We start from the raw sequence: 144,179 nt of genomic DNA, 5'->3' as shown, positions 1-144,179 counted from the left end.
CTAAAATATTTATCAAGATCAGGTTTAATTGATTGTTTCAGTGTGGTACCACATTGCTACGTGATCCAAACCAGAAAAAACCGAGGACCAGTTCAACAAGTATGTGAAAAACGCGAAAGTATGAGCCTGATGAGGGCAAATCCCAGACCTATCCCAGACCAAACTTGCGTTATCCTCTAAAATATTGATCGAAACCAGTTTTAATTGACTGTTTCAGTGTGGTACCACACTACTACGTGATACAATCCAGAAATAGCCCAGGATCTAGCCATGAAGTATGAGAAAAATGCGAAAGTATGAGCCTGATGAGTGAAAATCCCAGACCTAACCTAGACCTAACATGCGTTTTCCTCTAAAATGTTGATGGAAACCAGGTTTAATTGACTGTTTCAGTGTGGTACCACATTACCACGTGATCCAATCCAGAAATAGCCCAGGATCCAGGCAAGAAGTATGAGAAATATGCGAAAGTATGAGCCTGATGGGGGCAAATCCTAGACCTAACCCAAACCTAACATGCGTTATCCTCTAAAATAATTATCAAGACCAGGTTTAATTGACTGTTTCAGTGTTGTACTTCATTACTACGTGATGCAATCCAGAAAAAGCCCAGGATCAAGCCATCTAGTATGAGAAATATGCGAAAGAATGAGCCTGATGAGAGCAAATCCCAGACCTAACCTAGACCTAACATGAAATATTCTCTAAAACATTGATCGAAACCAGGTTTAATTGACTGCTCCAGTGTGGTCCCACATTACTACCTGATCCAAACCAGGAAAAACCCAGGATCCGTTCAACAAGTATGTGAAGAATGCGAAAATATGTGTCTGATGAGTGAAAATCCCAGGCCCAACCTAGACCTAACATGCGTTATCCTCTAAAATATTGTTCCAAACCAGGTTTAATGGTCTGGTTCAGTGCGGTACCACTTCACTACCTGATCCAAAGCAGAAAAAACCCTCGATCAGGCCAACATGTATGTTAAAACTGCGGAAGTATGACCCTGATGAGGGCAAATCCCAGGCCTAGCCTAGGCCTAACATGCGTTATCTTCTAAAATATTTATCATGACCAGGTTTAATTGATTGTTTCAGTGTGGTCCCACATTACTACGTGATCCAAACCAGAAAATACCCAGGATCCGTTCAACAAGTATGTGAAGAATGCGAAAGTATGAGTCTGATGAGAGAAAATCCCTGGGCTAACCTAGACCTAACATGCGTTGTCCTCTAAAATATTGATGGAAACCAGGCTTAATTGACTGTTTCAGTGTTGCACTTCATTACAACGTGATGCAATCCAGACAAAGCCCAGGATCTAGCCATCAAGTATGAGAAATATGCGAAAGTATCAGCCCGATGAGGGCAAATCGTAGACCTAACCCAGACCTAACATGCGTTATCCTCAAAAATATTGATCGAAACCAGGTTTAATCGACTGTTTCAGTGTGGTACCACACTACTACGTGACCCAAACCGGAAAAACCCAGGATCTGTTGGACAAGTATGTGAAAAACGCGAAAGTATGAGCCTGACGAGGGCAAATCCCAGACCTATCCCAGACCTAAGTTGCGTTATCCTCAAAAATATTGATCGAAACCTGGTTTAATCGACTGTTTCAGTGTGGTACCACATTACTACGTGATCCAATCCAGAAATAGCCCAGGATCTAGCCATGAAGTATGAGAAATATGCGAAAGTATGAGCCTGACGATGGCAAATCCTAGACCTAACGAAGACCTAACATGCTTTATCCTCTAAAATATTTATCAAGACCAGGTTTATTTGATTGTTTCAGTGTGGTCCCTCATTACTACGTAATCCAAACCAGAAAAAACCCAGGATCCGTTCAACAAGTACGTGAAGAATACGAAAGTATGAGTCTGATGAGGGCAAATCCCAGGCCTAACCTAGACCTAACATGCGTTATCCTCTAAAATATTGATCCAAACCAGGTTTAATGGACTGTTTCAGTGTGGTACCACTTTACTACGTGATCCAAAGCAGAAAAAACCCTCGTTCACGTCAACATGTATGTTAAAGCTGCGAAAGTATGACCCTGATGGGGGCAAATCCCAGGCCTAACCTAGACCTAACATGCATTGTCCTCTAAAATATTGATGGAAACCAGGTTGTGTTGACTGTTTCAGTGTTGTACTTCATTACTACGTGATGCAAACCGGAAAAAGCCCAGGATCTAGCCATCAAGTGTGAGAAATATGCGAAAGAATGAGCCTGATGAGAGCAAATCCCAGACCTAACCTAGACCTGACATGAATTATTCTCTAAAATATTGATCAAAACCAGGTTTAATTGACTGTTTCAGTGTGGTACCACATTACTACGTGATCCAAACCAGAAATAGCCCAGGATCCAGCCATGAAGTATGAGAAATATGCGAAAGTATGAGCCTGATGTCGGCAAATCCTAGTCCTAACCCAGACCTAACATGCGTTATCCTCTAAAATATTTATCAAGACCAGGTTTAATGGACTGTTTCGGTGTTGTACTTCATTACTACGTGATGCAATCCAGAAAAAGCCCAGGATCTAGCCATCATGTATGAGAAACATGCGAAACAATGAGCCTGATGAGAGCAAATCCCAGACCTAACCTAGACATAACATGAATTATTCTCTAAAATATTGATCATGACCAGGTTTAATTGATTGTTTCAGTGTGGTCCCACATTACTACGTGATCCAAACCAGAAAAAACCCAGGATCCGTTCAACAAGTATGTGAAGAATGCGAAAGTATGAGCCTAATGAGGGCAAATCCCAGACCTATCCCAGACCAAACTTGCGTTATCCTCTAAAATATTGATCGAAACCAAGGTTAACCGACTGCTTCAGTGTGGTACCACATTGCTACGTGATCCAAACCAGAAAAAACCGAGGACCAGTTCAACAAGTATGTGAAAATCGCGAAAGTATGAGCCTGATGAGGGCAAATCCCAGACCTATCCCAGACCAAACTTGCGTTATCCTCTAAAATATTGATCGAAACCAGTTTTAATTGACTGTTTCAGCGTGGTACCACATTACCACGTGATCCAATCCAGAAATAGCCCAGGATCCAGCCATGAAGTATGAGAAATATGCGAAAGTATGAGCCTGATGGGGGCAAATCCTAGACCTAACCCAAGCCTAACATGCGTTATCCTCTAAAATATATATCAAGACCAGGTTTAATTGACTGTTTCAGTGTTGTACTTCATTACTACGTGATGCAATCCAGAAAAAGCCCGGGATCTAGCCATCAAGTATGAGAAATATGCGAAAGAATGAGCCTGATGAGAGCAAATCCCAGACCTAACCTAGACCTAACATGAAATAGTCTCCAAAACATTGATCGAAACCAGGCTTAATTGACTGTTTCAGCGTGGTACCACATTACTACGTGATACAATCCAGAAACAGCCCAGGATCTAGCCGTGAAGTATGAGAAATATGCGAAAGTATCAGCCTGATGAGGGCAAATCCTAGACCTAACCCAAACCTAACATGCGTTATCCTCTAAATTATTTATCAAGACCAGGTTTAATTGAATGTTCCAGTGTGGTACCACATTACTACCTGATCCAAACCAGGAAAAACCCAGGATCCGTTCAACAAGTATGTGAAGAATGCGAAAATATGTGTCTGATGAGTGAAAATCCCAGGCCCAACCTAGACCTAACATGCGTTATCCTCTCAAATATTGATCCAAACCAGGTTTAATGGTCTGGTTCAGTGCGGTACCACTTCACTACCTGATCCAAAGCAGAAAAAACCCTCGATCAGGCCAACATGTATGTTAAAACTGCGGAAGTATGACCCTGATGAGAGCAAATCCCAGGCCTAGCCTAGGCCTAACATGCGTTATCTTCTAAAATATTTATCATGACCAGGTTTAATTGATTGTTTCAGTGTGGTCCCACATTACTACGTGATCCAAACCAGAAAATACCCAGGATCCGTTCAACAAGTATGTGAAGAATGCGAAAGTATGAGTCTGATGAGAGAAAATCCCTGGGCTAACCTAGACCTAACATGCGTTGTCCTCTAAAATATTGATGGAAACCAGGCTTAATTGACTGTTTCAGTGTTGCACTTCATTACAACGTGATGCAATCCAGACAAAGCCCAGGATCTAGCCATCAAGTATGAGAAATATGCGAAAGTATCAGCCCGATGAGGGCAAATCCTAGACCTAACCCAGACCTAACATGCGTTATCCTCAAAAATATTGATCGAAACCAGGTTTAATCGACTGTTTCAGTGTGGTACCACACTACTACGTGACCCAAACCGGAAAAACCCAGGATCTGTTGGACAAGTATGTGAAAAACGCGAAAGTATGAGCCTGACGAGGGCAAATCCCAGACCTATCCCAGACCTAAGTTGCGTTATCCTCAAAAATATTGATCGAAACCTGGTTTAATCGACTGTTTCAGTGTGGTACCACACTACTACGTGACCCAAACCGGAAAAACCCAGGATCTGTTGGACAAGTATGTGAAAAACGCGAAAGTATGAGCCTGACGAGGGCAAATCCCAGACCTATCCCAGACCTAAGTTGCGTTATCCTCAAAAATATTGATCGAAACCTGGTTTAATCGACTGTTTCAGTGTGGTACCACATTACTACGTGATCCAATCCAGAAATAGCCCAGGATCTAGCCATGAAGTATGAGAAATATGCGAAAGTATGAGCCTGACGATGGCAAATCCTAGACCTAACGAAGACCTAACATGCTTTATCCTCTAAAATATTTATCAAGACCAGGTTTATTTGATTGTTTCAGTGTGGTCCCTCATTACTACGTAATCCAAACCAGAAAAAACCCAGGATCCGTTCAACAAGTACGTGAAGAATACGAAAGTATGAGTCTGATGAGTGAAAATCCCAGGCCTAACCTAGACCTAACATGCGTCATCCTCAAAAATATTGATCGAAACCTGGTTTAATCGACTGTTTCAGTGTGGTACCACATTACTATGTGATCCAAACCAGAAAATAACCCAGGATCTGTTCAACGAGTATGTGAAGTGTGCGAAAGTATGAGTCTGATGAGGGCAAATCCCAGGCCTAACCTAGACCTAACATGCGTTATCCTCTAAAATATTGATCCAAACCAGGTTTAATGGACTGTTTCAGTGTGGTACCACTTTACTACGTGATCCAAAGCAGAAAAAACCCTCGTTCACGTCAACATGTATGTTAAAGCTGCGAAAGTATGACCCTGATGGGGGCAAATCCCAGGCCTAACCTAGACCTAACATGCATTGTCCTCTAAAATATTGATGGAAACCAGGTTGAGTTGACTGTTTCAGTGTTGTACTTCATTACTACGTGATGCAAACCGGTTAAAGCCCAGGATCTAGCCATCAAGTGTGAGAAATATGCGAAAGAATGAGCCTGATGAGAGCAAATCCCAGACCTAACCTAGACCTGACATGAATTATTCTCTAAAATATTGATCAAAACCAGGTTTAATTGACTGTTTCAGTGTGGTACCACATTACTACGTGATCCAAACCAGAAATAGCCCAGGATCCAGCCATGAAGTATGAGAAATATGCGAAAGTATGAGCCTGATGTCGGCAAATCCTAGTCCTAACCCAGACCTAACATGCGTTATCCTCTAAAATATTTATCAAGACCAGGTTTAATGGACTGTTTCGGTGTTGTACTTCATTACTACGTGATGCAATCCAGAAAAAGCCCAGGATCTAGCCATCATGTATGAGAAACATGCGAAAGAATGAGCCTGATGAGAGCAAATCCCAGACCTAACCTAGACATAACATGAATTATTCTCTAAAATATTGATCATGACCAGGTTTAATTGATTGTTTCAGTGTGGTCCCACATTACTACGTGATCCAAACCAGAAAAAACCCAGGATCCGTTCAACAAGTATGTGAAGAATGCGAAAGTATGAGCCTAATGAGGGCAAATCCCAGACCTATCCCAGACCAAACTTGCGTTATCCTCTAAAATATTGATCGAAACCAAGGTTAACCGACTGCTTCAGTGTGGTACCACATTGCTACGTGATCCAAACCAGAAAAAACCGAGGACCAGTTCAACAAGTATGTGAAAATCGCGAAAGTATGAGCCTGATGAGGGCAAATCCCAGACCTATCCCAGACCAAACTTGCGTTATCCTCTAAAATATTGATCGAAACCAGTTTTAATTGACTGTTTCAGCGTGGTACCACATTACTACGTGATACAATCCTGAAACAGCCCAGGATCTAGCCATGAAGTATGAGAAATATGCGAAAGTATGAGCCTGATAAGTGCAAATCCTAGACCTAACCCAAACCAAACATGCGTTATCCTCTAAAACATTGATCCAAACCAGGTTTAATGGTCTGCTTCAGTGCGGTACCACTTCACTACGTGATCCAAAGCAGAAAAAACCCTCGATCAGGTCAACATGTATGTTAAAACTGCGGAAGTATGACCCTGATGAGGGCATATCCCAGGCCTAACCTAGACCTAACATGCGTTTTCCTCTAAAACATTGATGGAAACCAGGTTTAATTGACTGTTTCAGTGTGGTACCACATTACCACGTGATCCAATCCAGAAATAGCCCAGGATCCAGCCATGAAGTATGAGAAATATGCGAAAGTATGAGCCTGATGGGGGCAAATCCTAGACCTAACCCAAGCCTAACATGCGTTATCCTCTAAAATATATATCAAGACCAGGTTTAATTGACTGTTTCAGTGTTGTACTTCATTACTACGTGATGCAATCCAGAAAAAGCCCAGGATCTAGCCATCAAGTATGAGAAATATGCGAAAGAATGAGCCTGATGAGAGCAAATCCCAGACCTAACCTAGACCTAACATGAAATAGTCTCCAAAACATTGATCGAAACCAGGCTTAATTGACTGTTTCAGCGTGGTACCACATTACTACGTGATACAATCCAGAAACAGCCCAGGATCTAGCCGTGAAGTATGAGAAATATGCGAAAGTATCAGCCTGATGAGGGCAAATCCTAGACCTAACCCAAACCTAACATGCGTTATCCTCTAAATTATTTATCAAGACCAGGTTTAATTGAATGTTCCAGTGTGGTACCACATTACTACCTGATCCAAACCAGGAAAAACCCAGGATCCGTTCAACAAGTATGTGAAGAATGCGAAAATATGTGTCTGATGAGTGAAAATCCCAGGCCCAACCTAGACCTAACATGCGTTATCCTCTCAAATATTGATCCAAACCAGGATTAATGGTCTGCTTCAGTGCGGTACCACTTCACTACGTGATCCAAAGCAGAAAAAACCCTCGATCAGGCCAACATGTATGTTAAAACTGCGAAAGTATGACCCTGATGAGGGCAAATCCCAGGCCTAACCTAGGCCTAACATGAGTTATCTTCTAAAATACTGAGCGAAACCAGGTTTAATTGACTGTTTCAGTGTGGTACCACATTACTACGTGATACAATCCAGAAATAGCCCAGGATCCGTTCAACAAGTATGTGAAGAATGCGAAAGTATGAGCCTAATGAGGGCAAATCCCAGACCTATCCCAGACCAAACTTGCGTTATCCTCTAAAATATTGATCGAAACCAAGGTTAACCGACTGCTTCAGTGTGGTACCACATTGCTACGTGATCCAAACCAGAAAAAACCGAGGACCAGTTCAACAAGTATGTGAAAATCGCGAAAGTATGAGCCTGATGAGGGCAAATCCCAGACCTATCCCAGACCAAACTTGCGTTATCCTCTAAAATATTGATCGAAACCAGTTTTAATTGACTGTTTCAGCGTGGTACCACATTACTACGTGATACAATCCTGAAACAGCCCAGGATCTAGCCATGAAGTATGAGAAATATGCGAAAGTATGAGCCTGATAAGTGCAAATCCTAGACCTAACCCAAACTAAACATGCGTTATCCTCTAAAATATTGATCCAAACCAGGTTTAATGGTCTGCTTCAGTGCGGTACCACTTCACTACGTGATCCAAAGCAGAAAAAACCCTCGATCAGGTCAACATGTATGTTAAAACTGCGGAAGTATGACCCTGATGAGGGCATATCCCAGGCCTAACCTAGACCTAACATGCGTTTTCCTCTAAAACATTGATGGAAACCAGGTTTAATTGACTGTTTCAGTGTGGTACCACATTACCACGTGATCCAATCCAGAAATAGCCCAGGATCCAGCCATGAAGTATGAGAAATATGCGAAGGTATGAGCCTGATGGGGGCAAATCCTAGACCTAACCCAAGCCTAACATGCGTTATCCTCTAAAATATATATCAAGACCAGGTTTAATTGACTGTTTCAGTGTTGTACTTCATTACTACGTGATGCAATCCAGAAAAAGCCCAGGATCTAGCCATCAAGTATGAGAAATATGCGAAAGAATGAGCCTGATGAGAGCAAATCCCAGACCTAACCTAGACCTAACATGAAATAGTCTCCAAAACATTGATCGAAACCAGGCTTAATTGACTGTTTCAGCGTGGTACCACATTACTACGTGATACAATCCAGAAACAGCCCAGGATCTAGCCGTGAAGTATGAGAAATATGCGAAAGTATCAGCCTGATGAGGGCAAATCCTAGACCTAACCCAAACCTAACATGCGTTATCCTCTAAATTATTTATCAAGACCAGGTTTAATTGAATGTTCCAGTGTGGTACCACATTACTACCTGATCCAAACCAGGAAAAACCCAGGATCCGTTCAACAAGTATGTGAAGAATGCGAAAATATGTGTCTGATGAGTGAAAATCCCAGGCCCAACCTAGACCTAACATGCGTTATCCTCTCAAATATTGATCCAAACCAGGATTAATGGTCTGCTTCAGTGCGGTACCACTTCACTACGTGATCCAAAGCAGAAAAAACCCTCGATCAGGCCAATATGTATGTTAAAACTGCGAAAGTATGACCCTGATGAGGGCAAATCCCAGGCCTAACCTAGGCCTAACATGAGTTATCTTCTAAAATACTGAGCGAAACCAGGTTTAATTGACTGTTTCAGTGTGGTACCACATTACTACGTGATACAATCCAGAAATAGCCCAGGATCTAGCCATGAAGTATGAGAAAAATGCGAAAGTATGAGCCTGATGAGTGAAAATCCCAGACCTAACCTAGACCTAACATGCGTTATCCTCAAAAATATTGACCGAAACCAGGTTTAATCGACTGTTTCAGTGTGGTACCACACTACTACGTGACCCAATCAGGAAAAAACCCAGGATCTGTTCAACAACTATGTGAAAAACGCGAAAGTATGAGCCTGATGAGGGCAAATCCCAGACCTATCCCAGACCTAACTTGCGTTATCCTCAAAAATATTGATAGAAACCTGGTTTAATCGACTGTTTCAGTGTGGTACCACATTACTACGTGATCCAATCCAGAAATAGCCCAGGATCTAGCCATGAAGTATGAGAAATATGCGAAAGTATGAGCCTGATGAGGGCGAATCCCAGACCTATCCCAGACCTAACATGCGTTATCCTCTAAAATATTAATCGAAACCAGGTTTAATCGACTGTTTCAGTGTGGTACCACATTACTACGTGATCCAAACAAGAAAAAAACCCAGGATCTTGTCAACGAGTATGTAAAGTGTGCGAAAGTATGTGTCTGATGAGGGCTAATCCCAGATCTAACCTAGACCTAACATGAATTAGTCTCTAAAATATTGATCGAAACCAGGTTTAATTGACTGTTTTAGTTGTGGTACCACTTTACTACGTGATCCAAAGCAGAAAAAACCCTCGATCAGGTCAACATGCATGTTAAAACTGCGAAAGCATGAGCCTGATGAGGGCTAATCCCAGACCTATCCCAGACCTAACTTGCGTTATCCTCTAAAATAGTGATCGAAACCAGGTTTAATTGACTGTTTTAGTTGTGGTACCACTTTACTACGAGATCCAAAGCAGAAAAAACACTCGATCAGGTCAACATGCATGTTAAAACTGCGAAAGTATGACCCTGATGAGGGCAAATCCCAGGTCTAACCTAGGCCTAACATGCGTTATCTTTTAAAATATTGAGCGAAACCAGGTTTAATTGACTGTTTCAGTGTGGTACCACATTACTACGTGATACAATCCAGAAATAGCCCAGGATCTAGCCATGAAGTATGAGAAAAATGCGAAAGTATGAGCCTGATGAGTGAAAATCCCAGACCTAACTTAGACCTAACATGCGTTATCCTCAAAAATATTGATCGAAACTAGGTTTAATCGACTGTTTCAGTGTGGTACCACACTACTACGTGACCCAAACAGGAAAAAACCCAGGATCTGTTCAACAAGTATGTGAAAAACGCGAAAGTATGAGCCTGATGAGGGCAAATCCCAGACCTATCCCAGACCTAAGACGCGTTATCCTCTAAAATATTTATCCAGAACAGGTTTCATTGAATGTTTCAGTGTGGTACCACTTTACTACGTGATCCAATCCAGAAATAGCCCAGGATCTAGCCATGAAGTATGAGAAATATGCGATAGTAAGAGCCTGATGAGGGCAAATCCTAGACCTATCCCAGACCTAACTTGCGTTGTCCTCTAAAATATTGATGGAAACCAGGTTTCATTGACTGTTTCAGTATGGTACTACATTACTACGTGATGCAATCCAGATAAAGCCCAGGATCCGTTCAACAAGTATGAAGAAAGCGAAAGTATGAGTCTGATGAGGGCTAATCCCAGACCTATCCCAGACCTAACATGCGTTATCCTCAAAAATATTGATCGAAACCAGGTTTAATCGACTGTTTCAGTGTGGTACCACATTACTGCGTGATCCAAACTAGAAAAAAACCCAGGATCTCGTCAACGAGTATGTGAAGTGTGCGAAAGTATGAGTCTGATGAGGGCTAATCCCAGACCTATCCCAGACCTAACATGCGTTATCCTCTAAAATATTTATCAAGACCAGGTTTAATTGAATGTTTCAGTGTGGTACCACATTACTACGTGATCCAAACCACAAAAAACCCAGGATCTGTTCGACAAGTATGTGAAAAACGCGAAACTGTGAGCCTGATGAGGGCAAATCTTAGACCTAACCTTGACCTAACATGCGTTATCCTTTAAAATTTTTATCCACACCAGGTTTCATTGAATGTTTCAGTGTGGTACCACTTTACTACGTGATCCAGTCCAGAAATAGCCCCGGATCTAGCCATGAAGTATGAGAAATATGCGAAAGTATGAGCCTGATGAGGGCAAATCCTAGACCTAACCCAGACCTAACATGCGTTATTCTCTAAAATATTTATCAAGGCCAGGTTTAATTGAATGTTTCAGTGTGGTACCACATTACTACGTGTTCCAAACCAGAAAAAACTCAGGATCCGTTCAACAAGTATGTGAAGAAGGCGAAAGTATGAGTCTGATCAGTGAAAATCTCAGGCCTTAAATAGACCTAACTTGCGTTGTACTCTAAAATATTAATCGAAACCAGGTTTAATTGACTGTTTCAGTGTGGTACCACATTACTACGTGATCCAATCCAGAAATAGCCCAGGATCCAGCCATGAAGTATGAGAAATATGAGAAAGTATGAGCCTGATGAGGGCAAATCCTAGACCTGACCTAGACCTAACATGCGTTATCCTCAATAATATTGATCGAAACCAGGTTTAATCGACTGTTTCAGTGTGTTACCACATTACTACGTGATCCAAACCAGAAAAAAACCCAGGATCTGTTCAACGAGTATGTGAAGTGTGCGAAAGTATGAGTCTGATGAGGGCTAATCCCAGACCTACCCCAGACCTAACTTGCGTTATCCTCTAAAATATTTATCCAGACCAGGTTTCATTGAATGTTTCAGTGTGGTACCACATTACTACGTGATCCAATCCAGAAAAAACCCAGGATCCGTTCAACAAGTATGTGAAGAATGCGAAAGTATGAGTCTGATGAGTGAAAATCCCAGACCTGACCTAGACCTAACATGCGTTATCCTCAAAAATATTGATCGATACCTGGTTTAATCCACTGTTCCAGTGTGGTACCACATTACTATGTGATCCAAACCAGAAAATAACACAGGATCTGTTCAACGAGTATGTGAAGAAAGCGAAAGTATGAGTCTGATGAGGGCTAATCCCAGACCTATCCCAGACCTAACTTGCGTTATCCTCTAAAATATTTATCCAGACCAGGTTTCATTGAATGTTTCAGTGTGGTACCACATTACTACGTGATCCAATCCAGAAAAAACACAGGATCCGTTCAACAAGTATGTGAAGAATGCGAAAGTATGAGTCTGATGAGTGAAAATCCCAGACCTATGCCAGACCTAACTTGCGATATCCTCTAAAATATTGATCGAAACCAGGTTTAATTGACTGCTTTATTGTGGTACCACACTACTACGGGATCCAAACCAGAAAAAACCCAGGATCTGTTCAACAAGTATGTGAAAAACGCGATAGTATGAGCCTGATGAGGGCAAATCCCAGACCTATCCCAGACCTAACTTGCGTTGTCCTCTAAAATATTGATGGAAACCAGGTTTAATTGACTGCTTCAGTGTGGTCCCACATTACTACGTGATCCAAACCAGAAAAAACCCAGGATCCGTTCAACAAGTATGTGAAGAATGCGAAAGTATGAGTCTGATGAGTGAAAATCCCAGGCCTAACCTAGACCTAACATGCGTTATCCTCTAAAATATTGATCGAAACCTGGTTTAATCGACTGTTTCAGTGTGGTACCACATTACTATGTGATCCAAACCAGAAAATAACCCTGGATCTGTTCAACGAGTATGTGAAGTGTGCGAAAGTATGAGTCTGATGAGGTCAAATCCCAGACCAATCCAAGACTTAACTTGCGTTATCCTCTAAGATATTGATCGAAACCAGGTTTAATCGTCTGTTTCAGTGTGGTACCACGTTACTACGTGATCCAAACCAGAAAAAACCCAGGATCAGTTCAACAAGTATGAGAAGAATGCGAAAGTATGAGTCTGATGAGTGGAAATCCCAGGGCTAACCTAGACCTTACATGCGTTATCCTCTAAAATATTCATCCAAACCAGCTTTAATGGACTGTTTCAGTGTGGTACCACACTACTACGTGATACAAACCAGAAAAAACCCAGGATCTGTTCAACAAGTATGTGAAAAACGCGAAAGTATGAGCCTGATGAGGGCGTATCCCAGACATATGCCAGACCTAACTTGCGTTATCCTCTAAAATATTGATCGAAACCAGGTTTAATTGACTGTTTCAGCGTGGTACCACATTACTACGTGATACAATCCAGAAACAGCCCAGGATCTAGCCATCAAGTATGAGAGATATGCGAAAGTATGAGCCTGCTGAGTGCAAATCCTAGACCTAACCCAAGCCTAACATGCGTTATCCTCTAAAATATTTATCAAGACAAGGTTTAATTGATTGTTTCAGTGTGGTCCCTCATTACAACGTGATCCAAACCAGAAAAAACCCAGGATCCGTTCAACAGGTATGTGAAGAATGCGAAAGTATGAGTCTGATGAGTGAAAATCCCAGGCCTGACCTAGACCTAACATGTGTTATCCTCTAAAATATTGAGCGAAACCAGGTTTAATGGACTGTTTCAGTGTGGTACCACACTACTACGGGATCCAAACCAGAAAAAACCCAGGATCTGTTCAACAAGTATGTGAAGTGTCCGAAAGTATGAGTCTGATGAGGTCAAATCCCAGACCAATCCCAGACTTAACTTGCGTTATCCTCTAAAATATTGATCGAAACCAGGTTTAATCGACTGTTTCAGTGTGGTACCACACTACTACGTGATACAAACCAGAAAAAACCCAGGATCTGTTCAACAAGTATGAGAAGAATGCGAAAGTATGAGTCTGATGAGTGAAAATCTCAGGGCTAACCTAGACCTAACATGCGTTATCCTCTAAACAATTGATCCAAACTAGGTTTAATGGACTGTTTCAGTGTGGTACCACTTTACTACGTGATCCAAAGCAGAAAAAACCCTCGATCAGGTCAACATGTATGTTAAAACTGCGAAAGTATGACCCTGATCAGGGCAAATCCCAGGCCTAACCTAGACCTAACATGCGTTATCCTCTAAACAATTGATCCAAACCAGGTTTAATCGACTGTTTCAGTGTGGTACCACATACCTACGTGATCCAAACCAGTAAAAACCCAGGATCAGTTCAACAAGTATAAGAAGAATGCGAAAGTATGAGTCTGATGAGTGAAAATCCCAGGGCTAACCTAGACCTAACATGCGTTATCCTCTAAAATATTGATCCAAACCAGGTTTAATGGACTGTTTCAGTGTGGTACCACATTACTACGTGATACAAGCCAGACAAAACACAGGATCCGTTCAACAAGTATGTGAGGAATGCGAAAGTATGAGTCTGATGAGTGAAAATCCCAGGCCTAACCTAGACCTAACATGCGTTATCCTCAAAAATATTGATCGAAACCTGGTTTAATCGACTGCTTCAGTTTGGTACCACATTACTATGTGATCCAAACCAGAAAATAACCCAGGATCTGTTCAACGAGTATGTGAAGTGTGCGTAGGTATGAGTCTGATGAGGGCAAATCCCAGACCTATCCCAGACCTAACTTGCGTTATCCACTAAAATATTGATCGAAACCAGGTTTAACCGACTGTTTCAATGTGGTACCACATTACTATGTGATCCAAACCAGAAAATAACCCAGGATCTGTTCAACGAGTATGTGAAGTGTGCGAAAGTATGAGTCTGATGAGGGCAAATCCCAGACCTATCCCAGACCTAACTTGCGTTATCCTCCAAAATATTGATCGAAACCTGGTTTAATTGACTGTTTTAGTGTGGTACCACATTACTACGTGATCCAAACCAGAAAAAACCCAGGATCTGTTCAACAAGTATGTGAAAAACGCGAAACTGTGAGCCTGATGAGGGCAAATCTTAGACCTAACCCAGACCTAAGATGCGTTATCCTCTAAAATATTGATCGAAGCCAAGTCTAATCGACTGATTCAATGTGGTACCACATTACTATGTGATCCAAACCAGAAAATAACCCAGGATCTGTTCAACGAGTATGTGAAGTGTGCGAAAGTATGAGTCTGATGAGGGCAAATCCCAGACCTATCCCCGACCTAACATGCGTTATCCTCTAAAATATTTATCAAGACCAGGTTTAATTGATTGTTTCAGTGTGGACCCACATTACTACGTGATCCAAACCAGAAAAAACCCAGGATCCGTTCAACAAGTATGTGAAGAATGCGAAAGTATGAGTCTGATGAGTGAAAATCCCAGGCCTAACCTAGACCTAACATGCGTTATCCTCAAAAATATTGATCGAAACCTGGTTTAAACGACTGTTTCAGTGTGGTACCACATTACTATGTGATCCAAACCAGAAAATAACCCAGGATCTGTTCAACGAGTATGTGAAGTGTGCGAAAGTATGAGTCTGATGAGGGCAAATCCCAGACCTATCCCAGACCTAACACGCGTTATCATCTAAAATATTTATCAAGACCAGGTTTAATTGATTGTTTCAGTGTGGACCCACATAACTACGTGATCCAAACCAGAAAAAACCCAGGATCCGTTCAACAAGTATGTGAAGAATGCGAATGTATGAGTCTGATCAGTGAAAATCTCAGGCCTTACCTAGACCTAACTTGCGTTGTCCTCTAAAATATTGATGGAAACCAGGTTTCATTGACTGTTTCAGTGTGGTACTACATTACTACGTGATGCAATCCAGAAAAAGCTCAGGATCTAGCCATCAAGTATGAGAAATATGCGAAAGAATGAGCCTGATGAGAGCAAATCCCAGACCTATCCCAGACCTAACTTGCGTTATCCTCCAAAATATTTATCAAGGCCAGGTTTAATTGAATGTTTCAGTGTGGTACCACATTACTACGTGATCCAAACAAGAAAAAACCAAGGATCCGTTCAACAAGTATGTGAAGAATGCGAAAGTATGAGTCTGATGAGTGAAAATCCCAGGCCTGACCTAGACCTAACATGAATTATTCTCTAAAATATTCATCGAAACCAGGTTTAATCGACTGTTTCAGTGTGGTACCACATTACTATGTGATCCAAACCAGAAAATAACCCAGGATCTGTTCAACGAGTATGTGAATTGTGCGAAAGTATGAGTCTGATGAGGTCAAATCCCAGACCAATCCCAGACTTAACTTGCGTTATCCTCTAAAATATTGATCGGAACCAGGTTTAATCGACTGTTTCAGCGTGGAACCACATTACTACGTGATACAATCCAGGAACAGCCCAGGATCTAGCCATCAAGTATGAGAAATATGCGAAAGAATGAGCCTGATGAGAGCAAATCCCAGACCAAACCTAGACCTAACATGAATTATTCTCTAAAATATTCATCGAAACCAGGTTTAATCGACTGTTTCAGTGTGGTACCACATTACTATGTGATCCAAACCAGAAAATAACCCAGGATCTGTTCAACGAGTATGTGAAGTGTGCGAAAGTATGAGTCTGATGAGGTCAAATCCCAGATCTATCCCAGACTTAACTTGCGTTATCCTCTAAGATATTGATCGAAACCAGGTTTAATCGACTGTTTCAGTGTGGTACCACATTACTACGTGATCCAAACCAGAAAAACCCCAGGATCCGTTCAACAAGTATGTGAAGAATGCGAAAGTATGAGTCTGATGAGGTCGAATCCCAGACCTATCCCAAACCTAACTATGCGTTATCCTCTAAAATATTGATCCAAACCAGGTTTAATGGACTGTTTCAGTGTGGTACCACACTACTACGTGATCCAAACCAGAGAAAACCCAGGATCTGTTCAACAAGTATGTGAAAAACGCGAAAGTATGAGCCTGATGAGGGCAAATCCCAGACCTATCCCAGACCTAACTTGCGTTGTCCTCTAAGATATTGATGGAAACCAGGTTTAATTGACTGTTTCAGTGTTGTACTTCATTACTACGTGATGCAATCCAGAAAAAGCCCAGGATCTAGCCATCAAGTATGAGAAATATGCGAAAGAACGAGCCTGATGAGAGCAAATCCCAGACCTAACCTAGACCTAACATGAATTATTCTCTAAAATATTGATCGAAACCAAATATTGATCATAACCAGGTTTAATCGACTGTTTCAGTGTGGTACCACATTACTACATGATCCAAACCAGAGAAAACCCAGGATCAGTTCAACAAGTATGAGAAGAATGCGAAAGTATGAGTCTGATGAGTGAAAATCCCAGGGCTAACCTAGACCTAACATGCGTTATCCTCTAAACAATTGATCCAAACCAGGTTTAATGGACTGTTTCAGTGTGGTACCACACTACTACGTGTTACAAACCAGAAAAAAACCCAGGATCTGTTCAACAAGTATGAGAAGAATGCGAAAGTATGAGTCTGATGAGTGAAAATCCCAGGGCTAACCTAGACCTAACATGCGTTATCCTCTAAACAATTGATCCAAACCAGGTTTAATGGACTGTTTCAGTGTGGTACCACTTTACTACGTGATCCAAAGCAGAAAAAACCCTCGATCAGGTCAACATGTATGTTAAAACTGCGAAAGTATGACCCTGATCAGGGCAAATCCCAGGCCTAACCTAGACCTAACATGCGCTGTCCTCTAAAATATTGATGGAAACCAGGTTTAATTGACTGTTTCAGTGTTGTACTTCATTACTACGTGATCCACTCCAGAAAAAACCCAGGATCTGTTCAACGAGTATGTGAAGTGTGCGTAGGTATGAGTCTGATGAGGGCAAATCCCAGACCTATCCCAGACCTAACTTGCGTTATCCACTAAAATATTGATCGAAACCAGGTTTAACCGACTGTTTCAGTGTGGAACCACATTACTACGTGATCCAAACCAGAAAAAACCCAGTTTCAGTTCAACAAGTATGTGAAGAATGCGAAAGTATGAGTCTGATGAGTGAAAATCCCAGGCCTAACCTAGACCTAACATGCGTTGTCCTCAAAAATAGTGATCGAAACCTGGTTTAATCGACTGTTTCAGTGTGGTACCACATTACTATGTGATCCAAACCAGAAAATAACCCAGGATCTGTTCAACGAGTATGTGAAGTGTGCGAAAGTATGAGTCTGATGAGGGCAAATCCCAGACCTATCCCAGACCTAACATGCGTTATCCTCTAAAATATTTATCAAGACCAGGTTTAATTGATTGTTTCAGTGTGGACCCACATAACTACGTGATCCAAACCAGAAAAAACCCAGGATCCGTTCAACAAGTATGTGAAGAATGCGAATGTATGAGTCTGATCAGTGAAAATCTCAGGCCTTACCTAGACCTAACTTGCGTTGTCCTCTAAAATATTGATGGAAACCAGGTTTCATTGACTGTTTCAGTGTGGTACTACATTACTACGTGATGCAATCCAGAAAAAGCTCAGGATCTAGCCATCAAGTACGAGAGATATGCGAAAGAATGAGCCTGATGAGAGCAAATCCCAGACCTATCCCAGACCTAACATGCGTTATCCTCTAAAATATTTATCAAGACCAGGTTTAATTGATTGTTTCAGTGTGGAACCACATTACTACGTCATCCAAGCCAGAAAAAAACCCAGGATCATGTCAACGAGTATGTGAAGTGTGCGAAAGTATGAGTCTGATGAGGGCTAATCCCAGACCTATCCCAGACCTAGCTTGCGTGATCCTGTAAAATATTGATCGAAACCAGGTTTAATTGACTGTTTTAGTGTGGTACCACATTACTACGAGATACAATGCAGAAACAGCCCAGGATCTAGCCATGAAGTATGAGAAATATGCGAAAGTATGAGCCTGATGAGGGAAAATCCTAGACGTAACCCAGACCTAACATGCGTTATCCTCTAAAATATTTATCAAGACCAGGTTTAATTGAATGTTTCAGTGTGGTACCACAATACTACGTGATCCAAACCACAAAAAACCCAGGATCTGTTCGACAAGTATGTGAAAAACGCGAAACTGTGAGCCTGATGAGGGCAAATCTTAGACCTAACCTTGACCTAACATGCGTTATCCTTTAAAATTTTTATCCAGACCAGGTTTCATTGAATGTTTCAGTGTGGTACCACTTTACTACGTGATCCAATCCAGAAATAGCCCAGGCTCTAGCCATGAAGTATGATAAATATGCGAAAGTATGAGTCTGATGAGGGCTAATCCCAGACCTATCCCAGACCTAACTTGCGTTATCCTCTAAAATATTTATCCAGACCAGGTTTCATTGGATGTTTCAGTGTGGTACCACATTACTACGTGATCCAATCCAGAAAAAACAAAGGATCCGTTCAACAAGTATGTGAAGAATGCGAAAGTATGAGCCTGATGAGGGCAAATCCCAGACCTATCCCAGACCTAACATGCGTTATCCTCTAAAATATTGATCGAAACCTGGTTTAACCGACTGTTTCAGAGTGGTACCACATTGCTATGTGATCCAAACCAGAAAATAACCCAGGATCTGTTCAACGAGTATGTGAAGTGTGCGAAAGTATGAGTCTGATGAGGTCAAATCCCAGACCAATCCCAGACTTAACTTGCGTTATCCTCTAAAATATTGATCGAAACCAGGTTTAATCGACTGTTTCAGTGTGGTACCACATTACTACGTGATCCAAACCAGAAAAAACCCAGGATCAGTTCAACAAGTATGAGAAGAATGCGAAAGTATGAGTCTAATGAGTGAAAATCCGAGGGCTAACCTAGCCCTAACATGCGTTATCCTCTAAAATATTGATCCAAACCAGGTTTAATGGACTGTTTCAGTGTGGTACCACACTACTACGTGATACAAACCAGAAAAAACCCAGGATCTGTTCAACAAGTATGTGAAAAACGCGAAAGTATGAGCCTGATGAGGGCGAATCCCAGACCTATGCCAGACCTAACTTGCGTTATCCTCTAAAATATTGATCGAAACCAGGTTTAATTGACTGTTTCAGCGTGGTACCACATTACTACGTGATACAATCCAGAAACAGCCCAGGATCTAGCCATGAAGTATGAGATATATGCGAAAGTATGAGCCTGCTGAGTGCAAATCCTAGACCTAACCCAAGCCTAACATGCGTTATCCTCTAAAATATTTATCAAGACAAGGTTTAATTGATTGTTTCAGTGTGGTCCCACATTACAACATGATACAAACCAGAAAAAACCCAGGGTCAGTTCAACAAGTATGTGAAGAATGCGAAAGTATGAGTCTGATGAGGGCAAATCCCATACCTATCCCAGACCTAACATGCGTTATCCTCTAAAATATTTATCAAGACCAGGTTTAATTGATTGTTTCAGTGTGGACCCACATTCCTACGTGATCCAAACCAGAAAAAACCCAGCATCCGTTCAACAAGTATGTGAAGAATGCGAAAGTATGAGTCTGATGAGTGAAAATCCCAGGCCTGACCTAGACCTAACATGCGTTATCCTCTAAAATATTGAGCGAAACCAGGTTTAATGGACTGTTTCAGTGTGGTACCACACTACTACGGGATCCAAACCAGAAAAAACCCAGGATCTGTTCAACAAGTATGTGAAGTGTGCGAAACTATGAGTCTGATGAGGTCAAATCCCAGACCAATCCCAGACTTAACTTGCGTTATCCTCTAAAATATTGATCGAAACCAGGTTTAATCGACTGTTTCAGCGTGGTACCACATTACTACGTGATACAATCCAGAAATAGCCCAGGATCTAGCCATGATGTATGAGAAAGATGCGAAAGTATGAGCATGATGAGGGCAAATTCTAGAGCTGACCCAGACCTAACATGCGTTATCCTCTAAAATATTTATCAAGACCAGGTTTAATTGACTGTTTCAGTGTGGTCCCACATTACTACGTGATCCAAACCAGAAAAAACCCAGGATCCGTTCTACAAGTACGTGAAGAATGCGAAAGTATGAGTCTGATGAGTGAGAATCCCAGGCCTAACCTAGACCTAACATGCGTTATCCTCAAAAATATTGATCGAAACCTGGTTTAATGGACTGTTTCAGTGTGGTACCACATTACTATGTGATCCAAACCAGAAAGTAACCCAGGATCTGTTCAACGAGTATGTGAAGTGTGCGAAAGTATGAGTCTGATGAGGGCAAATCCCAGACCTATCCCAGACCTAACATGCGTTATCCTCTAAAATATTTATCAAGACCAGGTTTAATTGATTGTTTCAGTGTGGACCCACATTACTACGTCATACAATCCAGAAACAGCCCAGAATCTAGCCATCAAGTATGAGAAATATGCGAAAGAATGAGCCGGATGAGAGCAAATCCCAGACCTAACCTAGACCTAACATGAATTATTCTCTAAAATATTGATCGAAACCAGGTTTAATCGACTGTTTCAGTGTGGTACCACATTACTATGTGATCCAAACCAGAAAATAACCCAGGATCTGTTCAACGAGTATGTGAAGTGTGCGAAAGTATGAGTCTGATGAGGTCAAATCCCAGACCTATCCCAAACCTAACTATGCGTTATCCTCTAAAATATTGATCATAACCAGGTTTAATCGACTGTTTCAGTGTGGTACCGCATTACTACCTGATCCAAACCAGAAAAAACCCAGGATCCGTTCAACAAGTATGTGAAGAATGCGAAAGTATGAGTCTGATGAGTGAAAATCCCAGGCCTAACCTAGTCCTAACATGCGTTATCCTCAAAAATATTGATCGAAACCTGGTTTAATCGACTGTTTCAGTGTGGTACCACATTACTATGTGATCCAAACCAGAAAATAACCCAGGATCTGTTCAACGAGTATGTGAAGTGTGCGAAAGTATGAGTCTGATGAGGTCAAATCCCAGACCAATCCCAGACTTAACTTGCGTTATCCTCTAAGATATTGATCGAAACCAGGTTTACTCGACTGTTTCAGTGTGGTACCACATTACTACGTGATCCAAACCAGAAAAACCCCACGATCAGTTCAACATGTATGAGAAGAATGCGAAAGTATGAGTCTGATGAGTGAAAATCCCAGGGCTAACCTAGACCTAACATGCGTTATCCTCTAAACAATTGATCCAAACCAGGTTTAATGGACTGTTTCAGTGTGGTACCACACTACTACGTGATACAAACCAGAAAAAACCCAGGATCTGTTCAACAAGTATGAGAAGAATGCGAAAGTATGAGTCTGATGAGTGAAAATCTCAGGGCTAACCTAGACCTAACATGCGTTATCCTCAAAAATATTGATCGAAACGTGGTTTAATCGACTGTTTCAGTGTGGTGCCACATTACTATGTGATCCAAACCAGAAAATAACCCAGGATCTGTTCAACGAGTATGTGAAGTGTGCGAAAGTATGAGTCTGATGAGGTCAAATCCCAGACCAATCCCAGACTTAACTTGCGTTATCCTCTAAAATATTGATCGAAACCAGGTTTAATCGACTGTTTCAGTGTGGTACCACATTACTACGTGATCCAAACCAGAAAAAACCCAGGATCAGTTCAACAAGTATAAGAAGAATGCGAAAGTATGAGTCTGATGAGTGAAAATCCCAGGCCTAACCTAGACCTAACATGCGTTATCCTCAAAAATATTGATCGAAACCTGGTTTAATCGACTGTTTCAGTTTGGTACCACATTACTATGTGATCCAAACCAGAAAATAACCCAGGATCTGTTCAACGAGTATGTGAAGTGTGCGTAGGTATGAGTCTGATGAGGGCAAATCCCAGACCTATCCCAGACCTAACTTGCGTTATCCACTAAAATATTGATCGAAACCAGGTTTAACCGACTGTTTCAGTGTGGAACCACATTGCTACGTGATCCAAACCAGAAAAAAACCCAGTTTCAGTTCAACAAGTATGTGAAGAATGCGAAAGTATGAGTCTGATGAGTGAAAATCCCAGGCCTAACCTAGACCTAATATGCGTTATCCTCAAAAATATTGATCGAAACCTGGTCTAATCGACTGTTTCAGTGTGGTACCACATTACTATGTGATCCAAACCAGAAAATAATGCAGGATCTGTTCAACGAGTACGTGAAGTGTGCGAAAGTATGAGTCTGATGAGGGCAAATCCCAGACCTATCCCGGACCTAACATGCGTTATCCTCTAAAATATTTATCAAGACCAGGTTTAATTGATTGTTTCAGTGTGGACCCACATTACTACGTGAACCAAACCAGAAAAAAACCCAGGATCCGTTCAACAAGTATGTGAAGTGTGCGAAAGTATGTGTCTGATGAGGGCTAATCCCAGACCTATCCTGGACCTAGCTTGCGTGATCCTGTAAGATATTGATCGAAACCAGGTTTAATTGACTGTTTTAGTGTGGTACCACATTACTACGTGATCCAAACCAGAAAATAATGCAGGATCTGTTCAACGAGTATGTGAAGTGTGCGAAAGTATGAGCCTGCTGAGGGCAAATCCTAGACCTAACCCAAACCTAACACGCGTTATCCTCTAAAATATTTATCAAGACCAGGTTTAATTGATTGTTTCATTGTGGACCCACATTACTACGTGATCCAAACCCGAAAAAACCCAGGATCCGTTCAACAAGTATGTGAAGAATGCGAAAGTATGAGTCTGAAGGGTGAAAATCCCAGACCTAACCTAGACCTAACATGCGTTATCCTCTAAAATATTGATCCAAACCAGGTTTAATGGACTGTTTCAGTGTGGTACCACACTACTACGTGATCCAAACCAGAGAAAACCCAGGATCTGTTCAACAAGTATGTGAAAAACGCGAAAGTATGAGCCTGATGAGGGCAAATCCCAGATCTATCCCAGACCTAACTTGCGTTGTCCTCTAAGATATTGATGGAAACCAGGTTTAATTGACTGTTTCAGTGTTGTACTTCATTACTACGTGATGCAATTCAGAAAAAGCCCAGGATCTAGCCATCAAGTATGAGAAATATGCGAAAGAACGAGCCTGATGAGAGCAAATCCCAGACCTAACCTAGACCTAACATGAATTATTCTCTAAAATATTGATCGAAACCAGGTTTAATCGACTGTTTCAGTGTGGTACCACATTACTATGTGATCCAAACCAGAAAATAACCCACGATCTGTTCAACGAGTATGTGAAGTGTGCGAAAGTATGAGCCTGATGAGGGCAAAACCAAGACCAATCCCAGACCTAACTTGCGTTGTCCTCTAAGATATTGATGGAAACCAGGTTTAATTGACTGCTTCAGTGTTGTACTTCATTACTACGTGATGCAATCCAGAAAAAGCCCAGGATCTAGCCATCAAGTATGAGAAATATGCGAAAGAACGAGCCTGATGAGAGCAAATCCCAGACCTAACCTAGACCTAACATGAATTATTCTCTAAAATATTGATCGAAACCAGGTTTAATCGACTGTTTCAGTGTGGTACCACATTACTATGTGATCCAAACCAGAAAAAACCCAGGATCCGTTCAACAAGTATGTGAAGAATGCGAAAGTATGAGTCTGATGAGTGAAAATCCCAGGGCTAACCTAGACCAAACATGCGTTATCCTCTAAACAATTCATCCAAACCAGGTTTAATGGACTGTTTCAGTGTGGTACCACACTACTACGTGATACAGACCAGAAAAAACCCAGGATCTGTTCAACAAGTATGTGAAAAACGCGAAAGTATGAGCCTGATGAGGGCGAATCCCAGACCTATGCCAGACCTAACTTGCGTTATCCTCTAAAATATTTATCAAGACCAGGTTTAATTGAATGTTTCAGTGTGGTACCACATTACTACCTGAACCAAACCAGAAAAAACCCAGGATCCGTTCAACAAGTATGTGAAGAATGCGAAAGTATGAGTCTCATGAGCGAAAATCCCAGACCTAACCTAGACCTAACATGCGTTATCCTCTAAAATATTTATCAAGACCAGGTTTAATTGATTGTTTCAGTGTGGTCCCACACTACAACGTGATCCAAACCAGAAAAAACCCAGGATCTGTTCAACAAGTATGTGAAAAACGCGAAAGTATGAGCCTGATGAGGGCAAAACCAAGACCAATCCCAGACCTAACTTGCGTTGTCCTCTAAGATATTGATGGAAACCAGGTTTAATTGACTGTTTCAGTGTTGTACTTCATTACTACGTGATGCAATCCAGAAAAAGCCCAGGATCTAGCCATCAAGTATGAGAAATATGCGAAAGAACGAGCCTGATGAGAGCAAATCCCAGACCTAACCTAGACCTAACATGAATTATTCTCTAAAATATTGATCGAAACCAGGTTTAATCGACTGTTTCAGTGTGGTACCACAATACTATGTGATCCAAACCAGAAAATAACCCAGGATCTGTTCAACGAGTATGTGAAGTGTGCGAAAGTATGAGTCTGATGAGGTCAAATCCCAGACCTATCCCAAACCTAACTATGCCTCATCCTCTAAAATATTGATCAAAACCAGGTTGAATCGACTGTTTCAGTGTGGCACCACATTACTACGTGATCCAAACCAGAAAAAACCCAGGATCCGTTCAACAAGTATGTGAAGAATGCGAAAGTATGAGTCTGATGAGTGAAAATCCCAGGCCTAACCTAGCCCTAACATGCGTTATCCTCAAAAATATTGATCGAAACCTGGTTTAATCAACTGTTTCAGTGTGGTACCACATTACTATGCGATCCAAACCAGAAAATAACCCAGGATCTGTTCAACGAGTATGTGAAGTGTGCGAAAGTATGAGTCCGATGAGGGCAAATCCCATACCTATCCCAGACTTAACATGCGTTATCCTCTAAAATATTTATCAAGACCAGGTTTAATTGATTGTTTCAGTGTGGACCCACATTACTACGTGATCCAAACCCGAAAAATCCCAGGATCCGTTCAACAAGTATGTGAAGAATGCGAAAGTATGAGTCTGATGAGTGAAAATCCCAGGCCTGACCTAGACCTAACATGCGTTATTCTCTAAAATATTGAGCGAAACCAGGTTTAATGGACTGTTTCAGTGTGGTACCACACTACTACGGGATCCAAACCAGAAAAAACCCAGGATCTGTTCAACAAGTATGTGAATTGTGCGAAAGTATGAGTCTGATGAGGTCAAATCCCAGACCAATCCCAGACTTAACTTGCGTTATCCTCTAAAATATTGATCGGAACCAGGTTTAATCGACTGTTTCAGCGTGGTACCACATTACTACGTGATACAATCCAGGAACAGCCCAGGATCTAGCCATCAAGTATGAGAAATATGCGAAAGAATGAGCCTGATGAGAGCAAATCTCAGACCTAACCTAGACCTAACATGAATTATTCTCTAAAATATTCATCGAAACCAGGTTTAATCGTTTGTTTCAGTGTGGTACCACATTACTATGTGATCCAAACCGGAAAATAACCCAGGATCTGTTCAACGAGTATGTGAAGTGTGCGAAAGTATGAGTTTGATGAGGTCAAATCCCAGACCTATCCCAAACCTAACTATGCGTTATCCTCTAAAATATTGATCAAAACCACGTTTAATCGACTGTTTCAGTGTGGTACCACATTAGTACGTGATCCATACCAGAAAAAACCCAGGATCCGTTCAACAAGTATGTGAAGAATGCGAAAGTATGAGTCTGAAGGGTGAAAATACCAGACCTAACCTGGACCTAACATGCGTTATCCTCTAAAATATTGATCCAAACCAGGTTTAATGGACTGTTTCAGTGTGGTACCACACTACTACGTGATCCAAACCAGAGAAAACCCAGGATCTGTTCAACAAGTATGTGAAAAACGCGAAAGTATGAGCCTGATGAGGTTAAATCCCAGACCTATCCCAGACCTAACTTGCGTTGTCCTCTAAGATATTGATGGAAACCAGGTTTAATTGACTGTTTCAGTGTTGTACTTCATTACTACGTGATGCAATCCAGAAAAAGCCCAGGATCTAGCCATCAAGTATGAGAAATATGCGAAAGAACGAGCCTGATGAGAGCAAATCCCAGACCTAACCTAGACCTAACATGAATTATTCTCTAAAATATTGATCGAAACCAGGTTTAGTCGACTCTTTCAGTGTGGTACCACATTACTATGTGATCCAAACCAGAAAAAACCCAGGATCCGTTCAACAAGTATGTGAAGAATGCGAAAGTATGAGTCTGATGAGTGAAAATCCCAGGGCTAACCTAGACCTAACTTGCGTTGTCCTCTAAGATATTGATGGAAACCAGGTTTAATTGACTGTTTCAGTGTTGTACTTCATTACTACGTGATACAGACCAGAAAAAACACAGGATCTGTTCAACAAGTATGTGAAAAACGCGAAAGAACGAGCCTGATGAGAGCAAATCCCAGACCTAACCTAGACCTAACATGAATTATTCTCTAAAATATTGATCGAAACCAGGTTTAATCGACTGTTTCAGTGTGGTACCACATTACTATGTGATCCAAACCAGAAAATAACCCAGGATCTGTTCAACGAGTATGTGAAGTGTGCGAAAGTATGAGTCTGATGAGGTCAAATCCCAGGCCTATCCCAAACCTAACATGCGTTATCCTCTAAAATATTGATCCAAACCAGGTTTAATGGACTGTTTCAGTGTGGTACCACACTACTACGTGATCCAAACCAGAAAAAACCCAGGATCTGTTCAACAAGTATGTGAAAAACGCGAAAGTATGAGCCTGATGAGGGCAAATCCCAGACCAATCCCAGACCTAACTTGCGTTGTCCTCTAAGATATTGATGGAAACCAGGTTTAATTGACTGTTTCAGTGTTGTACTTCATTACTACCTGATGCAATCCAGAAAAAGCCCAGGATCTAGCCATCAAGTATCAGAAATATGCGAAAGAATGAGCCTGATGAGAGCAAATCTCAGACCTAACCTAGACCTAACATGAATTATTCTCTAAAATATTCATCGAAACCAGGTTTAATCGACTGTTTCAGTGTGGTACCACACTACTGCGTGATACAAACCAGAAAATAACCCAGGATCTGTTCAACGAGTATGTGAAGTGTGCGAAAGTATGAGTCTGATGAGGTCAAATCCCAGACCAATCCCAGACTTAACTTGCGTTATCCTCTAGAATATTGATCGAAACCAGGTTTAATCGACTGTTTCAGTGTGGTACCACATTACTACGTGATCCAAACCAGAAAAAACCCAGGATCAGTTCAACAAGTATAAGAAGAATGCGAAAGTATGAGTCTGATGAGTGAAAATCCCAGGCCTAACCCAGACCTAACATGCGTTATCCTCAAAAATATTGATCGAAACCTGGTTTAATCGACTGTTTCAGTTTGGTACCAGATTACTATGTGATCCAAACCAGAAAATAACCCAGGATCTGTTCAACGAGTATGTGAAGTGTGCGTAGGTATGAGTCTGATGAGGGCAAATCCCAGACCTATCCCAGACCTAACTTGCGTTATCCACTAAAATATTGATCGAAACCAGGTTTAACCGACTGTTTCAGTGTGGAACCACATTGCTACGTGATCCAAACCAGAAAAAAACCCAGTTTCAGTTCAACAAGTATGTGAAGAATGCGAAAGTATGAGTCTGATGAGTGAAAATCCCAGGCCTAACCTAGACCTAACATGCGTTGTCCTCAAAAATATTGATCGAAACCTGGTTTAATCGACAGTTTCAGTGTGGTACCACATTACTATGTGATCCAAACCAGAAAATAACCCAGGATCTGTTCAACGAGTATGTGAAGTGTGCGAAAGTATGAGTCTGATGAGGTCAAATCCCAGACCAATCCCAGACTTAACTTGCGTTATCCTCTAAAATATTGATCGAAACCAGGTTTAATCGACTGTTTCAGTGTGGTACCACATTACTACGTGATCCAAACCAGAAAAAACCCAGGATCAGTTCATCAAGTATGAGAAGAATGCGAAAGTATGAGTCTAATGAGTGAAAATCCGAGGGCTAACCTAGCCCTAACATGCGTTATCCTCTAAAATATTGATCCAAACCAGGTTTAATGGACTGTTTCAGTGTGGTACCACACTACTACGTGATACAAACCAGAAAAAACCCAGGATCTGTTCAACAAGTATGTGAAAAACGCGAAAGTATGAGCCTGATGAGGGCGAATCCCAGACCTATGCCAGACCTAACTTGCGTTATCCTCTAAAATATTGATCGAAACCAGGTTTAATTGACTGTTTCAGCGTGGTACCACATTACTACGTGATACAATCCAGAAACAGCCCAGGATCTAGCCATGAAGTATGAGATATATGCGAAAGTATGAGCCTGCTGAGTGCAAATCCTAGACCTAACCCAAGCCTAACATGCGTTATCCTCTAAAATATTTATCAAGACAAGGTTTAATTGATTGTTTCAGTGTGGTCCCACATTACAACATGATACAAACCAGAAAAAACCCAGGGTTAGTTCAACAAGTATGTGAAGAATGCGAAAGTATGAGTCTGATGAGGGCAAATCCCATACCTATCCCAGACCTAACATGCGTTATCCTCTAAAATATTTATCAAGACCAGGTTTAATTGATTGTTTCAGTGTGGACCCACATTCCTACGTGATCCAAACCAGAAAAAACCCAGCATCCGTTCAACAAGTATGTGAAGAATGCGAAAGTATGAGTCTGATGAGTGAAAATCCCAGGCCTGACCTAGACCTAACATGCGTTATCCTCTAAAATATTGAGCGAAACCAGGTTTAATGGACTGTTTCAGTGTGGTACCACACTACTACGGGATCCAAACCAGAAAAAACCCAGGATCTGTTCAACAAGTATGTGAAGTGTGCGAAACTATGAGTCTGATGAGGTCAAATCCCAGACCAATCCCAGACTTAACTTGCGTTATCCTCTAAAATATTGATCGAAACCAGGTTTAATCGACTGTTTCAGCGTGGTACCACATTACTACGTGATACAATCCAGAAATAGCCCAGGATCTAGCCATGATGTATGAGAAAGATGCGAAAGTATGAGCATGATGAGGGCAAATTCTAGAGCTGACCCAGACCTAACATGCGTTATCCTGTAAAATATTTATCAAGACCAGGTTTAATTGACTGTTTCAGTGTGGTCCCACATTACTACGTGATCCAAACCAGAAAAAACCCAGTATCCGTTCTACAAGTACGTGAAGAATGCGAAAGTATGAGTCTGATGAGTGAGAATCCCAGGCCTAACCTAGACCTAACATGCGTTATCCTCAAAAATATTGATCGAAACCTGGTTTAATCGACTGTTTCAGTGTGGTACCACATTACTATGTGATCCAAACCAGAAAGTAACCCAGGATCTGTTCAACGAGTATGTGAAGTGTGCGAAAGTATGAGTCTGATGAGGGCAAATCCCAGACCTATCCCAGACCTAACATGCGTTATCCTCTAAAATATTTATCAAGACCAGGTTTAATTGATTGTTTCAGTGTGGACCCACATTACTACGTCATACAATCCAGAAACAGCCCAGAATCTAGCCATCAAGTATGAGAAATATGCGAAAGAATGAGCCGGATGAGAGCAAATCCCAGACCTAACCTAGACCTAACATGAATTATTCTCTAAAATATTGATCGAAACCAGGTTTAATCGACTGTTTCAGTGTGGTACCACATTACTATGTGATCCAAACCAGAAAATAACCCAGGATCTGTTCAACGAGTATGTGAAGTGTGCGAAAGTATGAGTCTGATGAGGTCAAATCCCAGACCTATCCCAAACCTAACTATGCGTTATCCTCTAAAATATTGATCATAACCAGGTTTAATCGACTGTTTCAGTGTGGTACCACATTACTACCTGATCCAAACCAGAAAAAACCCAGGATCCGTTCAACAAGTATGTGAAGAATGCGAAAGTATGAGTCTGATGAGTGAAAATCCCAGGCCTAACCTAGTCCTAACATGCGTTATCCTCTAAAATATTTATCAAGACCAGGTTTAATTGATTGTTTCAGTGTGGACCCACATTACTACGTGATCCAAACCAGAAAAAACCCAGGATCCGTTCAACAAGTATGTGAAGAATGCGAAAGTATGAGTCTGATGAGTGAAAATCCCAGGCCTAACCTAGACCTAATATGCGTTATCCTCAAAAATATTGATCGAAACCTGGTTATAATCGACTGTTTCAGTGTGGTACCACATTACTATGTGATCCAAACCAGAAAATAACCCAGGATCTGTTCAACGAGTATGTGAAGTGTGCGAAAGTATGAGTCTGATGAGGGCAAATCCCAGACCTATCCCAGACCTAACACGCGTTATCCTCTAAAATATTTATCAAGACCAGGTTTAATTGATTGTTTCAGTGTGGACCCACATAACTACGTGATCCAAACCAGAAAAAACCCAGGATCCGTTCAACAAGTATGTGAAGAATGCGAATGTATGAGTCTGATCAGTGAAAATCTCAGGCCTTACCTAGACCTAACTTGCGTTGTCCTCTAAAATATTGATGGAAACCAGGTTTTATTGACTGTTTCAGTGTGGTACTACATTACTACGTGATGCAATCCAGAAAAAGCTCGGGATCTAGCCATCAAGTATGAGAAATATGCGAAAGAATGAGCCTGATGAGAGCAAATCCCAGACCTATCCCAGACCTAACTTGCGTTAACCTACAAAATATTTATCAAGGCCAGGTTTAATTGAATGTTTCAGTGTGGTACCACACTACTACGTGATCCAAACCAGAGAAAACCCAGGATCTGTTCAACAAGTATGTGAAAAACGCGAAAGTATGAGCCTGATGAGGGCAAATCCCAGACCTATCCCAGACCTAACTTGCGTTGTCCTCTAAGATATTGATGGAAACCAGGTTTAATTGACTGTTTCAGTGTTGTACTTCATTACTACGTGATGCAATCCAGAAAAAGCCCAGGATCTAGCCATCAAGTATGAGAAATATGCGAAAGAACGAGCCTGATGAGAGCAAATCCCAGACCTAACCTAGACCTAACATGAATTATTCTCTAAAATATTGATCGAAACCAGGTTTAATGGACTGTTTCAGTGTGGTACCACATTAGTACGTGATCCATACCAGAAAAAACCCAGCATCCGTTCAACAAGTATGTGAAGAATGCGAAAGTATGTGTCTGAAGGGTGAAAATCCCAGACCTAACCTAGACCTAACATGCGTTATCCTCTAAAATATTGATCCAAACCAGGTTTAATGGACTGTTTCAGTGTGGTACCACATTACTACGTGATCCAAACCAGAGAAAACCCAGGATCTGTTCAACAAGTATGTGAAAAACGCGAAAGTATGAGCCGGATGAGGGCAAATCCCAGACCTATCCCAGACCTAACTTGCGTTGTCCTCTAAGATATTGATGGAAACCAGGTTTAATTGACTGTTTCAGTGTTGTACTTCATTACTACGTGATGCAATCCAGAAAAAGCCCAGGATCTAGCCATCAAGTATGAGAAATATGCGAAAGAACGAGCCTGATGAGAGCAAATCCCGGACCTAACCTAGACCTAACATGAATTATTCTCTAAAATATTGATCGAAACCAGGTTTAATCGACTGTTTCAGTGTGGTACCACATTACTATGTGATCCAAACCAGAAAATAACCCAGGATCTGTTCAACAAGTATGTGAAAAACGCGAAAGTATGAGCCTGATGAGGGCGAATCCCAGACATATGCCAGACCTAACTTGCGTTATCCTCTAAAATATTTATCAAGACCAGGTTTAATTGAATGTTTCAGTGTGGTACCACATTACTACCTGAACCAAACCAGAAAAAACCCAGGATCTGTTCAACGAGTATGTGAAGTGTGCGAAAGTATGAGTCTGATGAGGTCAAATCCCAGACCTATCCCAAACCTAACTATGCGTTATCCTCTAATATATTGATCAAAACCAGGTTGAATCGACTGTTTCAGTGTGGCACCACACTACTACGTGATCCAAACCAGAAAAAACCCAAGATCAGTTCAACATGTATGTGAAGAATGCGAAAGTATGAGTCTGATGAGTGAAAATCCCAGGGCTAACCTAGACCTAACATGCGTTATCCTCTAAACAATTCATCCAAACCAGGTTTAATGGACTGTTTCAGTGTGGTACCACACTACTACGTGATACAGACCAGAAAAAACCCAGGATCTGTTCAACAAGTATGTGAAAAACGCGAAAGTATGAGCCTGATGAGGGCGAATCCCAGACCTATGCCAGACCTAACTTGCGTTATACTCTAAAATATTTATCAAGACCAGGTTTAATTGAATGTTTCAGTGTGGTACCACATTACTACGTGATCCAAACCAGAAAAAACCCAGGATCCGTTCAACAAGTATGTGAAGAATGCGAAAGTATGAGTCTGATGAGTGAAAATCCCAGGGCTAACCTAGACCTAACTTGCGTTGTCCTCTAAGATATTGATGGAAACCAGGTTTAATTGACTGTTTCAGTGTTGTACTTCATTACTACGTGATACAGACCAGAAAAAACCCAGGATCTGTTCAACATGTATGTGAAAAACGCGAAAGAACGAGCCTGATGAGAGCAAATCCCAGTCCTAACCTAGACCTAACATGAATTATTCTCTAAAATATTGATCGAAACCAGGTTTAATCGACTGTTTCAGTGTGGTACCACATTACTATGTGATCCAAACCAGAAAATAACCCAGGATCTGTTCAACGAGTATGTGAAGTGTGCGAAAGTATGAGTCTGATGAGGTCAAATCCCAGACCAATCCCAGACTTAACTTGCGTTATCCTCTAAAATATTGATCGGAACCAGGTTTAATCGACTGTTTCAGCGTGGTACCACATTACTACGTGATACAATCCAGGAACAGCCCAGGATCTAGCCATCAAGTATGAGAAATATGCGAAAGAATGAGCCTGATGAGAGCAAATCTCAGACCTAACCTAGACCTAACATGAATTATTCTCTAAAATATTCATCCAAACCTGGTTTAATCGACTGTTTCAGTGTGGTACCACATTACTATGTGATCCAAACCAGAAAGTAACCCAGGATCTGTTCAACGAGTATGTGAAGTGTGCGAAAGTATGAGTCTGATGAGGGCAAATCCCAGACCTATCCCAGACCTAACATGCGTTATCCTCTAAAATATTTATCAAGACCAGGTTTAATTGATTGTTTCAGTGTGGACCCACATTACTACGTCATACAATCCAGAAACAGCCCAGGATCTAGCCATCAAGTATGAGAAATATGCGAAAGAACGAGCCTGATGAGAGCAAATCCCAGACCTAACCTAGACCTAACATGAATTATTCTCTAAAATATTGATCGAAACCAGGTTTAATCGACTGTTTCAGTGTGGTACCACATTACTATGTGATCCAAACCAGAAAATAACCCAGGATCTGTTCAACAAGTATGTGAAAAACGCGAAAGTATGAGCCTGATGAGGGCGAATCCCAGACCTATGCCAGACCTAACTTGCGTTATCCTCTAAAATATTTATCAAGACCAGGTTTAATTGAATGTTTCAGTGTGGTACCACATTACTACCTGAACCAAACCAGAAAAAACCCAGGATCTGTTCAACGAGTATGTGAAGTGTGCGAAAGTATGAGTCTGATGAGGTCAAATCCCAGACCTATCCCAAACCTAACTATGCGTTATCCTCTAAAATATTGATCAAAACCAGGTTGAATCGACTTTTTCAGTGTGGCACCACACTACTACGTGATCCAAACCAGAAAAAACCCAGGATCCGTTCAACAAGTATGTGAAGAATGCGAAAGTATGAGTCTGATGAGTGAAAATCCCAGGGCTAACCTAGACCTAACATGCGTTATCCTCTAAACAATTCATCCAAACCAGGTTTAATGGACTGTTTCAGTGTGGTACCACACTACTACGTGATACAGACCAGGAAAAACCCAGGATCTGTTCAACAAGTATGTGAAAAACGCGAAAGTATGAGCCTGATGAGGGCGAATCCCAGACCTATGCCTGACCTAACTTGCGTTATCCTCTAAAATATTTATCAAGACCAGGTTTAATAGAATGTTTCAGTGTGGTACCACATTACTACCTGAACCAAACCAGAAAAAACCCAGGATCTGTTCAACGAGTATGTGAAGTGTGCGAAAGTATGAGTCTGATGAGGTCAAATCCCAGACCTATCCCAGACCTAACATGCGTTATCCTCTAAAATATTAATCAAAACCAGGTTGAATCGACTGTTTCAGTGTGGCACCACATTACTACGTGATCCAAACCAGAAAAAACCCAGGATCCGTTCAACAAGTATGTGAAGAATGCGAAAGTATGAGTCTGATGAGTGAAAATCCCAGGGCTAACCTAGACCTAACTTGCGTTGTCCTCTAAGATATTGATGGAAACCAGGTTTAATTGACTGTTTCAGTGTTGTACTTCATTACAACGTGATACAGACCAGAAAAAACCCAGGATCTGTTCAACAAGTATGTGAAAAACGCGAAAGAACGAGCCTGATGAGAGCAAATCCCAGACCTAACCTAGACCTAACATGAATTATTCTCTAAAATATTGATCGAAACCAGGTTTAATCGACTGTTTCAGTGTGGTACCACATTACTATGTGATCCAAACCAGAAAATAACCCAGGATCTGTTCAACGAGTATGTGAAGTGTGCGAAAGTATGAGTCTGATGAGGTCAAATCCCAGGCCTATCCCAAACCTAACATGCGTTATCCTCTAAAATATTGATCCAAACCAGGTTTAATGGACTCTTTCAGTGTGGTACCACACTACTACGTGATCCAAACCAGAAAAAACCCAGGATCTGTTCAACAAGTATGTGAAAAACGCGAAAGTATGAGCCTGATGAGGGCAAATCCCAGACCAATCCCAGACCTAACTTGCGTTTCCTCTAAGATATTGATGGAAACCAGGTTTAATTGACTGTTTCAGTGTTGTACTTCATTACTACCTGATGCAATCCAGAAAAAGCCCAGGATCTAGCCATCAAGTATGAGAAATATGCGAAAGAATGAGCCTGATGAGAGCAAATCTCAGACCTAACCTAGACCTAACATGAATTATTCTCTAAAATATTCATCGAAACCAGGTTTAATCGACTGCTTCAGTGTGGTACCACACTACTGCGTGATACAAACCAGAAAATAACCCAGGATCTGTTCAACGAGTATGTGAAGTGTGCGAAAGTATGAGTCTGATGAGGTCAAATCCCAGACCAATCCCAGACTTAACTTGCGTTATCCTCTAAAATATTGATCGAAACCAGGTTTAATCGACTGTTTCAGTGTGGTACCACATTACTACGTGATCCAAACCAGAAAAAACCCAGGATCAGTTCGACAAGTATAAGAAGAATGCGAAAGTATGAGCCTGATGAGTGAAAATCCCAGGCTTAACCTAGACCTAACATGCGTTAAACTCAAAAATATTGATCGAAACCTGGTTTAATCGACTGTTTCAGTTTGGTACCACATTACTATGTGATCCAAACCAGAAAATAACCCAGGATCTGTTCAACGAGTATGTGAAGTGTGCGTAGGTATGAGTCTGATGAGGGCAAATCCCAGACCTATCCCAGACCTAACTTGCGTTATCCACTAAAATATTGATCGAAACCAGGTTTAACCGACTGTTGCAGTGTGGAACCACATTGCTACGTGATCCAAACCAGAAAAAAACCCAGTTTCAGTTCAACAAGTATGTGAAGAATGCGAAAGTATGAGTCTGATGAGTGAAAATCCCAGGCCTAACCTAGACCTAACATGCGTTGTCCTCAAAAATATTGATCGAGACCTGGTTTAATCGACAGTTTCAGTGTGGTACCACATTACAATGTGATCCAAACCAGAAAATAACCCAGGATCTGTTCAACGAGTATGTGAAGTGTGCGAAAGTATGAGTCTGATGAGGGCAAATCCCAGACCTATCCCAGACCTAACATGCGTTATCCTCTAAAATATTTATCAAGACCAGGTTTAATTGATTGTTTCAGTGTGGACCCACATTACTACGTGATCCAAACCAGAAAAAACCCAGGATCCGTTCAACAAGTATGTGAAGAATGCGAAAGTATGAGTCTGATGAGTGAAAATCCCAGGCCTAACCTAGACCTAATATGCGTTATCCTCAAAAATATTGATCGAAACCTGGTTTAATCGACTGTTTCAGTGTGGTACCACATTACTATGTGATCCAAACCAGAAAATAACCCAGGATCTGTTCAACGAGTATGTGAAGTGTGCGAAAGTATGAGTCTGATGAGGGCAAATCCCAGACCTATCCCAGACCTAACTTGCGTTATCCACTAAAATATTGATCGAAACCAGGTTTAACCGACTGTTTCAGTGTGGAACCACATTGCTACGTGATCCAAACCAGAAAAAAACCCAGTTTCAGTTCAACAAGTATGTGAAGAATGCGAAAGTATGAGTCTGATGAGTGAAAATCCCAGGCCTAACCTAGACCTAACATGCGTTGTCCTCAAAAATATTGATCGAAACCTGGTTGAATCGACAGTTTCAGTGTGGTACCACATTACTATGTGATCCAAACCAGAAAATAACCCAGGATCTGTTCAACGAGTATGTGAAGTGTGCGAAAGTATGAGTCTGATGAGGGCAAATCCCAGACCTATCCCAGACCTAACATGCGTTATCCTCTAAAATATTTATCAAGACCAGGTTTAATTGATTGTTTCAGTGTGGACCCACATTACTACGTGATCCAAACCAGAAAAAACCCAGGATCCGTTCAACAAGTATGTGAAGAATGCGAAAGTATGAGTCTGATGAGTGAAAATCCCAGGCCTAACCTAGACCTAATATGCGTTATCCTCAAAAATATTGATCGAAACCTGGTTTAATCGACTGTTTCAGTGTAGTACCACATTACTATGTGATCCAAACCAGAAAATAACCCAGGATCTGTTCAACGAGTATGTGAAGTGTGCGAAAGTATGAGTCTGATGAGGGCAAATCCCAGACCTATCCCAGACCTAACACGCGTTATCCTCTAAAATATTTATCAAGACCAGGTTTAATTGATTGTTTCAGTGTGGACCCACATAACTACGTGATCCAAACCAGAAAAAACCCAGGATCCGTTCAACAAGTATGTGAAGAATGCGAATGTATGAGTCTGATCAGTGAAAATCTCAGGCCTTACCTAGACCTAACTTGCGTTGTCCTCTAAAATATTGATGGAAACCAGGTTTCATTGACTGTTTCAGTGTGGTACTACATTACTACGTGATTCAATCCAGAAAAAGCTCAGGATCTAGCCATCAAGTATGAGAAATATGCGAAAGAATGAGCCTGATGAGAGCAAATCCCAGACCTATCCCAGACCTAACTTGCGTTATCCTCTAAAATATTGATCGAAGCCAAGTTTAATCGACTGTATCAGTGTGGAACCACATTACTACGTGATCCAAGCCAGAAAAAAACCCAGGATCTTGTCAAGGAGTATGTGAAGTGTGCGAAAGTATGGGTCTGATGAGGGCTAATCCCAGACCTATCCCAGACCTAGCTTGCGTGATCCTGTAAGATATTGATCGAAACCAGGTTTAATTGACTGTTTTAGTGTGGTACCACATTACTACGTGATCCAAACCAGAAAATAATGCAGGATCTGTTCAACGAGTATGTGAAGTGTGCGAAAGTATGAGCCTGCTGAGGGCAAATCCTAGACCTAACCCAAACCTAACACGCGTTATCCTCTAAAATATTTATCAAGACCAGGTTTAATTGATTGTTTCATTGTGGACCCACATTACTACGTGATCCAAACCCGAAAAAACCCAGGATCCGTTCAACAAGTATGTGAAGAATGCGAAAGTATGAGTCTGATGAGTGAAAATCCCAGGCCTGACCTAGACCTAACATGCGTTATTCTCTAAAATATTGAGCGAAACCAGGTTTAATGGACTGTTTCAGTGTGGTACCACACTACTACGGGATCCAAACCAGAAAAAACCCAGGATCTGTTCAACAAGTATGTGAATTGTGCGAAAGTATGAGTCTGATGAGGTCAAATCCCAGACCAATCCCAGACTTAACTTGCGTTATCCTCTAAAATATTGATCGGAACCAGGTTTAATCGACTGTTTTAGCGTGGTACCACATTACTACGTGATACAATCCAGGAACAGCCCAGGATCTAGCCATCAAGTATGAGAAATATGCGAAAGAATGAGCCTGATGAGAGCAAATCTCAGACCTAACCTAGACCTAACATGAATTATTCTCTAAAATATTCATCGAAACCAGGTTTAATCGACTGTTTCAGTGTGGTACCACATTACTATGTGATCCAAACCAGAAAATAACCCAGGATCTGTTCAACGAGTATGTGAAGTGTGCGAAAGTATGAGTCTGATGAGGTCAAATCCCAGACCTATCCCAAACCTAACTATGCGTTATCCTCTAAAATATTGATCAAAACCAGGTTGAATCGACTGTTTCAGTGTGGCACCACACGACTACGTGATCCAAACCAGAAAAAACCCAGGATCCGTTCAACAAGTATGTGAAGAATGCGAAAGTATGAGTCTGATGAGTGAAAATCCCAGGGCTAACCTAGACCTAACATGCGTTATCCTCTAAACAATTCATCCAAACCAGGTTTAATGGACTGTTTCAGTGTGGTACCACACTACTACGTGATACAGACCAGAAAAAACCCAGGATCTGTTCAACAAGTATGTGAAAAACGCGAAAGCATGAGCCTGATGAGGGCGAATCCCAGACCTATGCCAGACCTAACTTGCGTTATCCTCTAAAATATTTATCAAGACCAGGTTTAATTGAATGTTTCAGTGTGGTACCACATTACTACCTAAACCAAACCAGAAAAAACCCAGGATCCGTTCAACAAGTATGTGAAGAATGCGAAAGTATGAGTCTCATGAGCGAAAATCCCAGACCTAACCTAGACCTAACATGAATTATTCTCTAAAATATTGATCGAAACCAGGTTTAATCGACTGTTTCAGTGTGGTACCACATTACTATGTGATCCAAACCAGAAAATAACCCAGGATCTGTTCAACGAGTATGTGAAGTGTGCGAAAGTATGAGTCTGATGAGGTCAAATCCCAGACCTATCCCAAACCTAACTATGCGTCATCCTCTAAAATATTGATCAAAACCAGGTTGAATCGACTGTTTCAGTGTGGCACCACATTACTACGTGATCCAAAGCAGAAAAAACCCTCGATCAGGTCAACATGTATGTTAAAACTGCGAAAGTATGGCCCTGATGAGGGCAAATCCCAGGCCTAACCTAGACCTAACTTGCGTTATCCTCTAAAATATTGATCGAAACCAGGTTTAATTCGCTGTTTCAGCGTGGTACCACATTACTACGTCATACAATCCAGAAACAGCCCAGGATCTAGCCATCAAGTATGAGAAATATGCGAAAGAATGAGCCTGATGAGAGCAAATCCCAGACCTAACCTAGACCTAACATGAATTATTCTCTAAAATATTGTTCGACACCAGGTTTAATCGACTGTTTCAGTGTGGTACCACATTACTACGTGATCCAAACCAGTAAAAACCCAGGATCCGTTTAATAAGTATGTGAGGAATGCGAATGAATGAGTCTGATGAGTGAAAATCCCAGGCCTAACCTAGACCTAGCATGCGTTATCCTCAAAAATATTGATCGAAACCTGGTTTAATCGACTGTTTCAGTGTGGTACCATATTACTATGTAATCCAAACCAGAAAATAACCCAGGATCTGTTCAACAAGTATGTGAAAAACGCGAAAGTATGAGCCTGATCAGGGCAAATCCCAGACCAATCCCAGACCTAACTTGCGTTGTCCTCTAAGATATTGATGGAAACCAGGTTTAATTGACTGTTTCAGTGTTGTACTTCGTTACTACCTGATGCAATCCAGAAAAAGCCCAGGATCTAGCCATCAAGTATGAGAAATATGCGAAAGAATGAGCCTGATGAGAGCAAATCTCAGACCTAACCTAGACCTAACATGATTTATTCTCTAAAATATTCATCGAAACCAGGTTTAATCGACTGTTTCAGTGTGGTACCACACTACTGCGTGATACAAACCAGAAAAACCCCAGGATCTGTTCAAGAAGTATGTGAAAAACGCGAAACTGTGAGCCTGATGAGGGCAAATCTTAGACCTAACCTTGACCTAACATGCGTAATTCTCTAAAATTTTTATCCAGACCAGGTTTCATAGAATGTTTCAGTGTGGTACCACTTTACTACGTGATCCAATCCAGAAATAGCCCAGGATCCAGCCATGAAGTATGAGAAATATGCGAAAGTATGAGCCTAATGAGAGCAAATCCCAGACCCAACCTAGACCTAACATGCGTTATCCTCTAAAATATTGAGCGAAACCAGGTTTGATGGACTGTTTCAGTGTGGTACTACACTACTACGTGATCCAAACCAGAAAAAACCCAGGATCAGTTCAACAAGTATGAGAGGAATGCGAAAGTATGAGCCTGATGAGGGCGAATCCCAGACCTATGCCAGACCTAACTTGCGTTATCCTCTAAAATATTGATCGAAACCAGGTTTAATTGACTGTGTCAGCGTGGTACCACATTACTACGTGATACAATCCAGAAGCAGCCCAGGATCTAGCCATGAAGTATGAGAGATATGCGAAAGTATGAGCCTGCTGAGGGCAAATCCTAGACCTAACCCAAACCTAACAGGCGTTATCCTCTAAAATATTTATCAAGACCAGGTTTAATGGACTGTTTCAGTGTGGTACCACACTACTACGGGATCCAAACCAGAAAAAACCCAGGATCTGTTCAACAAGTATGTGAAGGGTGCGAAAGTATGAGTCTGATGAGGTCAAATCCCAGAACAATCCCAGACTTAACTTGCGTTATCCTCTAAAATATTGATCGAAACCAGGTTTAATTGACTGTTTCAGTGTGGTACCACATTACTACGTGATCCAAACCAGTAATAGTCCAGGATCCAGCCATGAAGTATGAGAAATATGCGAAAGTATGAGCCTGATGAGGGCAAATCCTAGACCTAACCCAGACCTAACATGCGTTATCCTCTAAAATATTTATCAAGACCAGGTTTAATTGATTGTATCAGTGTGGTGCCACATTACTACGTGATCCACACCAGAAAAAACCCAAGATCCGTTCAACAAGTATGTGAAGAATGCGAAAGTATGAGTCTGATGAGTGAAAATCCCAGGCCTAACCTAGACCTAACATGCGTTATCCTCAAAAATATTGATCGAAACCTGGTTTAATCGACTGTTTCAGTGTGGTACCACAATACTACGTGATGCAATCCAGAAAAAGCCCAGGATCTGTTCAACAAGTATGCGAAAAACGCGAAAGTATGAGCCTGACGAGAGCAAATCCTAGACCTAACCCAGACCTAACATGCCTTATCCTCTAAAATATTTATCAAGACCAGGTTTAATTGATTGCTTCAGTGTGGTCCCACATTACTACGTGATCCAAACCAGAAAAAACCCAGGATCCGTTCAACAGGTATGTGAAGAATGCGAAAGAATGTGTCTGATGAGTGAAAATCTCAGGGCTAACGTAGACCTAACATGCGTTATCCTCAAGAATATTGATCGAAACCTGGTTTAATCAACTGTTTCAGTGTGGTTCCACATTACTATGTGATCGAAACCTGAAAATAGCCCAGGATCTATCCATGAAGTATAAGAAATATGCGAAAGTATGAGCCTGATGAGAGCAAATCCCAGACCTAACCCAGACCTAACATGAATTACTCTCTAAAATATTGATCGAAACCAGGTTTAATTGACTGTTTCAGTGTGGTACCACATTACTACGTGATCCAAACCAGTAATAGTCCAGGATCCAGCCATGAAGCATGAGAAATATGCGAAAGAATGAGCCTGATGAGGGCAAATCCTAGACCTATCCCAGGCCTAACTTGCGTTATCCTCTAAAATATTGATCGAAACCAGGTTTAATTGACTGTTTTAGTGTGGTACCACTTTACTACGTGATCCAAAGCAGAAAAAACCCTCGATCAGGTCAACATGCATGTTAAAACTGCGAAAGTATGACCCTGATGAGGGCAAATCCCAGGCCTAACCTAGACCTAACATGCGTTATCTTCTAAGATATTGAGCTAAACCAGGTTTAATGGACTGTTTCAGTGTGGTACCTCACTACTTCGTGATCCAAACCAGAGAAAACCCAGGATCTGTTCAACAAGTATGCGAAAAACGCGAAACTGTGAGCCTGAGGAGGGCAAATCTTAGACCTAACACAGACCTAAGATGCGTTATCCTCTAAAATATTTATCCAGACCAGGTTTAATTGACTGTTTCAGCGTGGTACCACATTACTACGTGATACAATCCAGAAACAGCCCAGGATCTAGCCATGAAGTATGAGAAATATGCGAAAGCATGAGCCTGATGTGGGCAAATCCTAGACCTAACCCAAACCTAACATGCGTTATCCTCTAAAATATTTATCAAGACCAGGTTTATTTGAATGTTTCAGTGTGGTACCACATTACTACGTGATCCAAGCCAGAAAAAACCCAGGATCCGTTCAACTAGTATGTGAAGAATGCGAAAGTATGAGTCTGATGAGGGCAAATCCCAGACCTATCCCAGACCTAACTCGCGTTGTCCTCTAAGATATTGATGGAAACCAGGTTTTATTGACTGTTTCAGTGTTGTACTTCATTACTACGTGATGCAATCCAGAAAAAGCCCAGGATCCGTCCAACAAGTATGTGAAGAATGCGAAAGTATGAGTCTGATGAGTGAAAATCCCAGGTCTAACCTGGACCTAACATGCGTTATCCTCAAAAATATTGATCGAAACCTGGTTTAATCGACTGTTTCAGTGTGGTACCACATTACTACGTGACTCAAACCAGAAAAAACCCAGAATCTGTTCAACAAGTATGTGAAAAACGCGAAAGTATGAGCCTGATGAGGGCAAATCCCAGACCTGTCCCAGACCAAACTTGCGTTATCCTCTAAAATATTGATCGAAACCAGGTTTAATCGACTGTTTCAGTGTGGTACCACATTGCTACGTGATCCAAACCAGAAAAAACCCAGGATCAGTTCAACAAGTATGTGAAGAATGCGAAAGTATGAGCCTGATGGGGGCAAATCCCAGACCTGTCCCAGACCTAACTTGCGTTATCCTCAAAAATATTGATCGAAACCAGGTTTAATTGACTGTTTCAGCGTGGTACCACACTACTACGTGATACAATCCAGAAAAAGCCCAGGATCTAGCCATGAAGCATGAGAAATATGCGAAAGTATGACCCTGATGAGGGCAAATCCCAGGCCTAACCTAGACCTAACATGCGTTGTCCTGTAAAATATTGTTGGAAACCAGGTTTAATTGACTGTTTCAGTGTTGTACTTCATTACTACGTGATGCAATCCAGAAAAAGCCCAGGATCTAGACATCAAGTATGAGAAATATGCGAAAGAATGAGCCTGATGAGAGCAAATCCCAGACCTAACATAGACCTAACATGAATTATTCTCTAAAATATTGATCGAAACCAGGTTTAATTGACTGTTTCAGTGTGGTATCACATTACTACGTGATCCAAACCAGTAAAAACCCAGGATCCGTTCAACAAGTATGTGAAGAATGCGAAAGTATGAGTCTGATGAGTGAAAATCCTCGGCCTAACCTAGACCTAACATGCGTTATCCTCAAAAATATTGATCGAAACCAGGTTTAATCGACTGTTTCAGTGTGGTACCACATTACTACGTGATCCAAACCAGAAAAAAACCCAGGATCTGTTCAACAAGTATGTGAAAAACGCGAAAGTATGAGCCTGATGAGGGCGAATCCCAGACCTATCCCAGACCTAACTTGCGTTATCCTCTAAAATATTGATCGAAACCAGGTTTAATTGACTGTTTCAGCGTGGTACCACATTACTACGTGAAACAATCCAAAAAAAGCCCAGGATCTAGCCATGAAGTATGAGAAATATGCGAAAGTATGAGCCTGATGAGGGCAAATCCTAGACCTAACCCAAACCTAACATGCGTTATCCTCTAAAATATTGATCCAAACCGGGTTTAATGGATTGCTTCAGTGTGGTACCACTTTACTACGTGATCCAAAGCGGAAAAAACCCTCGATCAGGTCAACGTGTATGTTAAAACTGCGAAAGTATGACCCTGATGAGGGCAAATCCCAGGCCTAACCTAGACCTAACATGCGTTGTCCTCTAAAATATTGATGGAAACCAGGTTTAATTGACTGTTTCAGTGTTGTACTTCATTACTACGTGATGCAATCCAGAAAAAGCCCAGGATCTAGCCATGAAGTATGAGAAATATGCGAAAGTATGAGCCTGATGAGGGCAAATCCTAGACCTAACCCAAACCTAACATGCGTTATCCTCTAAAATATTGATCCAAACCGGGTTTAATGGACTGCTTCAGTGTGGTACCACTTTACTACGTGATCCAAAGCGGAAAAAACCCTCGATCAGGTCAACATGTATGTTAAAACTGCGAAAGTATGACCCTGATGAGGGCAAATCCCAGGCCTAACCTAGACCTAACATGCGTTGTCCTGTAAAATATTGATGGAAACCAGGTTTAATTGACTGTTTCAGTGTTGTACTTCATTACTACGTGATGCGATCCAGAAAAAGCCCAGGATCTAGACATCAAGTATGAGAAATATGCGAAAGAATGAGCCAGATGAGAGCAAATCCCAGACCTAACCTAGACCTAACATGAATTACTCTCTAAAGTATTGATCGAAACCAGGTTTAATTGACTGTGTCAGTGTGGTACCACATTACTACGTGATCCAAACCAGTAAAAACCCAGGATCCGATCAACAAGTATGTGAAGAATGCGAAAGTATGAGTCTGATGAGTGAAAATCCCAGACCTAACCTAGACCTAACATGCGTTATTCTCTAAAATATTGATCCAAACCAGGTTTAATGGACTGTTTCAGTGTGGTACCACTTTACTACGTGATCCAAAGCAGAAAAAACACTCGATCAGGTCAAGAAGTATGTGAAGAATGCGAAAGTATGAGTCTGATCCCCTCAGGGGCTGCCAGCCTTTCAGCTGCAGTACGGGCTTAACGAACCCGGGGTACCCGAGTCATACACACACCGTAAGCCTCCTGTTGGTCGTCACAACGACCCATTCACAATTCCCTATTGGTTTTGTGAATGGTACGTGACGGCAGGGGGAACGGGGGTCTTGGCTTAACCGCCTGGGCCACGAGTATGGCGACTCTATAAAATCGCCCTCCAATCCTAAGCTATGGTGCGCGGCGATGGGATGCATGGTTGGGGGAGAAGGCCCAATCCCAAGCGACCACCTCCGGGGAACCTGCCGAACCCCCGGAGTATTAGGCTTACCCGGGTAAGGCGGCTCTGCCCGGGTGGACCTTTATTTCCGACCATCTCGTGGGATTTTTATGGACACAGAAAATAAAATGGGGATGGGGCGGGTTTTGTCGGTTGGGGAGGACGGAGACGGGGTTGGGGTTAGGGTGGCGGCGCTCGCGCCTCACTCAGCGCCAGGTCCGGCTTCGTGGAGTGTGGAGGAGGACGACGAGACGGCGTCGGTCTCGTCCTTCTCCTCCAGCACGAGCCACATAGGCTCTAAGAGGAAGAGGACGGGGCAGGCCGTCGTCGAGGTGGGCGGGGCGATGAGCCCGTCGGTGAGGCTGAGTTGCCTCAGGGACGAGGTGACCGAGGAGATATCGGAGAGGATCTCCTCGTCCCTGAGGCGGGTGGAGAAAGTCGCCGCTGCCTGCGCCTTTAAGGGGCAGAAAAGCGGTGGCGCGGAGGCCCTGAAGGCCGCGGCGGAGGAAATGAGGGAGGCGGCGCGGGAGCTCAGAGGGCGGAACGCCCGTCTGCAGCTCCTGTTGGAGGAGGAGCGACAGGGGAGGAGGAGGGCAGAGGCGCTGTGGAACAGCGCAGCCCTCCCTCACATCCTCCCTCCTCCTCCACCGCCGCGTCCCTCGGCGGAGGTAAATAAACGGAGTGCGGCGGCAGTGGTGCGGGGCACCGCGGGCCCCTCCACCCGCACTCCGCCCGTGAAGAAGTCCCCGTCCTCCTCAGAAGACGATCTTCTGAGGAGGATTGGGGACATGATTGATGGCAAGCTGGCCGCCTTCCGGGAGGAGCTCCTCGCCGGAAGAGCGGTCAGCAGGAAGGCGGTGCCTCCCCGACCTGTTCCGGTACAGTCGGGGAAGGCAAAGAAGGGCGGAGTGAAGGCTCCGCCCAGCGTTGCGGCACCAGGGCCCCGGGTCGCGACCCCCAAGGGGGGTGGTGTACCCGTGGTCGCGGTGTTCGCGTCCTCCACAGCACCCTCCCAAGGGGGGGTGGCGTGGAGTGAGGTGGTGGGGCGGAAGGCGAAGCGGGCGGCGAGGAAGGCCTCGCAACCGCGGCTTCCGCCTCCGCCGCCGGCGGCCAAGGTAAAGGCCGCGAAGGTCGGGAAGGCACGACCAGGTCGTCCCCCAAAAACGGCAGCGGTGACGCTGACCGTTGCGCAGGGGGGCGACCTGACCCTCGCGGAGGCGATGCGGCTCGCCAGGGAGAATATCTCCCTGGAAGAGCTGGGCATCGCCTCCGTGAGGGCGAAGAGGGCCGTGACCGGGGGTCTCTTGCTGGAGATCCCCGGTGCAGAAGGCGGCGCGAAGGCGGATCGTGTCGCCCAGAGGCTCCGGGAGCAGCTGGGCGAGCGAGGTGTCCGGGTCGCCCGGCCCACGAAGCGCACAGAGATGCGCGTTTGTGGGCTGGACGACTCGGTCAGCGCACAGGATGTGTCCCGTGCCCTTGCGAGGGCGGGGGACTGTCCTGTGGAGGACCTGCGGATCGGAGAGATCCGCAGGTCGCCCTCCGGGCTCGGGTCGGTGTGGGCCCGGTGCCCCCTCTCCGCCGCCCGTAAGGTGGCGGAATCCGGGAGGGTGTTGGTGGGGTGGGTTTCGGCGCGAGTGGAAATCCTCGCGCCGCGCCCGCTCCAGTGTCACCGCTGCCTCGAATTGGGGCACGTGAGGCAGTGGTGCACCTCGCCGGTGGACCGCAGCGGTCAGTGTTACCGCTGCGGTGCCAAAGAGCACCGTGCGAGCCAGTGCTCGGCAGCCCCCCACTGCCCGCTGTGTGCGGACATGGGGAGACCAGCCGATCACAGGGTGGGGAGCAAGAAGTGCTCCCCCCCCTCCCGGAAGGAGAGGAAGAGGCGGGCTGCACCGGCTCCGGTGCCGAGGGCGGTGGCATCGTCCTCCATGGAGGTGGACGGTGCTACGGGGACGGACGGCCGGGAGGAGGCTGGCGCGGCCATTAATTAATGCCGCCCCGCCTCCTCCTCCAGGCCAACCTCAACCACTGCCGCGCGGCACAGGACTTGATGTCCCAAGTCCTCGCGGAGTGGGGGGTTGGCCTGGCGGTCGCCGCCGAGCCGTACCGCGTCCCTGATCACCCTCATTGGGTGGGCGACGCGGACGGCTTGGTGGCGACGGTATGGGGAGGGGGCGACGGGTCCCCACCGTTCTCCTTGTTGGAGCGCGGTCGGGGATTCGTCGCCGTGGACTGGGGGGGAGTCGCTGTGGTGGGGTGCTACATTTCGCCCCGTAGCGGTCACGCTGCGTTCGAGCTGTACTTGGCCGAGGTCGCGGCATGCGTGCAGCGCTACGCGGCCCGGCCGGTGCTGGTCCTGGGGGATTTTAATGCCAAGTCGGTGGCTTGGGGATCCCCCAGGACCTCCGTTCGCGGCGGGATCCTGGGCGATTGGGCGGCGGGGCTCGACCTCCGGGTATTGAACCGGGGGTCGGAGCACACATGCGTACGGCGATATGGGGGGTCCATCGTGGATGTTGGATTCGCGACCCCCAACGCCGTGCGCATGGTGTCGGGTTGGCACGTGGTCGCGGGGGCAGAGACACTCTCCGATCACCGGTACATCCGGATGGAGGTCTCTGCCGCCGCGAGTGCATCCCGACACGGCCGCCTGCGTGGCACCCCACCACGCCGCTGGGCGCTTCGGCGCCTGGACAAGGACGCCTTGATGGCAGCTGCCCTCGCTGCAACTTGGCCGCAGGGAGCGGCCGAGTTGCCGAGCATAGAGGAGGAGGTCGCCCGGCTCGGAGCATTGGTCGCGGGTATTTGCGACGCGGCGATGCCTCGGGTCGGGCGGGCTTCTCCTCGCCGGGCGGTGTACTGGTGGTCGGACGCGATCGCGGAGTTGCGAGTCGCGACTGTCCGCGCCCGACGCCAGTACACCCGCGCGCGCCGTCGTCAACGTACAGGCGACGGCGTGGCGCGAGCGAGGGCAGCTGATGACCTGTATGGAGCATACCGCGTGGCGCGGGTTGCTCTGCAGGTCGCCATCAAACGGGCCAAGACCCAGGCATGGAAGGAGCTCCTCGAGACCCTTGATGACGATCCATGGGGGCGCCCATATAAGGTGGTGCTGAATAAGCTCCGCCCGTGGGCGCCCCCCGTCACCGAGGGTCTTGACCCCCGGCTGCTGGAGGACGTGGTCAATACACTCTTCCCAATTGGGGAGAGGGGACCGCGTCCTCCGGCGGCGGCGGCTGTCCCAGTGGAGTGGACGGCCGAGCTGGGGGTCACGCAGGAGGAGCTGGCAGCGGCCATCAGACGGCTCGGGGTTCGTAACACGGCCCCGGGTCCGGATGGTGTGCCCGGCCGGGTTTGGGTCTTGACCCAGGGCGTCCTTGGGGCCGACCTCAGGCGGTTGTTCGACCGCTGCCTGAGGGACGGGCGATTCCCCCCCAGTTGGAAGGTGGCGAGGATGGTCCTCCTCCGGAAGGAGGGTCGGCCCGCGGAGTCTCCCTCCGCATACCGGCCCATTTGTCTCCTCGACGAGGTGGGCAAGCTCTTCGAGCGTGTGATTGCTGCCCGCCTCGTCGAGCACCTGTCGCGGGGTGATCCCGGTCTGGCCGACTGCCAGTTCGGTTTCCGGGGGGGCCGATCGACTATCGACGCGATAGGTCGTGTGAGGGCCCTCTCGGAGGCGGCCGTCTCCCGGGGAGGGGTGGCATTGGCAATATCCAAGGATATTGCCAATGCCTTTAACACCCTCCCCTGGGAAGAGATAAGGAGGGGGCTCGAATATCATCGAGTCCCCCCTTGTCTCAGGGCGGTCGTCGGGGATTATCTCCGCGGCAGGTGGATCGAGTATCCGGGCCGGGATGGTGATATGCGGAGGGAGGTGTACTGCGGTGTTCCGCAGGGGTCGGTCCTCGGGCCACTCCTGTGGAACATCGCGTACGACTCGGTGTTGCGGGCCGGCCTCCCCGACGGCGTCAGCACGGTGTGTTATGCGGATGACACACTGGTGCTGGCCGTCGGGGCGCACTGGGGGAGGGCCATGCGTCGCGCGGAGGAGGGGTCGCAACGCGTCGTCGACCGGATCAGGGGGATGGGGATGACGGTGGCGGTCCATAAGACCGAGGTGATTGCGTTTCATTCACCTCGGCAGGATCCGCCACCCCCTCTGATTCGGGTGGGTGGGGCTGACATCGAGGTGAAGCCCCAGATCAGGTATCTGGGGCTGATCCTCGATAGCCACTGGCGTTTCGAGAAGCATTTCCGCTGCCTGGCCCCCCGGTTGGAAAGGATGGTTGCGGCTCTGGGCCGGATCCTGCCCAACCTGGGGGGCCCGGCGGGCCGAGTTCGTCGCCTCTATGTGGCAATGGTCCAGTCGGTGGCCCTATACGGGGCCCCCGTCTGGGCGGACGACCTGGCTGCCTCCCGGCGCAGCATGACTATGCTGCGTCGGGTGCAGAGGCGCATGGCGCTCAGGGTCGTCCGCGGGTATCGGACCATGTCACATGAGGCGGCGACGGTTCTAGCGGGGATGCCGCCCATGGACCTGCTCGCGCGGTCGCACGCGGTGATGTACCGGCATCGCGTCGACCGTCGCGCGGGGGTGGGGGCGGTCCCGGGCGGGCAGGAACCTGCTTGGGGCGATTTGAAGCGCCAGGCCCGGCAGTCCGTGTTGCTCGCGTGGCAGGAGCGGCTGGCTCTGCCAACCGCGGGGCACCGGACTGTCGGGGCTGTTCGGCCGCTCCTGAAGGAGTGCCTGGACAGAGGCCATGGCAGCCTCACCTACCGGCTGGCACAGGTATTTTCCGGGCATGGCAGCTTCGGAAGATACCTGTGCCGGATAGGGAAGGAGCCGACGGCGCGTTGCTGCCACTGAGACGCCGAGCAGGACACGGCGGATCATACCCTGGAGGTATGCCCCGCGTGGGAGGGGGAGCGCCGTGTCCTGGTCGGCGTTGTCGGGCGGGATGTCTCGCTGCCGGGCGTGGTGCGCGCCATGCTCGGCAGCGAGGAGAAGTGGAGGGCCGTGGCCTCCTTCTGCGAGAACGTAATGTTGCAGAAGGAGGCCGCGGGGAGGGAGCGCGAGCTTCAGCGGCGCGCTGAAGCTCGCGCTCGTGCGGTGGCCCGAGGTCGTCGCCCGGTCGCGAGGCGTCGCGGGCGGCCGCCTCGGCGTGGCGGATGACCTAGGCTGGGAGGGGGGTCCTGAGGGGACCCTCCTCCCGCCAGGCGGCGCCGGGTCGGACCGGTTGGGGGTAGGAGTGCCTCCCCCTACTGGTCCAACGCAAGGGGAGGCACCCTCGGCGGTCTGGTGCGGCCATGAACGCTCGGCCGCCGAGGGGTGGAAACGGGGTCGCGGGCGGTTGCGAGTTGGGGCTCGCAGCCGCCACTAAACGCGGCCCCGGGACGGATAGCGGCGGGATGGAGTGGCCCCGTCCCGCCGCTATGAGGCAGTGTGTCTACTGGGGGGACCGATTGTCCCCCCGGGGGATGGGCGCGAAAGCGCGGGCACGGGGAGGATACCGGAAGAATGCTTCGAGCGATTCCCGGTATCCTCCCAAAGCGAGGCGAAGGGTCACCGTGGGGTTTTTAGTGGGTATTTTGGTCCCGCGCCTGTCGTTGTACGGGCGCGGGGAATCCCACACACCCCTCCCACCTCTCCCCAAGGAGGTGGGAGGGAGTCTTTCGAAGATTTTCCCCACGACAAAAAAAAAAAAAAAAAAAAAAAAAAAAAGTATGAGTCTGATGAGGGCTAATCCCAGACCTATCCCAGACCTAACTTGCGTTATCCTCTAAAATAATGATCGAAACCAGGTTCAATTGACTGTTTTAGTTGTGGTACCACTTTACTACGTGATCCAAAGCAGAAAAAACCCTCGATGAGGTCAACATGCATGTTAAAACTGCGAAAGTATGACCCTGATGAGGGCAAATCCCAGGCCTTACCTAGACCTAACATGCGTTGTCCTCTAAAATATTGATGGAAACCAGGTTTAATGGACTGTTTCAGTGTGGTACCACTTTACTACGTGATCCAAAGCAGAAAAAACCCTCGATCACGTCAACATGTATGTTAAAACTGCGAAAGAATGAGCCTGATGAGAGCAAACACCAGACCTAACCTAGACCTAACATGAATTATTCTCTAAAATATTGATCAAAACCAGGTTTAATCGACTGTTTCAGTGTGGTACCACACTACTACTTGACCCAAACCGGAAAAAACCCATGATCCGTTCAACAAGTATGTGATGAATGCGAAAGTATGAGTCTGATGAGGGAAAATCCCCGGCCTAACCTAGACCTAACATGCGTTATCCTCAAAAATATTGATCGAAACCAGGTTTAATCGACTGTTTCAGTGTGGTACCACACTACTACTTGACCCAAACCGGAAAAAACCCAGGATCCGTTCAACAAGTATGTGAAGAATGCGAAAGTATGAGTCTGATGAGGGCTAATCCCAGACCTATCCCAGACCTAACTTGCGTTATCCTCTAAAATATTTATCAAGACCAGGTTTAATTGATTGTTTCGGTGTGGTCCCACATTACTACGTGATCGAAACCAGCAAAAACCCAGGATCCGTTCAACAAGTATGTGATGAATGCGAAAGTATGAGTCTGATGACTGAAAATCCCAGACCTAACCTAGACCTAACATGCGTTATCCTCTAAAATATTGATCCAAACCAGGTTTAATGGACTGTTTCAGTGTGGTACCACTTTACTACGTGATCCAAAGCAGAAAAAACACTCGATCAGGTCAACATGTATGTTAGAACTGCGAAAGTATGACCCTGATGAGGGCAAATCCCAGACCTATCCCAGACCTAACTTGCGTTGTCCTCTAAGATATTGATGGAAACCAGGTTTAATTGACTGTTTCAGTGTTGTACTTCATTACTACGTGATGCAATCCAGAAAAAGCCCAGGATCTAGCCATCAAGTATGAGAAATATGCGAAAGAATGAGCCTCATGAGGGCAAATCCCAGGCCTATACCAGACCTAACTTGCGTTATCCTCTAAAATATTGAACGAAACCAGGTTTAATTGACTGCTTCAGCGTGGTACCACATTACTACGTGGTACAATCCAGAAACAGCCCAGGATCTAGCCATGAAGTATGAGAAATATGCGAAAGTATGAGCCTGATGAGGGCAAATCCTAGACCTAACCCAAACCTAACATGCGTTATCCTCTAAAATATTTATCAAGACCACGTTTAATTGAATGTTCCAGTGTGGTACCACATTACTACGTGAACCAAACCAGAAAAAAACCAGGATCCATTCAACAAGTATGTGAGGAATGCGAATGTATGAGTCTGATGAGTGAAAATCCCAGGGCTAACCTAGACCTAACATGCGTTATCCTCTAAAATGTGGATCCAAACCAGGTTTAATGGACTGTTTCAGTGTGGTACCACACTACTACTTGACCCAAACCGGACAAAACCCAGGATCCGCTCAACAAGTATGTGAAGAATGCGAAAGTATGAGTCTGATGAGGGCTAATCCCAGACCTATCCCAGACCTAACTTGCGTTATCCTCTAAAATAATGATCGAAACCAGGTTTAATTGACTGTTTTAGTTGTGGTACCACTTTACTACGTGATCCAAAGCAGAAAAAACCCTCGATGAGGTCAACATGCATGTTAAAACTGCGAAAGTATGACCCTGATGAGGTCAAATCCCAGACCTATCCCAGACCTGACATGCGTTATCCTCTAAAATATTTATCAAGACCAGATTTAATTGATTGTTTCGGTGTGGTCCCACATTACTACGTGATCCAAACCAGAAAAAACCCAGGATCCGTTCAACAAGTATGTGAAGAATGCGAAAGTATGAGACTGATGAGTGAAAATCACAGGGCTAACCTAGACCTAACATGCGTTATCCTCTAAAATATTGATCCAAACCAGGTTTAATGGCCTGTTTCAGTGTGGTACCACTTTACTACGTGATCCAAAGCAGAAAAAACACTCGATCAGGTCAACATGTATGTTAGAACTGCGAAAGTATGACCCTGATGAGGGCAAATTCCAGACCTATCCCAGACCTAACTTGCGTTGTCCTCTAAGATATTGGTGGAAACCAGGTTTAATTGACTGTTTCAGTGTTGTACTTCATTACTACGTGATGCAATCCAGAAAAAGCCCAGGATCTAGCCATGAAGTATGAGAAATATGCGAAAGTATGAGCCTGATGAGGGCAAATCCTAGACCTAACCCAAACCTAACATGCGTTATCCTCTAAAATATTGATCCAAACCGGGTTTAATGGACTGCTTCAGTGTGGTACCACTTTACTACGTGATCCAAAGCGGAAAAAACCCTCGATCAGGTCATCATGTATGTTAAAACTGCGAAAGTATGACCCTGATGAGGGCAAATCCCAGGCCTAACCTAGACCTAACATGCGTTGTCCTGTAAAATATTGATGGAAACCAGGTTTAATTGACTGTTTCAGTGTTGTACTTCATTACTACGTGATGCAATCCAGAAAAAGCCCAGGATCTAGACATCAAGTATGAGAAATATGCGAAAGAATGAGCCAGATGAGAGCAAATCCCAGACCTAACCTAGACCTAACATGAATTACTCTCTAAAGTATTGATCGAAACCAGGTTTAATTGACTGTGTCAGTGTGGTACCACATTACTACGTGATCCAAACCAGTAAAAACCCAGGATCCGATCAACAAGTATGTGAAGAATGCGAAAGTATGAGTCTGATGAGTGAAAATCGCAGACCTAACCTAGACCTAACATGCGTTATTCTCTAAAATATTGATCCAAACCAGGTTTAATGGACTGTTTCAGTGTGGTACCACTTTACTACGTGATCCAAAGCAGAAAAAACACTCGATCAGGTCAAGAAGTATGTGAAGAATGCGAAAGTATGAGTCTGATGAGGGCTAATCCCAGACCTATCCCAGACCTAACTTGCGTTATCCTCTAAAATAATGATCGAAACCAGGTTCAATTGACTGTTTTAGTTGTGGTACCACTTTACTACGTGATCCAAAGCAGAAAAAACCCTCGATGAGGTCAACATGCATGTTAAAACTGCGAAAGTATGACCCTGATGAGGGCAAATCCCAGGCCTTACCTAGACCTAACATGCGTTGTCCTCTAAAATATTGATGGAAACCAGGTTTAATGGACTGTTTCAGTGTGGTACCACTTTACTACGTGATCCAAAGCAGAAAAAACCCTCGATCACGTCAACATGTATGTTAAAACTGCGAAAGAATGAGCCTGATGAGAGCAAACACCAGACCTAACCTAGACCTAACATGAATTATTCTCTAAAATATTGATCAAAACCAGGTTTAATCGACTGTTTCAGTGTGGTACCACACTACTACTTGACCCAAACCGGAAAAAACCCATGATCCGTTCAACAAGTATGTGATGAATGCGAAAGTATGAGTCTGATGAGGGAAAATCCCCGGCCTAACCTAGACCTAACATGCGTTATCCTCAAAAATATTGATCGAAACCAGGTTTAATGGACTGTTTCAGTGTGGTACCACTTTACTACGTGATCCAAAGCAGAAAAAACACTCGATCAGGTCAACATGTATGTTAGAACTGCGAAAGTATGACCCTGATGAGGGCAAATCCCAGACCTATCCCAGACCTAACTTGCGTTGTCCTCTAAGATATTGATGGAAACCAGGTTTAATTGACTGTTTCAGTGTTGTACTTCATTACTGCGTGATGCAATCCAGAAAAAGCCCAGGATCTAGCCATCAAGTATGAGAAATATGCGAAAGAATGAGCCTCATGAGGGCAAATCCCAGGCCTAACCTAGACCAAACATGAATTATTCTCTAAAATATTGATCGAATCCAGGTTTAATTGACTATTTCAGTGTGGTCCCACATTACTACGTGATCCAAACCAGAAAAAACCCAGGATCCGTTCAACAAGTATGTGAAGAATGCGAAAGTATGAGTCTGATGAGTGAAAATCCCAGGCCTAACCTAGACCTAACACGCGTTATCCTCAAAAATATTGATCGAAACCTGGTTTAATCTGCTGTTTCAGTGTGGTACCACATTACTATGTGATCCAAACCTGAAAATAACCCAGGATCTGTTCAACGAGTATGTGAAGTGTGCGAAAGTATGAGTCTGTTGAGGTCAAATCCCAGACCTATCCCAGACTTAACTTGCGTTATCCTCTAAAATATTGATCGAAACCGGGTTTAATCGACTGTCTCAGTGTGGTACCACATTAATACGTGATCCAAACCAGAAAAAACCCAGGATCAGTTCAACAAGTATGTGAAAAACGCGAAAGTATGAGCCTGATGAGGGCGAATCCCAGACCTATCCCAGACCTAACTTGCGTTATCCTCTAAAATATTGATCGAAACCAGGTTTAATTGACTGTTTCAGCGTGGTACCACATTACTACGTGATACAATCCGGAAACAGCCCAGGATCTTGCCATGAAGTATGAGAAATATGCGAATGTATGAGCCTGATGAGGGCAAATCCTAGACCTAACCCAAACCTAACATGCGTTATCCTCTAAAATATTGATCCAAACCAGGTTTAATGGACTGTTCCAGGGTGGTACCACTTTACTACGTGATCCAAAGCATTAAGAACCCTCCATCAGGTCAACATGTATGTTAAAACTGCGAAAGTATGACCCTGATGAGGGCAAATCCCAGGCCTTACCTAGACCTAACATGCGTTGTCCTCTAAAATATTGATGGAAACCAGGTTTAATTGACTGTTTCAGTGTTGTACTTCATTACTACGTGATGCAATCCAGAAAAAGCCCAGGATCTAGCATTCAAGTATGAGAAATATGCGAAAGAATGAGCCTGATGAGGGCAAATCCCAGACCTAACCTAGACCTGACATGAATTATTCTCTAAAATATTGATCAAAACCAGGTTTAATTGACTGTTTCAGTGTGGTACCACATTACTACCTGATCCAATCCAGAAATAGCCCAGGATCCAGCCATGAAGTATGAGAAATATGCGAAAGTATGAGCCTGATGGGGGCAAATCCTAGACCTAACCCAGACCTAACATGCGTTATCCTCTAAAATATTTATCTAGACCAGGTTTAATTGAATGTTTCAGTGTGGTACCACATTACTATGTGATCCAAACCAGTAAAAACCCAGGATCCGTTCAACAAGTATGTGAAGAATGCGAAAGTACGAGTCTGCTGAGTGAAAATCCCCGGCCTAACCTAGACCTAACATGCGTTATCCTCAAAAATATTGATCGAAACCAGGTTTAATAGACTGTTTCAGTGTGGTACCACACTACTACGTGACCCAAACCGGAAAAACCCAGGATCTGTTGAACAAGTATGTGATAAACGCGAAAGTATGAGCCTGACGAGGGCAAATCCCAGACCTATCCCAGACCTAAGTTGCGTTATCCTCAAAAATATTGATCGAAACCTGGTTTAATCGACTGTTTCAGTGTGGTACCACATTACTACGTGATCCAATCCAGAAATAGCCCAGGATCTAGCCATGACGTATTTGAAATATGCGAAAGTATGGGCCTGACGAGGGCAAATCCTAGACCTAACGAAGACCTAACATGCTTTATCCTCTAAAATATTTATCAAGACCAGGTTTATTTGATTGCTTCAGTGTGGTCCCTCATTACTACGTAATCCAAACCAGAAAAAACCCAGGATCCGTTCAACAAGTATGTGAAGAATACGAAAGTATGAGTCTGATGAGTGAAAATCCCAGGCCTAACCTAGACCTAACATGCGTTATCCTCAAAAATATTGATCCAAACAAGGTTTAATGGACTGTTTCAGTGTGGTACCACACTACTACGTGATCCAAACTAGAAAAAACACAGGATCTGTTCAACAAGTATGTGAAAAACGCGAAAGTATGAGCCTGATGAGGGCAAATCCCAGACTTAGCCCAGACCTAACTTGCGTTGTCCACTAAGATATTGATGGAAACCAGGTTTAATTGACTGCTTCAGTGTTGTACTTCATTACTGCGTGATGCAATCCAGGAAAAGCCCAGGATCTAGCCATCAAGTATGAGAAATATGCGAAGGTATGAGCCTGATGAGGGCGAATCCCAGACCTATCCCAGACCTAACTTGCGTTATCCTCTAAAATATTCATCGAAATCAGGCTTAATTGACTGTTTCAGCGTGGTACCACATTACTACGTGAGACAATCCAGAAACAGCCCAGGATCTAGCCATGAAGTATGAGAAATATGCGAAAGTATCAGCCTGATGAGGGCAAATCCCAGACCTATCCCAGACCTAACTTGCGTTGTCCTCTAAGATATTGATGGAAACCAGGTTTAATTGACTGTTTCAGTGTTGTACTTCATTACTACGTGATGCAATCCAGAAAAAGCCCAGGATCTAGCCATCAAGTATGAGAAATATGCGAAAGAATGAGCCTCATGAGGGCAAATCCCAGGCCTAACCTAGACCAAACATGAATTATTCTCTAAAATATTGATCGAATCCAGGTTTAATTGACTATTTCAGTGTGGTCCCACATTACTACGTGATCCAAACCAGAAAAAACCCAGGATCCGTTCAACAAGTATGTGAAGAATGCGAAAGTATGAGTCTGATGAGTGAAAATCCCAGGCCTAACCTAGACCTAACACGCGTTATCCTCAAAAATATTGATCGAAACCTGGTTTAATCTGCTGTTTCAGTGTGGTACCACATTACTATGTGATCCAAACCTGAAAATAACCCAGGATCTGTTCAACGAGTATGTGAAGTGTGCGAAAGTATGAGTCTGTTGAGGTCAAATCCCAGACCTATCCCAGACTTAACTTGCGTTATCCTCTAAAATATTGATCGAAACCGGGTTTAATCGACTGTCTCAGTGTGGTACCACATTAATACGTGATCCAAACCAGAAAAAACCCAGGATCAGTTCAACAAGTATGTGAAAAACGCGAAAGTATGAGCCTGATGAGGGCGAATCCCAGACCTATCCCAGACCTAACTTGCGTTATCCTCTAAAATATTGATCGAAACCAGGTTTAATTGACTGTTTCAGCGTGGTACCACATTACTACGTGATACAATCCGGAAACAGCCCAGGATCTTGCCATGAAGTATGAGAAATATGCGAATGTATGAGCCTGATGAGGGCAAATCCTAGACCTAACCCAAACCTAACATGCGTTATCCTCTAAAATATTGATCCAAACCAGGTTTAATGGACTGTTCCAGGGTGGTACCACTTTACTACGTGATCCAAAGCATTAAGAACCCTCCATCAGGTCAACATGTATGTTAAAACTGCGAAAGTATGACCCTGATGAGGGCAAATCCCAGGCCTTACCTAGACCTAACATGCGTTGTCCTCTAAAATATTGATGGAAACCAGGTTTAATTGACTGTTTCAGTGTTGTACTTCATTACTACGTGATGCAATCCAGAAAAAGCCCAGGATCTAGCATTCAAGTATGAGAAATATGCGAAAGAATGAGCCTGATGAGGGCAAATCCCAGACCTAACCTAGACCTGACATGAATTATTCTCTAAAATATTGATCAAAACCAGGTTTAATTGACTGTTTCAGTGTGGTACCACATTACTACCTGATCCAATCCAGAAATAGCCCAGGATCCAGCCATGAAGTATGAGAAATATGCGAAAGTATGAGCCTGATGGGGGCAAATCCTAGACCTAACCCAGACCTAACATGCGTTATCCTCTAAAATATTTATCTAGACCAGGTTTAATTGAATGTTTCAGTGTGGTACCACATTACTATGTGATCCAAACCAGTAAAAACCCAGGATCCGTTCAACAAGTATGTGAAGAATGCGAAAGTACGAGTCTGCTGAGTGAAAATCCCCGGCCTAACCTAGACCTAACATGCGTTATCCTCAAAAATATTGATCGAAACCAGGTTTAATAGACTGTTTCAGTGTGGTACCACACTACTACGTGACCCAAACCGGAAAAACCCAGGATCTGTTGAACAAGTATGTGATAAACGCGAAAGTATGAGCCTGACGAGGGCAAATCCCAGACCTATCCCAGACCTAAGTTGCGTTATCCTCAAAAATATTGATCGAAACCTGGTTTAATCGACTGTTTCAGTGTGGTACCACATTACTACGTGATCCAATCCAGAAATAGCCCAGGATCTAGCCATGACGTATTTGAAATATGCGAAAGTATGGGCCTGACGAGGGCAAATCCTAGACCTAACGAAGACCTAACATGCTTTATCCTCTAAAATATTTATCAAGACCAGGTTTATTTGATTGCTTCAGTGTGGTCCCTCATTACTACGTAATCCAAACCAGAAAAAACCCAGGATCCGTTCAACAAGTATGTGAAGAATACGAAAGTATGAGTCTGATGAGTGAAAATCCCAGGCCTAACCTAGACCTAACATGCGTTATCCTCAAAAATATTGATCCAAACAAGGTTTAATGGACTGTTTCAGTGTGGTACCACACTACTACGTGATCCAAACTAGAAAAAACACAGGATCTGTTCAACAAGTATGTGAAAAACGCGAAAGTATGAGCCTGATGAGGGCAAATCCCAGACTTAGCCCAGACCTAACTTGCGTTGTCCACTAAGATATTGATGGAAACCAGGTTTAATTGACTGCTTCAGTGTTGTACTTCATTACTGCGTGATGCAATCCAGGAAAAGCCCAGGATCTAGCCATCAAGTATGAGAAATATGCGAAGGTATGAGCCTGATGAGGGCGAATCCCAGACCTATCCCAGACCTAACTTGCGTTATCCTCTAAAATATTCATCGAAATCAGGCTTAATTGACTGTTTCAGCGTGGTACCACATTACTACGTGAGACAATCCAGAAACAGCCCAGGATCTAGCCATGAAGTATGAGAAATATGCGAAAGTATCAGCCTGATGAGGGCATATCCTAGACCTAACCCAAACCTAACATGCGTTATCCTCTAAAATATTTATCAAGACCAGGTTTAATTGAATGTTCCAGTGTGGTACCACATTACTACGTGAACCAAACCAGAAAAAACACAGGATCCGTTCAACAAGTATGTGAAGAATGCGAAAGTATGAGTCTGACGAGTGAAAATCCCTGACCTAACCTAGACCAAACTTGCGTTATCCTCTAAAATATTGATCCAAACCAGGTTTAATGGACTGTTTCAGTGTGGTCCCACATTACTACGTGATCCAAGCCAGAAAAAACCCAGGATCTGCTCAAAAAGTGTGTGAAAAACGCGAAAGTATGAGCCTGATGAGGGCGAATCCCAGACCTATCCCAGACCTAACTTGCGTTATCCTCTAAAATATTGATCGAAACCAGTTTTAATTGACTGTTTCAGCGTGGTACCACATTACTACGTGATACAATCCAGAAACAGCCCAGGATCTAGCCATGAAGTATGAGAAATATGCGAAAGTATGAGCCTGATGAGGGCAAATCCTAGACCTAACCCAAACCTAACATGCGTTATCCTCTAAAATATTTATCAAGACCAGGTTTAATTGACTGTTTCAGTGTTGTACTTCATTACTACGTGATGCAATCCAGAAAAAGCCCAGGATCTAGCCATCAAGTATGAGAAATATGCGAAAGTATGAGCCTGATGAGTGCAAATCCTAGACCTAACCCAAACCTAACATGCGTTATCCTCTAAAATATTGATCCAAACCAGGTTTAATGGTCTGCTTCAGTGCGGTACCACTTCACTACGTGATCCAAAGCAGAAAAAACCCTCGATCAGGTCAACATGTATGTTAAAACTGCGGAAGTATGACCCTGATGAGGGCAAATCCCAGGCCTAGCCTAGGCCTAACATGCGTTATCTTCTAAAATATTGAGCGAAACCAGGTTTAATTGACTGTTTCAGTGTGGTACCACACTACTACGTGATACAATCCAGAAATAGCCCACGATCTAGCCATGAAGTATGAGAAAAATGCGAAAGTATGAGCCTGATGAGTGAAAATCCCAGACCTAACCTAGACCTAACATGCGTTTTCCTCTAAAATATTGATGGAAACCAGGTTTAATTGACTGTTTCAGTGTGGTACCACATTACCACGTGATCCAATCCAGAAATAGCCCAGGATCCAGGCAAGAAGTATGAGAAATATGCGAAAGTATGAGCCTGATGGGGGCAAATCCTAGACCTAACCCAAACCTAACATGCGTTATCCTCTAAAATATTTATCAAGACCAGGTTTAATTGACTGTTCCAGTGTTGTACTTCATTACTACGTGATGCAATCCAGAAAAAGCCCAGGATCAAGCCATCTAGTATGAGAAATATGCGAAAGAATGAGCCTGATGAGAGCAAATCCCAGACCTAACCTAGACCTAACATGAAATATTCTCTAAAACATTGATCGAAACCAGGTTTAATTGACTGCTCCAGTGTGGTCCCACATCACTACCTGATCCAAACCAGGAAAAACCCAGGATCCGTTCAACAAGTATGTGAAGAATGCGAAAATATGTGTCTGATGAGTGAAAATCCCAGGCCCAACCTAGACCTAACATGCGTTATCCTCTAAAATATTGTTCCAAACCAGGTTTAATGGTCTGGTTCAGTGCGGTACCACTTCACTACCTGATCCAAAGCAGAAAAAACCCTCGATCAGGCCAACATGTATGTTAAAACTGCGGAAGTATGACCCTGATGAGGGCAAATCCCAGGCCTAGCCTAGGCCTAACATGCGTTATCTTCTAAAATATTTATCATGACCAGGTTTAATTGATTGTTTCAGTGTGGTCCCACATTACTACGTGATCCAAACCAGAAAATACCCAGGATCCGTTCAACAAGTATGTGAAGAATGCGAAAGTATGAGTCTGATGAGAGAAAATCCCTGGGCTAACCTAGACCTAACATGCGTTGTCCTCTAAAATATTGATGGAAACCAGGCTTAATTGACTGTTTCAGTGTTGCACTTCATTACAACGTGATGCAATCCAGACAAAGCCCAGGATCTAGCCATCAAGTATGAGAAATATGCGAAAGTATCAGCCCGATGAGGGCAAATCCTAGACCTAACCCAGACCTAACATGCGTTATCCTCAAAAATATTGATCGAAACCAGGTTTAATCGACTGTTTCAGTGTGGTACCACACTACTACGTGACCCAAACCGGAAAAACCCAGGATCTGTTGGACAAGTATGTGAAAAACGCGAAAGTATGAGCCTGACGAGGGCAAATCCCAGACCTATCCCAGACCTAAGTTGCGTTATCCTCAAAAATATTGATCGAAACCTGGTTTAATCGACTGTTTCAGTGTGGTACCACATTACTATGTGATCCAAACCAGAAAATAACCCAGGATCTGTTCAACGAGTATGTGAAGTGTGCGAAAGTATGAGTCTGATGAGGGCAAATCCCAGGCCTAACCTAGACCTAACATGCGTTATCCTCTAAAATATTGATCCAAACCAGGTTTAACGGACTGTTTCAGTGTGGTACCACTTTACTACGTGATCCAAAGCAGAAATAGCCCAGGATCCAGCCATGAAGTATGAGAAATATGCGAAAGTATGAGCCTGATGTGGGCAAATCCTAGTCCTAACCCAGACCTAACATGCGTTATCCTCTAAAATATTTATCAAGACCAGGTTTAATGGACTGTTTCGGTGTTGTACTTCATTACTACGTGATGCAATCCAGAAAAAGCCCAGGATCTAGCCATCAAGTATGAGAAATATGCGAAAGAATGAGCCTGATGAGAGCAAATCCCAGACCTAACCTAGACCTAACATGAAATAGTCTCCAAAACATTGATCGAAACCAGGCTTAATTGACTGTTTCAGCGTGGTACCACATTACTACGTGATACAATCCAGAAACAGCCCAGGATCTAGCCGTGAAGTATGAGAAATATGCGAAAGTATCAGCCTGATGAGGGCAAATCCTAGACCTAACCCAAACCTAACATGCGTTATCCTCTAAATTATTTATCAAGACCAGGTTTAATTGAATGTTCCAGTGTGGTACCACATCACTACCTGATCCAAACCAGGAAAAACCCAGGATCCGTTCAACAAGTATGTGAAGAATGCGAAAATATGTGTCTGATGAGTGAAAATCCCAGGCCCAACCTAGACCTAACATGCGTTATCCTCTCAAATATTGATCCAAACCAGGATTAATGGTCTGCTTCAGTGCGGTACCACTTCACTACGTGATCCAAAGCAGAAAAAACCCTCGATCTGGCCAACATGTATGTTAAAACTGCGAAAGTATGACCCTGATGAGGGCAAATCCCAGGCCTAACCTAGGCCTAACATGAGTTATCTTCTAAAATACTGAGCGAAACCAGGTTTAATTGACTGTTTCAGTGTGGTACCACATTACTACGTGATACAATCCAGAAATAGCCCAGGACCTAGCCATGAAGTATGAGAAAAATGCGAAAGTATGAGCCTGATGAGTGAAAATCCCAGACCTAACCTAGACCTAACATGCGTTATCCTCAAAAATATTGATCGAAACCAGGTTTAATCGACTGTTTCAGTGTGGTACCACACTACTACGTGACCCAAACAGGAAAAAACCCAGGATCTGTTCAACAACTATGTGAAAAACGCGAAAGTATGAGCCTGATGAGGGCAAATCCCAGACCTATCCCAGACCTAACTTGCGTTATCCTCAAAAATATTGATAGAAACCTGGTTTAATCGACTGTTTCAGTGTGGTACCACATTACTACGTGATCCAATCCAGAAATAGCCCAGGATCTAGCCATGAAGTATGAGAAATATGCGAAAGTATGAGCCTGACGAGGGCAAATCCTAGACCAAACCCAGACCTAACATGCGTTATCCTCTAAAATATTTATCATGACCAGGTTTAATTGATTGTTTCAGTGTGGTCCCACATTACTACGTGATCCAAACCAGAAAAAACCCAGGATCCGTTCAACAAGTATGTGAAGAATGCGAAAGTATGAGTCTGATGAGTGAAAATCCCTGGGCTAACCTAGACCTAACATGCGTTGTCCTCTAAAATATTGATGGAAACCAGGCTTAATTGACTGTTTCTGTGTTGCACTTCATTACTACGTGATGCAATCCAGAAAAAGCCCAGGATCTAGCCATCATGTATGAGAAATATGCGAAAGAATGAGCCCGACCAGAGCATATCCCAGACCTAACCTAGACCTAACATGAATTATTCTCTAAAATATTGATCGAAACCAGGTTTAATTGACTGTTTTAGTTGTGGTACCACTTTACTACGTGATCCAAAGCAGAAAAAACCCTCGATCAGGTCAACATGCATGTTAAAACTGCGAAAGCATGAGCCTGATGAGGGCTAATCCCAGACCTATCCCAGACCTAACTTGCGTTATCCTCTAAAATAGTGATCGAAACCAGGTTTAATTGACTGTTTTAGTTGTGGTACCACTTTACTACGAGATCCAAAGCAGAAAAAACACTCGATCAGGTCAACATGCATGTTAAAACTGCGAAAGTATGACCCTGATGAGGGCAAATCCCAGGCCTAACCTAGGCCTAACATGCGTTATCTTCTAAAATATTGAGCGAAACCAGGTTTAATTGACTGTTTCAGTGTGGTACCACATTACTACGTGATACAATCCAGAAGTAGCCCAGGATCTAGCCATGAAGTATGAGAAAAATGCGAAAGTATGAGCCTGATGAGTGAAAATCCCAGACCTAACTTAGACCTAACATGCGTTATCCTCAAAAATATTGATCGAAACTAGGTTTAATCGACTGTTTCAGTGTGGTACCACACTACTACGTGACCCAAACAGGAAAAAACCCAGGATCTGTTCAACAAGTATGTGAAAAACGCGAAAGTATGAGCCTGATGAGGGCAAATCCCAGACCTATCCCAGACCTAACTTGCGTTATCCTCAAAAATATTGATAGAAACCTGGTTTAATCGACTGTTTCAGTGTGGTACCACATTACTACGTGATCCAATCCAGAAATAGCCCAGGATCTAGCCATGAAGTATGAGAAATATGCGAAAGTATGAGCCTGACGAGGGCAAATCCTAGACCAAACCCAGACCTAACATGCGTTATCCTCTAAAATATTTATCAAGACCAGGTTTAATTGAATGTTTCAGTGTGGTACCACATTACTACGTGATCCAAACCAGAAAAAACCCAGGATCCGTTCAACAAGTATGTGAAGAATGCGAATGTATGAGTCTGATCAGTGAAAATCTTAGACCTAACCCAGACCTAAGATGCGTTATCCTCTAAAATATTTATCCAGAACAGGTTTCATTGAATGTTTCAGTGTGGTACCACTTTACTACGTGATCCAATCCAGAAATAGCCCAGGATCTAGCCATGAAGTATGAGAAATATGCGATAGTAAGAGCCTGATGAGGGCAAATCCTAGACCTATCCCAGACCTAACTTGCGTTGTCCTCTAAAATATTGATGGAAACCAGGTTTCATTGACTGTTTCAGTATGGTACTACATTACTACGTGATGCAATCCAGATAAAGCCCAGGATCCGTTCAACAAGTACGAAGAAAGCGAAAGTATGAGTCTGATGAGGGCTAATCCCAGACCTATCCCAGACCTAACATGCGTTATCCTCAAAAATATTGATCGAAACCAGGTTTAATCGACTGTTTCAGTGTGGTACCACATTACTGCGTGATCCAAACTAGAAAAAAACCCAGGATCTCGTCAACGAGTATGTGAAGTGTGCGAAAGTATGAGCCTGATGAGGGCAAATCCTAGACCTAACCCAGACCTAACATGCGTTATTCTCTAAAATATTTATCAAGGCCAGGTTTAATTGAATGTTTCAGTGTGGTACCACATTACTACGTGTTCCAAACCAGAAAAAACTCAGGATCCGTTCAACAAGTATGTGAAGAAGGCGAAAGTATGAGTCTGATCAGTGAAAATCTCAGGCCTTAAATAGACCTAACTTGCGTTGTACTCTAAAATATTAATCGAAACCAGGTTTAATTGACTGTTTCAGTGTGGTACCACATTACTACGTGATCCAATCCAGAAATAGCCCAGGATCCAGCCATGAAGTATGAGAAATATGAGAAAGTATGAGCCTGATGAGGGCAAATCCTAGACCTGACCTAGACCTAACATGCGTTATCCTCAATAATATTGATCGAAACCAGGTTTAATCGACTGTTTCAGTGTGTTACCACATTACCACGTGATCCAATCCAGAAATAGCCCAGGATCTAGCCATGAAGTATGAGAAATATGCGAAAGTATGAGCCTGACGAGGGCAAATCCTAGACCAAACCCAGACCTAACATGCGTTATCCTCTAAAATATTTATCATGACCAGGTTTAATTGATTGTTTCAGTGTGGTCCCACATTACTACGTGATCCAAACCAGAAAAAACCCAGGATCCGTTCAACAAGTATGTGAAGAATGCGAAAGTATGAGTCTGATGAGTGAAAATCCCTGGGCTAACCTAGACCTAACATGCGTTGTCCTCTAAAATATTGATGGAAACCAGGCTTAATTGACTGTTTCTGTGTTGCACTTCATTACTACGTGATGCAATCCAGAAAAAGCCCAGGATCTAGCCATCATGTATGAGAAATATGCGAAAGAATGAGCCCGACCAGAGCATATCCCAGACCTAACCTAGACCTAACATGAATTATTCTCTAAAATATTGATCGAAACCAGGTTTAATTGACTGTTTTAGTTGTGGTACCACTTTACTACGTGATCCAAAGCAGAAAAAACCCTCGATCAGGTCAACATGCATGTTAAAACTGCGAAAGCATGAGCCTGATGAGGGCTAATCCCAGACCTATCCCAGACCTAACTTGCGTTATCCTCTAAAATAGTGATCGAAACCAGGTTTAATTGACTGTTTTAGTTGTGGTACCACTTTACTACGAGATCCAAAGCAGAAAAAACACTCGATCAGGTCAACATGCATGTTAAAACTGCGAAAGTATGACCCTGATGAGGGCAAATCCCAGGCCTAACCTAGGCCTAACATGCGTTATCTTCTAAAATATTGAGCGAAACCAGGTTTAATTGACTGTTTCAGTGTGGTACCACATTACTACGTGATACAATCCAGAAGTAGCCCAGGATCTAGCCATGAAGTATGAGAAAAATGCGAAAGTATGAGCCTGATGAGTGAAAATCCCAGACCTAACTTAGACCTAACATGCGTTATCCTCAAAAATATTGATCGAAACTAGGTTTAATCGACTGTTTCAGTGTGGTACCACACTACTACGTGACCCAAACAGGAAAAAACCCAGGATCTGTTCAACAAGTATGTGAAAAACGCGAAAGTATGAGCCTGATGAGGGCAAATCCCAGACCTATCCCAGACCTAACTTGCGTTATCCTCAAAAATATTGATAGAAACCTGGTTTAATCGACTGTTTCAGTGTGGTACCACATTACTACGTGATCCAATCCAGAAATAGCCCAGGATCTAGCCATGAAGTATGAGAAATATGCGAAAGTATGAGCCTGACGAGGGCAAATCCTAGACCAAACCCAGACCTAACATGCGTTATCCTCTAAAATATTTATCAAGACCAGGTTTAATTGAATGTTTCAGTGTGGTACCACATTACTACGTGATCCAAACCAGAAAAAACCCAGGATCCGTTCAACAAGTATGTGAAGAATGCGAATGTATGAGTCTGATCAGTGAAAATCTTAGACCTAACCCAGACCTAAGATGCGTTATCCTCTAAAATATTTATCCAGAACAGGTTTCATTGAATGTTTCAGTGTGGTACCACTTTACTACGTGATCCAATCCAGAAATAGCCCAGGATCTAGCCATGAAGTATGAGAAATATGCGATAGTAAGAGCCTGATGAGGGCAAATCCTAGACCTATCCCAGACCTAACTTGCGTTGTCCTCTAAAATATTGATGGAAACCAGGTTTCATTGACTGTTTCAGTATGGTACTACATTACTACGTGATGCAATCCAGATAAAGCCCAGGATCCGTTCAACAAGTACGAAGAAAGCGAAAGTATGAGTCTGATGAGGGCTAATCCCAGACCTATCCCAGACCTAACATGCGTTATCCTCAAAAATATTGATCGAAACCAGGTTTAATCGACTGTTTCAGTGTGGTACCACATTACTGCGTGATCCAAACTAGAAAAAAACCCAGGATCTCGTCAACGAGTATGTGAAGTGTGCGAAAGTATGAGCCTGATGAGGGCAAATCCTAGACCTAACCCAGACCTAACATGCGTTATTCTCTAAAATATTTATCAAGGCCAGGTTTAATTGAATGTTTCAGTGTGGTACCACATTACTACGTGTTCCAAACCAGAAAAAACTCAGGATCCGTTCAACAAGTATGTGAAGAAGGCGAAAGTATGAGTCTGATCAGTGAAAATCTCAGGCCTTAAATAGACCTAACTTGCGTTGTACTCTAAAATATTAATCGAAACCAGGTTTAATTGACTGTTTCAGTGTGGTACCACATTACTACGTGATCCAATCCAGAAATAGCCCAGGATCCAGCCATGAAGTATGAGAAATATGAGAAAGTATGAGCCTGATGAGGGCAAATCCTAGACCTGACCTAGACCTAACATGCGTTATCCTCAATAATATTGATCGAAACCAGGTTTAATCGACTGTTTCAGTGTGTTACCACATTACTACGTGATCCAAACCAGAAAAAAACCCAGGATCTGTTCAACGAGTATGTGAAGTGTGCGAAAGTATGAGTCTGATGAGGGCTAATCCCAGACCTACCCCAGACCTAACTTTTTTTTTTTTTTTTTTTTTTTTTTTTTTTTTTTTTTTGTCGTGGGGAAAATCTTCGAAAGACTCCCTCCCACCTCCTTGGGGAGAGGTGGGAGGGGTGTGTGGGATTCCCCGCGCCCGTACAACGACAGGCGCGGGACCTACCCACTAAAAACCCCACGGTGACCCTTCGGCACGCTTTGGGAGGATACCGGGAATCGCTCGAAGCATTCTTCCGGTATCCTCCCCGTGCCCGCGCTTTCGCGCCCATCCCCCGGGGGGACAATCGGTCCCCCCAGTAGACACACTGCCTCATAGCGGCGGGACGGGGCCACTCCTTCCCGCCGCTATCCGTCCCGGGGCCGCGTTTAGTGGCGGCTGCGAGCCCCAACTCGCAACCGCCAGCGACCCCGTTTCCACCCCTCGGCGGCCGGGCGTTCATGGCCGCACCAGACCGCCGAGGGTGCCTCCCCTTGCGTCGGACCGGTAGGGGGAGGCACTCCTACCCCCAACCGGTCCGACCCGGCGCCGCCTGGCGGGAGGAGGGTCCCCTCAGGACCCCCCTCCCAGCCTAGGTCATCCGCCACGCCGAGGCGGCCGCCCGCGACGCCTCGCGACCGGGCGACGACCTCGGGCCACCGCACGAGCGCGAGCTTCAGCGCGCCGCTGAAGCTCGCGCTCCCTCCCCGCGGCCTCCTTCTGCAACATTACGTTCTCGCAGAAGGAGGCCACGGCCCTCCACTTCTCCTCGCTGCCGAGCATGGCGCGCACCACGCCCGGCAGCGAGACATCCCGCCCGACGACGCCGACCAGGACACGGCGCTCCCCCTCCCACGCGGGGCATACCTCCAGGGTATGATCCGCCGTGTCCTGCTCAGCGTCGCAGTGGCAGCAACGCGCCGTCGGCTCCTTCCCTATCCGGCACAGGTATCTTCCGAAGCTGCCATGCCCGGAAAATACCTGTGCCAGCCGGTAGGTGAGGCTGCCATGGCCTCTGTCCAGCCACTCCTTCAGGAGTGGCCGAACAGCCCCGACAGTCCGGTGCCCCACGGTTGGCAGAGCCAGCCGCTCCTGCCACGCGAGCAACACGGACTGCCGGGCCTGGTGCTTCAAATCGCCCCAAGCAGGTTCCTGCCCGCCCGGGACCGCCCCCACCCCCGCGCGACGGTCGACGCGGTGCCGGTACATCGCCGCGTGCGACCGCGCGAGCAGGTCCATGGGCGGCATCCCCGCTAGAACCGTCGCCGCCTCATGTGACATGGTCCGATACCCGCGGACGACCCTGAGCGCCATGCGCCTCTGCACCCGACGCAGCATAGTCATGCTGCGCCGGGAGACCCCAGACCTAACTTGCGTTATCCTCTAAAATATTTATCCAGACCAGGTTTCATTGAATGTTTCAGTGTGGTACCACATTACTACGTGATCCAATCCAGAAAAAACCCAGGATCCGTTCAACAAGTATGTGAAGAATGCAAAAGTATGAGTCTGATGAGTAAAAATCCCAGACCTGACCTAGACCTAACATGCGTTATCCTCAAAAATATTGATCGAAACCTGGTTTAATCCACTGTTCGAGTGTGGTACCACATTACTATGTGATCCAAACCAGAAAATAACACAGGATCTGTTCAACGAGTATGTGAAGAAAGCGAAAGTATGAGTCTGATGAGGGCTAATCCCAGACCTATCCCAGACCTAACATGCGTTATCCTCTAAAATATTTATCCAGACCAGGTTTCATTGAATGTTTCAGTGTGGTACCACATTACTACGTGATCCAATCCAGAAAAAACACAGGATCCGTTCAACAAGTATGTGAAGAATGCGAAAGTATGAGTCTGATGATTGAAAATCCCAGACCTATGCCAGACCTAACTTGCGATATCCTCTAAAATATTGATCGAAACCAGGTTTAATTGACTGCTTTATTGTGGTACCACACTACTACGGGATCCAAACCAGAAAAAACCCAGGATCTGTTCAACAAGTATGTGAAAAACGCGATAGTATGAGCCTGATGAGGGCAAATCCCAGACCTATCCCAGACCTAACTTGCGTTGTCCTCTAAAATGTTGATGGAAACCAGGTTTAATTGACTGCTTCAGTGTGGTCCCACATTACTACGTGATCCAAACCAGAAAAAACCCAGGATCCGTTCAACAAGTATGTGAAGAATGCGAAAGTATGAGTCTGATGAGTGAAAATCCCAGGCCTAACCTAGACCTAAAATGCGTTATCCTCTAAAATATTGATCGAAACCTGGTTTAATCGACTGTTTCAGTGTGGTACCACATTACTATGTGATCCAAACCAGAAAATAACCCTGGATCTGTTCAACGAGTATGTGAAGTGTGCGAAAGTATGAGTCTGATGAGGTCAAATCCCAGACCAATCCCAGACTTAACTTGCGTTATCCTCTAAGATATTGATCGAAACCAGGTTTAATCGTCTGTTTCAGTGTGGTACCACGTTACTACGTGATCCAAACCAGAAAAAACCCAGGATCAGTTCAACAAGTATGAGAAGAATGCGAAAGTATGAGTCTGATGAGTGGAAATCCCAGGGCTAACCTAGACCTTACATGCGTTATCCTCTAAAATATTCATCCAAACCAGCTTTAATGGACTGTTTCAGTGAAGTACCACACTACTACGTGATACAAACCAGAAAAAACCCAGGATCTGTTCAACAAGTATGTGAAAAACGCGAAAGTATGAGCCTGATGAGGGCGTATCCCAGACATATGCCAGACCTAACTTGCGTTATCCTCTAAAATATTGATCGAAACCAGGTTTAATTGACTGTTTCAGCGTGGTACCACATTACTACGTGATACAATCCAGAAACAGCCCAGGATCTAGCCATCAAGTATGAGAGATATGCGAAAGTATGAGCCTGCTGAGTGCAAATCCTAGACCTAACCCAAGCCTAACATGCGTTATCCTCTAAAATATTTATCAAGACAAGGTTTAATTGATTGTTTCAGTGTGGTCCCTCATTACAACGTGATCCAAACCAGAAAAAACCCAGGATCCGTTCAACAGGTATGTGAAGAATGCGAAAGTATGAGTCTGATGAGTGAAAATCCCAGGCCTGACCTAGACCTAACATGTGTTATCCTCTAAAATATTGAGCGAAACCAGGTTTAATGGACTGTTTCAGTGTGGTACCACACTACTACGGGATCCAAACCAGAAGAAACCCAGGATCTGTTCAACAAGTATGTGAAGTGTGCGAAAGTATGAGTCTGATGAGGTCAAATCCCAGACCAATCCCAGACTTAACTTGCGTTATCCTCTAAAATATTGATCGAAACCAGGTTTAATCGACTGTTTCAGTGTGGTACCACACTACTACGTGATACAAACCAGAAAAAACCCAGGATCTGTTCAACAAGTATGAGAAGAATGCGAAAGTATGAGTCTGATGAGTGAAAATCTCAGGGCTAACCTAGACCTAACATGCGTTATCCTCTAAACAATTGATCCAAACTAGGTTTAATGGACTGTTTCAGTGTGGTACCACTTTACTACGTGATCCAAAGCAGAAAAAACCCTCGATCAGGTCAACATGTATGTTAAAACTGCGAAAGTATGACCCTGATCAGGGCAAATCCCAGGCCTAACCTAGACCTAACATGCGTTATCCTCTAAACAATTGATCCAAACCAGGTTTAATCGACTGTTTCAGTGTGGTACCACATTACTACGTGATCCAAACCAGTAAAAACCCAGGATCAGTTCAACAAGTATAAGAAGAATGCGAAAGTATGAGTCTGATGAGTGAAAATCCCAGGGCTAACCTAGACCTAACATGCGTTATCCTCTAAAATATTGATCCAAACCAGGTTTAATGGACTGTTTCAGTGTGGTACCACATTACTACGTGATACAAGCCAGACAAAACACAGGATCCGTTCAACAAGTATGTGAGGAATGCGAAAGTATGAGTCTGATGAGTGAAAATCCCAGGCCTAACCTAGACCTAACATGCGTTATCCTCAAAAATATTGATCGAAACCTGGTTTAATCGACTGCTTCAGTTTGGTACCACATTACTATGTGATCCAAACCAGAAAATAACCCAGGATCTGTTCAACGAGTATGTGAAGTGTGCGTAGGTATGAGTCTGATGAGGGCAAATCCCAGACCTATCCCAGACCTAACTTGCGTTATCCACTAAAATATTGATCGAAACCAGGTTTAACCGACTGTTTCAGTGTGGAACCACATTACTACGTGATCCAAACCAGAAAAAACCCAGGATCCGTTCAACAAGTATGTGAAGAATGCGAATGTATGAGTCTGATCAGTGAAAATCTCAGGCCTTACCTAGACCTAACTTGCGTTGTCCTCTAAAATATTGATGGAAACCAGGTTTCATTGACTGTTTCAGTGTGGTACTACATTACTACGTGATGCAATCCAGAAAAAGCTCAGGATCTAGCCATCAAGTATGAGAAATATGCGAAAGAATGAGCCTGATGAGAGCAAATCCCAGACCTATCCCAGACCTAACTTGCGTTATCCTCCAAAATATTGATCGAAACCTGGTTTAATTGACTGTTTTAGTGTGGTACCACATTACTACGTGATCCAAACCAGAAAAAACCCAGGATCTGTTCAACAAGTATGTGAAAAACGCGAAACTGTGAGCCTGATGAGGGCAAATCTTAGACCTAACCCAGACCTAAGATGCGTTATCCTCTAAAATATTGATCGAAGCCAAGTCTAATCGACTGTTTCAATGTGGTACCACATTACTATGTGATCCAAACCAGAAAATAACCCAGGATCTGTTCAACGAGTATGTGAAGTGTGCGAAAGTATGAGTCTGATGAGGGCAAATCCCAGACCTATCCCAGACCTAACATGCGTTATCCTCTAAAATATTTATCAAGACCAGGTTTAATTGATTGTTTCAGTGTGGACCCACATTACTACGTGATCCAAACCAGAAAAAACCCAGGATCCGTTCAACAAGTATGTGAAGAATGCGAAAGTATGAGTCTGATGAGTGAAAATCCCAGGCCTAACCTAGACCTAATATGCGTTATCCTCAAAAATATTGATCGAAACCTGGTTTAATCGACTGTTTCAGTGTGGTACCACATTACTATGTGATCCAAACCAGAAAATAACCCAGGATCTGTTCAACGAGTATGTGAAGTGTGCGAAAGTATGAGTCTGATGAGGGCAAATCCCAGACCTATCCCAGACCTAACTTGCGTTATCCACTAAAATATTGATCGAAACCAGGTTTAACCGACTGTTTCAGTGTGGAACCACATTGCTACGTGATCCAAACCAGAAAAAAACCCAGTTTCAGTTCAACAAGTATGTGAAGAATGCGAAAGTATGAGTCTGATCAGTGAAAATCTCAGGCCTTACCTAGACCTAACTTGCGTTGTCCTCTAAAATATTGATGGAAACCAGGTTTCATTGACTGTTTCAGTGTGGTACTACATTACTACGTGATGCAATCCAGAAAAAGCTCAGGATCTAGCCATCAAGTATGAGAAATATGCGAAAGAATGAGCCTGATGAGAGCAAATCCCAGACCTATCCCAGACCTAACTTGCGTTATCCTCCAAAATATTTATCAAGGCCAGGTTTAATTGAATGTTTCAGTGTGGTACCACATTACTACGTGATCCAAACAAGAAAAAGCCAAGGATCCGTTCAACAAGTATGTGAAGAATGCGAAAGTATGAGTCTGATGAGTGAAAATCCCAGGCCTGACCTAGACCTAACATGAATTATTCTCTAAAATATTCATCGAAACCAGGTTTAATCGACTGTTTCAGTGTGGTACCACATTACTATGTGATCCGAACCAGAAAATAACCCAGGATCTGTTCAACAAGTATGTGAATTGTGCGAAAGTATGAGTCTGATGAGGTCAAATCCCAGACCAATCCCAGACTTAACTTGCGTTATCCTCTAAAATATTGATCGGAACCAGGTTTAATCGACTGTTTCAGCGTGGTACCACATTACTACGTGATACAATCCAGGAACAGCCCAGGATCTAGCCATCAAGTATGAGAAATATGCGAAAGAATGAGCCTGATGAGAGCAAATCCCAGACCAAACCTAGACCTAACATGAATTATTCTCTAAAATATTCATCGAAACCAGGTTTAATCGACTGTTTCAGTGTGGTACCACATTACTATGCGATCCAAACCAGAAAATAACCCAGGATCTGTTCAACGAGTATGTGAAGTGTGCGAAAGTATGAGTCTGATGAGGTCAAATCCCAGATCTATCCCAGACTTAACTTGCGTTATCCTCTAAGATATTGATCGAAACCAGGTTTAATCGACTGTTTCAGTGTGGTACCACATTACTACGTGATCCAAACCAGAAAAACCCCAGGATCCGTTCAACAAGTATGTGAAGAATGCGAAAGTATGAGTCTGATGAGTGAAAATCCCAGGCCTGACCTAGACCTAACATGCGTTATCCTCTAAAATATTGATCCAAACCAGGTTTAATGGACTGTTTCAGTGTGGTACCACACTACTACGTGATCCAAACCAGAGAAAACCCAGGATCTGTTCAACAAGTATGTGAAAAACGCGAAAGTATGAGCCTGATGAGGGCAAATCCCAGACCTATCCCAGACCTAACTTGCGTTGTCCTCTAAGATATTGATGGAAACCAGGTTTAATTGACTGTTTCAGTGTTGTACTTCATTACTACGTGATGCAATCCAGAAAAAGCCCAGGATCTAGCCATCAAGTATGAGAAATATGCGAAAGAACGAGCCTGATGAGAGCAAATCCCAGACCTAACCTAGACCTAACATGAATTATTCTCTAAAATATTGATCGAAACCAGGTTTAATCGACTGTTTCAGTGTGGTACCACATTACTATGTGATCCAAACCAGAAAATAACCCAGGATCTGTTCAACGAGTATGTGAAGTGTGCGAAAGTATGAGTCTGATGAGGTCGAATCCCAGACCTATCCCAAACCTAACTATGCGTTATCCTCTAAAATATTGATCATAACCAGGTTTAATCGACTGTTTCAGTGTGGTACCACATTACTACGTGATCCAAACCAGAGAAAACCCAGGATCAGTTCAACAAGTATGAGAAGAATGCGAAAGTATGAGTCTGATGAGTGAAAATCCCAGGGCTAACCTAGACCTAACATGCGTTATCCTCTAAACAATTGATCCAAACCAGGTTTAATGGACTGTTTCAGTGTGGTACCACACTACTACGTGTTACAAACCAGAAAAAAACCCAGGATCTGTTCAACAAGTATGAGAAGAATGCGAAAGTATGAGTCTGATGAGTGAAAATCTCAGGGCTAACCTAGACCTAACATGCGTTATCCTCTAAACAATTGATCCAAACCAGGTTTAATGGACTGTTTCAGTGTGGTACCACTTTACTACGTGATCCAAAGCAGAAAAAACCCTCGATCAGGTCAACATGTATGTTAAAACTGCGAAAGTATGACCCTGATCAGGGCAAATCCCAGGCCTAACCTGGACCTAACATGCGCTGTCCTCTAAAATATTGATGGAAACCAGGTTTAATTGACTGTTTCAGTGTTGTACTTCATTACTACGTGATCCACTCCAGAAAAAACCCAGGATCTGTTCAACGAGTATGTGAAGTGTGCGTAGGTATGAGTCTGATGAGGGCAAATCCCAGACCTATCCCAGACCTAACTTGCGTTATCCACTAAAATATTGATCGAAACCAGGTTTAACCGACTGTTTCAGTGTGGAACCACATTACTACGTGATCCAAACCAGAAAAAACCCAGTTTCAGTTCAACAAGTATGTGAAGAATGCGAAAGTATGAGTCTGATGAGTGAAAATCCCAGGCCTAACCTAGACCTAACATGCGTTGTCCTCAAAAATAGTGATCGAAACCTGGTTTAATCGACTGTTTCAGTGTGGTACCACATTACTATGTGATCCAAACCAGAAAATAACCCAGGATCTGTTCAACGAGTATGTGAAGTGTGCGAAAGTATGAGTCTGATGAGGGCAAATCCCAGACCTATCCCAGACCTAACTTGCGTTATCCTCCAAAATATTTATCAAGGCCAGGTTTAATTGAATGTTTCAGTGTGGTACCACATTACTATGTGATCCAAACCAGAAAATAATGCAGGATCCGTTCAACAAGTATGTGAAAAACGCGAAAGTATGAGCCTGATGAGGGCAAATCCCAGACCTGTCCCAGACCTAACTTGCGTTATCCTCTAAAATATTGATCGAAACCAAGTTTAATCGACGGTATCAGTGTGGAACCACATTACTACGTCATCCAAGCCAGAAAAAAACCCAGGATCATGTCAACGAGTATGTGAAGTGTGCGAAAGTATGAGTCTGATGAGGGCTAATCCCAGACCTATCCCAGACCTAGCTTGCGTGATCCTGTAAAATATTGATCGAAACCAGGTTTAATTGACTGTTTTAGTGTGGTACCACATTACTACGAGATACAATGCAGAAACAGCCCAGGATCTAGCCATGAAGTATGAGAAATATGCGAAAGTATGAGCCTGATGAGGGAAAATCCTAGACGTAACCCAGACCTAACATGCGTTATCCTCTAAAATATTTATCAAGACCAGGTTTAATTGAATGTTTCAGTGTGGTACCACATTACTACGTGATCCAAACCAGAAAAAACCCAGGATCCGTTCAACAAGTATGTGAAGAATGCGAATGTATGAGTCTGATCAGTGAAAATCTCAGGCTTTACCTAGACCTAACTTGCGTTGTCCTCTAAAATATTGATGGAAACCAGGTTTCATTGACTGTTTCAGTATGGTACTACATTACTACGTGATGCAATCCAGAAAAAGCCCAGGATCCGTTCAACAAGTATGAAGAAAGCGAAAGTATGAGTCTGATGAGGGCTAATCCCAGACCTATCCCAGACCTAACATGCGTTATCCTCAAAAATATTGATCGAAACCAGTTTTAATCGACTGTTTCAGTGTGGTACCACATTACTGCGTGAGCCAAACTAGAAAAAAACCCAGGACCTCGTCAACGAGTATGTGAAGTGTGCGAAAGTATGAGTCTGATGAGGGCTAATCCCAGACCTATCCCAGACCTAACATGCGTTATCCTCTAAAATATTTATCAAGACCAGGTTTAATTGAATGTTTCAGTGTGGTACCACAATACTACGTGATCCAAACCACAAAAAACCCAGGATCTGTTCGACAAGTATGTGAAAAACGCGAAACTGTGAGCCTGATGAGGGCAAATCTTAGACCTAACCTTGACCTAACATGCGTTATCCTTTAAAATTTTTATCCAGACCAGGTTTCATTGAATGTTTCAGTGTGGTATCACTTTACTACGTGATCCAATCCAGAAATAGCCCAGGCTCTAGCCATGAAGTATGAGAAATATGCGAAAGTATGAGTCTGATGAGGGCTAATCCCAGACCTATCCCAGACCTAACTTGCGTTATCCTCTAAAATATTTATCCAGACCAGGTTTCATTGGATGTTTCAGTGTGGTACCACATTACTACGTGATCCAATCCAGAAAAAACAAAGGATCCGTTCAACAAGTATGTGAAGAATGCGAAAGTATGAGCCTGATGAGGGCAAATCCCAGACCTATCCCAGACCTAACATGCGTTATCCTCTAAAATATTGATCGAAACCTGGTTTAACCGACTGTTTCAGAGTGGTACCACATTGCTATGTGATCCAAACCAGAAAATAACCCAGGATCTGTTCAACGAGTATGTGAAGTGTGCGAAAGTATGAGTCTGATGAGGTCAAATCCCAGACCAATCCCAGACTTAACTTGCGTTATCCTCTAAAATATTGATCGAAACCAGGTTTAATCGACTGTTTCAGTGTGGTACCACATTACTATGTGATCCAAACCAGAAAATAACCCAGGATCTGTTCAACGAGTATGTGAAGTGTGCGTAGGTATGAGTCTGATGAGGGCAAATCCCAGACCTATCCCAGACCTAACTTGCGTTATCCACTAAAATATTGATCGAAACCAGGTTTAACCGACTGTTTCAGTGTGGAACCACATTGCTACGTGATCCAAACCAGAAAAAAACCCAGGATCCGTTCAACAAGTATGTGAAGAATGCGAAAGTATGAGTCTGATGAGTGAAAATCCCAGGCCTAACCTAGACCTAATATGCGTTATCCTCAAAAATATTGATCGAAACCTGGTTTAATCGACTGTTTCAGTGTGGTACCACATTACTATGTGATCCAAACCAGAAAATAACCCAGGATCTGTTCAACGAGTATGTGAAGTGTGCGAAAGTATGAGTCTGATGAGGGCAAATCCCAGACCTATCCCAGACCTAACTTGCGTTATCCACTAAAATATTGATCGAAACCAGGTTTAACCGACTGTTTCAGTGTGGAACCACATTGCTACGTGATCCAAACCAGAAAAAAACCCAGTTTCAGTTCAACAAGTATGTGAAGAATGCGAAAGTATGAGTCTGATGAGTGAAAATCCCAGGCCTAACCTAGACCTAACATGCGTTGTCCTCAAAAATATTGATCGAAACCTGGTTTAATCGACAGTTTCAGTGTGGTACCACATTACTATGTGATCCAAACCAGAAAATAACCCAGGATCTGTTCAACGAGTATGTGAAGTGTGCGAAAGTATGAGTCTGATGAGGGCAAATGCCAGACCTATCCCAGACCTAACATGCGTTATCCTCTAAAATATTTATCAAGACCAGGTTTAATTGATTGTTTCAGTGTGGACCCACATTACTACGTGATCCAATCAGAAAAAACCCAGGATCCGTTCAACAAGTATGTGAAGAATGCGAAAGTATGAGTCTGATGAGTGAAAATCCCAGGCCTAACCTAGACCTAATATGCGTCATCCTCAAAAATATTGATCGAAACCTGGTTTAATCGACTGTTTCAGTGTGGTACCACATTACTATGTGATCCAAACCAGAAAATAACCCAGGATCTGTTCAACGAGTATGTGAAGTGTGCGAAAGTGTGAGTCTGATGAGGGCAAATCCCAGACCTATCCCAGACCTAACACGCGTTATCCTCTAAAATATTTATCAAGACCAGGTTTAATTGATTGTTTCAGTGTGGACCCACATAACTACGTGATCCAAACCAGAAAAAACCCAGGATCCGTTCAACAAGTATGTGAAGAATGCGAATGTATGAGTCTGATCAGTGAAAATCTCAGGCCTTACCTAGACCTAACTTGCGTTGTCCTCTAAAATATTGATGGAAACCAGGTTTCATTGACTGTTTCAGTGTGGTACTACATTACTACGTGATGCAATCCAGAAAAAGCTCAGGATCTAGCCATCAAGTATGAGAAATATGCGAAAGAATGAGCCTGATGAGAGCAAATCCCAGACCTATCCCAGACCTAACTTGCGTTAACCTCCAAAATATTTATCAAGGCCAGGTTTAATTGAATGTTTCAGTGTGGTACCACATTACTATGTGATCCAAACCAGAAAATAATGCAGGATCTGTTCAACGAGTACGTGAAGTGTGCGAAAGTATGAGTCTGATGAGGGCAAATCCCAGACCTATCCCGGACCTAGCATGCGTTATCCTCTAAAATATTTATCAAGACCAGGTTTAATTGATTGTTTCAGTGTGGACCCACATTACTACGTGAACCAAACCAGAAAAAAACCCAGGATCCGTTCAACAAGTATGTGAAAAACGCGAAAGTATGAGCCTGATGAGGGCAAATCCCAGACCTGTCCCAGACCTAACTTGCGTTATCCTCTAAAATATTGATCGAAGCCAAGTTTAATCGACTGTATCAGTGTGGAACCACATTACTACGTGATCCAAGCCAGAAAAAAACCCAGGATCTTGTCAACGAGTATGTGAAGTGTGCGAAAGTATGGGTCTGATGAGGGCTAATCCCAGACCTATCCCAGACCTAGCTTGCGTGATCCTGTAAGATATTGATCGAAACCAGGTTTAATTGACTGTTTTAGTGTGGTACCACATTACTACGTGATCCAAACCAGAAAATAATGCAGGATCTGTTCAACGAGTATGTGAAGTGTGCGAAAGTATGAGCCTGCTGAGGGCAAATCCTAGACCTAACCCAAACCTAACACGCGTAATCCTCTAAAATATTTATCAAGACCAGGTTTAATTGATTGTTTCATTGTGGACCCACATTACTACGTGATCCAAACCCGAAAAAACCCAGGATCCGTTCAACAAGTATGTGAAGAATGCGAAAGTATGAGTCTGATGAGTGAAAATCCCAGGCCTGACCTAGACCTAACATGCGTTATTCTCTAAAATATTGAGCGAAACCAGGTTTAATGGACTGTTTCAGTGTGGTACCACACTACTACGGGATCCAAACTAGAAAAAACCCAGGATCTGTTCAACAAGTATGTGAATTGTGCGAAAGTATGAGTCTGATGAGGTCAAATCCCAGACCAATCCCAGACTTAACTTGCGTTATCCTCTAAAATATTGATCGGAACCAGGTTTAATCGACTGTTTCAGCGTGGTACCACATTACTACGTGATACAATCCAGGAACAGCCCAGGATCTAGCCATCAAGTATGAGAAATATGCGAAAGAATGAGCCTGATGAGAGCAAATCTCAGACCTAACCTAGACCTAACATGAATTATTCTCTAAAATATTCATCGAAACCAGGTTTAATCGTTTGTTTCAGTGTGGTACCACATTACTATGTGATCCAAATCAGAAAATAACCCAGGATCTGTTCAACGAGTATGTGAAGTGTGCGAAAGTATGAGTTTGATGAGGTCAAATCCCAGACCTATCCCAAACCTAACTATGCGTTATCCTCTAAAATATTGATCAAAACCACGTTTAATGGACTGTTTCAGTGTGGTACCACATTAGTACGTGATCCATACCAGAAAAAACCCAGCATCCGTTCAACAAGTATGTGAAGAATGCGAAAGTATGAGTCTGAAGGGTGAAAATCCCAGACCTAACCTAGACCTAACATGCGTTATCCTCTAAAATATTGATCCAAACCAGGTTTAATGGACTGTTTCAGTGTGGTACCACACTACTACGTGATCCAAACCAGAGAAAACCCAGGATCTGTTCAACAAGTATGTGAAAAACGCGAAAGTATGAGCCTGATGAGGGCAAATCCCAGACCTATCCCAGACCTAACTTGCGTTGTCCTCTAAGATATTGATGGAAACCAGGTTTAATTGACTGTTTCAGTGTTGTACTTCATTACTACGTGATGCAATTCAGAAAAAGCCCAGGATCTAGCCATCAAGTATGAGAAATATGCGAAAGAACGAGCCTGATGAGAGCAAATCCCAGACCTAACCTAGACCTAACATGAATTATTCTCTAAAATATTGATCGAAACCAGTTTTAATCGACTGTTTCAGTGTGGTACCACATTACTATGTGATCCATACCAGAAAATAACCCAGGGTCTGTTCAACGAGTATGTGAAGTGTGCGAAAGTATGAGTCTGATGAGGTCAAATCCCAGACCTATCCCAAACCTAACTATGCGTTATCCTCTAAAATATTGATCAAAACCAGGTTGAATCGACTGTTTCAGTGTGGCACCACACTACTACGTGATCCAAACCAGAAAAAACCCAGGATCCGTTCAACAAGTATGTGAAGAATGCGAAAGTATGAGTCTGATGAGTGAAAATCCCAGGGCTAACCTAGACCTAACATGCGTTATCCTCTAAACAATTCATCCAAACCGGGTTTAATGGACTGTTTCAGTGTGGTACCACACTACTACGTGATACAGACCAGAAAAAACCCAGGATCTGTTCAACAAGTATGTGAAAAACGCGAAAGTGTGAGCCTGATGAGGGCGAATCCCAGACCTAACCTAGACCTAACATGAATTATTCTCTAAAATATTGATCGAAACCAGGTTTAATCGACTGTTTCAGTGTGGTACCACATTACTATGTGATCCAAACCAGAAAATAACCCAGGATCTGTTCAACGAGTATGTGAAGTGTGCGAAAGTATGAGTCTGATGAGGTCAAATCCCAGGCCAATCCCAAACCTAACATGCGTTATCCTCTAAAATATTGATCCAAACCAGGTTTAATGGACTGTTTCAGTGTGGTACCACACTACTACGTGATCCAAACCAGAAAAAACCCAGGATCTGTTCAACAAGTATGTGAAAAACGCGAAAGTATGAGCCTGATGAGGGCAAATCCCAGACCAATCCCAGACCTAACTTGCGTTGTCCTCTAAGATATTGATGGAAACCAGGTTTAATTGACTGTTTCAGTGTTGTACTTCATTACTACCTGATGCAATCCAGAAAAAGCCCAGGATCTAGCCATCAAGTATGAGAAATATGCGAAAGAATGAGCCTGATGAGAGCAAATCTCAGACCTAACCTAGACCTAACATGAATTATTCTCTAAAATATTCATCGAAACCAGGTTTAATCGACTGTTTCAGTGTGGTACCACACTACTGCGTGATACAAACCAGAAAATAACCCAGGATCTGTTCAACGAGTATGTGAAGTGTGCGAAAGTATGAGTCTGATGAGGTCAAATCCCAGACCAATCCCAGACTTAACTTGCGTTATCCTCTAAAATATTGATCGAAACCAGGTTTAATCGACTGTTTCAGTGTGGTACCACATTACTACGTGATCCAAACCAGAAAAAACCCAGGATCAGTTCAACAAGTATAAGAAGAATGTGAAAGTATGAGTCTGATGAATGAAAATCCCAGGCCTAACCTAGACCTAACATGCGTTGTCCTCAAAAATATTGATCGAAACCTGGTTTAATCGACAGTTTCAGTGTGGTACCACATTACTATGTGATCCAAACCAGAAAATAACCCAGGATCTGTTCAACGAGTATGTGAAGTGTGCGAAAGTATGAGTCTGATGAGGGCAAATCCCAGACCTATCCCAGACCTATCATGCGTTATCCTCTAAAATATTTATCAAGACCAGGTTTAATTGATTGTTTCAGTGTGGACCCACATTACTACGTGATCCAAACCAGAAAAAACCCAGGATCCGTTCAACAAGTATGTGAAGAATGCGAAAGTATGAGTCTGATGAGTGAAAATCCCAGGCCTAACCTAGACCTAATATGCGTTATCCTCTAAAATATTTATCAAGACCAGGTTTAATTGATTGTTTCAGTGTGGACCCACATTACTACGTGATCCAAACCAGAAAAAACCCAGGATCCGTTCAACAAGTATGTGAAGAATGCGAAAGTATGAGTCTGATCAGTGAAAATCTCAGGCCTTACCTAGACCTAACTTGCGTAGTCCTCTAAAATATTGATGGAAACCAGGTTTCATTGACTGTTTCAGTGTGGTACTACATTACTACGTGATGCAATCCAGAAAAAGCTCAGGATCTAGCCATCAAGTATGAGAAATATGCGAAAGAATGAGCCTGATGAGAGCAAATCCCAGACCTATCCCAGACCTAACTTGCGTTAACCTACAAAATATTTATCAAGGCCAGGTTTAATTGAATGTTTCAGTGTGGTACCACACTACTACGTGATCCAAACCAGAGAAAACCCAGGATCTGTTCAACAAGTATGCGAAAAACGCGAAAGTATGAGCCTGATGAGGGCAAATCCCAGACCTATCCCAGACCTAACTTGCGTTGTCCTCTAAGATATTGATGGAAACCAGGTTTAATTGACTGTTTCAGTGTTGTACTTCATTACTACGTGATGCAATCCAGAAAAAGCCCAGGATCTAGCCACCAAGTATGAGAAATATGCGAAAGAACGAGCCTGATGAGAGCAAATCCCAGACCTAACCTAGACCTAACATGAATTATTCTCTAAAATATTGATCGAAACCAGGTTTAATGGACTGTTTCAGTGTGGTACCACATTAGTACGTGATCCATACCAGAAAAAACCCAGCATCCGTTCAACAAGTATGTGAAGAATGCGAAAGTATGAGTCTGAAGGGTGAAAATCCCAGACCTAACCTAGACCTAACATACGTTATCCTCTAAAATATAGGTCCAAACCAGGTTTAATGGACTGTTTCAGTGTGGTACCACACTACTACGTGATCCAAACCAGAGAAAACCCAGGATCTGTTCAACAAGTATGTGAAAAACGCGAAAGTGTGAGCCGGATGAGGGCAAATCCCAGACCTATCCCAGACCTAACTTGCGTTGTCCTCTAAGATATTGATGGAAACCAGGTTTAATTGACTGTTTCAGTGTTGTACTTCATTACTACGTGATGCAATCCAGAAAAAGCCCAGGATCTAGCCATCAAGTATGAGAAATATGCGAAAGAACGAGCCTGATGAGAGCAAATCCCAGACCTAACCTAGACCTAACATGAATTATTCTCTAAAATATTGATCGAAACCAGGTTTAATCGACTGTTTCAGTGTGGTACCACATTACTATGTGATCCAAACCAGAAAATAACCCAGGATCTGTTCAACAAGTATGTGAAAAACGCGAAAGTATGAGCCTGATGAGGGCGAATCCCAGACCTATGCCAGACCTAACTTGCGTTATCCTCTAAAATATTTATCAAGACCAGGTTTAATTGAATGTTTCAGTGTGGTACCACACTACTACGTGATCCAAACCAGAGAAAACCCAGGATCTGTTCAACAAGTATGCGAAAAACGCGAAAGTATGAGCCTGATGAGGGCAAATCCCAGACCTATCCCAAACCTAACTATGCGTTATCCTCTAAAATATTGATCAAAACCAGGTTGAATCGACTGTTTCAGTGTGGCACCACACTACTACGTGATCCAAACCAGAAAAAACCCAGGATCCGTTCAACAAGTATGTGAAGAATGCGAAAGTATGAGTCTGATGAGTGAAAATCCCAGGGCTAACCTAGACCTAACATGCGTTATCCTCTAAACAATTCATCCAAACCAGGTTTAATGGACTGTTTCAGTGTGGTACCACACTACTACGTGATGCAGACCAGAAAAAACCCAGGATCTGTTCAACAAGTATGTGAAAAACGCGAAAGTATGAGCCTGATGAGGGCGAATCCCAGACCTATGCCAGACCTAACTTGCGTTATACTCTAAAATATTTATCAAGACCAGGTTTAATTGAATGTTTCAGTGTGGTACCACATTACTACGTGATCCAAACCAGAAAAAACCCAGGATCCGTTCTACAAGTATGTGAAGAATGCGAAAGTATGAGTCTGATGAGTGAAAATCCCAGGGCTAACCTAGACCTAACTTGCGTTGTCCTCTAAGATATTGATGGAAACCAGGTTTAATTGACTGTTTCAGTGTTGTACTTCATTACTACGTGATACAGACCAGAAAAAACCCAGGATCTGTTCAACATGTATGTGAAAAACGCGAAAGAACGAGCCTGATGAGAGCAAATCCCAGACCTAACCTAGACCTAACATGAATTATTCTCTAAAATATTGATCTAAACCAGGTTTAATCGACTGTTTCAGTGTGGTACCACATTACTATGTGATCCAAACCAGAAAATAACCCATGATCTGTTCAACGAGTATGTGAAGTGTGCGAAAGTATGAGTCTGTTGAGGTCAAATCCCAGACCAATCCCAGACTTAACTTGCGTTATCCTCTAAAATATTGATCGGAACAAGGTTTAATCGACTGTTTCAGCGTGGTACCACATTACTACGTGATACAATCCAGGAACAGCCCAGGATCTAGCCATCAAGTATGAGAAATATGCGAAAGAATGAGCCTGATGAGAGCAAATCTCAGACCTAACCTAGACCTAACATGAATTATTCTCTAAAATATTCATCCAAACCAGGTTTAATCGACTGTTTCAGTGTGGTACCACATTACTATGTGATCCAAACCAGAAAATAACCCAGGATCTGTTCAACGAGTATGTGAAGTGTGCGAAAGTATGAGTCTGATGAGGTCAAATCCCAGACCTATCCCAAACCTAACTATGCGTTATCCTCTAAAATATTGATCAAAACCACGTTTAATGGACTGTTTCAGTGTGGTACCACATTAGTACGTGATCCATACCAGAAAAAACCCAGCATCCGTTCAACAAGTATGTGAAGAATGCGAAAGTATGAGTCTGAAGGGTGAAAATCCCAGACCTAACCTAGACCTAACATGCGTTATCCTCTAAAATATTGATCCAAACCAGGTTTAATGGACTGTTTCAGTGTGGTACCACACTACAACGTGATCCAAACCAGAGAAAACCCAGGATCTGTTCAACAAGTATGTGAAAAACGCGAAAGTATGAGCCTGATGAGGGCAAATCCCAGACCTATCCCAGACCTAACTTGCGTTGTCCTCTAAGATATTGATGGAAACCAGGTTTAATTGACTGTTTCAGTGTTGTACTTCATTACTACGTGATGCAATCCAGAAAAAGCCCAGGATCTAGCCATCAAGTATGAGAAATATGCGAAAGAACGAGCCTGATGAGTGCAAATCCCAGACCTAACCTAGACCTAACATGAATTATTCTCTAAAATATTGATCGAAACCAGGTTTAATCGACTGTTTCAGTGTGGTACCACATTACTATGTGATCCAAACCAGAAAATAATCCAGGATCTGTTCAACAAGTATGTGAAAAACGCGAAAGTATGAGCCTGATGAGGGCGAATCCCAGACCTATGCCAGACCTAACTTGCGTTATCCTCTAAAATATTTATCAAGACCAGGTTTAATTGAATGTTTCAGTGTGGTACCACATTACTACCTGAACCAAACCAGAAAAAACCCAGGATCTGTTCAACGAGTATGTGAAGTGTGCGAAAGTATGAGTCTGATGAGGTCAAATCCCAGACCTATCCCAAACCTAACTATGCGTTATCCTGTAAAATATTGATCAAAACCAGGTTGAATCGACTTTTTCAGTGTGGCACCACACTACTACGTGATCTAAACCAGAAAAAACCCAGGATCCGTTCAACAAGTATGTGAAGAATGCGAAAGCATGAGTCTGATGAGTGAAAATCCCAGGGCTAACCTAGACCTAACATGCGTTATCCTCTAAACAATTCATCCAAACCAGGTTTAATGGACTGTTTCAGTGTGGTACCACACTACTACGTGATACAGACCAGGAAAAACCCAGGATCTGTTCAACAAGTATGTGAAAAACGCGAAAGTATGAGCCTGATGAGGGCGAATCCCAGACCTATGCCAGACCTAACTTGCGTTATCCTCTAAAATATTTATCAAGACCAGGTTTAATAGAATGTTTCAGTGTGGTACCACATTACTACCTGAACCAAACCAGAAAAAACCCAGGATCTGTTCAACGAGTATGTGAAGTGTGCGAAAGTATGAGTCTGATGAGGTCAAATCCCAGACCTATCCCAGACCTAACATGCGTTATCCTCTAAAATATTGATCAAAACCAGGTTGAATCGACTGTTTCAGTGTGGCACCACATCACTACGTGATCCAAACCAGAAAAAACCCAGGATCCGTTCAACAAGTATGTGAAGAATGCGAAAGTATGAGTCTGATGAGTGAAAATCCCAGGGCTAACCTAGACCTAACTTGCGTTGCCCTCTAAGATATTGATGGAAACCAGGTTTAATTGACTGTTTCAGTGTTGTACTTCATTACTACGTGATACAGACCAGAAAAAACCCAGGATCTGTTCAACAAGTATGTGAAAAACGCGAAAGAACGAGCCTGATGAGAGCAAATCCCAGACCTAACCTAGACCTAACATGAATTATTCTCTAAAATATTGATCGAAACCAGGTTTAATCGACTGTTTCAGTGTGGTACCACATTACTATGTGATCCAAACCAGAAAATAACCCAGGATCTGTTCAACGAGTATGTGAAGTGTGCGAAAGTATGAGTCTGATGAGGTCAAATCCCAGGCCTATCCCAAACCTAACATGCGTTATCCTCTAAAATATTGATCCAAACCAGGTTTAATGGACTGTTTCAGTGTGGTACCACACTACTACGTGATCCAAACCAGAAAAAACCCAGGATCTGTTCAACAAGTATGTGAAAAACGCGAAAGTATGAGCCTGATGAGGGCAAATCCCAGACCTAACTTGCGTTTCCTCTAAGATATTGATGGAAACCAGGTTTAATTGACTGTTTCAGTGTTGTACTTCATTACTACCTGATGCAATCCAGAAAAAGCCCAGGATCTAGCCATCAAGTATGAGAAATATGCGAAAGAATGAGCCTGATGAGAGCAAATCTCAGACCTAACCTAGACCTAACATGAATTATTCTCTAAAATATTCATCGAAACCAGGTTTAATCGACTGTTTCAGTGTGGTACCACACTACTGCGTGATACAGACCAGAAAATAACCCAGGATCTGTTCAACGAGTATGTGAAGTGTGCGAAAGTATGAGTCTGATGAGGTCAAATCCCAGACCAATCCCAGACTTAACTTGCGTTATCCTCTAAAATATTGATCGAAACCAGGTTTAATCGACTGTTTCAGTGTGGTACCACATTACTACGTGATCCAAACCAGAAAAAACCCAGGATCAGTTCAACAAGTATAAGAAGAATGCGAAAGTATGAGTCTGATGAGTGAAAATCCCAGGCCTAACCTAGACCTAACATGCGTTATCCTCAAAAATATTGATCGAAACCTGGTTTAATCGACTGTTTCAGTTTGGTACCACAATACTATGTGATCCAAACCAGAAAATAACCCAGGATCTGTTCAACGAGTATGTGAAGTGTGCGTAGGTATGAGTCTGATGAGGGCAAATCCCAGACCTATCCCAGACCTAACTTGCGTTATCCACTAAAATATTGATCGAAACCAGGTTTAACCGACTGCTTCAGTGTGGAACCACATTGCTACGTGATCCAAACCAGAAAAAACCCAGGATCCGTTCAACAAGTATGTGAAGAATGCGAAAGTATGAGTCTGATGAGTGAAAATCCCAGGGCTAACCTAGACCTAACTTGCGTTGCCCTCTAAGATATTGATGGAAACCAGGTTTAATTGACTGTTTCAGTGTTGTACTTCATTACTACGTGATACAGACCAGAAAAAACCCAGGATCTGTTCAACAAGTATGTGAAAAACGCGAAAGAACGAGCCTGATGAGAGCAAATCCCAGACCTAACCTAGACCTAACATGAATTATTCTCTAAAATATTGATCGAAACCAGGTTTAATCGACTGTTTCAGTGTGGTACCACATTACTATGTGATCCAAACCAGAAAATAACCCAGGATCTGTTCAACGAGTATGTGAAGTGTGCGAAAGTATGAGTCTGATGAGGTCAAATCCCAGGCCTATCCCAAACCTAACATGCGTTATCCTCTAAAATATTGATCCAAACCAGGTTTAATGGACTGTTTCAGTGTGGTACCACACTACTACGTGATCCAAACCAGAAAAAACCCAGGATCTGTTCAACAAGTATGTGAAAAACGCGAAAGTATGAGCCTGATGAGGGCAAATCCCAGACCTAACTTGCGTTTCCTCTAAGATATTGATGGAAACCAGGTTTAATTGACTGTTTCAGTGTTGTACTTCATTACTACCTGATGCAATCCAGAAAAAGCCCAGGATCTAGCCATCAAGTATGAGAAATATGCGAAAGAATGAGCCTGATGAGAGCAAATCTCAGACCTAACCTAGACCTAACATGAATTATTCTCTAAAATATTCATCGAAACCAGGTTTAATCGACTGTTTCAGTGTGGTACCACACTACTGCGTGATACAGACCAGAAAATAACCCAGGATCTGTTCAACGAGTATGTGAAGTGTGCGAAAGTATGAGTCTGATGAGGTCAAATCCCAGACCAATCCCAGACTTAACTTGCGTTATCCTCTAAAATATTGATCGAAACCAGGTTTAATCGACTGTTTCAGTGTGGTACCACATTACTACGTGATCCAAACCAGAAAAAACCCAGGATCAGTTCAACAAGTATAAGAAGAATGCGAAAGTATGAGTCTGATGAGTGAAAATCCCAGGCCTAACCTAGACCTAACATGCGTTATCCTCAAAAATATTGATCGAAACCTGGTTTAATCGACTGTTTCAGTTTGGTACCACAATACTATGTGATCCAAACCAGAAAATAACCCAGGATCTGTTCAACGAGTATGTGAAGTGTGCGTAGGTATGAGTCTGATGAGGGCAAATCCCAGACCTATCCCAGACCTAACTTGCGTTATCCACTAAAATATTGATCGAAACCAGGTTTAACCGACTGTTTCAGTGTGGAACCACATTGCTACGTGATCCAAACCAGAAAAAAACCCAGTTTCAGTTCAACAAGTATGTGAAGAATGCGAAAGTATGAGTCTGATGAGTGAAAATCCCAGGCCTAACCTAGACCTAACATGCGTTGTCCTCAAAAATATTGATCGAAACCTGGTTTAATCGACAGTTTCAGTGTGGTACCACATTACAATGTGATCCAAACCAGAAAATAACCCAGGATCTGTTCAACGAGTATGTGAAGTGTGCGAAAGTATGAGTCTGATGAGGGCAAATCCCAGACCTATCCCAGACCTAACATGCGTTATCCTCTAAAATATTTATCAAGACCAGGTTTAATTGATTGTTTCAGTGTGGACCCACATTGCTACGTGATCCAAACCAGAAAAAACCCAGGATCCGTTCAACAAGTATGTGAAGAATGCGAAAGTATGAGTCTGATGAGTGAAAATCCCAGGCCTAACCTAGACCTAATATGCGTTATCCTCAAAAATATTGATCGAAACCTGGTTTAATCGACTGTTTCAGTGTGGTACCACATTACTATGTGATCCAAACCAGAAAATAACCCAGGATCTGTTCAACGAGTATGTGAAGTGTGCGAAAGTATGAGTCTGATGAGGGCAAATCCCAGACCTATCCCAGACCTAACTTGCGTTATCCACTAAAATATTGATCGAAACCAGGTTTAACCGACTGTTTCAGTGTGGAACCACATTGCTACGTGATCCAAACCAGAAAAAAACCCAGTTTCAGTTCAACAAGTATGTGAAGAATGCGAAAGTATGAGTCTGATGAGTGAAAATCTCAGGCCTAACCTAGACCTAACATGCGTTGTCCTCAAAAATATTGATCGAAACCTGGTTGAATCGACAGTTTCAGTGTGGTACCACATTACTATGTGATCCAAACCAGAAAATAACCCAGGATCTGTTCAACGAGTATGTGAAGTGTGCGAAAGTATGAGTCTGATGAGGGCAAATCCCAGACCTATCCCAGTCCTAACATGCGTTATCCTCTAAAATATTTATCAAGACCAGGTTTAATTGATTGTTTCAGTGTGGACCCACATTACTACGTGATCCAAACCAGAAAAAACCCAGGATCCGTTCAACAAGTATGTGAAGAATGCGAAAGTATGAGTCTGATGAGTGAAAATCCCAGGCCTAACCTAGACCTAATATGCGTTATCCTCAAAAATATTGATCGAAACCTGGTTTAATCGACTGTTTCAGTGTGGTACCACATTACTATGTGATCCAAACCAGAAAATAACCCAGGATCTGTTCAACGAGTATGTGAAGTGTGCGAAAGTATGAGTCTGATGAGGGCAAATCCCAGACCTATCCCAGACCTAACACGCGTTATCCTCTAAAATATTTATCAAGACCAGGTTTAATTGATTGTTTCAGTGTGGACCCACATAACTACGTGATCCAAACCAGAAAAAACCCAGGATCCGTTCAACAATTATGTGAAGAATGCGAATGTATGAGTCTGATCAGTGAAAATCTCAGGCCTTACCTAGACCTAACTTGCGTTGTCCTCTAAAATATTGATGGAAACCAGGTTTCATTGACTGTTTCAGTGTGGTACTACATTACTACGTGATGCAATCCAGAAAAAGCTCAGGATCTAGCCATCAAGTATGAGAAATATGCGAAAGAATGAGCCTGATGAGAGCAAATCCCAGACCTATCCCAGACCTAACTTGCGTTAACCTCCAAAATATTTATCAAGGCCAGGTTTAATTGAATGTTTCAGTGTGGTACCACATTACTATGTGATCCAAACCAGAAAATAATGCAGGATCTGTTCAACGAGTACGTGAAGTGTGCGAAAGTATGAGTCTGATGAGGGCAAATCCCAGACCTATCCCGGACCTAACATACGTTATCCTCTAAAATATTTATCAAGACCAGGTTTAATTGATTGTTTCAGTGTGGACCCACATTACTACGTGAACCAAACCAGAAAAAAACCCAGGATCCGTTCAACAAGTATGTGAAAAACGCGAAAGTATGAGCCTGATGAGGGCAAATCCCAGACCTGTCCCAGACCTAACTTGCGTTATCCTCTAAAATATTGATCGAAGCCAAGTTTAATCGACTGTATCAGTGTGGAACCACATTACTACGTGATCCAAGCCAGAAAAAAACCCAGGATCTTGTCAAGGAGTATGTGAAGTGTGCGAAAGTATGGGTCTGATGAGGGCTAATCCCAGACCTATCCCAGACCTAGCTTGCGTGATCCTGTAAGATATTGATCGAAACCAGGTTTAATTGACTGTTTTAGTGTGGTACCACATTACTACGTGATCCAAACCAGAAAATAATGCAGGATCTGTTCAACGAGTATGTGAAGTGTGCGAAAGTATGAGCCTGCTGAGGGCAAATCCTAGACCTAACCCAAACCTAACACGCGTTATCCTCTAAAATATTTATCAAGACCAGGTTTAATTGATTGTTTCATTGTGGACCCACATTACTACGTGATCCAAACCCGAAAAAACCCAGGATCCGTTCAACAAGTATGTGAAGAATGCGAAAGTATGAGTCTGATGAGTGAAAATCCCAGGCCTGACCTAGACCTAACATGCGTTATTCTCTAAAATATTGAGCGAAACCAGGTTTAATGGACTGTTTCAGTGTGGTACCACACTACTATGGGATCCAAACCAGAAAAAACCCAGGATCTGTTCAACAAGTATGTGAATTGTGCGAAAGTATGAGTCTGAAGGGTGAAAATCCCAGACCTAACCTAGACCTAACATGAATTATTCTCTAAAATATTCATCGAAACCAGGTTTAATCGACTGTTTCAGTGTGGTACCACATTACTATGTGATCCAAACCAGAAAATAACCCAGGATCTGTTCAACGAGTATGTGAAGTGTGCGAAAGTATGAGTCTGATGAGGTCAAATCCCAGACCTATCCCAAACCTAACTATGCGTTATCCTCTAAAATATTGATCAAAACCAGGTTGAATCGACTGTTTCAGTGTGGCACCACACTACTACGTGATCCAAACCAGAAAAAACCCAGGATCCGTTCAACAAGTATGTGAAGAATGCGAAAGTATGAGTCTGATGAGTGAAAATCCCAGGGCTAACCTAGACCTAACATGCGTTATCCTCTAAACAATTCATCCAAACCAGGTTTAATGGACTGTTTCAGTGTGGTACCACACTACTACGTGATACAGACCAGAAAAAACCCAGGATCTGTTCAACAAGTATGTGAAAAACGCGAAAGTATGAGCCTGATGAGGGCGAATCCCAGACCTATGCCAGACCTAACTTGCGTTATCCTCTAAAATATTTATCAAGACCAGGTTTAATTGAATGTTTCAGTGTGGTACCACATTACTACCTAAACCAAACCAGAAAAAACCCAGGATCCGTTCAGCAAGTATGTGAAGAATGCGAAAGTATGAGTCTCATGAGCGAAAATCCCAGACCTAACCTAGACCTAACATGCGTTATCCTCTAAAATATTGATCCAAACCAGGTTTAATGGACTGTTTCAGTGTGGTACCACACTACTACGTGATCCAAACCAGAAAAAACCCAGGATCTGTTCAACAAGTATGTGAAAAACGCGAAAGTATGAGCCTGATGAGGGCAAAACCAAGACCAATCCCAGACCTAACTTGCGTTGTCCTCTAAGATATTGATGGAAACCAGGTTTAATTGACTGTTTCAGTGTTGTACTTCATTACTACGTGATGCAATCCAGAAAAAGCCCAGGATCTAGCCATCAAGTATGAGAAATATGCGAAAGAACGAGCCTGATGAGAGCAAATCCCAGACCTAACCTAGACCTAACATGAATTATTCTCTAAAATATTGATCGAAACCAGGTTTAATCGACTGTTTCAGTGTGGTACCACATTACTATGTGATCCAAACCAGAAAATAACCCAGGATCTGTTCAACGAGTATGTGAAGTGTGCGAAAGTATGAGTCTGATGAGGTCAAATCCCAGACCTATCCCAAACCTAACTATGCGTCATCCTCTAAAATATTGATCAAAACCAGGTTGAATCGACTGTTTCAGTGTGGCACCACATTACTACGTGATCCAAAGCAGAAAAAACCCTCGATCAGGTCAACATGTATGTTAAAACTGCGAAAGTATGGCCCTGATGAGGGCAAATCCCAGGCCTAACCTAGACCTAACTTGCGTTATCCTCTAAAATATTGATCGAAACCAGGTTTAATTCGCTGTTTCAGCGTGGTACCACGTTACTACGTCATACAATCCAGAAACAGCCCAGGATCTAGCCATCAAGTATGAGAAATATGCGAAAGAATGAGCCTGATGAGAGCAAATCCCAGACCTAACCTAGACCTAACATGAATTATTCTCTAAAATATTGTTCGACACCAGGTTTAATCGACTGTTTCAGTGTGGTACCACATTACTACGTGATCCAAACCAGTAAAAACCCAGGATCCGTTTAATAAGTATGTGAGGAATGCGAATGAATGAGTCTGATGAGTGAAAATCCCAGGCCTAACCTAGACCTAGCATGCGTTATCCTCAAAAATATTGATCGAAACCTGGTTTAATCGACTGTTTCAGTGTGGTACCATATTACTATGTAATCCAAACCAGAAAATAACCCAGGATCTGTTCAACAAGTATGTGAAAAACGCGAAAGTATGAGCCTGATCAGGGCAAATCCCAGACCAATCCCAGACCTAACTTGCGTTGTCCTCTAAGATATTGATGGAAACCAGGTTTAATTGACTGTTTCAGTGTTGTACTTCATTACTACCTGATGCAATCCAGAAAAAGCCCAGGATCTAGCCATCAAGTATGAGAAATATGCGAAAGAATGAGCCTGATGAGAGCAAATCTCAGACCTAACCTAGACCTAACATGAATTATTCTCTAAAATATTCATCGAAACCAGGTTTAATCGACTGTTTCAGTGTGGTACCACACTACTGCGTGATACAAACCAGAAAAACCCCAGGATCTGTTCAAGAAGTATGTGAAAAACGCGAAACTGTGAGCCTGATGAGGGCAAATCTTAGACCTAACCTTGACCTAACATGCGTAATTCTCTAAAATTTTTATCCAGACCAGGTTTCATAGAATGTTTCAGTGTGGTACCACTTTACTAAGTGATCCAATCCAGAAATAGCCCAGGATCTAGCCATGAAGTATGAGAAATATGCGAAAGTATGAGCCTAATGAGAGCAAATCCCAGACCCAACCTAGACCTAACATGCGTTATCCTCTAAAATATTGAGCGAAACCAGGTTTGATGGACTGTTTCAGTGTGGTACTACACTACTACGTGATCCAAACCAGAAAAAACCCAGGATCAGTTCAACAAGTATGAGAGGAATGCGAAAGTATGAGCCTGATGAGGGCGAATCCCAGACCTATGCCAGACCTAACTTGCGTTATCCTCTAAAATATTGATCGAAACCAGGTTTAATTGACTGTGTCAGCGTGGTACCACATTACTACGTGATACAATCCAGAAGCAGCCCAGGATCTAGCCATGAAGTATGAGAGATATGCGAAAGTATGAGCCTGCTGAGGGCAAATCCTAGACCTAACCCAAACCTAACAGGCGTTATCCTCTAAAATATTTATCAAGACCAGGTTTAATTGATTGTTTCAGTGTGGTCCCACACTACAACGTGATCCAAACCAGAAAAAAACCAGGATCAGTTCAACAAGTATGTGAAGAATGCGAAAGTATGAGTCTGATGAGTGAAAATCCCAGGCCTGACCTAGACCTAACATGCGTTATCCTCTAAAATATAGAGCGAAACCAGGTTTAATGGACTGTTTCAGTGTGGAACCACATTGCTACGTGATCCAAACCAGAAAAAAACCCAGTTTCAGTTCAACAAGTATGTGAAGAATGCGAAAGTATGAGTCTGATGAGTGAAAATCCCAGGCCTAACCTAGACCTAACATGCGTTGTCCTCAAAAATATTGATCGAAACCTGGTTTAATCGACAGTTTCAGTGTGGTACCACATTACAATGTGATCCAAACCAGAAAATAACCCAGGATCTGTTCAACGAGTATGTGAAGTGTGCGAAAGTATGAGTCTGATGAGGGCAAATCCCAGACCTATCCCAGACCTAACATGCGTTATCCTCTAAAATATTTATCAAGACCAGGTTTAATTGATTGTTTCAGTGTGGACCCACATTACTACGTGATCCAAACCAGAAAAAACCCAGGATCCGTTCAACAAGTATGTGAAGAATGCGAAAGTATGAGTCTGATGAGTGAAAATCCCAGGCCTAACCTAGACCTAATATGCGTTATCCTCAAAAATATTGATCGAAACCTGGTTTAATCGACTGTTTCAGTGTGGTACCACATTACTATGTGATCCAAACCAGAAAATAACCCAGGATCTGTTCAACGAGTATGTGAAGTGAGCGAAAGTATGAGTCTGATGAGGGCAAATCCCAGACCTATCCCAGACCTAACTTGCGTTATCCACTAAAATATTGATCGAAACCAGGTTTAACCGACTGTTTCAGTGTGGAACCACATTGCTACGTGATCCAAACCAGAAAAAAACCCAGTTTCAGTTCAACAAGTATGTGAAGAATGCGAAAGTATGAGTCTGATGAGTGAAAATCCCAGGCCTAACCTAGACCTAACATGCGTTGTCCTCAAAAATATTGATCGAAACCTGGTTGAATCGACAGTTTCAGTGTGGTACCACATTACTATGTGATCCAAACCAGAAAATAACCCAGGATCTGTTCAACGAGTATGTGAAGTGTGCGAAAGTATGAGTCTGATGAGGGCAAATCCCAGACCTATCCCAGACCTAACATGCGTTATCCTCTAAAATATTTATCAAGACCAGGTTTAATTGATTGTTTCAGTGTGGACCCACATTACTACGTGATCCAAACCAGAAAAAACCCAGGATCCGTTCAACAAGTATGTGAAGAATGCGAAAGTATGAGTCTGATGAGTGAAAATCCCAGGCCTAACCTAGACCTAATATGCGTTATCCTCAAAAATATTGATCGAAACCTGGTTTAATCGACTGTTTCAGTGTGGTACCACATTACTATGTGATCCAAACCAGAAAATAACCCAGGATCTGTTCAACGAGTATGTGAAGTGTGCGAAAGTATGAGTCTGATGAGGGCAAATCCCAGACCTATCCCAGACCTAACACGCGTTATCCTCTAAAATATTTATCAAGACCAGGTTTAATTGATTGTTTCAGTGTGGACCCACATAACTACGTGATCCAAACCAGAAAAAACCCAGGATCCGTTCAACAAGTATGTGAAGAATGCGAATGTATGAGTCTGATCAGTGAAAATCTCAGGCCTTACCTAGACCTAACTTGCGTTGTCCTCTAAAATATTGATGGAAACCAGGTTTCATTGACTGTTTCAGTGTGGTACTACATTACTACGTGATGCAATCCAGAAAAAGCTCAGGATCTAGCCATCAAGTATGAGAAATATGCGAAAGAATGAGCCTGATGAGAGCAAATCCCAGACCTATCCCAGACCTAACTTGCGTTAACCTCCAAAATATTTATCAAGGCCAGGTTTAATTGAATGTTTCAGTGTGGTACCACATTACTATGTGATCCAAACCAGAAAATAATGCAGGATCTGTTCAACGAGTACGTGAAGTGTGCGAAAGTATGAGTCTGATGAGGGCAAATCCCAGACCTATCCCGGACCTAACATACGTTATCCTCTAAAATATTTATCAAGACCAGGTTTAATTGATTGTTTCAGTGTGGACCCACATTACTACGTGATCCAAACCCGAAAAAACCCAGGATCCGTTCAACAAGTATGTGAAGAATGCGAAAGTATGAGTCTGATGAGTGAAAATCCCAGGCCTGACCTAGACCTAACATGCGTTATTCTCTAAAATATTGAGCGAAACCAGGTTTAATGGACTGTTTCAGTGTGGTACCACACTACTACGGGATCCAAACCAGAAAAAACCCAGGATCTGTTCAACAAGTATGTGAATTGTGCGAAAGTATGAGTCTGATGAGGTCAAATCCCAGACCAATCCCAGACTTAACTTGCGTTATCCTCTAAAATATTGATCGGAACCAGGTTTAATCGACTGTTTTAGCGTGGTACCACATTACTACGTGATACAATCCAGGAACAGCCCAGGATCTAGCCATCAAGTATGAGAAATATGCGAAAGAATGAGCCTGATGAGAGCAAATCTCAGACCTAACCTAGACCTAACATGAATTATTCTCTAAAATATTCATCGAAACCAGGTTTAATCGACTGTTTCAGTGTGGTACCACATTACTATGTGATCCAAACCAGAAAATAACCCAGGATCTGTTCAACGAGTATGTGAAGTGTGCGAAAGTATGAGTCTGATGAGGTCAAATCCCAGACCTATCCCAAACCGAACTATGCGTTATCCTCTAAAATATTGATCAAAACCACGTTTAATGGACTGTTTCAGTGTGGTACCACATTAGTACGTGATCCATACCAGAAAAAACCCAGCATCCGTTCAACAAGTATGTGAAGAATGCGAAAGTATGAGTCTGAAGGGTGAAAATCCCAGACCTAACCTAGACCTAACATGCGTTATCCTCTAAAATATTGATCCAAACCAGGTTTAATGGACTGTTTCAGTGTGGTACCACACTACTACGTGATCCAAACCAGAGAAAACCCAGGATCTGTTCAACAAGTATGTGAAAAACGCGAAAGTATGAGCCTGATGAGGGCAAATCCCAGACCTATCCCAGACCTAACTTGCGTTGTCCTCTAAGATATTGATGGAAACCAGGTTTAATTGACTGTTTCAGTGTTGTACTTCATTACTACGTGATGCAATCCAGAAAAAGCCCAGGATCTAGCCATCAAGTATGAGAAATATGCGAAAGAACGAGCCTGATGAGAGCAAATCCCAGACCTAACCTAGACCTAACATGAATTATTCTCTAAAATATTGATCGAAACCAGGTTTAATCGACTGTTTCAGTGTGGTACCACATTACTATGTGATCCAAACCAGAAAATAACCCAGGATCTGTTCAACGAGTATGTGAAGTGTGCGAAAGTATGAGTCTGATGAGGTCAAATCCCAGACCTATCCCAAACCTAACTATGCGTTATCCTCTAAAATATTGATCAAAACCAGGTTGAATCGACTGTTTCAGTGTGGCACCACACTACTACGTGATCCAAACCAGAAAAAACCCAGGATCCGTTCAACAAGTATGTGAAGAATGCGAAAGTATGAGTCTGATGAGTGAAAATCCCAGGGCTAACCTAGACCTAACATGCGTTATCCTCTAAACAATTCATCCAAACCAGGTTTAATGGACTGTTTCAGTGTGGTACCACACTACTACGTGATACAGACCAGAAAAAACCCAGGATCTGTTCAACAAGTATGTGAAAAACGCGAAAGTATGAGCCTGATGAGGGCGAATCCCAGACCTATGCCAGACCTAACTTGCGTTATCCTCTAAAATATTTATCAAGACCAGGTTTAATTGAATGTTTCAGTGTGGTACCACATTACTACCTAAACCAAACCAGAAAAAACCCAGGATCCGTTCAGCAAGTATGTGAAGAATGCGAAAGTATGAGTCTCATGAGCGAAAATCCCAGACCTAACCTAGACCTAACATGCGTTATCCTCTAAAATATTGATCCAAACCAGGTTTAATGGACTGTTTCAGTGTGGTACCACACTACTACGTGATCCAAACCAGAAAAAACCCAGGATCTGTTCAACAAGTATGTGAAAAACGCGAAAGTATGAGCCTGATGAGGGCAAAACCAAGACCAATCCCAGACCTAACTTGCGTTGTCCTCTAAGATATTGATGGAAACCAGGTTTAATTGACTGTTTCAGTGTTGTACTTCATTACTACGTGATGCAATCCAGAAAAAGCCCAGGATCTAGCCATCAAGTATGAGAAATATGCGAAAGAACGAGCCTGATGAGAGCAAATCCCAGACCTAACCTAGACCTAACATGAATTATTCTCTAAAATATTGATCGAAACCAGGTTTAATCGACTGTTTCAGTGTGGTACCACATTACTATGTGATCCAAACCAGAAAATAACCCAGGATCTGTTCAACGAGTATGTGAAGTGTGCGAAAGTATGAGTCTGATGAGGTCAAATCCCAGACCTATCCCAAACCTAACTATGCGTCATCCTCTAAAATATTGATCAAAACCAGGTTGAATCGACTGTTTCAGTGTGGCACCACATTACTACGTGATCCAAAGCAGAAAAAACCCTCGATCAGGTCAACATGTATGTTAAAACTGCGAAAGTATGGCCCTGATGAGGGCAAATCCCAGGCCTAACCTAGACCTAACTTGCGTTATCCTCTAAAATATTGATCGAAACCAGGTTTAATTCGCTGTTTCAGCGTGGTACCACATTACTACGTCATACAATCCAGAAACAGCCCAGGATCTAGCCATCAAGTATGAGAAATATGCGAAAGAATGAGCCTGATGAGAGCAAATCCCAGACCTAACCTAGACCTAACATGAATTATTCTCTAAAATATTGTTCGACACCAGGTTTAATCGACTGTTTCAGTGTGGTACCACATTACTACGTGATCCAAACCAGTAAAAACCCAGGATCCGTTTAATAAGTATGTGAGGAATGCGAATGAATGAGTCTGATGAGTGAAAATCCCAGGCCTAACCTAGACCTAGCATGCGTTATCCTCAAAAATATTGATCGAAACCTGGTTTAATCGACTGTTTCAGTGTGGTACCATATTACTATGTAATCCAAACCAGAAAATAACCCAGGATCTGTTCAACAAGTATGTGAAAAACGCGAAAGTATGAGCCTGATCAGGGCAAATCCCAGACCAATCCCAGACCTAACTTGCGTTGTCCTCTAAGATATTGATGGAAACCAGGTTTAATTGACTGTTTCAGTGTTGTACTTCATTACTACCTGATGCAATCCAGAAAAAGCCCAGGATCTAGCCATCAAGTATGAGAAATATGCGAAAGAATGAGCCTGATGAGAGCAAATCTCAGACCTAACCTAGACCTAACATGAATTATTCTCTAAAATATTCATCGAAACCAGGTTTAATCGACTGTTTCAGTGTGGTACCACACTACTGCGTGATACAAACCAGAAAAACCCCAGGATCTGTTCAAGAAGTATGTGAAAAACGCGAAACTGTGAGCCTGATGAGGGCAAATCTTAGACCTAACCTTGACCTAACATGCGTAATTCTCTAAAATTTTTATCCAGACCAGGTTTCTTAGAATGTTTCAGTGTGGTACCTCTTTACTAAGTGATCCAATCCAGAAATAGCCCAGGATCTAGCCATGAAGTATGAGAAATATGCGAAAGTATGAGCCTAATGAGAGCAAATCCCAGACCCAACCTAGACCTAACATGCGTTATCCTCTAAAATATTGAGCGAAACCAGGTTTGATGGACTGTTTCAGTGTGGTACTACACTACTACGTGATCCAAACCAGAAAAAACCCAGGATCAGTTCAACAAGTATGAGAGGAATGCGAAAGTATGAGCCTGATGAGGGCGAATCCCAGACCTATGCCAGACCTAACTTGCGTTATCCTCTAAAATATTGATCGAAACCAGGTTTAATTGACTGTGTCAGCGTGGTACCACATTACTACGTGATACAATCCAGAAGCAGCCCAGGATCTAGCCATGAAGTATGAGAGATATGCGAAAGTATGAGCCTGCTGAGGGCAAATCCTAGACCTAACCCAAACCTAACAGGCGTTATCCTCTAAAATATTTATCAAGACCAGGTTTAATTGATTGTTTCAGTGTGGTCCCACACTACAACGTGATCCAAACCAGAAAAAACCCAGGATCAGTTCAACAAGTATGTGAAGAATGCGAAAGTATGAGTCTGATGAGTGAAAATCCCAGGCCTGACCTAGACCTAACATGCGTTATCCTCTAAAATATTGAGCGAAACCAGGTTTAATGGACTGTTTCAGTGTGGTACCACACTACTACGGGATCCAAACCAGAAAAAACCCAGGATCTGTTCAACAAGTATGTGAAGGGTGCGAAAGTATGAGTCTGATGAGGTCAAATCCCAGACCAATCCCAGACTTAACTTGCGTTATCCTCTAAAATATTGATCGGAACCAGGTTTAATCGACTGTTTCAGCGTGGTACCACATTACTACGTGATACAATACAGAAATAGCCCAGGATCTAGCCATGATGTATGAGACAGATGCGAAAGTATGAGCATGATGAGGGCAAATTCTAGACCTGACCCAGACCTAACATGCGTTATCCTCTAAAATATTTATCAAGACCAGGATTAATTGACTGTTTCAGTGTGGCCCCACATTACTACGTGATCCAAACCAGAAAAAACCCAGGATCCGTTCTACAAGTATGTGAAGAATGCGAAAGTATGAGTCTGATGAGTGAAAATCCCAGGCCTAACCTATACCTAACATGCGTTATCCTCAAAAATATTGATCGAAACCTGGTTTAATCGACTGTTTCAGTGTGGTACCACGTTACTATGTGATCCAAACCAGAAAGTAACCCAGGATCTGTTCAACGAGTATGTGAAGTGTGCGAAAGTATAAGTCTGATGAGGTCAAATCCCAGACCAATCCCTGACATAACTTGCGTTATCCTCTAAAATATTGATCGAAACCAGGTTTAATCGACTGTTTCAGTGTGGTACCACACTACTACGTGATCCAAACCACAAAAAACCCAGGATCTGTTCGACAAGTATGTGAAAAACGCGAAACTGTGAGCCTGATGAGGGCAAATCCTAGACCTAACCCAAACCTAACATGCGTTATCCTCTAAAATATTTATCAAGACCAGGTTTAATTGAATGTTTCAGTGTGGTACCACTTTACTACGTGATCCAAAGCAGAAAAAACCCTCGATCAGGTCAACATGTATGTTAAAACTGCGAAAGTATGGCCCTGATGAGGGCAAATCCCAGGCCTAACCTAGACCTAACTTGCGTTATCCTCTAAAATATTGATCGAAACCAGGTTTAATTCGCTGTTTCAGCGTGGTACCACATTACTACGTCATACAATCCAGAAACAGCCCAGGATCTAGCCATCAAGTATGAGAAATATGCGAAAGAATGAGCCTGATGAGAGCAAATCCCAGACCTAACCTAGACCTAACATGAATTATTCTCTAAAATATTGTTCGACACCAGGTTTAATCGACTGTTTCAGTGTGGTACCACATTACTACGTGATCCAAACCAGTAAAAACCCAGGATCCGTTTAATAAGTATGCGAGGAATGCGAATGAATGAGTCTGATGAGTGAAAATCCCAGGTCTAACCTAGACCTAACATGCGTTATCCTCAAAAATATTGATCGAAACCTGGTTTAATCGACTGTTTCAGTGTGGTACCGTATTACTATGTAATCCAAACCAGAAAATAACCCAGGATCCGTTCAACAAGTATGTGAAGAATGCGAAAGTATGAGTCTGATGGGTGAAAATCCCAGGCCTAACCTAGACCTAACATGCGTTATCCTGAAAAATATTGATCGAAACCTGGTTCAATCGACTGTTTCAGTGTGGTACGACATTACTATGTGATCCAAACCAGAAAATAACCCAGGATCTGTTCAACGAGTATGTGAAGTGTGCGAAAGTATGAGTCTGATGAGGTCAAATCCCAGACCAATCCCTGACTTAACTTGCGTTATCCTCTAAAATATTGATCGAAACCAGGTTTAATCGACTGTTTCAGTGTGGTACCACATTACTACGTGATCCAAACCAGAAAAAACCCAGGATCAGTTCAACAAGTATCAGAAGAATGCGAAAGTATGAGTCTGATGAGTGAAAATCCCAGGGCTAACCTAGACCTAACATGCGTTATCCTCTAAAATATTGATCCAAACCAGGTTTAATGGACTGTTTCAGTGTGGTACCACACTACTACGTGATACAAACCAGAAAAAACCCAGGATCCGTTCAACAAGTATGTGAAGAATGCGAAAGTATGAGTCTGATGAGTGAAAAAACCAGGCCTGACCTAGACCAAACATGCGTTATCCTCTAAAATATTGAGCGAAACCAGGTTTAATGGACTGTTTCAGTGTGGTACCACACTACTACGGGATCCAAACCAGAAAAAACCCGGGATCTGTTCAACTAGTATGTGAAAAACGCGAAAGTATGAGCCTGATGAGGGCAAATCCCAGACCAATCCCAGACCTAACTTGCGTTATCCTCTAAAATATTGATCGAAACCAGGTTTAATCGACTGTTTCAGTGTGGAACCACATTACTACGTGATTCAAACCAGAAAAAAACCCAGGATCTTGTCAACGAGTATGTGAAGTGTGCGAAAGTATGAGCCTGACGAGGGCAAATCCTAGACCTAACCCAGGCCTAACATGCGTTATCCTCTAAAATATTTATCAAGACCAGGTATAATTGAATGTTTCAGTGTGGTACCACATTACTACGTGAACTAAACCAGAAAAAAAACCAGGATCTGATCAACGAGTATGTGAAGTGTGCGAAAGTATGAGTCTGATGAGGGCAAATCACAGACCTATCCCAGACCTAACTTGCGATATCCTCTAAAATATTGATCGAAACCAGGTTTAATTGACAGTTTTAGTGTGGTATCACTTTACTACGTGATCCAAAGCAGAAAAAACCCTCGATCAGGTCAGCATGCGTGTTAAAACTGCGAAAGTATGAGCCTGATGATGGCAAATCCCACACCTATCCCAGACCTAACATGCGTTATCCTCTAAAATATTTATCAAGACCAGGTTAAATTGAATGTTTCAGTGTGGTACCACATTACTACGTGATGCAATCCAGAAAAAGCCTAGGATCTAGGCATCAAGTATAAGAAATATGCGAAAGAATGAGCCTGATGAGGGCAAATCCTAGACCTAACCCAGACCTAACATGCGTTATCCTCTAAAATATTGATCGCAACCAGGTTTAATGGACTGTTTCTGTGTGGTATCACACTACTACGTGATCCAAACCAGAAAAAACCCAGGATCTGTTCAACGAGTATGTGAAGAATGCGAAAGTATGGGTCTGATGAGTGAAAATCCCAGACCTAACCTAGACCTAACATGCGTTATCCTCTAAAATATTGATCCAAACCAGGTTTAATGGACTGTTTCAGTGTGGAACCACACTACTACGTGATCCAAACCAGAAAAAACCCAGGATCTGTTCAACAAGGATGTGAAAAACGCGAAAGTATGAGCCTGATGAGGGCAAATCCCTGACCTATCCCAGACCTAACTTGCGTTGTCCTCTAAGATACTGATGGAAACCAGGTTTAATTGACTGTTTCAGTGTTGTACTTCATTACTACGTGATGCAATCCAGAAAAAGCCCAGGATCTAGCCATCAAGTTTGAGAAATATGCGAAAGAATGAGCCTGATGACAGCAAATCCCAGACCTAACCTAGACCTAACATGCGTTATCCTCTAAAATATTGAGCGAAACCTGGTTTAATGGACTGTTTCACTGTGGTCCCACATTACTACGTGATGCAATCTAGAAAAAGCCCAGGATCTAGCCATCAAGTATGAGAAATATGCGAAAGAATGAGCCTGATGACAGCAAATCCCAGACCTAACCTAGACCTAACATGCGTTATCCTCTAAAATATTGAGCGAAACCAGGTTTAATGGACTGTTTCAGTATGGTACCACATTACTACGTGATCCAAACCAGAAACAACCCAGGATCTGTTCAACAAGTATGTGAAAAACGCGAAAATGTGAGCCTGATGAGGGCAAATCTTAGACCTAACCTTGACCTAACATGCGTTATCCTCTAAACTATTTATCCAGACCAGGTTTCATTTAATGTTTCGGTGTGGTACCACTTTACTACGTGATCCAATCCAGAAATAGCCCAGGATCTAGCCATGAAGTATGAGAAATATGCGAAAGTAAGAGCCTGATGAGGGCAAATCCTAGACCTATCCCAGACCTAACTTGTGTTATCCTCTAAAATATTGATCGAAATCAGGTTTAATTGACTGTTTCAGCGTGGTACCACATTACTACGTGATACAATCCAGAAACAGCCCAGGATCTAGCCATGAAGTATGAGCAATATGCGAAAGTATGAGCCTGATGAGGGCAAATCCTAGACCTAACCCAGACCTAACATGCGTTATCCTCTAAAATATTTATCCAGACCAGGTTTCATTTAATGTTTCGGTGTGGTACCACTTTACTACGTGATCCAATCCAGAAATAGCCCAGGATCTAGCCATGAAGTATGAGAAATATGCGAAAGTATGAGCCCGATGAGGGCAAATCCTAGACCTAACCCAGTCGTAACATGCGTTATTCTCTAAAATATTTATCAAGACCAGTTTTAATTGAATGTTTCAGTGTGGTACCACATTACTACGTGATCCAAACCAGGAAAAACCCAGGGTCAGTTCAACAAGTATGTGAAAAACGCGAAAGTATGAGCCTGATTAGGGCGAATCCCAGACCTATCCCAGACCTAACTTGCGTTATCCTCCAAAATATTGATCGAAACCAGGTTTAATTGACTGTTTCAGCGTGGTACCACATTACTACCTGATACAATCCAGAAACAGCCCAGGATCTAGCCATGAAGTATGAGCAATATGCGAAAGTATGAGCCTGATGAGGGCAAATCCTAGACCTAACCCAGACCTAACATGCGTTATCCTCTAAAATATTTATCCAGACCAGGTTTCATTTAATGTTTCGGTGTGGTACCACTTTACTACGTGATCCAATCCAGAAATAGCCCAGGATCTAGCCATGAAGTATGAGAAATATGCGAAAGTATGAGCCCGATGAGGGCAAATCCTAGACCTAACCCAGTCGTAACATGCGTTATCCTCTAAAATATTTATCAAGGCCAGGTTTAATTGAATGTTTCAGTGTGGTACCACATTACTACGTGAAACAAACCAGAAAAAAACAAGGATCAGTTCAACAAGTATGTGAAGAATGCGAAAGTATGAGTCTGATGAGTGAAAACCCCAGGGCTAACCTAGACCTAACATGAATTGTTCTCTAAAATAGTGATCGAAACCAGGTTTAATTGACTGTTTCAGTGTGGTCCCACATTACTACGTGATCCAAACCAGAAAAAACCCAGGATCCGTTCAACAAGTATGTGAAGAATGCGAAAGTATGAGTCTGATGAGGGCAAATTCTAGACATGACCCAGACCTAACATGCGTTATCCTCTAAAATATTTATCAAGACCAGGTTTAATTGAATGTTTCAGTGTGGTACCACATTACTACGTGAACCAAACCAGAAAATAACCCAGGATCTGTTCAACAAGTATGTGAAGACTGCGAAAGTATGAGTCTGATGAGGGCAAATCCCAGACATAACCCAGACCTAACATGCGTTATCCTCTAAAATATTTATCAAGACCAGGTTTAATTGAATGTTTCAGTGTGGTACCACATTACTACGTGATCCAATCCAGAAAAAGCCCAGGATCAGTTCAACAAGTACGTGAAAAACGCGAATGTATGAGCCTGATTAGGGCGAATCCCAGACCTATCCCAGACCTAACTTGCGTTATCCTCTAAAATATTGAGCGAAACCAGGTTTAATGGACTGTTTCAGTGTGGTACCACATTACTACGTGATACAATCCAGAAACAGCCCAGGATCTAGCCATGAAGTATGAGAAATATGCGAAAGGATGAGCCTGATGAGTGCAAATCCTAGACCTAACCCAAACCTAACATACGTTATCCTCTAAAATATTTATCAAGACCAGGTTTAATTGAATGTTTCAGTGTGGTACCACATTACTACGTGATCCAAACCAGAAAAAACCGAGGATCCGTACAACAGGTATGTGAAGAATGCGAAAGTATGAGTCTGATCAGTGAAAATCTCAGGCCTTACCTAGACCTAACTTGCGTTGTCTTCTAAAATATTGATGGAAACCTGGTTTCATTGACTGTTTCAGTGTGGTACCACATTACTACGTGAACCAAACCAGAAAATAACCCAGGATCTGTTCAACAAGTATGTGAAGACTGCGAAAGTATGAGTCTGATGAGGGCAAATCCCAGACATAACCCAGACCTAACATGCGTTATCCTCTAAAATATTTATCAAGACCAGGTTTAATTGAATGTTTCAGTGTGGTACCACATTACTACGTGATCCAATCGAGAAAAAGCCCAGGATCAGTTCAACAAGTACGTGAAAAACGCGAATGTATGAGCCTGATTAGGGCGAATCCCAGACCTATCCCAGACCTAACTTGCGTTATCCTCTAAAATATTGAGCGAAACCATGTTTAATGGACTGTTTCAGTGTGGTACCACATTACTACGTGATACAATCCTGAAACAGCCCAGGATCTAGCCATGAAGTATGAGAAATATGCGAAAGGATGAACCTGATGAGTGCAAATCCTAGACCTAACCCAAACCTAACATGCGTTATCCTCTAAAATATTTATCAAGACCAGGTTTAATTGAATGTTTCAGTGTGGTACCACATTACTACGTGATCCAAACCAGAAAAAACCGAGGATCCGTACAACAGGTATGCGAAGAATGCGAAAGTATGAGTCTGAGCAGTGAAAATCTCAGGCCTTACCTAGACCTAACTTGCGTTGTCTTCTAAAATATTGATGGAAACCTGGTTTCATTGACTGTTTCAGTGTGGTACTACATTACTACGTGATGCAATCTAGAAAAAGCCCAGGATCTAGCCATCAAGTATGAGAAATATGCGAAAGAATGAGCCTGATGACAGCAAATCCCAGACCTAACCTAGACCTAACATGCGTTATCCTCTAAAATATTGAGCGAAACCTGGTTTAATGGACAGTTTCAGTATGGTACCACAGTACTACGTAAACCAAACCAGAAAAAACCCAGGATCTGTTCAAAAAGTATGTGAAAAATTCGAAAATGTGAGCCTGATGAGGGCAAATCTTAGACCTAACCTTAACCTAACATGCGTTATCCTCTAAAATATTTATCCAGACCAGGTTTCATTGAATGTTTCAGTGTGGTACCACTTTACTACGTGATCCAATCCAGAAATAGCCCAGGATCTAGCCATGAAGTATGAGAAATATGCGAAAGTAAGAGCCTGATGAGGGCAAATCCTAGACCTATCCCAGACCTAACTTGCGTTATCCTCTAAAATATTGATCGAAATCAGGTTTAATTGACTGTTTCAGCGTGGTGCCACATTACTACGTGATACAATCCAGAAACAGCCCAGGATCTAGCCATGAAGTCTGAGCAATATGCGAAAGTATGAGCCTGATGAGGGCAAATCCTGGACCTAACCCAGACCTAACATGCGTTATCCTCTAAAATATTTATCAAGACCAGGTTTAATTGAATGTTTCAGTGTGGTACCACATTACTACGTGATGCAATCCAGAAAAAGCCCAGTACCAAGCCATCAAGTTTGAGAAATATGCGAAAGAATGAGCCTGATGAGGGCAAATACTAGACCTAACCCAGACCTAACATGCGTTATCCTCTAAAATATTGATCGCAACCAGGTTTAATGGACTCTCTCAGTGTGGTACCACACTACTACGTGATCCAAACCAGAAAAAACCCAGGATCTGTTCAACAAGTATGTGAAAAACGCGAAAGTATGAGTCTGATGAGGTCAAATCCCAGCCCTATCCCAGACTTAACTTGTGTTATCCTCTAAAATAATGATCGAAACCAGGTTTCATTGAATGTTTCAGTGTGGTACCACTTTACTACGTGATGCAATCCAGAAAAAGCCCAGGATCTAGCCATGAAGTATGTGAAATATGCGAAAGTATGAGCCTGATGAGGGCAAATCCTAGAACTAACCCAAACCTAACATGCGTTATCCTCTAAAATATTTATCAAGACCAGGTTTAATTGAACGTTTCAGTGTGGTACCACATTACTACGAGAACCAAACCAGAAAAAACCCAGGATCCGTTCAACAAGTATGTGAAGACTGCGAAAGTATGAGTCTGATGAGGTCAAATCCCAGACCTATCCCAGACTTAACTTGCGTTATCATCTAAAATATTGATCGAAACCAGGTTTAATCGACTGTTTCAGCGTGGTACCACATTACTACGTGGTACAATCCAGAAACAGCCCAGGATCTAGCCATGAAGAATGAGAAATATGCGAAAGTATGAGCCTGATGAGGGCAAATCCTAGACCTAACCCAAACCTAACATGCGTTATCCTCTATAATATTTATCAAGACCAGGTGTAATTGAATGATTCAGTGTGGTACCACATTACTACCTGAACCAAACCAGAAAAATCCCAGGATCCGTTCAACAAGTATGTTAAAACTGCGACAGTATGACCCTGATAAGGGCAAATCCCAGGCCTAACCTAGACCTAACATGCGTTGTCCTCTAAAATATTGATGGAAACAAGGTTTAATTGACTGTTTCAGTGTTGTACTTCATTACTACGTGATGCAATCCAGAAAAAGCCCAGGATCTAGCCATGAAGTATGAGAAATATGCGAAAGTAAGAGCCTGATGAGGGTAAATCCTAGACCTATCCCAGACCTAACTTGCGTTATCCTCTAAAATATTGATCGAAATCAGGTTTAATTGACAGTTTCAGCGTGGTACCACATTACTCCGTGATACAATCCAGAAACAGCCCAGGATCTAGCCATGAAGTCTGAGCAATATGCGAAAGTATGAGCCTGATGAGGGCAAATCCTAGACCTAACCCAGACCTAACATGCGTTATCCTCTAAAATATTTATCAAGACCAGGTTTAATTGATTGTTTCAGTGTGGTCCCACATTACTACGTGATACAAAACAGAAAAAACCCAGGATCTGTTCTACATGTATGAGAAATATGCGAAAGAATGAGCCCGATGAGAGCAAATCCCAGACCTAACCTAGACCTAACATGAACTATTTTCTAAAATATTGATCGAAACCAGGTTTAATTGACTGTTTCAGTGTGGTCCCACATTGCTACGTGATCCAAACCAGAAAAAACCCAGGATCCGTTCAAAAAGTATGTGAAGAATGCGAAAGTACGTGTCTGATCAGTGAAAATCCCAGGCCTAACCTAGACCTAACATGCGTTATCCTCAAAAATATTGATCGAAACCTGGTTTAATCGACTGTTTCAGTGTGGTACCACATTACTATGTGATCCAAACCAGAAAATAACCCAGGATCTGTTCAACGAGTATGTGAAGGGTGCGAAGGTATGAGTCTGATGAGGTCAAATCCCAGACCTATCCCAGACCTAACTTGCGTTATCCTCCAAAATATTGATCGAAACGAGGTTTAATCGACTGTTTCAGTGTGGTACCACATTACTACGTGATCCAAACCAGAAAAAACCCAGGATCAGTTCAACAAGTACGTGAAAAACGCGAATGTATGAGCCTGATTAGGGCGAATCCCAGACCTATCCCAGACCTAACTTGCGTTATCCTCTAAAATATTGAGCGAAACCATGTTTAATGGACTGTTTCAGTGTGGTACCACATTACTACGTGATACAATCCTGAAACAGCCCAGGATCTAGCCATGAAGTATGAGAAATATGCGAAAGGATGAGCCTGATGAGTGCAAATCCTAGACCTAACCCAAACCTAACATGCGTTATCCTCTAAAATATTTATCAAGACCAGGTTTAATTGAATGTTTCAGTGTGGTACCACATTACTACGTGATCCAAACCAGAAAAAACCGAGGATCCGTACAACAGGTATGCGAAGAATGCGAAAGTATGAGTCTGAGCAGTGAAAATCTCAGGCCTTACCTAGACCTAACTTGCGTTGTCTTCTAAAATATTGATGGAAACCTGGTTTCATTGACTGTTTCAGTGTGGTACTACATTACTACGTGATGCAATCTAGAAAAAGCCCAGGATCTAGCCATCAAGTATGAGAAATATGCGAAAGAATGAGCCTGATGACAGCATATCCCAGACCTAACCTAGACCTAACATGCGTTATCCTCTAAAATATTGAGCGAAACCTGGTTTAATGGACAGTTTCAGTATGGTACCACAGTACTACGTAAACCAAACCAGAAAAAACCCAGGATCTGTTCAAAAAGTATGTGAAAAATTCGAAAATGTGAGCCTGATGAGGGCAAATCTTAGACCTAACCTTAACCTAACATGCGTTATCCTCTAAAATATTTATCCAGACCAGGTTTCATTGAATGTTTCAGTGTGGTACCACTTTACTACGTGATCCAATCCAGAAATAGCCCAGGATCTAGCCATGAAGTATGAGAAATATGCGAAAGTAAGAGCCTGATGAGGGCAAATCCTAGACCTATCCCAGACCTAACTTGCGTTATCCTCTAAAATATTGATCGAAATCAGGTTTAATTGACTGTTTCAGCGTGGTGCCACATTACTACGTGATACAATCCAGAAACAGCCCAGGATCTAGCCATGAAGTCTGAGCAATATGCGAAAGTATGAGTCTGATGAGGGCAAATCACAGACCTATCCCAGACCTAACTTGCGATATCCTCTAAAATATTGATCGAAACCAGGTTTAATTGACAGTTTTAGTGTGGTATCACTTTACTACGTGATCCAAAGCAGAAAAAACCCTCGATCAGGTCAGCATGCATGTTAAAACTGCGAAAGTATGAGCCTGATGATGGCAAATCCCACACCTATCCCAGACCTAACGTGCGTTATCCTCTAAAATATTTATCAAGACCAGGTTCAATTGAATGTTTCAGTGTGGTACCACATTACTACGTGATGCAATCCAGAAAAAGCCTAGGATCTAGGCATCAAGTATAAGAAATATGCGAAAGAATGAGCCTGATGAGGGCAAATCCTAGACCTAACCCAGACCTAACATGCGTTATCCTCTAAAATATTGATCGCAACCAGGTTTAATGGACTGTTTCTGTGTGGTACCACACTACTACGTGATCCAAACCAGAAAAAACCCAGGATCTGTTCAACGAGTATGTGAAGAATGCGAAAGTATGGGTCTGATGAGTGAAAATCCCAGACCTAACCTAGACCTAACATGCGTTATCCTCTAAAATATTGATCCAAACCAGGTTTAATGGACTGTTTCAGTGTGGAACCACACTACTACGTGATCCAAACCAGAAAAAACCCAGGATCTGTTCAACAAGGATGTGAAAAACGCGAAAGTATGAGCCTGATGAGGGCAAATCCCTGACCTATCCCAGACCTAACTTGCGTTGTCCTCTAAGATACTGATGGAAACCAGGTTTAATTGACTGTCTCAGTGTTGTACTTCATTACTACGTGATGCAATCCAGCAAAAGCCCAGGATCTAGCCATCAAGTTTGAGAAATATGCGAAAGAATGAGCCTGATGAGAGCAAATCCCAGATCTAAACTAGACCTAACATGAATTATTCTCTTAAATATTGATCGAAACCAGGTGTAATTGATTGTTTCAGTGTGGTCCCACATTACTACGTGATCCAAACCAGAAAAAACCTAGGATCCGTTCAACATGTATGTGAAGAATGCGAAAGTATGAGTCTGATGAGTGAAAATACCAGACCTAACCTAGACCTAACATGCGTTATCCTCAAAAATACTGATCGGAACCTGGTTTAATCGACTGTTTCAGTGTGGTACTACATTACTATGTGATCCAAACCAGAAAGTAACCCAGGATCTGTTCAACGAGTATGTGAAGTGTGCGAAAGTATGAGTCTGATGAGGGCAAATCCCAGACCTATCCCAGACCTAACTTGCGTTATCCTCAAAAATATTGATCGAAACCTGGTTTAATCGACTGTTTCACTGTGGTCCCACAATACTACGTGATGCAATCTAGAAAAAGCCCAGGATCTAGCCATCAGGTATGAGAAATATGCGAAAGAATGAGCCTGATGACAGCAAATCCCAGACCTAACCCAGACCTAACATGCGTTATCCTCTAAAATATTTATCAAGACCAGGTTTAATTTAATGTTTCAGTGTGATACCACATTACTACGTGATCCAAACCAGAAAAAACCCTGGATCTGTTCAACAAGTATGTGAAAAACGCGAGACTGTGAGCCTGATGAGGGCAAATCTTAGACCTAACCTTGACCTAACATGCGTTATCCTCTAAAATATTTATCCAGACCAGGTTTCATTGAATGTTTCAGTGTGGTACCACTTTACTACGTGATCCAATCCAGAAATAGCCCAGGATCTAGCCATGAAGTATGAGAAATATGCGAAAGTATGAGCCCGATGAGGGCAAATCCTAGACCTAACCCAGTCGTAACATGCGTTATTCTCTAAAATATTTATCAAGACCAGTTTTAATTGAATGTTTCAGTGTGGTACCACATTACTACGTGATCCAAACCAGGAAAAACCCAGGGTCAGTTCAACAAGTATGTGAAAAACGCGAAAGTATGAGCCTGATTAGGGCGAATCCCAGACCTATCCCAGACCTAACTTGCGTTATCCTCCAAAATATTGATCGAAACCAGGTTTAATTGACTGTTTCAGCGTGGTACCACATTACTACCTGATACAATCCAGAAACAGCCCAGGATCTAGCCATGAAGTATGAGAAATATGCGAAAGTATGAGCCTGATGAGGGCAAATCCTAGACCTAACCCAAACCTAACATGCGTTATCCTCTAAAATATTTATCAAGGCCAGGTTTAATTGAATGTTTCAGTGTGGTACCACATTACTACGTGAAACAAACCAGAAAAAAACAAGGATCAGTTCAACAAGTATGTGAAGAATGCGAAAGTATGAGTCTGATGAGTGAAAACCCCAGGGCTAACCTAGACCTAACATGAATTGTTCTCTAAAATAGTGATCGAAACCAGGTTTAATTGACTGTTTCAGTGTGGTCCCACATTACTACGTGATCCAAACCAGAAAAAACCCAGGATCCGTTCAACAAGTATGTGAAGAATGCGAAAGTATGAGTCTGATGAGGGCAAATTCTAGACATGACCCAGACCTAACATGCGTTATCCTCTAAAATATTTATCAAGACCAGGTTTAATTGAATGTTTCAGTGTGGTACCACATTACTACGTGAACCAAACCAGAAAATAACCCAGGATCTGTTCAACAAGTATGTGAAGACTGCGAAAGTATGGGTCTGATGAGTGAAAATCCCAGACCTAACCTAGACCTAACATGCGTTATCCTCTAAAATATTGAGCGAAACCAGGTTTAATGGACTGTTTCAGTGTGGTACCACATTACTACGTGATACAATCCAGAAACAGCCCAGGATCTAGCCATGAAGTATGAGAAATATGCGAAAGGATGAGCCTGATGAGTGCAAATCCTAGACCTAACCCAAACCTAACATACGTTATCCTCTAAAATATTTATCAAGACCAGGTTTAATTGAATGTTTCAGTGTGGTACCACATTACTACGTGATCCAAACCAGAAAAAACCGAGGATCCGTACAACAGGTATGTGAAGAATGCGAAAGTATGAGTCTGATCAGTGAAAATCTCAGGCCTTACCTAGACCTAACTTGCGTTGTCTTCTAAAATATTGATGGAAACCTGGTTTCATTGACTGTTTCAGTGTGGTACCACATTACTACGTGAACCAAACCAGAAAATAACCCAGGATCTGTTCAACAAGTATGTGAAGACTGCGAAAGTATGAGTCTGATGAGGGCAAATCCCAGACATAACCCAGACCTAACATGCGTTATCCTCTAAAATATTTATCAAGACCAGGTTTAATTGAATGTTTCAGTGTGGTACCACATTACTACGTGATCCAATCGAGAAAAAGCCCAGGATCAGTTCAACAAGTACGTGAAAAACGCGAATGTATGAGCCTGATTAGGGCGAATCCCAGACCTATCCCAGACCTAACTTGCGTTATCCTCTAAAATATTGAGCGAAACCATGTTTAATGGACTGTTTCAGTGTGGTACCACATTACTACGTGATACAATCCTGAAACAGCCCAGGATCTAGCCATGAAGTATGAGAAATATGCGAAAGGATGAACCTGATGAGTGCAAATCCTAGACCTAACCCAAACCTAACATGCGTTATCCTCTAAAATATTTATCAAGACCAGGTTTAATTGAATGTTTCAGTGTGGTACCACATTACTACGTGATCCAAACCAGAAAAAACCGAGGATCCGTACAACAGGTATGCGAAGAATGCGAAAGTATGAGTCTGAGCAGTGAAAATCTCAGGCCTTACCTAGACCTAACTTGCGTTGTCTTCTAAAATATTGATGGAAACCTGGTTTCATTGACTGTTTCAGTGTGGTACTACATTACTACGTGATGCAATCTAGAAAAAGCCCAGGATCTAGCCATCAAGTATGAGAAATATGCGAAAGAATGAGCCTGATGACAGCAAATCCCAGACCTAACCTAGACCTAACATGCGTTATCCTCTAAAATATTGAGCGAAACCTGGTTTAATGGACAGTTTCAGTATGGTACCACAGTACTACGTAAACCAAACCAGAAAAAACCCAGGATCTGTTCAAAAAGTATGTGAAAAATTCGAAAATGTGAGCCTGATGAGGGCAAATCTTAGACCTAACCTTAACCTAACATGCGTTATCCTCTAAAATATTTATCCAGACCAGGTTTCATTGAATGTTTCAGTGTGGTACCACTTTACTACGTGATCCAATCCAGAAATAGCCCAGGATCTAGCCATGAAGTATGAGAAATATGCGAAAGTAAGAGCCTGATGAAGGCAAATCCTAGACCTATCCCAGACCTAACTTGCGTTATCCTCTAAAATATTGATCGAAATCAGGTTTAATTGACTGTTTCAGCGTGGTGCCACATTACTACGTGATACAATCCAGAAACAGCCCAGGATCTAGCCATGAAGTCTGAGCAATATGCGAAAGTATGAGCCTGATGAGGGCAAATCCTGGACCTAACCCAGACCTAACATGCGTTATCCTCTAAAATATTTATCAAGACCAGGTTTAATTGAATGTTTCAGTGTGGTACCGCATTACTACGTGATGCAATCCAGAAATAGCCCAGGATCTAGCCATGAAGTATGAGAAATATGCGAAAGTATGAGCCTGATGAGGGCAGATCCTAGACCTAACCCAGACCTAACATGCGTTATCCTCTAAAATATTTATCAAGACCAGGTTTAATTGAATGTTTCAGTGTGGTACCACATTACTACGTGATGCAATCCAGAAAAAGCCCAGTACCAAGCCATCAAGTTTGAGAAATATGCGAAAGAATGAGCCTGATGAGGGCAAATACTAGACCTAACCCAGACCTAACATGCGTTATCCTCTAAAATATTGATCGCAACCAGGTTTAATGGACTCTCTCAGTGTGGTACCACACTACTACGTGATCCAAACCAGAAAAAACCCAGGATCTGTTCAACAAGTATGTGAAAAACGCGAAAGTATGAGTCTGATGAGGTCAAATCCCAGACCTATCCCAGACTTAACTTGTGTTATCCTCTAAAATAATGATCGAAACCAGGTTTCATTGAATGTTTCAGTGTGGTACCACTTTACTACGTGATGCAATCCAGAAAAAGCCCCGGATCTAGCCATGAAGTATGTGAAATATGCGAAAGTATGAGCCTGATGAGGGCAAATCCTAGAACTAACCCAAACCTAACATGCGTTATCCTCTAAAATATTTATCAAGACCAGGTTTAATTGAACGTTTCAGTGTGGTACCACATTACTACGAGAACCAAACCAGAAAAAACCCAGGATCCGTTCAACAAGTATGTGAAGACTGCGAAAGTATGAGTCTGATGAGGTCAAATCCCAGACCTATCCCAGACTTAACTTGCGTTATCATCTAAAATATTGATCGAAACCAGGTTTAATCGACTGTTTCAGCGTGGTACCACATTACTACGTGGTACAATCCAGAAACAGCCCAGGATCTAGCCATGAAGTATGAGAAATATGCGAAAGTATGAGCCTGATGAGGGCAAATCCTAGACCTAACCCAAACCTAACATGCGTTATCCTCTATAATATTTATCAAGACCAGGTGTAATTGAATGATTCAGTGTGGTACCACATTACTACCTGAACCAAACCAGAAAAATCCCAGGATCCGTTCAACAAGTATGTTAAAACTGCGACAGTATGACCCTGATAAGGGCAAATCCCAGGCCTAACCTAGACCTAACATGCGTTGTCCTCTAAAATATTGATGGAAACAAGGTTTAATTGACTGTTTCAGTGTTGTACTTCATTACTACGTGATGCAATCCAGAAAAAGCCCAGGATCTAGCCATGAAGTATGAGAAATATGCGAAAGTAAGAGCCTGATGAGGGTAAATCCTAGACCTATCCCAGACCTAACTTGCGTTATCCTCTAAAATATTGATCGAAATCAGGTTTAATTGACAGTTTCAGCGTGGTACCACATTACTACGTGATACAATCCAGAAACAGCCCAGGATCTAGCCATGAAGTCTGAGCAATATGCGAAAGTATGAGCCTGATGAGGGCAAATCCTAGACCTAACCCAGACCTAACATGCGTTATCCTCTAAAATATTTATCAAGACCAGGTTTAATTGATTGTTTCAGTGTGGTCCCACATTACTACGTGATACAAAACAGAAAAAACCCAGGATCTGTTCTACATGTATGAGAAATATGCGAAAGAATGAGCCCGATGAGAGCAAATCCCAGACCTTACCTAGACCTAACATGAACTATTTTCTAAAATATTGATCGAAACCAGGTTTAATTGACTGTTTCAGTGTGGTCCCACATTGCTACGTGATCCAAACCAGAAAAAACCCAGGATCCGTTCAAAAAGTATGTGAAGAATGCGAAAGTACGTGTCTGATCAGTGAAAATCCCAGGCCTAACCTAGACCTAACATGCGTTATCCTCAAAAATATTGATCGAAACCTGGTTTAATCGACTGTTTCAGTGTGGTACCACATTACTATGTGATCCAAACCAGAAAATAACCCAGGATCTGTTCAACGAGTATGTGAAGGGTGCGAAGGTATGAGTCTGATGAGGTCAAATCCCAGACCTATCCCAGACCTAACTTGCGTTATCCTCCAAAATATTGATCGAAACGAGGTTTAATCGACTGTTTCAGTGTGGTACCACATTACTACGTGATCCAAACCAGAAAAAACCCAGGATCAGTTCAACAAGTACGTGAAAAACGCGAATGTATGAGCCTGATTAGGGCGAATCCCAGACCTATCCCAGACCTAACTTGCCTTATCCTCTAAAATATTGAGCGAAACCATGTTTAATGGACTGTTTCAGTGTGGTACCACATTACTACGTGATACAATCCTGAAACAGCCCAGGATCTAGCCATGAAGTATGAGAAATATGCGAAAGGATGAGCCTGATGAGTGCAAATCCTAGACCTAACCCAAACCTAACATGCGTTATCCTCTAAAATATTTATCAAGACCAGGTTTAATTGAATGTTTCAGTGTGGTACCACATTACTACGTGATCCAAACCAGAAAAAACCGAGGATCCGTACAACAGGTATGCGAAGAATGCGAAAGTATGAGTCTGAGCAGTGAAAATCTCAGGCCTTACCTAGACCTAACTTGCGTTGTCTTCTAAAATATTGATGGAAACCTGGTTTCATTGACTGTTTCAGTGTGGTACTACATTACTACGTGATGCAATCTAGAAAAAGCCCAGGATCTAGCCATCAAGTATGAGAAATATGCGAAAGAATGAGCCTGATGACAGCATATCCCAGACCTAACCTAGACCTAACATGCGTTATCCTCTAAAATATTGAGCGAAACCTGGTTTAATGGACAGTTTCAGTATGGTACCACAGTACTACGTAAACCAAACCAGAAAAAACCCAGGATCTGTTCAAAAAGTATGTGAAAAATTCGAAAATGTGAGCCTGATGAGGGCAAATCTTAGACCTAACCTTAACCTAACATGCGTTATCCTCTAAAATATTTATCCAGACCAGGTTTCATTGAATGTTTCAGTGTGGTACCACTTTACTACGTGATCCAATCCAGAAATAGCCCAGGATCTAGCCATGAAGTATGAGAAATATGCGAAAGTAAGAGCCTGATGAGGGCAAATCCTAGACCTATCCCAGACCTAACTTGCGTTATCCTCTAAAATATTGATCGAAATCAGGTTTAATTGACTGTTTCAGCGTGGTGCCACATTACTACGTGATACAATCCAGAAACAGCCCAGGATCTAGCCATGAAGTCTGAGCAATATGCGAAAGTATGAGTCTGATGAGGGCAAATCACAGACCTATCCCAGACCTAACTTGCGATATCCTCTAAAATATTGATCGAAACCAGGTTTAATTGACAGTTTTAGTGTGGTATCACTTTACTACGTGATCCAAAGCAGAAAAAACCCTCGATCAGGTCAGCATGCATGTTAAAACTGCGAAAGTATGAGCCTGATGATGGCAAATCCCACACCTATCCCAGACCTAACATGCGTTATCCTCTAAAATATTTATCAAGACCAGGTTTAATTGAATGTTTCAGTGTGGTACCACATTACTACGTGATGCAATCCAGAAAAAGCCTAGGATCTAGGCATCAAGTATAAGAAATATGCGAAAGAATGAGCCTGATGAGGGCAAATCCTAGACCTAACCCAGACCTAACATGCGTTATCCTCTAAAATATTGATCGCAACCAGGTTTAATGGACTGTTTCTGTGTGGTACCACACTACTACGTGATCCAAACCAGAAAAAACCCAGGATCTGTTCAACAAGGATGTGAAAAACGCGAAAGTATGAGCCTGATGAGGGCAAATCCCTGACCTATCCCAGACCTAACTTGCGTTGTCCTCTAAGATACTGATGGAAACCAGGTTTAATTGACTGTTTCAGTGTTGTACTTCATTACTACGTGATGCAATCCAGAAAAAGCCCAGGATCTAGCCATCAAGTTTGAGAAATATGCGAAAGAATGAGCCTGATGAGAGCAAATCCCAGATCTAAACTAGACCTAACATGAATTATTCTCTTAAATATTGATCGAAACCAGGTGTAATTGATTGTTTCAGTGTGGTCCCACATTACTACGTGATCCAAACCAGAAAAAACCTAGGATCCGTTCAACAAGTATGTGAAGAATGCGAAAGTATGAGTCTGATGAGTGAAAATACCAGACCTAACCTAGACCTAACATGCGTTATCCTCAAAAATACTGATCGGAACCTGGTTTAATCGACTGTTTCAGTGTGGTACCACATTACTATGTGATCCAAACCAGAAAGTAACCCAGGATCTGTTCAACGAGTATGTGAAGTGTGCGAAAGTATGAGTCTGATGAGGGCAAATCCCAGACCTATCCCAGACCTAACTTGCGTTATCCTCAAAAATATTGATCGAAACCTGGTTTAATCGACTGTTTCACTGTGGTCCCACATTACTACGTGATGCAATCTAGAAAAAGCCCAGGATCTAGCCATCAAGTATGAGAAATATGCGAAAGAATGAGCCTGATGACAGCAAATCCCAGACCTAACCTAGACCTAACATGCGTTATCCTTTAAAATATTGAGCGAAACCAGGTTTAATGGACTGTTTCAGTATGGTACCACATTACTACGTGATCCAAACCAGAAACAACCCAGGATCTGTTCAACAAGTATGTGAAAAACGCGAAAATGTGAGCCTGATGAGGGCAAATCTTAGACCTAACCTTGACCTAACATGCGTTATCCTCTAAACTATTTATCCAGACCAGGTTTCATTTAATGTTTCGGTGTGGTACCACTTTACTACGTGATCCAATCCAGAAATAGCCCAGGATCTAGCCATGAAGTATGAGAAATATGCGAATGTAAGAGCCTGATGAGGGCAAATCCTAGACCTATCCCAGACCTAACTTGCGTTATCCTCTAAAATATTGATCGAAATCAGGTTTAATTGACTGTTTCAGCGTGGTACCACATTACTACGTGATACAATCCAGAAACAGCCCAGGATCTAGCCATGAAGTATGAGCAATATGCGAAAGTATGAGCCTGATGAGGGCAAATCCTAGACCTAACCCAGACCTAACATGCGTTATCCTCTAAAATATTTATCAAGACCAGGTTTAATTGATTGTTTCAGTGTGGTCCCACATTACTACGTGATCCAAAACAGAAAAAACCCAGGATCTGTTCTACATGTATGAGAAATATGCGAAAGAATGAGCCTGATGAGAGCAAATCCCAGACCTAACCTAGACCTAACATGAATTATTCTCTAAAATATTGATCGAAACCAGGTTTAATTGACTGTTTCAGTGTGGTCCCACATTACTACGTGATCCAAACCAGAAAAAACCCAGGATCCGTTCAACAAGTATGTGAAGAATGCGAAAGTATGAGTCTGATGAGTGAAAATCCCAGGCCTAACCTAGACCTAACATGAATTATTCTCTAAAATATTGATCAAAACCAGATTTAATTGACTGTTTCAGTGTGGTCCCACATTACTACGTGATCCAAACCAGAAAAAACCCTCGATCAGGTCAACATGCATCTTAAAACTGCGAAAGTATGAGCCTGACGAGGGCAAATCACAGACCTAACCCAGACCTAACATGCGTTATCCTCTAAAATATTTATCAAGACCAGGTTTAATTTAATGTTTCAGTGTGATACCACATTACTACGTGATCCAAACCAGAAAAAACCCTGGATCTGTTCAACAAGTATGTGAAAAACGCGAGACTGTGAGCCTGATGAGGGCAAATCTTAGACCTAACCTTGACCTAACATGCGTTATCCTCTAAAATATTTATCCAGACCAGGTTTCATTAAATGTTTCAGTGTGGTACCACTTTACTACGTGATCCAATCCAGAAATAGCCCAGGATCTAGCCATGAAGTATGAGAAATATGCGAAAGTATGAGCCCGATGAGGGCAAATCCTAGACCTATCCCAGACCTAACTTGCGTTATCCTCTAAAATATTGATCGAAATCAGGTTTAATTGACTGTTTCAGCGTGGTGCCACATTACTACGTGATACAATCCAGAAACAGCCCAGGATCTAGCCATGAAGTCTGAGCAATATGCGAAAGTATGAGCCTGATGAGGGCAAATCCTGGACCTAACCCAGACCTAACATGCGTTATCCTCTAAAATATTTATCAAGACCAGGTTTAATTGAATGTTTCAGTGTGGTACCGCATTACTACGTGATGCAATCCAGAAATAGCCCAGGATCTAGCCATGAAGTATGAGAAATATGCGAAAGTATGAGCCTGATGAGGGCAGATCCTAGACCTAACCCAGACCTAACATGCGTTATCCTCTAAAATAGTTATCAAGACCAGGTTTAATTGAATGTTTCAGTGTGGTACCACATTACTACGTGATGCAATCCAGAAAAAGCCCAGTACCAAGCCATCAAGTTTGAGAAATATGCGAAAGAATGAGCCTGATGAGGGCAAATACTAGACCTAACCCAGACCTAACATGCGTTATCCTCTAAAATATTGATCGCAACCAGGTTTAATGGACTCTCTCAGTGTGGTACCACACTACTACGTGATCCAAACCAGAAAAAACCCAGGATCTGTTCAACAAGTATGTGAAGACTGCGAAAGTATGAGTCTGATGAGGTCAAATCCCAGACCTATCCCAGACTTAACTTGTGTTATCCTCTAAAATAATGATCGAAACCAGGTTTCATTGAATGTTTCAGTGTGGTACCACTTTACTACGTGATGCAATCCAGAAAAAGCCCAGGATCTAGCCATGAAGTATGTGAAATATGCGAAAGCATGAGCCTGATGAGGGCAAATCCTAGAACTAACCCAAACCTAACATGCGTTATCCTCTAAAATATTTATCAAGACCAGGTTTAATTGAACGTTTCAGTGTGGTACCACATTACTACGAGAACCAAACCAGAAAAAACCCAGGATCCGTTCAACAAGTATGTGAAGACTGCGAAAGTATGAGTCTGATGAGGTCAAATCCCAGACCTATCCCAGATTTAACTTGCGTTATCATCTAAAATATTGATCGAAACCAGGTTTAATCGACTGTTTCAGCGTGGTACCACATTACTACGTGGTACAATCCAGAAACAGCCCAGGATCTAGCCATGAAGTATGAGAAATATGCGAAAGTATGAGCCTGATGAGGGCAAATCCTAGACCTAACCCAAACCTAAGATGCGTTATCCTCTATAATATTTATCAAGACCAGGTGTAATTGAATGATTCAGTGTGGTACCACATTACTACCTGAACCAAACCAGAAAAATCCCAGGATCCGTTCAACAAGTATGTTAAAACTGCGACAGTATGACCCTGATAAGGGCAAATCCCAGGCCTAACCTAGACCTAACATGCGTTGTCCTCTAAAATATTGATGGAAACAAGGTTTAATTGACTGTTTCAGTGTTGTACTTCATTACTTCGTGATGCAATCCAGAAAAAGCCCAGGATCTAGCCATGAAGTCTGAGCAATATGCGAAAGTATGAGCCTGATGAGGGCAAATCCTAGACCTAACCCAGACCTAACATGCGTTATCCTCTAAAATATTTATCAAGACCAGGTTTAATTGATTGTTTCAGTGTGGTCCCACATTACTACGTGATACAAAACAGAAAAAACCCAGGATCTGTTCTACATGTATGAGAAATATGCGAAAGAATGAGCCCGATAAGAGCAAATCCCAGACCTAACCTAGACCTAACATGAACTATTTTCTAAAATATTGATCGAAACCAGGTTTAATTGACTGTTTCAGTGTGGTCCCACATTGCTACGTGATCCAAACCAGAAAAAACCCAGGATCCGTTCAAAAAGTATGTGAAGAATGCGAAAGTATGTGTCTGATCAGTGAAAATCCCAGGCCTAACCTAGACCTAACATGCGTTATCCTCAAAAATATTGATCGAAACCTGGTTTAATCGACTGTTTCAGTGTGGTACCACATTACTATGTGATCCAAACCAGAAAATAACCCAGGATCTGTTCAACGAGTATGTGAAGGGTGCGAAGGTATGAGTCTGATGAGGTCAAATCCCAGACCTATCCCAGACCTAACTTGCGTTATCCTCCAAAATATTGATCGAAACGAGGTTTAATCGACTGTTTCAGTGTGGTACCACATTACTACGTGATCCAAACCAGAAAAAACCCAGGATCAGTTCAACAAGTACGTGAAAAACGCGAATGTATGAGCCTGATTAGGGCGAATCCCAGACCTATCCCAGACCTAACTTGCGTTATCCTCTAAAATATTGAGCGAAACCATGTTTAATGGACTGTTTCAGTGTGGTACCACATTACTACGTGATCCAAACCAGAAAAAACCGAGGATCCGTACAACAGGTATGCGAAGAATGCGAAAGTATGAGTCTGAGCAGTGAAAATCTCAGGCCTTACCTAGACCTAACTTGCGTTGTCCTCTAAAATATTGATGGAAACCTGGTTTCATTGACTGTTTCAGTGTGGTACTACATTACTACGTGATGCAATCTAGAAAAAGCCCAGGATCTAGCCATCAAGTATGAAAAATATGCGAAAGAATGAGCCTGATGACAGCATATCCCAGACCTAACCTAGACCTAACATGCGTTATCCTCTAAAATATTGATCGAAACCTGGTTTAATCGACTGTTTCAGTTTGGTACCACATTACTATGTGATCCAAACCAGAAAATAACCCAGGATCTGTTCAACGAGTATGTGAAGTGTGCGTAGGTATGAGTCTGATGAGGGCAAATCCCAGACCTATCCCAGACCTAACTTGCGTTATCCACTAAAATATTGATCGAAACCAGGTTTAACCGACTGTTTCAGTGTGGAACCACATTGCTACGTGATCCAAACCAGAAAAAAACCCAGTTTCAGTTCAACAAGTATGTGAAGAATGCGAAAGTATGAGTCTGATGAGTGAAAATCCCAGGCCTAACCTAGACCTAACATGCGTTGTCCTCAAAAATATTGATCGAGACCTGGTTTAATCGACAGTTTCAGTGTGGTACCACATTACAATGTGATCCAAACCAGAAAAAACCCAGGATCTGTTCAAAAAGTATGTGAAAAATTCGAAAATGTGAGCCTGATGAGGGCAAATCTTAGACCTAACCTTAACCTAACATGCGTTATCCTCTAAAATATTTATCCAGACCAGGTTTCATTGAATGTTTCAGTGTGGTACCACTTTACTACGTGATCCAATCCAGAAATAGCCCAGGATCTAGCCATGAAGTATGAGAAATATGCGAAAGTAAGAGCCTGATGAGGGCAAATCCTAGACCTATCCCAGACCTAACTTGCGTTATCCTCTAAAATATTGATCGAAATCAGGTTTAATTGACAGTTTCAGCGTGGTGCCACATTACTACGTGATACAATCCAGAAACAGCCCAGGATCTAGCCATGAAGTCTGAGCAATATGCGAAAGTATGAGCCTGATGAGGGCAAATCCTGGACCTAACCCAGACCTAACATGCGTTATCCTCTAAAATATTTATCAAGACCAGGTTTAATTGAATGTTTCAGTGTGGTACCGCATTACTACGTGATGCAATCCAGAAATAGCCCAGGATCTAGCCATGAAGTATGAGAAATATGCGAAAGTATGAGCCTGATGAGGGCAGATCCTAGACCTAACCCAGACCTAACATGCGTTATCCTCTAAAATATTTATCAAGACCAGGTTTAATTGAATGTTTCAGTGTGGTACCACATTACTACGTGATGCAATCCAGAAAAAGCCCAGTACCAAGCCATCAAGTTTGAGAAATATGCGAAAGAATGAGCCTGATGAGGGCAAATACTAGACCTAACCCAGACCTAACATGCGTTATCCTCTAAAATATTGATCGCAACCAGGTTTAATGGACTCTCTCAGTGTGGTACCACACTACTACGTGATCCAAACCAGAAAAAACCCAGGATCTGTTCAACAAGTATGTGAAGACTGCGAAAGTATGAGTCTGATGAGGTCAAATCCCAGACCTATCCCAGACTTAACTTGTGTTATCCTCTAAAATAATGATCGAAACCAGGTTTCATTGAATGTTTCAGTGTGGTACAACTTTACTACGTGATGCAATCCAGAAAAAGCCCAGGATCTAGCCATGAAGTATGTGAAATATGCGAAAGTATGAGCCTGATGAGGGCAAATCCTAGAACTAACCCAAACCTAACATGCGTTATCCTCTAAAATATTTATCAAGACCAGGTTTAATTGAACGTTTCAGTGTGGTACCACATTACTACGAGAACCAAACCAGAAAAAACCCAGGATCCGTTCAACAAGTATGTGAAGACTGCGAAAGTATGAGTCTGATGAGGTCAAATCCCAGACCTATCCCAGACTTAACTTGCGTTATCATCTAAAATATTGATCGAAATCAGGTTTAATCGACTGTTTCAGTGCGGTACCACATTACTGCGTGATCCAAACCAGAAAACCCCAGGATCTGTTCAACAAGTATGTGAAAAACGCTAAACTGTGAGCCTGATGGGGGCAAATCTTAGACTTAACCCAGACATAAGATGCGTTATCCTCTAAAATATTTATCCAGACCAGGTTTCATTGAATGTTTCAGTGTGGCACCACTTTCCTACGTGATCCAATCCAGAAATAGCCCAGAATCTAGCCACGAAGTATGAGAAATATGCGAAAGTAAGAGCCTGATGAGAGCAAATCCCGGACCTAACCTAGACCTAACATGCGTTATCCTCTAAAATATTGAGCGAAACCAGGTTTAATGGACTGTTTCAGTGAGGTACCACACTACTTCGTGATCCAAACCAGAAAATGCCCAGGATCTGTTCAACAAGTATGTGAAAAACGCTAAACTGTGAGCCTGATGAGGGCAAATCTTAGACCTAACCCAGACATAAGATGCGTTATCCTCTAAAATATTTATCCAGACCAGGTTTCATTGAATGTTTCAGTGTGGCACCACTTTCCTACGTGATCCAATCCAGAAATAGCCCAGGATCTAGCCACGAAGTATGAGAAATATGCGAAAGTAAGAGCCTGATGAGGGCAAATCCTAGACCTATCCCAGACCTAACTTGCGTTATCCTCTAAAATATTGATCGAAACCAGGTTTAATCGACTGTTTCAGCGTGGTGCCACATTACTACGTGATACAATCCAGAAACAGCCCAGCATCTAGCCATGAAGTATGAGAAATATGCGAAAGTATGAGCCTGATGAGGGCAAATCCTAGACCTAACCCAAACCTAACATGCGTTATCCTCTAAAATATTTATCAAGACCAGGTTTAATAAAATGTTTCAGTGTGAAACCACATTACTACGTGAACCAAACCAGAAAAAACCCAGGATCCGTTCAACAAGTATGTTAAAACTGCGACAGTATGACCCTGATGAGGGCAAATCCCAGGCCTAACCTAGACCTAACATGCGTTGTCCTCTAGAATATTGATGGAAACCAGGTTTAATTGACTGTTTCAGTGTTGTACTTCATTACTACGTGATGCAATCCAGAAAAAGCCCAGGATCTAGCCATCAAGTATGAGAAATATGCGAAAGAATGAACCTGATGAGAGCAAATCCCTGACCTAACCTAGACCTAACATGAATTATTCTCTAAAATATTGATCGAAACCAGGTTTAATTGACTGTTTCAGTGTTGTACTTCATTACTACGTGATGCAATCCAGAAAAAGCCCAGGATCTTGCCATCAAGTATGAGAAATATGCGAAAGAATGAGCCTGATGGGAGCAAATCCCTGACCTAACCTAGACCTAACATGAATTATTCTCTAAAATATTTATCAAGACCAGGTTTAATTGAATGTTTCAGTGCGGTACCACAGTACTACGTGAACCAAACCAGAAGAAACACAGGATCCGTTCAACAAGTATGTTAAAACTGCGACAGTATGACCCTGATGAGGGCAAATCCCAGGCCTAACCTAGACCTAACATGCGTTGTCCTCTAAAATATTGATGGAAACCAGGTTTAATTGACTGTTTCAGTGTTGTACTTCATTACTACGTGATGCAATCCAGAAAAAGCCCAGGATCTAGCCATGCAGTATGAGAAATATGCGAAAGTAAGAGCCTGATGAGGGCAAATCCCAGACCTAACCTAGACCTAGCATGTATAATTCTCTAAAATATTGATCGAAACCAGGTTTAATTGACTGTTTCAGTGTTGTACTTCATTATTACGTGATGCAATCCAGAAAAAGCCCAGGATCTAGCCATCAAGTATGAGAAATATGCGAAAGAATGAGCCTGACGAGGGCAAATCCCAGACCTAACCTAGACCTAACATGAATTATTCTCTAAAATATTGATCGAAATCAGGTTTACTTGCCTGTTTCAGTGTGGCCCCACATTACTACGTGATCCAAACCAGAGAAAAACCCGGGGTCTGTTCAACAAGTATGTGAAAAGCGCGAAAGTATGAGTCTGATGAGGTCAAATCCCAGACCTATCCCAGACTTAAATTGCGTTATCCTCTAAAATATTGATCGAAACCAGGTTTAATCGACTGTTTCAGCGTGGTGCCACATTACTACGTGATACAATCCAGAAACAGCCCAGGATCTAGCCATCAAGTGTGAGAAATATGCGAAAGTATGAGCCTGATGAGGGCAAATCCTAGACCTAACCCAAACCTAACATGCGTTATCCTCTAAAATATTTATCAAGACCAGGTTTAATTGAATGTTTCAGTGTGGTACCACATTACTACGTGAACCAAGCCTGAAAAAACCCAGGATCCGTTCAAGAAGTATGTTAAAACTGCGACAGTATGACCCTGATGCGGGCAAATCCCAGGCCTAACCTAGACCTAACATGCGTTGTCCTCTAGAATATTGATGGAAACCAGGTTTAATTGACTGTTTCAGTGTTGTACTTCATTACTACGTGATGCAATCCAGAAAAAGCCCAGGATCTAGCCATGAAGTATGAGAAATATGCGAAAGTAAGAGCCTGATGAGGGCAAATCCTAGACCTATCCCAGACGTAACTTGCGTTATCCTCTAAAATATTGATCGAAACCAGGTTTAATTGACTGTTTCAGCGTGGTACCACATTACTGCGTGATACAATCCAGAAACAGCCCAGGGTCTAGCCTTGAAGTATGAGAAATATGCAAAAGTATGAGCCTGATGAGGGCAAATCCCAGACCTAACCTGGACCTAACATGAATTATTCTCTAAAATATTCATCGAAACCAGGTTTAATTGACTGTTTCAGTGTGGTCCCACATTACTACGTGATCCAAACCAGAAATAACCCAGGATCCGTTCAACAAGTATGTGAAGAATGCGAAAGTATGTGTCTGATGAGTGAAAATCCCAGGCCTAACCTAGACCTAACATGCGTTATCCTCTAAAATATTGATGGAAAGCAGGTTTAATTGACTGTTTCAGTGTTGTACTTCATTACTACGTGATGCAATCCAGAAAAAGCCCAGGATCTAGCAATCAAGTATGAGAAATATGCGAAAGAATGAGCCTCATGAGAGCAAATCCCAGACCTGACCTAGACCTAACATGAATTATTCTCTAAAATATTGATCGAAACCAGGTTTAATTCGCTGTTTCAGTGTGGTCCCACATTACTACGTGATCCAAACCAGAAAAAACCCAGGATCCGTTCAACAAGTATGTGAAGAATGCGAAAGTATGAGTCTGATGAGTGAAAATCCCAGGCCTAACCTAGACCTAACATGCGTTATCCTCAAAAATATTGATCGAAACCTGGTTTAATCGTCTGTTTCAGTGTGGTGCCACATTACTATGTGATCCAAACCAGAAAATAACCCAGGATCTGTTCAACGAGTATGTGAAGTGTGCGAAAGTATGAGTCTGATGAGGTCAAATCCCAGACCAATCCCAGACTTAACATGCGTTATCCTCTAAAATATTGATCGAAACCTGGTTTAATCGACTGTTTCAGTGTGGTACCACATTACTACGTGATCCAAACCAGAAAAAACCCAGGATCTGTTCAACAAGTATGTGAAAAACGCTAAACTATGAGCCTGATGGGGGCAAATCCTAGACCTATCCCAGACCTAACTTGCGTTATCCTCTAAAATATTGATCGAAACCAGGTTTAATTGACTGTTTCAGCGTGGTACCACATTACTACGTAATACAATCCAGAAACAGCCCAGGATCTAGCCTTGAAGTATGAGAAATATGCGAAAGTATGAGCCTGATGAGGGCAAATCCTAGACCTAACCCAGACCTAACATGCGTTATCCTCTAAAATATTTATCAAGACCAGGTTTAATTGATTGTTTCAGTGTGGTCCCACATTACTACGTGATCCAAACCAGAAAAAACCCAGGATCTGTTCAACATGTATGAGAAATATGCGAAAGAATGAGCCTGATGAGAGCAAATCCCAGACCTAACCTAGACCTAACATGAATTATTCTCTAAAATATTGATCGAAACCAGGTTTAATTGACTGTTTCAGTGTGGTCCCACATTACTACGTGATCCAAACCAGAAAAAAACCAGGATCCGTTCAACAAGTATGTGAAGAATGCGAAAGTATGAGTCTGATGAGTGAAAATCCCAGACCTAACCTAGACCTAACATGCGTTATCCTCTAAAATATTGATCGAAACCTAGTTTAATCGACTGTTTCAGTGTGGTACTACATTACTACGTGATGCAATCCAGAAAAAGCCCAGGATCTAGCCATCAAGTATGAGAAATATGCGAAAGAATGAGCCTGATGAGAGCAAATCCCAGACCTAACCTAGGCCTAACATGCGTTATCCTCTAAAATATTGAGCGAAACCAGGTTTAATGGACTGTTTCAGTGTGGTACCACACTACTTCGTGATGCAAACCAGAAAAAACCCAGGATCTGTTCAACAAGTATGTGAAAAACGCTAAACTGTGAGCCTGATGAGGGCAAATCTTAGACCTAACCCAGACCTAAGATGCGTTATCCTCTAAAATATTTATCCAGACCAGGTTGCATTGAATGTTTCGGTGTGGTCCCACATTACTACGTGATCCAAACCAGAAAAAACCCAGGATCCGTTCAACAAGTATGTGAAGAATGCGAAAGTATGAGTCTGATGAGTGAAAATCCCAGGCCTAACCTAGACCTAACATGCGTTATCTTCAAAAATATTGATCGAAACCTGGTTTAATCGTCTGTTTCAGTGTGGTGCCACATTACTATGTGATCCAAACCAGAAAATAACCCAGGATCTGTTCAACGAGTATGTGAAGTGTGCGAAAGTATGAGTCTGATGAGGTCAAATCCCAGACCAATCCCAGAATTAACATGCGTTATCCTCTAAAATATTGATCGAAACCAGGTTTAATCGACTGTTTCAGTGTGGTACCACATTACTACGTGATCCAAACCAGAAAAAACCCAGGATCTAGCCATCAAGTATGAGAAATATGCGAAAGAATGAGCCTGATGAGAGCAAATCCCAGACCTAACCTAGACCTTACATGCGTTATCCACTAAAATATTGAGCGAAACCAGGTTTAATGGACTGTTTCAGTGTGATACCACACTGCTTCGTGATCCAAACCAGAAAAAACCCAGGATCTGTTCAACAAGTATGTGAAAAACGCTAAACTGTGAGCCTGATGAGGGCAAATCTTAGACCTAACCCAGACCTAAGATGCGTTATCCTCTAAAATAATTATCCAGACCAGGTTTCATTGAATGTTTCAGTGTGGTACCACTTTACTACGTGATCCAATCCAGAAAAAGCCCAGGATCTAGCCATCAAGTATGAGAAATATGCGAAAGTAGGAGTCTGATAAGGCCAAATCCTAGACCTATCCCAGACCTAACTTGCGTTATCCTCTAAAATATTGATCGAAACCAGGTTTAATTGACTGTTTCAGCGTGGTACCACATTACTACGTGATACAATCCAGAAACAGCCCAGGGTCTAGCCTTGAAGTATGAGAAATATGCGAAAGTATGAGCCTGATGAGGGCATATCCTAGACCTAACCCAGACCTAACATGCGTTATCCTCTAAAATATTTATCAAGACCAGGTTTAATTGATTGTTTCAGTGTGGTCCCACATTACTACGTGATCCAAACCAGAAAAACCCAGGATCTGTTCAACATGTATGAGTAATATGCGAAAGAATGAGCCTGATGTGAGCAAATCCCAGACCTAACCTAGACCTAACATGCGTTATCCTCTAAAATATTGATCGAAACCTGGTTTAATAGACTGTTTCAGTGTGGTACCACATTACTATGTGATCCAAACCAGAAAATAACCCAGGATCTGTTCAAGGAGGTTGTGAAGTGTGCGAAAGTATGAGTCTGATGAGGTCAAATCCCAGACCTATCCCAGACCTAACTTGCGTTATCCTCAAAAATATTGATCGAAACCAGGTTTAATCGACTGTTTCAGTGTGGTACCACATTACTACGTGATCCAAACCAGGAAAAACCCAGGATCCGTTCAACAAGTATGTGAAGAATGCGAAAGTATGAGTCTGTTGAGGTCAAATCCCAGACCTATCCCAGACCTAACTTGCGTTATCCTCAAAAATATTGATCGAAACCAGGTTTAATTGACTGTTTCAGTGTGGTACCACATTACTACGTGATCCAAGCCAGAAAATACCCAGGATCTAGCCATGAAGTATGAGAAATATGCGAAAGGATGAGCCTGATGAGTGCAAATCCTAGACCTAACCCAAACCTAACATGCGTTATCCTCTAAAATATTTATCAAGACCAGGTTTAATTGAATGTTTCAGTGTGGTACCACATTACTACGTGATCCAAACCAGAAAAAACCGAGGATCCGTACAACAGGTATGCGAAGAATGCGAAAGTATGAGTCTGAGCAGTGAAAATCTCAGGCCTTACCTAGACCTAACTTGCGTTGTCTTCTAAAATATTGATGGAAACCTGGTTTCATTGACTGTTTCAGTGTGGTACTACATTACTACGTGATGCAATCTAGAAAAAGCCCAGGATCTAGCCATCAAGTATGAGAAATATGCGAAAGAATGAGCCTGATGACAGCAAATCCCAGACCTAACCTAGACCTAACATGCGTTATCCTCTAAAATATTGAGCGAAACCTGGTTTAATGGACAGTTTCAGTATGGTACCACAGTACTACGTAAACCAAACCAGAAAAAACCCAGGATCTGTTCAAAAAGTATGTGAAAAATTCGAAAATGTGAGCCTGATGAGGGCAAATCTTAGACCTAACCTTAACCTAACATGCGTTATCCTCTAAAATATTTATCCAGACCAGGTTTCATTGAATGTTTCAGTGTGGTACCACTTTACTACGTGATCCAATCCAGAAATAGCCCAGGATCTAGCCATGAAGTATGAGAAATATGCGAAAGTAAGAGCCTGATGAGGGCAAATCCTAGACCTATCCCAGACCTAACTTGCGTTATCCTCTAAAATATTGATCGAAATCAGGTTTAATTGACTGTTTCAGCGTGGTGCCACATTACTACGTGATACAATCCAGAAACAGCCCAGGATCTAGCCATGAAGTCTGAGCAATATGCGAAAGTATGAGCCTGATGAGGGCAAATCCTGGACCTAACCCAGACCTAACATGCGTTATCCTCTAAAATATTTATCAAGACCAGGTTTAATTGAATGTTTCAGTGTGGTACCGCATTACTACGTGATGCAATCCAGAAATAGCCCAGGATCTAGCCATGAAGTATGAGAAATATGCGAAAGTATGAGCCTGATGAGGGCAGATCCTAGACCTAACCCATACCTAACATGCGTTATCCTCTAAAATATTTATCAAGACCAGGTTTAATTGAATGTTTCAGTGTGGTACCACATTACTACGTGATGCAATCCAGAAAAAGCCCAGTACCAAGCCATCAAGTTTGAGAAATATGCGAAAGTATGAGCCTGATGAGGGCAAATCCTAGACCTAACCCAGACCTAACATGCGTTATCCTCTAAAATATTTATCAAGACCAGGTTTAATTGATTGTTTCAGTGTGGTCCCACATTACTACGTGATCCAAACCAGAAAAAACCCAGGATCTGTTCAACATGTATGAGAAATATGCGAAAGAATGAGCCTGATGAGAGCAAATCCCAGACCTAACCTAGACCTAACATGAATTATTCTCTAAAATATTGATCGAAACCAGGTTTAATTGACTGTTTCAGTGTGGTCCCACATTACTACATGATCCAAACCAGAAATAACCCAGGATCCGTTCAACAAGTATGTGAAGAATGCGAAAGTATGAGTCTGATGAGGGCAAATCCTAGACCTATCCCAGACCTAACTTGCGTTATCCTCTAAAATATTTATCAAGACCAGGTTTAATTGATTGTTTCAGTGTGGTCCCACATTACTACGTGATCCAAACCAGAAACAGCCCAGGATCTAGCCTTGAAGTATGAGAAATATGCGAAAGTATGAGCCTGATGAGGGCAAATCCCAGACCTATCCCAGACCTAACTTGCGTTATCCTCTAAAATATTTATCCAGACCAGGTTTCATTGAATGTTTCAGTGTGGTCCCACATTACTACGTGATCCAAACCAGAAAAAACCCAGGATCCGTTCAACAAGTATGTGAAGAATGCGATAGTATGAGTCTGAGCAGTGAAAATCTCAGGCCTTACCTAGACCTAACTTGCGTCGTCCTCTAAAACATTGATGGAAACCAGGTTTCATTGACTGTTTCAGTGTGGTACTACATTACTACGTGATGCAATCCAGGAAAAGCCCAGGATCTAGCCATCAAGTATGAGAAATATGCGAAAGAATGAGCCTGATGAGAGCAAATCCCAGACCTATCCCAGACCTAACTTGCGTTATCCTCTAAAATATTTATCCAGACCAGGTTTCATTGAATGTTTCAGTGTGGTCCCACATTACTACGTGATCCAAACCAGAAAAAACCCAGGATCCGTTCAACAAGTATGTGAAGAATGCGATAGTATGAGTCTGATGAGTGAAAATCCCAGGCCTAACCTAGACCTAACATGCGTTATCCTCTAAAATATTGATCGAAACCCGGTTTAATCGACTGTTTCAGTGTGTTACCACATTACTATGCGATCCAAACCAGAAAATAACCCAGGATCTGTTCAAGGAGTATGTGAAGTGTGCGAAAGTATGAGTCTGATGAGGTCAAATCCCAGACCAATCCCAGACTTAACTTGCGTTATCCTCTAAAATATTGATCGAAACCAGGTTTAATCGACTGTTTCAGTGTGGTACCACATTAGTACGTGATCCAAACCAGAAAAAGCCCAGGATCTAGCCATCAAGTATGAGAAATATGCGAAAGAATGAGCCTGGTGAGAGCAAATACCAGACCTAACCTAGACCTTACATGCGTTATCCTCTAAAATATTGAGCGAAACCAGGTTTAATGGACTGTTTCAGTGTGGTACCACACTACTTCGTGATCCAAACCAGAAAAATCCCAGGATCTGTTCAACAAGTATGTGAAAAACGCTAAACTGTGAGCCTGATGAGGGCAAATCTTAGACCTAACCCAGACCTAAGATGCGTTAACCTCTAAAATATTTATCAAGACCAGGTTTAATTGATTGTTTCAGTGTGGTCCCACATTACTACGTGATCCAAACCAGAAAAAACCCAGGATCTGTTCAACATGTATGAGAAATATGCGAAAGAATGAGCCTGATGAGGGCAAATCCTAGACCTAACCCAGACCTAACATGCGTTATCCTCTAAAATATTTATCAAGACCAGGTTTAATTGATTGTTTCAGTGTGGTCCCACATTACTACGTGATCCAAACCAGAAACAGCCCAGGATCTAGCCTTGAAGTATGAGAAATATGCGAAAGTATGAGCCTGATGAGGGCAAATCCTAGACCTAACCCAGACCTAACATGCGTTATCCTCTAAAATATTGATCGAAACCAGGTTTAATTGACTGTTTCAGCGTGGTACCACATTACTACGTAATACAATCCAGAAACAGCCCAGGATCTAGCCTTGAAGTATGAGAAATATGCGAAAGTATGAGCCTGATGAGGGCAAATCCTAGACCTAACCCAGACCTAACATGCGTTATCCTCTAAAATATTTATCAAGACCAGGTTTAATTGATTGTTTCAGTGTGGTCCCACATTACTACGTGATCCAAACCAGAAAAAACCCAGGATCTGTTCAACATGTATGAGAAATATGCGAAAGAATGAGCCTGATGAGAGCAAATCCCAGACCTAACATAGACCTAACATGAATTATTCTCTAAAATATTGATCGAAACCAGGTTTAATTGACTGTTTCAGTGTGGTCCCACATTACTACGTGATCCAAACCAGAAATAACCCAGGATCCGTTCAACAAGTATGTGAAGAATGCGAAAGTATGAGCCTGATGAGGGCAAATCCCAGACATATCCCAGACCTAACTTGCGTTGTCCTCTAAGATATTGATGGAAACCAGGTTTCATTGACTGTCTCAGTGTTGTACTTCAATACTACGTGATGCGATCCAGAAAAAGCCCAGGATCTAGCCATCAAGTATGAGAAATATGCGAAAGAATGAGCCTGATGAGAGCAAATCCCAGACCTAACCTAGACCTAACATGCGCTATCCTCAAAAATATTGATCGAAACCTGGTTTAATCGACTGTTTCAGTGTGGTGCCACATTACTATGTGATCCAAACCTGAAAAAACCCAGGATCTGTTCACCAAGTATGTGAAAAACGCGAAAGTATGAGTCTGATGAGGTCAAATCCCAGACCTATCCCAGACTTAACTTGCGTTATCCTCTAAAATATTTATCAAGACCAGGTTTAATTGAATGTTTCAGTGTGGTACCACATTACTACGAGAAACAAACCAGAAAAAACCCAGGATCCGTTCAACAAGCATGTGAAGAATGCGAAAGTATGAGTCTGATCAGTGAAAATCTCAGGCCTTACCTAGACCTAACTTGCGTTGTCCTCTAAAATATTGATGGAAACCAGGTTTCATTGACTGTTTCAGTGTGGTGCTACATTACTACGTGATGTAATCCAGAAAAAGCCCAGGATCTAGCCATCAAGTATGAGAAATATGCGAAAGAATGAGCCTGATGAGAGCAAATCCCAGACCTAACCTAGACCTAACATGCGTTATCCTCTAAAATATTGAGCGAAACCAGGTTTAATGGACTGTTTCAGTGAGGTACCACACTACTTCGTGATCCAAACCAGAAAAAGCCCAGGATCTGTTCAACAAGTATGTGAAAAACGCTAAACTGTGAGCCTGATGAGGGCAAATCCAAGACCTAACCCAGACCTAACATGCGTTATCCTCTAAAGTATTTATCAAGATCAGGTTTAATTGATTGTTTCAGTGTGGTCCCACATTACTACGTGATCCAAACCAGAAATAACCCAGGATCTGTTCAACATGTATGAGAAATATGCGAAAGAATGAGCCTGATGAGAGCAAATCCCAGACCTAACCTAGACCTAACATGAATTATTCTCTAAAATATTGATCGAAACCAGGTTTACTTGACTGTTTCAGTGTGGTCCCACATTACTACGTGATCCAAACCAGAAGAAACCCAGGATCTGTTCACCAAGTATGTGAAAAACGCGAAAGTATGAGTCTGATGAGGTCAAATCCCAGACCTATCCCAGACTTAGCTTGCGTTATCCTCTAAAATATTGATCGAAACCAGATTTAATCGACTGTTTCAGCGTGGTGCCACATTACTACGTGATACAATCCAGAAACAGCCCACGATCTAGCCATCAAGTATAAGAAATATGCGAAAGAATGAGCTTGATGAGAGCAAATCCCAGACCTAACATACACCTAACATGAATTATTCTCTAAAATATTGATCGAAACCAGGTTTAATTGACTGTTTCAGTGTGGACCCACATTACTACGTGATCCAAACCAGAAATAACCCAGGATCCGTTCAACAAGTATGTGAAGAATGCGAAAGTATGAGTCTGATGAGTGAAAATCCCAGGCCCAACCTAGACCTAACATGCGTTATCCTCTAAAATATTGATCCAAACCAGGTTTAATGGACTGTTTCGGCGTGGTACCACACTACTACGTGATCCAAACCAGAAAAAACCCAGGATCTGTTCAACAAGTATGTGAAAAACGCGAAAGTATGAGCCTGATGAGGGCAAATCCCAGACATATCCCAGACCTAACTTGCGCTGTCCTCTAAGATATTGATGGAAACCAGGTTTCATTGACTGTTTCAGTGTGGTACTACATTACTACGTGATGCAATCCAGAAAAAGCCCAGGATCTAGCCATCAAGTATGAGAAATATGCGAAAGAATGAGCCTGATGACAGCAAATCCCAAACCTAACATAGACCTAACATGAATTATTCTCTAAAATATTGATCGAAACCAGGTTTAATTGACTGTTTCAGTGTGGTCCCACATTACTACGTGATCCAAACCAGAAATAACCCAGGATCCGTTCAACAAGTATGTGAAGAATGCGAAAGTATGAGTCTGATGAGGTCAAATCCCAGACCTATCCCAGACTTAACTTGTGTTATCTCTCCACATTACTACGTGATACAATCCAGAAACAGCCCAGGATCTAGCCACGAAGTATGTGAAATATGCGAAAGTATGAGCCTGATGAGGGCAGTCCTAGACCTAACCCAAACCTAACATGCGTTATCCTCTAAAATATTTATCAAGACCAGGTTTAATGGACTGTTTCAGTGTGGTACCACACTACTACGTGATACAAACCAGAAAAAGCCCAGGATCTAGCCATCAAGTATGAGAAATATGCGAAAGAATGAGCCTGATGAGAGCAAATCCCAGACCTAACCTAGACCAAACATGAATTATTCTCTAAAATATTGATCAAAACCAGGTTTAATTGACTGTTTCAGTGTGGCACCACATTACTGCGTGATACAATCCAGAAACAGCCCAGGGTCTAGCCTTGAAGTATGAGAAATATGCAAAAGTATGAGCCTGATGAGGGCAAATCCCAGACCTAACCTGGACCTAACATGAATTATTCTCTAAAATATTCATCGAAACCAGGTTTAATTGACTGTTTCAGTGTGGTCCCACATTACTACGTGATCCAAACCAGAAATAACCCAGGATCCGTTCAACAAGTATGTGAAGAATGCGAAAGTATGTGTCTGATGAGTGAAAATCCCAGGCCTAACCTAGACCTAACATGCGTTATCCTCTAAAATATTGATGGAAAGCAGGTTTAATTGACTGTTTCAGTGTTGTACTTCATTACTACGTGATGCAATCCAGAAAAAGCCCAGGATCTAGCAATCAAGTATGAGAAATATGCGAAAGAATGAGCCTGATGAGAGCAAATCCCAGACCTGACCTAGACCTAACATGAATTATTCTCTAAAATATTGATCGAAACCAGGTTTAATTCGCTGTTTCAGTGTGGTCCCACATTACTACGTGATCCAAACCAGAAAAAACCCAGGATCCGTTCAACAAGTATGTGAAGAATGCGAAAGTATGAGTCTGATGAGTGAAAATCCCAGGCCTAACCTAGACCTAACATGCGTTATCCTCAAAAATATTGATCGAAACCTGGTTTAATCGTCTGTTTCAGTGTGGTGCCACATTACTATGTGATCCAAACCAGAAAATAACCCAGGATCTGTTCAACGAGTATGTGAAGTGTGCGAAAGTATGAGTCTGATGAGGTCAAATCCCAGACCAATCCCAGACTTAACATGCGTTATCCTCTAAAATATTGATCGAAACCTGGTTTAATCGACTGTTTCAGTGTGGTACCACATTACTACGTGATCCAAACCAGAAAAAACCCAGGATCTGTTCAACAAGTATGTGAAAAACGCTAAACTATGAGCCTGATGGGGGCAAATCCTAGACCTATCCCAGACCTAACTTGCGTTATCCTCTAAAATATTGATCGAAACCAGGTTTAATTGACTGTTTCAGCGTGGTACCACATTACTACGTAATACAATCCAGAAACAGCCCAGGATCTAGCCTTGAAGTATGAGAAATATGCGAAAGTATGAGCCTGATGAGGGCAAATCCTAGACCTAACCCAGACCTAACATGCGTTATCCTCTAAAATATTTATCAAGACCAGGTTTAATTGATTGTTTCAGTGTGGTCCCACATTACTACGTGATCCAAACCAGAAAAAACCCAGGATCTGTTCAACATGTATGAGAAATATGCGAAAGAATGAGCCTGATGAGAGCAAATCCCAGACCTAACCTAGACCTAACATGAATTATTCTCTAAAATATTGATCGAAACCAGGTTTAATTGACTGTTTCAGTGTGGTCCCACATTACTACGTGATCCAAACCAGAAAAAAACCAGGATCCGTTCAACAAGTATGTGAAGAATGCGAAAGTATGAGTCTGATGAGTGAAAATCCCAGACCTAACCTAGACCTAACATGCGTTATCCTCTAAAATATTGATCGAAACCTAGTTTAATCGACTGTTTCAGTGTGGTACTACATTACTACGTGATGCAATCCAGAAAAAGCCCAGGATCTAGCCATCAAGTATGAGAAATATGCGAAAGAATGAGCCTGATGAGAGCAAATCCCAGACCTAACCTAGACCTAACATGCGTTATCCTCTAAAATATTGAGCGAAACCAGGTTTAATGGACTGTTTCAGTGTGGTACCACACTACTTCGTGATGCAAACCAGAAAAAACCCAGGATCTGTTCAACAAGTATGTGAAAAACGCTAAACTGTGAGCCTGATGAGGGCAAATCTTAGACCTAACCCAGACCTAAGATGCGTTATCCTCTAAAATATTTATCCAGACCAGGTTGCATTGAATGTTTCGGTGTGGTCCCACATTACTACGTGATCCAAACCAGAAAAAACCCAGGATCCGTTCAACAAGTATGTGAAGAATGCGAAAGTATGAGTCTGATGAGTGAAAATCCCAGGCCTAACCTAGACCTAACATGCGTTATCTTCAAAAATATTGATCGAAACCTGGTTTAATCGTCTGTTTCAGTGTGGTGCCACATTACTATGTGATCCAAACCAGAAAATAACCCAGGATCTGTTCAACGAGTATGTGAAGTGTGCGAAAGTATGAGTCTGATGAGGTCAAATCCCAGACCAATCCCAGAATT

The sequence above is a fragment of the Colletes latitarsis genome, unplaced genomic scaffold, assembly GCF_051014445.1.
Source record: "Colletes latitarsis isolate SP2378_abdomen unplaced genomic scaffold, iyColLati1 scaffold0007, whole genome shotgun sequence".
NCBI lineage: Eukaryota > Metazoa > Arthropoda > Insecta > Hymenoptera > Colletidae > Colletes > Colletes latitarsis.
Note: the sequence above shows the minus strand (reverse complement) of the source record.